This window comes from Brassica rapa, chromosome A05 (assembly GCF_000309985.2).
Source record: "Brassica rapa cultivar Chiifu-401-42 chromosome A05, CAAS_Brap_v3.01, whole genome shotgun sequence".
Classification (NCBI taxonomy): Eukaryota; Viridiplantae; Streptophyta; class Magnoliopsida; order Brassicales; family Brassicaceae; genus Brassica; species Brassica rapa.
The window spans coordinates 23,952,205-24,058,631 of NC_024799.2; the positions used below are offsets into that span (position 1 = coordinate 23,952,205).

At 37.4% G+C, this 106,427-nt stretch overlaps 18 protein-coding genes and 1 non-coding gene across 27 annotated transcripts; 8 read left to right on the forward strand and 11 right to left on the reverse strand.

Annotated features, from left to right (window-relative positions):
* Positions 1 to 9,554: 9,554 nt before the first annotated feature.
* Positions 9,555 to 9,661, forward strand: LOC117134546. The gene has a single exon (XR_004458730.1). It is a non-coding gene; the product is annotated as a small nucleolar RNA R71 (small nucleolar RNA).
* A 3,112-nt stretch (positions 9,662 to 12,773) lies between these two features.
* Positions 12,774 to 18,789, forward strand: LOC103870093 (beta-fructofuranosidase, insoluble isoenzyme CWINV1). Its single transcript, XM_009148200.3, has 7 exons — positions 12,774 to 14,742; positions 14,867 to 14,875; positions 15,107 to 15,978; positions 16,067 to 16,225; positions 16,306 to 16,553; positions 16,749 to 16,836; positions 18,375 to 18,789. Exons 1-7 carry the CDS (start codon positions 14,547 to 14,549, stop codon positions 18,552 to 18,554), a joined length of 1,752 nt encoding a protein of 583 aa, XP_009146448.1. The 5' UTR covers positions 12,774 to 14,546; the 3' UTR covers positions 18,555 to 18,789.
* A 253-nt stretch (positions 18,790 to 19,042) lies between these two features.
* Positions 19,043 to 22,271, forward strand: LOC103870095 (beta-fructofuranosidase, insoluble isoenzyme CWINV5). The gene is made up of 5 exons (XM_009148204.2): positions 19,043 to 20,252; positions 20,389 to 20,397; positions 20,492 to 21,360; positions 21,429 to 21,929; positions 22,009 to 22,271. The coding sequence occupies exons 1-5, from the start codon at positions 20,087 to 20,089 to the stop codon at positions 22,180 to 22,182; spliced, it is 1,719 nt and encodes a 572-aa protein (XP_009146452.1). The 5' UTR covers positions 19,043 to 20,086; the 3' UTR covers positions 22,183 to 22,271.
* On the reverse strand, positions 22,129 to 24,052 carry LOC103870094 (nucleosome assembly protein 1;4). The gene is made up of 9 exons (XM_033291928.1): positions 23,966 to 24,052; positions 23,541 to 23,765; positions 23,365 to 23,457; positions 23,183 to 23,284; positions 22,908 to 23,101; positions 22,635 to 22,818; positions 22,513 to 22,556; positions 22,305 to 22,422; positions 22,129 to 22,227 (listed from the first exon to the last, which is right to left on the reverse strand). The coding sequence occupies exons 2-8, from the start codon at positions 23,658 to 23,660 to the stop codon at positions 22,317 to 22,319; spliced, it is 843 nt and encodes a 280-aa protein (XP_033147819.1). The 5' UTR covers positions 23,661 to 23,765; positions 23,966 to 24,052; the 3' UTR covers positions 22,129 to 22,227; positions 22,305 to 22,316.
* Positions 24,053 to 24,295: 243 nt separating this feature from the next.
* LOC103870096 (mitotic apparatus protein p62) lies at positions 24,296 to 26,589 on the reverse strand. The gene is given in 3 exon segments (XM_009148205.3): positions 24,296 to 24,957; positions 25,323 to 25,734; positions 26,572 to 26,589. Coding segments are annotated over 3 exon segments (939 nt in total). The 3' UTR covers positions 24,296 to 24,448.
* On the forward strand, positions 26,583 to 29,747 carry LOC103870098 (transmembrane 9 superfamily member 7). The gene is made up of 7 exons (XM_009148207.3): positions 26,583 to 26,812; positions 27,345 to 27,509; positions 27,627 to 27,736; positions 27,829 to 27,937; positions 28,016 to 28,128; positions 28,201 to 28,351; positions 28,429 to 29,747. The coding sequence occupies exons 1-7, from the start codon at positions 26,693 to 26,695 to the stop codon at positions 29,584 to 29,586; spliced, it is 1,926 nt and encodes a 641-aa protein (XP_009146455.1). The 5' UTR covers positions 26,583 to 26,692; the 3' UTR covers positions 29,587 to 29,747.
* On the reverse strand, positions 29,679 to 31,986 carry LOC103870097 (putative pentatricopeptide repeat-containing protein At3g13770, mitochondrial). The gene has a single exon (XM_009148206.3). The coding sequence runs from the start codon at positions 31,620 to 31,622 to the stop codon at positions 29,742 to 29,744; it is 1,881 nt and encodes a 626-aa protein (XP_009146454.2). The 5' UTR covers positions 31,623 to 31,986; the 3' UTR covers positions 29,679 to 29,741.
* Positions 31,987 to 32,242: 256 nt separating this feature from the next.
* On the reverse strand, positions 32,243 to 37,274 carry LOC103870099 (beta-galactosidase 1). Its single transcript, XM_009148208.3, has 18 exons — positions 36,883 to 37,274; positions 36,668 to 36,763; positions 36,450 to 36,562; positions 36,269 to 36,335; positions 36,034 to 36,126; positions 35,774 to 35,917; positions 35,378 to 35,466; positions 35,186 to 35,291; positions 35,011 to 35,098; positions 34,817 to 34,935; positions 34,555 to 34,719; positions 34,281 to 34,459; positions 34,090 to 34,199; positions 33,892 to 34,001; positions 33,670 to 33,780; positions 33,477 to 33,587; positions 32,836 to 33,378; positions 32,243 to 32,755 (listed from the first exon to the last, which is right to left on the reverse strand). The coding sequence occupies exons 1-18, from the start codon at positions 37,045 to 37,047 to the stop codon at positions 32,645 to 32,647; spliced, it is 2,520 nt and encodes an 839-aa protein (XP_009146456.3). The 5' UTR covers positions 37,048 to 37,274; the 3' UTR covers positions 32,243 to 32,644.
* A 6,919-nt stretch (positions 37,275 to 44,193) lies between these two features.
* On the reverse strand, positions 44,194 to 46,095 carry LOC103870100 (mini-ribonuclease 3). Its single transcript, XM_009148209.3, has 7 exons — positions 45,839 to 46,095; positions 45,594 to 45,724; positions 45,401 to 45,490; positions 45,058 to 45,110; positions 44,850 to 44,952; positions 44,588 to 44,732; positions 44,194 to 44,479 (listed from the first exon to the last, which is right to left on the reverse strand). The coding sequence occupies exons 1-7, from the start codon at positions 46,035 to 46,037 to the stop codon at positions 44,451 to 44,453; spliced, it is 750 nt and encodes a 249-aa protein (XP_009146457.1). The 5' UTR covers positions 46,038 to 46,095; the 3' UTR covers positions 44,194 to 44,450.
* Positions 46,096 to 46,324: 229 nt separating this feature from the next.
* On the forward strand, positions 46,325 to 52,516 carry LOC103870101 (3-epi-6-deoxocathasterone 23-monooxygenase CYP90D1). Of its 2 annotated transcripts, none has more exons than XR_004458299.1 (7): positions 46,325 to 49,438; positions 49,588 to 49,912; positions 50,137 to 50,547; positions 50,905 to 50,994; positions 51,092 to 51,277; positions 51,364 to 51,614; positions 51,812 to 52,516. XR_004458299.1 is itself a non-coding variant. In XM_009148210.3 (7 exons), exons 1-7 carry the CDS (start codon positions 49,182 to 49,184, stop codon positions 52,060 to 52,062), a joined length of 1,476 nt encoding a protein of 491 aa, XP_009146458.1. In that variant the 5' UTR covers positions 46,325 to 49,181; the 3' UTR covers positions 52,063 to 52,516. The 2 variants fall into 2 exon arrangements, 1 of the variants encoding a protein (XP_009146458.1); XM_009148210.3 differs by having other exon boundaries at positions 51,364 to 51,485; positions 51,978 to 52,516.
* A 1,322-nt stretch (positions 52,517 to 53,838) lies between these two features.
* LOC103870103 (PRA1 family protein F3) lies at positions 53,839 to 54,716 on the forward strand. Its single transcript, XM_009148211.3, has one exon. It carries the CDS (start codon positions 53,998 to 54,000, stop codon positions 54,541 to 54,543), a length of 546 nt encoding a protein of 181 aa, XP_009146459.2. The 5' UTR covers positions 53,839 to 53,997; the 3' UTR covers positions 54,544 to 54,716.
* A 338-nt stretch (positions 54,717 to 55,054) lies between these two features.
* LOC103870104 (U2 small nuclear ribonucleoprotein B'') lies at positions 55,055 to 57,890 on the forward strand. 7 transcript variants are annotated; one of them, XR_004458301.1, is made up of 11 exons: positions 55,055 to 55,856; positions 55,969 to 56,031; positions 56,099 to 56,180; positions 56,280 to 56,354; positions 56,436 to 56,517; positions 56,605 to 56,647; positions 56,777 to 56,892; positions 56,995 to 57,064; positions 57,137 to 57,219; positions 57,303 to 57,482; positions 57,579 to 57,890. XR_004458301.1 is itself a non-coding variant. In XM_009148213.3 (11 exons), the coding sequence occupies exons 1-10, from the start codon at positions 55,497 to 55,499 to the stop codon at positions 57,331 to 57,333; spliced, it is 1,005 nt and encodes a 334-aa protein (XP_009146461.2). In that variant the 5' UTR covers positions 55,055 to 55,496; the 3' UTR covers positions 57,334 to 57,349; positions 57,579 to 57,890. The 7 variants fall into 7 exon arrangements, 6 of the variants coding, with proteins under 6 accessions (XP_009146461.2, XP_033147822.1, XP_009146460.2 ...); XM_009148213.3 differs by having other exon boundaries at positions 57,303 to 57,349; XM_033291931.1 differs by having other exon boundaries at positions 56,120 to 56,180; positions 56,436 to 56,508; positions 57,303 to 57,349.
* A 94-nt stretch (positions 57,891 to 57,984) lies between these two features.
* LOC103870105 (inactive protein kinase SELMODRAFT_444075) lies at positions 57,985 to 62,385 on the reverse strand. Of its 2 annotated transcripts, none has more exons than XM_009148216.3 (10): positions 61,916 to 62,385; positions 60,938 to 61,467; positions 60,681 to 60,847; positions 60,494 to 60,588; positions 59,399 to 60,411; positions 59,165 to 59,325; positions 59,008 to 59,084; positions 58,774 to 58,921; positions 58,544 to 58,693; positions 57,985 to 58,455 (listed from the first exon to the last, which is right to left on the reverse strand). In XM_009148216.3, exons 2-10 carry the CDS (start codon positions 61,122 to 61,124, stop codon positions 58,210 to 58,212), a joined length of 2,244 nt encoding a protein of 747 aa, XP_009146464.1. In that variant the 5' UTR covers positions 61,125 to 61,467; positions 61,916 to 62,385; the 3' UTR covers positions 57,985 to 58,209. The 2 variants fall into 2 exon arrangements, with proteins under 2 accessions (XP_009146464.1, XP_009146465.1); XM_009148217.3 differs by lacking the exon at positions 61,916 to 62,385 and adding an exon at positions 61,574 to 61,723.
* Positions 62,386 to 69,276: 6,891 nt separating this feature from the next.
* On the reverse strand, positions 69,277 to 73,251 carry LOC103870106 (casein kinase 1-like protein HD16). The gene is made up of 16 exons (XM_009148218.3): positions 72,661 to 73,251; positions 72,440 to 72,568; positions 72,297 to 72,370; positions 72,153 to 72,222; positions 72,013 to 72,068; positions 71,859 to 71,930; positions 71,615 to 71,709; positions 71,468 to 71,537; positions 71,245 to 71,374; positions 70,934 to 71,152; positions 70,697 to 70,839; positions 70,339 to 70,513; positions 70,159 to 70,249; positions 69,902 to 70,059; positions 69,618 to 69,806; positions 69,277 to 69,507 (listed from the first exon to the last, which is right to left on the reverse strand). The coding sequence occupies exons 1-16, from the start codon at positions 72,997 to 72,999 to the stop codon at positions 69,448 to 69,450; spliced, it is 2,070 nt and encodes a 689-aa protein (XP_009146466.2). The 5' UTR covers positions 73,000 to 73,251; the 3' UTR covers positions 69,277 to 69,447.
* Positions 73,252 to 77,420: 4,169 nt separating this feature from the next.
* Positions 77,421 to 81,349, reverse strand: LOC103870107 (dirigent protein 7). The gene has a single exon (XM_009148219.3). It carries the CDS (start codon positions 78,226 to 78,228, stop codon positions 77,662 to 77,664), a length of 567 nt encoding a protein of 188 aa, XP_009146467.2. The 5' UTR covers positions 78,229 to 81,349; the 3' UTR covers positions 77,421 to 77,661.
* Positions 81,350 to 82,420: 1,071 nt separating this feature from the next.
* LOC103870108 (probable polyamine transporter At3g13620) lies at positions 82,421 to 84,269 on the forward strand. Its single transcript, XM_009148220.3, has 2 exons — positions 82,421 to 82,854; positions 82,966 to 84,269. Exons 1-2 carry the CDS (start codon positions 82,593 to 82,595, stop codon positions 84,135 to 84,137), a joined length of 1,434 nt encoding a protein of 477 aa, XP_009146468.1. The 5' UTR covers positions 82,421 to 82,592; the 3' UTR covers positions 84,138 to 84,269.
* Positions 84,270 to 84,296: 27 nt separating this feature from the next.
* On the reverse strand, positions 84,297 to 87,430 carry LOC103870109 (feruloyl CoA ortho-hydroxylase 1). Its single transcript, XM_009148221.3, has 2 exons — positions 85,445 to 87,430; positions 84,297 to 85,008 (listed from the first exon to the last, which is right to left on the reverse strand). The coding sequence occupies exons 1-2, from the start codon at positions 85,954 to 85,956 to the stop codon at positions 84,435 to 84,437; spliced, it is 1,086 nt and encodes a 361-aa protein (XP_009146469.1). The 5' UTR covers positions 85,957 to 87,430; the 3' UTR covers positions 84,297 to 84,434.
* A 62-nt stretch (positions 87,431 to 87,492) lies between these two features.
* On the reverse strand, positions 87,493 to 94,844 carry LOC103870110 (IQ domain-containing protein IQM2). Its single transcript, XM_009148222.3, has 7 exons — positions 94,640 to 94,844; positions 94,067 to 94,495; positions 93,801 to 93,981; positions 93,622 to 93,710; positions 93,449 to 93,539; positions 93,011 to 93,355; positions 87,493 to 92,925 (listed from the first exon to the last, which is right to left on the reverse strand). The coding sequence occupies exons 2-7, from the start codon at positions 94,468 to 94,470 to the stop codon at positions 92,305 to 92,307; spliced, it is 1,731 nt and encodes a 576-aa protein (XP_009146470.1). The 5' UTR covers positions 94,471 to 94,495; positions 94,640 to 94,844; the 3' UTR covers positions 87,493 to 92,304.
* LOC103870165 (IQ domain-containing protein IQM2-like) lies at positions 89,941 to 90,507 on the reverse strand. The gene has a single exon (XM_009148272.1). It carries the CDS (start codon positions 90,505 to 90,507, stop codon positions 89,941 to 89,943), a length of 567 nt encoding a protein of 188 aa, XP_009146520.1.
* Positions 94,845 to 106,427: the final 11,583 nt, after the last annotated feature.

Consider the following 106,427-nt stretch of genomic DNA (forward strand, 5'->3'; position numbering starts at 1 on the left):
GCTCTAATATTGAACGATTATAACTGCATATTGATAACAAACGGTCACATTAGGGTAGTAGTCAATAAATATATGAAAAACGAAGTGTATATATGACAGACTGACAGTAGACATATGTTTAGTTATTAATAGGACAGTTATATTAAGGGTTATATGAACAGGCGGTTATATTAGAAATTATCAATGAAAGTATGTCAGCCACTAAACATCTAATATGTCCGATCAAACATCATATTGTAATAGGAAAAATGGTTATTAGGAGCAAACGGTTACTGTAAAAGTGATATATACATTTTGTTTTATTTTTAAATAAAGAAAATAAATAAGTGGACATAACTTGTATCAATTGGTCATGTTGCTGTTTTAATAGAATAGATTTATTGACACATTTTTTCTTCTCTTATATTTATTTCCTTATTTGGATTTGAAGGCAATTTAGCATGCAAGCAACACGTTAATTAAAAAATAATTATTGGAGCAGCTAGCCTCCTCTAAGAGAATATGATTGATGATAAGACACATGAATGACAAATAGTTATTAGACAGACTGCTAAAAGGTAATTAAAAAAATGTTGAGCAGGAGGACACAGACAGCTTCGTAGCTTGGCTCTTTGATCCGTTTGCCCCGCCAAAGCGTTTTATCATCGATTGGGGTCTTAACACAATCCTAATGTTCTCTCTCTCTGCAATCAATCATTGGACCGAAGAGACCACCACATACTGTTCTACGTACTGCTCTTTCAGCTGGTCTATCTTGGAGCCGATTAGGATTCGGTTATCAGATATGTTATCTAAATCCTTCTCGTACCTGAGAACTCCATCCGTTTCATCCGTCATCCCTGTATTGGTTGTCTGATCCGAATTGATACTCCAGTTTTAGAGACATCAGTTTTAGAAAAATAATACTTGTATCATGTATTGATGATAGGAGTTTCAAGGCTCCTAATCAAATGTTGTAGTATAAAGGATGTCAAACCAGTTCTAAGTGATTCTAAAGCAAAGGGAATGCAAGACCATGCTTAATCTAAGTGCTACCATTTTTTGAGATGTTTTTAAACTAGATTACTACCTAAAATGCAATAAAGGACAAAGCTTTCTTTCTTATAAGAAGGGAGAACTCATGGGCTATGGGAATCGATCTTGGGTGATCAAGATTCAACCTAAAGGTGTCAACTTTGAACCAATCTATATCTACCTAGACCTAGACACAATCCTAAACAAACTCTATCCCTAGATGAATGCTCATTTACCTAGATAACTCAAGCATCAAATCCCTTTGGTTGAATGTTATCTAGGTAATCATTAATCACAAGTCTACTAGCCATCTTAACACCTTTAACAACAAATCCCTTTGGTAAAGGATGTTAAAAGCTTAGGAGAGTTGGTTCAGGCATTTCATCAAACACCTTCCGGTATGAAATGCCTAGAGCTCAACTTTAGAGAGGCCAACTCTAAAGTTGCATTAAAAGCCCTCTACTAGCAAGGAATAAGATTGATCTACACCTAAACACCTTAGATCTAGCTTAATCACCCTTAATCTCCCTAACCCATGAATCCAAGATGACTACTCACTACTTTCCATGATGAGCCAAGAATCAAAGATGATTTGGTGCTAATCATGATTAGTGATCAAGATAATCAAGCAATCACAAGAGAAAAATGATCAAGATAGGATCTTTCACCTAAAAGTTCTTTTGTGATTAGATAGAAAACAAGATAAGATCCTACAATTAGGTTTAGAGAGTATTTATGTGACTTCTAAAACCTAATGGGCTTAATTAATCACTTCAAAAGCCCAAATAAAACATAAGTTTTCGACATAAGATAAAACGCGGCGCAGGTGCACTAGGTCGCTCCCATAGGTCGCTCCGAAACACATGCTTCACCTCTCCAAAACGCGCGCGGGTTGATGACGTCGCTCCAGAGGTCGCTCTGCATCCGCCGCGGGTGAGTGACGTCGCTGCCATAGGTCGCTCCGCATAATGAAAGTCGTCGACAAGAAGTTGGGCTTGGAGCGGGTGTATCACCTCGGTGCAAGACGTCGCGCCAGCCTTCGATTCTTCTGGAGCGGGTGTCGCACGTCGCTCCCGTACCCCGCTCTGGTGCTTTGCTCGCCTAAACAGCATTTTCCACTCCCTTTTTGATCCCAAATGCTTCCAAGTACCTCTAATATCTCCAATGGAAACTCCAAAACCTGATAGAGACTTATGCAGTGCAAAAAGAGACTAAAATGCATGATTCCTAATCTAGATGATCAAAACATGCAAGAAATAGAGGTTAAAACAATGTAATTATGCAAGATATCAACTCCCCCAAACTTGTATCTTATTTGTCCTCAAGTGACTTGTAAGAACTCATAGGGAGAGAGGTTTGAAAGTGGGAACTCATAGCCAAAAGTAACACTTCCTAGCACTCAACTTAACATCCTAAAGAAACATAACAAATAGCATGAGCATTCTCCTTATTATACTCTAGCTTCTCTAGGCCTATCCATACTCTTTTTTCCTCTACTCAAGTTGCAATACTCTTTACCAACAAGTCCTTTCAATCAGCTCTCACATTGATTCACACACACACACACAAGGTGAAGTCTCACAAATGGGCACATGATCTCAATCATTTGGCTAGGCATGCAATGGTCTAATATGAATGAAGAGATGGGTTCAAATGTTTTTATTTAAGGGTGGTTATCACTCAAAACAAGGAGCTTGATCATTATGCAAAATTTATCTAAGATTAGAAGCAACTCATGCATACATAGATTCCTTCTCATCATTCTACCCACCCCATTTTGTTGTAAATGATCACAAGTTCTACCCTCTTTATCATCATCTCAAAATCAATCTAAACCCCCTCACATCACTCACCCAATGTACAACTCTCTTTTCTTTTCATTTGACACACTCACTAGGGATTTTAATCCACTTTCCACAAGCTCTAACCTTTTTTCATTTCTTTCCCCCACTTTTTTTTCTTTTTTTTTTTTTTTATATTTTTTTTTTTTTTAGGGGAAGGTTCTTTGTTACATAATCAAGAGCTTCTTTTTTTTTTTTTATCCCTAGGAGCTTTATTTTCATATCTCTCATCTTTCTCACTCTCCAAACCCAAGATATTGAAATTTAAAACACACAAACCCCTCTCACATCCCCAAATGCTAACTCATTGTGCTAGCAAGAGATGAGAATAAACCTATGTCGCCTCCAATACTCTCAAGATTTTGCACATGACAAGCTATCAAAAGAGGCCTCACTCATGCAATTAAATGTTTGGTCTCAAGGAATGGTTAGGGTTTTAGGATAAGGAGTGCCATTTGGGTTAACAAAGATAGGTATGAAGGAATAAGATAACCCAAATGTGTGTGAGATCCATGATCAAGTATGCGAATGCCCATATGCAAGAGAAATTAAGTTCATTCAAGCCAAGTTTAGATTGGAGCTGATCTTAAGAACAATGCTAACATCAAGCAAGCAAACAAGTTTCAAGAAGAGTTTTCAAGGCTCGAAGCGTGCAAGGTTTTCAAGAGATGCTTAAGCTACTTGATATGTTTAACTAGGGTGTCATTTTGAGTTCTAGACAAGGGTTCTTTGCAAGGCATTTTAAATCATCGTTCCCAATGCAAGTGAATGCAACCTATATGCTCTAGACTCAATCTTAAAAGTGCAAGTGATGCAACTACATGTTTTTTTTTTTTGTTTTTTTCGATTTTTTAATTTTTTTTTATGCATATATATATGTACAATGCAATGCATGAGACTCAAATCATCAAAGAAAACATATTAAATACTTGATGCCTCCCCCAAACTTAGTTCACACAGTCTGTGTTAGGAAGTTGGAGGAGATACCGAAAACAATTGCGAAGAAAAACTGGTATATACAATGGAAAGTTAGTGGAGTACCTGTCTAAGCGTTCGGAAGAAACCCGAGTCCCCATATCCGGAGTCATCAGGGAAGGTAGTGTAGTATTCTTGGGGCTCGCTGGCAACTTCCTCGTTGTCGGATTCAGCATCGGTTAGGCAAGGGAAAGGAACTTATTCCCGGAGTTGGATTTATGAGCTTGGGGTTTCGTGCCAGGCGCAAGAGCTGTCGGGCATAAGGGGAGGTCCAAGGTCCAAGGAGGGTGACAGGTCATAGGGCTGGGTTCGGGTTTCGGGTTAAGAAGTCATACCTGGGTGACGTGGAGCGACGACGGTACCTCGCGGCCGCACCCCGCGCCCAAACGTATGTCCGTTCCTCAAAATGACGCGCGACCTCCTGACCCCGCGGTCACACCCCGCGCCAAACCATCTTCCGAAACTCAAAATGCCGCGCGACCTACTGACCCCGCTGCATCACCCCGCGCCAAACCATCATTCGAGACTCGAGTAGGGCGCGACGTCTAGACCCCGCGGCCGAACCCCGCTCCATCTCAGGCTCGAGCTATCGAGACACGAAACGACTCCTAGACCTCGCGGCAACACCCCGCGAGTCCTCTCTTTTTTTTTTTTTTTTTTTTTTTTTTTTTTTTTTTTTAGGGTCCTAGTGAAGTATGTACAAGGATAGACATGGGACTTCCTCCCAAGTGAGCTTGTTTTAAGTCTCTAGCTTGACTTTCTTTCTTTTTGGCTAGGCGGGGATGGGGTCAGAGAGGGGAACGAGGTTCTTTCCTCCTCTGGTGTGGCTCCCATGTAGAGCTTAACCCTCTGTCCATTGACTGTAAAGTCTCCACCATTCTTGTTCCATAACATGATTGCCCCATATGGCCGAACTTCCTTGATCTTGAAAGGACCGGACCACCTTGACTTGAGCTTCCCGGGGAACAACTTCAGTCTAGAGTTGTAGAGAAGCACTTGATCTCCAGCACTGAATTCTCTCTTCAAAATCTTCTTGTCATGAAAAGCTTTGGTTTTCTCCTTGTAAATCCTTGAGTTCTCAAAAGCATCAAGTCGGATCTCCTCAAGCTCATTGAGTTGGAGAAGTCTCTTCTCCTTGGCACTCTTGATATCAAAATTCAGCAACTTAACAGCCCACAATGCCTTGTACTCAAGCTCAACCGGTAGATGACAAGCCTTCCCATACACAAGGTTGAAAGGTGTGGTTCCTAAAGGAGTCTTGTAAGCAGTCCTATAGGCCCAAAGTGCGTCATCTAGCTTGATAGACCAATCTTTCCTTGTAGTCCCCACAGTCTTCTCTAGAATAGATTTGATTTCTCTGTTAGAGATCTCAACTTGACCACTTGTCTGAGGATGGTAGGGAGTTGCAACCTTATGCTTCACACCATTCTTCTTGAGAAGACTTTCAAACAGCTTGTTGATGAAGTGAGAGCCTCCATCACTGATGACAGCTCTTGGAACTCCAAACCTTGGAAATATGGTGCTTTTGAACATCTTTATCACCACTCTAGAATCATTGGTGGGACTTGCCACAGCTTCTACCCACTTGGAGACATAGTCAACAGCTACAAGGATGTATTTGTTGCCAAAAGATGATGGAAATGGTCCCATGAAGTCAATACCCCACACATCAAACACCTCCACTTCTAGAATTGGGTTTTGAGGCATCTCATTCCTTTTGGTGATGTTCCCTCTCCTTTGGCATGAATCACACCTAGAGACAAAGTCTTGAGTGTCTTTGAACATATGAGGCCACCAAAACCCAGCTTGTAACACCTTTGAGACAGTCTTGAAAGTGGCAAAGTGCCCTCCATAAGATGATCCATGACAGTGTGTGAGGATCCCTTCAACTTCTTCATCAGCTACTGCTCTTCTATAGAGTTGATCCCTACAAAGGATGTAGAGGTAAGGTTCATCCCAATAGTATCTCTTCACATCTTTGTAGAACTTCTTCTTGGCATATCCTTCAAGATCGAGTGGCTCTCTTCCACAGGCTAAGTAGTTCACCAAATCAGCATACCAAGGCCCCTTCTCTTCAGTTGCCTTCACCTCTTCAAGCTTTTTCCAGTTTCACAAACTGCTACCACTGCTCCAATTGCCATGATTTGCTCTTCTGGAAGCCCTTCATCAATAGGGATCCCACTCTCAATCTTTAGTCTAGACAAGTGATCAGCTACACCATTCTCAACTCCTGGCTTGTCTCTAATTTCAAGGTCAAACTCTTGTAGCAGCAAGATCCACCTCAACAGTCTTGGTTTAGCATCCTTCTTGGCCATGAGGTGTCTCAATGCAGCATGATCAGTGTAGACTATGACCTTTGACCCAACTAAGTAGCTTCTGAACTTCTCAAAGGCATAGACAATGGCTAGCAACTCCTTCTCAGTTGTAGCATACTTCATTTGGGCTTCATCAAGAGTTTTACTTGCATAGTAGATCACATGAGTCTTCTTGTCCTTCTTTTGACCAAGAACGGCTCCCACAGCATAATCACTAGCATCACACATGATCTCAAAGGGAGATCCCAATCTGGTGGCTGCACAATGGGGGCACTAACCAGCTTCTCCTTCAACATCTTGAAGGCTTGTAGACATTCCCAATCAAAAACGAATGCAGCCTCCTTGCATAGAAGCTTAGTCATTGGCCTTGCTATCATCGAGAAGTCTTGGATGAACCTTCTATAGAATCCGGCATGACCGAGGAAGCTTCTAATGTCTTTAACCGTTTTGGTGCAGCTAACCCAACCATGACTTCAATCTTGGCCTTGTCTACCTCAATCCCCCTCTCTGAGATCTTGTGTCCAAGCACAATCCCTTCCTTTACCATGAAGTGACACTTCTCCCAGTTCAGCACAAGGTTGGTCTCTTCACATCTCTTGAGGACCCTGCTAAGATTTGACAAACAAGCAGAAAACGAAGATCCGTAGACAGAGAAATCATCCATAAACACCTCCACAACATCCTCTATAAGATCAGAGAAAATAGACATCATGCATCTTTGGAAAGTGGCTGGAGCATTACATAGCCCAAATGGCATCCTTCGATAAGCAAAGGTACCATAGGGGCATGTGAAAGTCGTTTTCTCTTGATCATTTGGATGTATGGGGATTTGGAAGAACCCTGAATATCCATCAAGAAAACAATAATAGGGATGATTTGCAAGTCTCTCAAGCATTTGATCAATGAATGGCAATGGAAAATGATCCTTTCTAGATGCTTTGTTAAGTTTTCGATAATCTATGCACATCCTATGTCCTGTTATTGTTCTTGTTGGTATTAGTTCATCCTTATCATTTTTAACCACAGTCATTCCTCCTTTCTTTGGAACAACATGCACAGGAGACACCCATTTGCTATCCGAAATAGGATAGATGACTCCTGCATCTAAGAGTTTAGAATCTCTTTCTTTACAACATCCTTCAAGTTGGGGTTCAACCTTCTTTGATGTTCTATAGAAGTCATAGATTCATCCTCTAGATGTATCCTATGCATGCATAAAGAAGGTGATAACCCTTTAATATCATCTAGTGAGTAGCCTATTGCCTTTCTATACTTTCTAAGTTCATTCAAAAGTTTAGACAATTCATCTTCACTAAGCTCACTACTCACTATGACAGGGTAAGTTTCATTAGGGCCAAGGAAAGCATACCTTACACCATGGGGAAGAGGTTTAAGCTCCACTTTTGGTGCTTTGAGTTCACTCCAATCATCCTCTTGGAGGTTCTCTTGTTGAGTAGCTGAGAAAGCATGATGATCCTCATATGAAAGCTCCTCATTCTGTTCTTCATCACTAATCTCCGTGTGAGAGTCCAGCATCTTCACATAAGCATCACTTTCCTTGTTCTCGACCATTTGGACCTCTCTCTCAATTGTTAAGGCATGTTGTAGAGAGTCTTCAAGTGCCAACTCCTCTAGAAGTTCATCAGCTAAAACCTCCATCTCCTCAATGTAGAATGCTTGGCTTTGTGTAATAGGCTTCTTCATCACCTCCTTGATGTCAAAGTGAAGAATGTTTCCCTTTCCAAGGTGAAGATCAATCTTCCCTTCCTTAACATTCACAACTGCTCCTGCTGTAGCCAAGAAAGGTCTCCCCAATATCAAAGGATCTGTTGGTTCTTCATCCATCTCCAACACCACAAAGTCTGTAGGAATCTCACAATTTCCAACCATAACAGGGAGATCTTCTAGGATACCAATGGGAATCTTCACTGAGCGATCAGCTAGCACAAGAGAGAGTCTACATTTCTTGTATTGTGTAAAGCCAAGCCTTTTAGCAATGGAGAGAGGCATAAGGCTCACACTTGCTCCCAAATCGCATAGACACCTCTCAAAAGCAAATTGCCCAATGGCACAAGGTAAAGTGAAGCTTCCTGGATCTTCAAGCTTCTTAGGGATGGTTAGCCTTTGGATAATAGCGCTACACTCATGAGTAAGAACCACCATGCCTTCCATCTCCTTCTTCTTCTTAGTTACAGCATCTTTGAGGAACTTGCTGTATTGAGGCACTAGCATGAAGGCATCAATTATGGGCATAGTAATCTGAACTTCACTCATTTGCTTCTCAAATAAGGCTTTGTATTGCTCCAAAAGCTGTCTCTTGAATCTACCGGGAAAAGGAAGTTTTGGTTCATAGGGAGGAGGATTGAATAGAGCTCCTTTTGATGAAGTTGCAGCTTCATTCTTGTTCTCCCCCTTCTTTTCTTCTCCAATTTTACCCTTTCCTTTTGCTTCAACTATTTTCTCCAAGATCTCCTCATTGGTTTTCTCATCCATAATAACCACATCATCATCCACATTGATGACTACCTCCCCATCTTGCTTCTCATTATCCCTAATGAGAGTTCTTGGTGGTAGCTGTTTTCCACTCCTAAGGGTGATGGCTTTCATTGTTTCCTTGGGATTTTGCTCTGGCTTTCCAGGTAATGCCCCTTGTTGGCGACTTGGCTGAGAGTTCATGGAAGCAAACTGATTCTCCAAATGTCGGATCTTGTTGTTGAGCTCATTGTAGCTTCCATCGATCTTGGAGTGAATTTTCGTGAACTCATAACCCATTGTCTTCTCATTCTTGGCCTGAAAATCCAAAAGTTTCTTGAACATTGCATCCACACTTGTATCTGAAGTTGGAGCTTGTGAAGAACTTCCTTGAGCTTGAGTAGACTGATTGTTGGTATTATTGAAACCAGGAGGGGTGTTTTGCCTAGGCTGATAGTTCCCTTGGTGAGTGTTTTGCCTCTGCTGGTATCCTCCTTGCTGGTTGTTTGAGTAGGACTTTTGTTGGTAGTTGTTGTACTGAAAGTTAGGCTCCTTCCTGTACCAAGAACCATTGTTATTGATGAAGCACAGCTCTTCTTGTCCTTCCAAACAATCAACCTCATTAATCTTAGGAGGAATCTCTTGAATAGGACCACCCACAAAGTTGACCTGCTCTTGTTTAGCTTGGTTAGAAAGAAGCAAGTCCATCTTCTCCTGCAAGGACTTGATCTCTTTCTTTGTCTGGTGATCGTCATTTCTGTTGACCCTATCATGCTCCTCGCTATAGACGGAGTCGCTCTTAGCCATGTTCTCCACCAGTTCCTCTGCTTCTTCTTCAGTCCTCCCCAAGAAGAAACCATTGCTTGCAGTATCAAGCCTGTTTCTGCACTGTGGTAAAGCTCCTCTATAGAAAGTGCTTAGCAAACTCTCCTTGCTGAAACCATGATGGGGACATTGAGACCAATAGCCCTTGAACCTCTCCCATGCTTCACTGAAGCTCTCTAGACCTTTTTGTTGAAACCCGGAGATTTCGTTTCTGATCTTAGCTGTCCTTGAAGTAGAGAAGAACTTTTCTAGGAAAGCTCTCTTGCAATCTTCCCAAGTAGTGACTGTGTCACTTGGAAGAGTCTTCTCCCATTGGTGTGCTTTGTCTCCCAAAGAGAAAGGAAATAGCTTCAGCTTGAAAGCATCTTCTGAAACACCATTAGTCTTGGACAAGCCACAGTACTGATCAAACTTGTACAAGTGATCAAAAGGGTCCTCAGCAGCTAGACCATGATACTTGTTGTTCTCTATAGTGTTGAGCAGCCCTGACTTGATCTCGAAGTTGTTGTTCTCCACAGCTGGTGCTCTGATTCCCAACCTATGACCATGAATGTGAGGTTGATCATAGGCTCCAATGGCTCGAGCTTGGCGCTGTGGATGTTGTGGCTGGCGCTGTGGTCTAAAAGGATCAACTCTTGGACCATTGCCTCCTTGGACTTCACCATCTTGAGGCAGATTCTCCATATCAAGCTCCAACCTTTGCAAGTGAGCCTGTTGCTCTACTTCTCTTCTTTGTCTTGCTATCTCCCTCTCAAGTGCTCTAATGTCTTCAACTCTTGGAACTAGGTTTGTTGGACCTCTGCTCCTTGTGTTCATACACCTGAAATGCAAAGGGAGAAGGACAAAGAGAAGCAATAACACAATTAAATAAAAATTGACTTAGTCTCAAGCAAATGACTAAATCCCAATGTCACAATCAACTTAGAATTTGGCAACGGCGCCAATTTGATGATAGGAGTTTCAAGGCTCCTAATCAAATGTTGTAGTATAAAGGATGTCAAACCAGTTCTAAGTGATTCTAAAGCAAAGGGAATGCAAGACCATGCTTAATCTAAGTGCTACCAGTTTTTGAGATGTTTTTAAACTAGATTACTACCTAAAATGCAATAAAGGACAAAGCTTTCTTTCTTATAAGAAGGGAGAACTCATGGGCTATGGGAATCGATCTTGGGTGATCAAGATTCAACCTAAAGGTGTCAACTTTGAACCAATCTATATCTACCTTAGACCTAGACACAATCCTAAACAAACTCTATCCCTAGATGAATGCTCATTTACCTAGATAACTCAAGCATCAAATCCCTTTGGTTGAATGTTATCTAGGTAATCATTAATCACAAGTCTACTAGCCATCTTAACACCTTTAACAACAAATCCCTTTGGTAAAGGATGTTAAAAGCTTAGGAGAGTTGGTTCAGGCATTTCATCAAACACCTTCCGGATATGAAATGCCTAGAGCTCAACTTTAGAGAGGCCAACTCTAAAGTTGCATTAAAAGCCCTCTACTAGCAAGGAATAAGATTGATCTACACCTAAACACCTTAGATCTAGCTTAATCACCCTTAATCTCCCTAACCCATGAATCCAAAGATGACTACTCACTACTTTCCATGATGAGCCCAAGAATCAAAGATGATTTGGTGCTAATCATGATTAGTGATCAAGATAATCAAGCAATCACAAGAGAAAAATGATCAAGATAGGATCTTTCACCTAAAAGTTCTTTTGTGATTAGATAGAAAACAAGATAAGATCCTACAATTAGGTTTAGAGAGTATTTATGTGACTTCTAAAACCTAATGGGCTTAATTAATCACTTCAAAAGCCCAAATAAAACATAAGTTTTCGACATAAGATAAAACGCGGCGCGGGTGCACTAGGTTGCTCCCATAGGTCGCTCCGAAACACATGCTTCACCTCTCCAAAACGCGCGCGGGTTGATGACGTCGCTCCAGAGGTCGCTCTGCATCCGCCGCGGGTGAGTGACGTCGCTGCCATAGGTCGCTCCGCATAATGAAAGTCGTCGACAAGAAGTTGGGCTTGGAGCGGGTGTATCACCTCGGTGCAAGACGTCGCGCCAGCCTTCGATTCTTCTGGAGCGGGTGTCGCACGTCGCTCCCGTACCCCGCTCTGGTGCTTTGCTCGCCTAAACAGCATTTTCCACTCCCTTTTTGATCCCAAATGCTTCCAAGTACCTCTAATATCTCCAATGGAAACTCCAAAACCTGATAGAGACTTATGCAGTGCAAAAAGAGACTAAAATGCATGATTCCTAATCTAGATGATCAAAACATGCAAGAAATAGAGGGTTTAAACAATGTAATTATGCAAGATATCATGTATGAGACGTCATTTATTAATCAGATCATGCATGACCACGGTTTTATTTTCTATACCATGTCAAGATTAATAATCCATTATTGGATTTGAAAATGGTCGACTTAATCTTTTTATATTCACTGTATTCGATATGTATAAAGAACAAAATATTCTGAAATTAGGGAAACTTTTGAAAATGTCAAACTAAAGACAGATAAGAAACACAAAGAAACATATGAATGATGTAGGTTTACTCAAAGACGCAAGTTTTCTAAATAACGTATGCTGACTGTTGTCGCTTGAAACAGAAGTATATCACTTGTTATCATCAATTTACATATTTATAATTTTCCGCATATCTCATACGGAGATATTTTATGCTATTTAAACACCTTTACAGCTTTGCTTGTGTATGTTTTTCCTCGAAACGGAATCGATCGACATGTAGTCAACTTTGATCCCCTGAGAAATCTATAAAATGGTTGTAGGTGATTGTTAAATCAATGTGAAACAAAATTATGGGACCTTGTTAATAAAATATCATTTTATTTCTCCGAAAAATAATGTTCTTATAGTCAAAATTAGCCATCTGCCGTTTTATATATATTAATAATACTTTAAAAGGGCAAATATCTTCCTATCTTTTCTGCTAATAATGAGCTTAATTTATACGTCACATGTTTCGTATGGGGTGGAAACAGAAGCATGTAACATATAATATAGCACGTCAATTTAAAAATGATTAGATGATGCTTTGTTGTTGTTGGGATAAAATTTCTAGTAAGACGAATAAGGTACATGGTTCGGTTGACTTACCAAACGATTATCCGGCGGGCCATGATCCAACCGATTAATTCCCGGGGGCCTAATCACCGGCGCCAGCCAAACCCAGTCGCTTGCAAGTGGAGTTAGATACCATTATCACCTGGCCACAGGTAATCTGAGGACGATGGATTCGAACCCACGACCCTTAGGTATATATTGCGAGATGCCATATACCACCCAACCATTAATGCGTGTATTTTCTTTAAGTTGCAATTTGGTTGAGTTAGTTAAACAACACAGAGAAAATAAAATAGCTTTTTACATAAATTTACTTTGACTAAACAGAGTAAATTGAATATCGTTTCACCATCATAGTGTAGATTCAGTTATATACTTATATGATAGTAAAACCATTTGTCTAACGATAAATTTTGAATAAAATTGGCTATAGTAGAATCAAAAGACAATACAGCCACCTACAATATCTCTTGCATATTTAACTTGTTTAGCAAGATAAGTTATCAGTCTTATCAGCTATTTTAGGCTAATTCTATTTTTCGCATGACTTTCACCAAATAGACTTAGAGCAACACATGTTTTTGGGAGCAGCAGTTTCTATTGCATGCCGCGGCCAACAGCAAACAATAATAGTTTTGGACTTGTCACATTGGTTACTTTTGTTTTCTATATTGGTTAACCGTCAACTAATCCAAAACTTACAATAATCATTATTATTTTGAACTGGTCTTGTTCTAAACAAACTAGTTAAACTCGTTAAGATATTTGTAATCGGAATATACGCACTGAATGGAATTCCTCTTATGCGTGGTTAAAGCTGTCACCCAAAGGTATTAGTGGATTTGTTTGACAATAGATCGATGTATTAGTGGTTAAAAAGGATTCGGATTGGTGTGTTATATGGATACGTTAGGGGACATGGTACTGTCTGTTTTTGGTATGCAAAAGACTATAAAGTTGTATTGAAATGTGAAGGAGCATACTACAAAGGGACAAAGGTAGAGTCCAAAATTTGACTTTTCCACTATTTTGTATTCAAACATTTAATCACTTTTTCATATGTTCATTTTCTAATCTTTTTGCCTCGTGTATGATCGGATGGTGGGAGCGGAGACACGTTCTTATGAACTGTTTTGACTTCTAGACTTCCGTGTGAATCACCAAATTTGTTATTTGTTGGATTATTATGATTATTATCGTTTTGTACTGAATATATAGGTTTCTTAATACCAATATATTGTACCGGAATACGGTCAAATATGATATTATTCTCGAGATGTTAGACTAAGCATATTCTGATAGCCCAAAATAGTTGACTTTTTGTCAGCTATTCTCTTATCCCATTCTCTTCTCCATGCCTTGCTCGAGCATTAAACTTGTCACGTTGCGCTTGCCTTCGCAAACCAGATAATATTAGTTGACTAACGGAATGGGATAGAACAATTATTATATAAAACTTCTCTAAAACTTATAGTTTCACCAATCCAAATTTTTATGTCACCTATCCAAATTTGGTTTTACTATGTAACCCAAAACGCTGATAGCTAAGATTATATTAGATTAACAAAAATTATCTCTGACGTACAAAAAAAAATCATTTTCAAATTTTGCTAACTTTTATTTCCTCGAATTACTCTATACAAATGTTTACCATTTTTTAGTTTAATTCTACAAAACATCATCTTTCTTTTACACCATACAAATTGTATGTGTCGTTATGGTTTCTAAGAGTTTGGTACGAAGTCCTAAACCATTTAATTAAGAGTCTTTTTTAAACAATGAAAATTGTTGGAAACAACTTGTTTAGATGTCTGACTTATGGCAGTATGAACCTTCATTATTATTAACATAAAGCCAACAAACAAAGAAAACTCGATTTGCAAATATAATATTCAATTCTTAATATTGACAGGCTTGCCCTCCTCATTTGCTTATAAATTTCACATGATCTACAGTCCTTTCAAACAACAACCATAAACAAAAAAAAAAACGTAAAAACACAATGACCAAAGAAGTTAACTCCAAGATTGGAGTTTGGTTGTTATTCACCTTAATTATTAGTAACTATGTCGTCGATCTCGAAGCCTCACACCATGTCTACAAGAGACTTACCCAAAGCACTAACATCAAATCTCCTTCTGTAAACCAGCCCTACCGGACCGGCTTCCATTTTCAACCACCCAAAAACTGGATGAACGGTACGTTCAATACTACCATATCAATCTCAACCTCACTGTCATATTGTGTTCATTTCTCTAACCTTTTGTTCATTCTTTATGGTTCTTGCTTGGACAAATTGGATTGATCTTTGGCCGTGAGCAGATCCAAATGGTTAGTTTTTTTTCTCCTCTTGCTTTAGTCAACTCTTCCTATCCAATAAATAGACATATCATTTTCCCTAAAATCTAGCATTTTATTATTTTTTTAGAAACATTAAATATACCAATAAGTTAACATACCAACCGTATATTTGATTTTTCTAATGTATTGGTCGACCTTTTATTACGCTGCACCACGAGGCTTACATGTATTCATGCAATAAACATTTCAATATGTATACAGGCCCTATGATATACAAAGGAATATATCATCTTTTCTACCAATGGAACCCGAAAGGCGCCGTGTGGGGTAACATCGTGTGGGCCCATTCCACGTCAACAGATTTAATCAACTGGGACCCACATCCTGCAGCCATCTTCCCATCTGAGCCGTTCGATATCAACGGATGCTGGTCCGGTTCGGCTACAATTCTCCCCGACGGCAAACCGGTTATCCTCTATACCGGAATCGACCCCAAGAACCAACAGGTCCAAAACATAGCCGAACCTAAAAATCTCTCCGACCCATATCTCGTTGAATGGACCAAGTCGCCGTTAAATCCTCTGATGGCTCCTGACGCCGTCAACGGAATCAACGCCAGCTCGTTCCGTGACCCAACCACCGCGTGGCTTGGCCACGACAAGAAATGGAGAGTGATCATCGGAAGCAAGATCCACCGTCGTGGACTAGCGATCACTTACACGAGCAAAGACTTACTAAAATGGGAAAAATCTACCGAGCCGTTACACTACGACGACGGAAGTGGAATGTGGGAGTGTCCTGATTTTTTCCCCGTGACTAGGTTTGGCTCCAAAGGCGTTGAAACGTCGTCTTTTGGTGAACCTAATGAGGTTTTAAAACACGTGTTGAAAGTTAGCTTGGATGACACGAAACATGATTATTACACTCTCGGTACGTACGATAGGGTTGGAGATAAGTTCGTACCCGACAAGGGTTTTAAGATGGACAGTTCGGCTCCTAGATACGATTACGGAAAGTACTATGCGTCGAAAACGTTTTATGACTCAGCCAAGAACCGGAGAATATTGTGGGGTTGGACTAACGAATCATCATCGGTTGAGGATGATGTCGAGAAAGGCTGGTCCGGTATTCAGGTAACTTTTTTAGATTGAGTTTAGACTAAACTAAAGTAAAGCATAGTTTGGTAGGTATTTAATAAAATTTCGCTTTCTTTTATATTAGACGATTCCGAGGAAAATTTGGCTTGATCGGTCCGGGAAACAGTTGATTCAATGGCCGGTTAGGGAAGTAGAGAGATTACGTACGAATCAAGTCAACTTACGGAACAAAGTTCTAGATTCAAGATCTAGACTAGAAGTCTATGGTGTGACAGCTGCACAGGTGCGATGATTTTATATATTTTTAAGAAATTAATTATTATTAGAAAATTTTGGATTTTAAAAATCTTCTGATTGTTACAGGCAGATGTGGAGGTTTTGTTCAAAGTGAGAGATTTGGAGAAAGCGGATGTGATAGAACCGAGTTGGACTGATCCACAGTTGATATGTAGTCAGATGAATGTATCAGTTAAGTCCGGTTTAGGTCCATTCGGTTTAATGGTTCTCGCATCTAAGAACTTGGAAGAGTACACATCGGTTTACTTTAGAATCTTCAAAGCCCGACAGAATAGCAATAAGTACGTTGTGGTCATGTGCAGTGACCAAAGCAGGTACGTTTCCTTGATCAAGATCCCTATTATCCATTAAGTACATTAATATAGGATAATAATTTGTCACATATTTATATTTAACTTTTCAAAAGTCATATACATCGTCAAATTGAAATATCTTGAAAATATTGAAGAAATATCTAAAATTTGACTTTCTAATCATGTGGCCTTTTGGTGATGTTGAATTTGGTACAGATCTTCACTGAAGGAAGATAATGACAAAACAACCTATGGAGCTTTTGTGGATGTTAATCCTCGCCAACCACTCTCCCTCAGAGCCTTGGTAATTAAGTCTCCACTTCACACATATTTTTGTATATGTTACTATTTTTCAGGAAATGTCAAAAAACGCATGCAGGTCTAGAAAAGACGCGCCATCCCTTTTCGGAATATACTTTGAACCCCCAAGAAATCTTATATATTAAAATAGAAGTCACAACCTTGATTTATGTGTAATTTTTTTAAAAATGAACCTAATGGACCTATTCATAGAAATTCATACTATATTTTAATTCAGACTAATAATAAATATAATTTTTAAAATATTTTAATCATAGTATCTTTTGATATCTTTTCATTTTAAATATAAATATATTTATTTTAAAATTCTAACAAATCTGTTTAAAAAGATTTTTACAAGATCTTCATTTTCGAAAGTATATTTAAATATTTTCACTAATTTCGAAATTAGTTTAAATATTATTATACACATTAATATATTCAGTTATATAAAAAGAAAAATAAAAAAATTTATAATATTTTAGTTATTATATAATCATAATCAATCATATTAAATTAAAATTATTATATTGAGCTAAATATAATAAAATTATATTAAATTTATATATTTTATTTTCGTAATTATAAAATATTTATGTTCAAAAATAAAATCTAATATGTTGGTAAGATGGGTTAACATTATCAAACTATATAATACATGTATAAAAATTAACGTGTATTTCTTTAAAGTTAATAATATAAAATCTTTGTAACTACTTTAATCATAATATATTTTCATTTTAAATATAATATATATTTATATATTATATTTTAAAAATTCTAATAAATCTGTGTAATATTTAAACAGTAACTTAATGTATTTTAAGTTATCGTTTAGAAATGAAAATAAATAAATTATATCCTATTTTGTCTACTTTTATAGTCATGATCATGTTAAAATATAATTATTATACTAAAATAAATATGATAAAATTATATTCAATTGATAAATTTATAAATTTTATTTTCATAAATATAAACTATTTATTTAAAATATAATATGATGATAGAATGGCTTAATTAACAAACTATATAATACATGTCTAAAAATTAACATATCTTACACTTTTATATATACAATAATAAATTATCTAAAATGAATAAGCATAAAAATATTGGTAAAAAGAAATCCAGTTTTGAAATACGAGTCAGAATTTAGCATAATTTTTTTAATATATTTTCTCATGAATATATTAATTTGCTTAATAACTAAATGTAAATACAATAAGATAAGTATATAATAAGAAGTGGCAAATACATAAGGTTTAAACAGCTAATTAATTATAACATATAAATTATAAAATTATTGTATTTGAAATAGTTATATAAATATTTAAGTATATGATTAACATTAAAAATATATATCACTTATGTTCTAAAACAATAATTTATGTATAGAAAAGTGAAAATAAACACCCGTGCAGTTGCACGGTTCAAAATCTAGTACTTGTTAAATAGCTTAATTAGCCTCTGGTCAAGAGTATATAATCTTTTTCTTATAGATTTCTTAGAGAAGTTTTATTATTATTTTTGTTGTTGTAGATTGATAATTCAGTAGTGGAGAGTTTCGGTGGAAGGGGAAGAGCATGCATTACCTCCAGAGTGTATCCAAAACTGGCAATAGGAAAAGGTTCACATCTATATGCCTTTAATTATGGGTCTCAAAGTGTGGATGTCTTAAGCCTAAGCGCTTGGAGCATGAAGTCTGCCCAAATCAGTTGATCACATATGCGGAGATAGACACACACACACACACACACACACACATATATATATGCATATCTCCATTTGTTGAGCATATGATATGATTTTGAAGATCTTACAAGGTCCAGTTTGTTTGGTTGTCAAAATAGAGTCAAATTTGTTTGTTTGAGATAACTTTCAAGTTATATGACATTTTATTTGACTTCTCATAGAGTTGGTTTACTATTTTAAATTTAAAAGTCTATTCTCGTTAGCCTAAATCTTCCAAGTTCCAACGAATATAATAGTGGACTTTATATGAATAGACGCGGACGTATATAACTCGAATACAATAGTTGTCAATAAGTACGTATGTGTGCCTAGTTCTCAACATAATTCGATTTTCATCTCGGGAAATAACTTTTTACCAACCAAGTCATCATATATAGTATTAACTAGTAGGAGTATTAATCAGTGACCAAAATTTTCATTCCGATCCTAAGTATTGTTGTTTTAGCTACAGCAATCCTTCTTAATTACGAAATTGCCAGTCATGAGTCTGACAAGTGATAAGCTCCTAGGTTCACTATCATACCCGCGTGTACATAGACATCGACTCAATGGTTAAATTTTTAGTTGTTATAGTATATGGATAGCCCTGAACCCGTTAACGTATTAAAGTTTGATTTTACAAAGACCCACTATGGGAACGTACCTCCAAAATGATTAGGAGAAAGTGATGAGTGTTATGGGAGAGAACTTAGTGGGGAGATCGCACTTTGAGGATCTTTTGATTTTGTCTTTTTGATGGAGTTCTAAAAGATAGTTCAAGAAGAATCACATGTCACTGTACTTTGTAGGTATAATCCTATTCCATTTCAAATTGACTTCTCAATCTGTTTTCCTTTTATAGAATAGTGGGGAGCTATAAATGGTGGGGGAGGCAAAGCATGCATAAATATCAAAACTATATCTTAAGCTGGCAACAGAGGAAAGTGTACATTATCTTTGCTTCTGACGAAGTGATTCAAAAGTGTTGTTGATGTCTAAATCCTATGTGTTTGGAGCATGAAATATACCCACATCAATGATGAGACAGTGACACTCATTAAGTCATGTTGTTTGAGTGGGAAATACTTTCAGTTGCGAGACAACAAAAGACTATGAGATTTTGGAACATTCTTCACCGTTGAGCATAAGTTATTTAGCACACGTATTGTTTTAAAAAACATTTTAAATTTCAGTTATTTTTATGTCCATCAAACAAAACCGGTGAAAAGTATCATTAAAACTATATATTGTATTGAGGTTTATATTGAAAATCAGGCTACTTGAACGAGTTATTCCTACTTTGTTATAACAAAATATAATGGAGAAAATTAATATTAATTTCAACAAACATGAAAATGCCATTTGGCTCGAGATAACAGAACCTTACTGCCAAATATGGACCACCACCTCTAGCACGCCCAAAAAAAACCTTCCTCACTGCCTATAAATTGGACATTTTCACGATTTTGAAGTAAAACTACATAGAACCTCAGAGAAATACATAAAAAGAGTTCTAACTAATGGCTAATCTACTTTGGTGTAACACTGCCATTTTCTTGTTGGCCTCCTTGTTTCTTGCTGACAATGCTACTAATATTGAGGCCTTGAAACACTCCCACAGTAGAATCACGAATCAACCTTACCGGACCGGTTATCATTTCCAGCCTCCTAAAAACTGGATGAACGGTATTCTTATCTACCGAACAAATTTATTCAGTTTCATTTGGTTATCTTTATATATTTCCATTTCTCTAATAATTTGTGTACATTTTACATCTCTTCACTCATATTTTTCTTATGTTTGGGGCTTTGATGTTACAAGATCCTAACGGTTAGTTACTTTTCTCACACAATATTATTTTATGAATCAATTCGTATAGAAAAAGATTGATATCTATGTTTATGTGATTTATGTATTTGGACAGGGCCTATGATATACAACGGAGTCTACCATCTCTTCTACCAATGGTACCCAAACGGCGCCGTCATGAAAGTCAACGAGATCGTGTGGGGCCACGCAACATCAAAGGACCTCATTAACTGGACCCCACATTCCCCAGCTATCAAACCATCTCGACCGTCCGATATCAACGGCTGCTGGTCTGGTTCCGTCACGGTTCTCCCCAGTGGCAAACCCGTAATTCTCTACACCGGCAACGACGTTAACAACCACCAGGTCCAAAACCTAGCCAAACCCAAAAACCTCTCCGACCCGTATCTCCGGCACTGGACCAAATCTCCGGTGAACCCTCTCGTGACACCCAACGCCGTCAACCACGTCAACTCCACCTCGTTTCGCGACCCGACCACCGCGTGGCTCGGCCGGAACGGACGGTGGCGGATGATCACCGGAAGCCAGGAAGGTCGCCGTGGACTAGCTCTTCTCTACACGAGCCGCGACTTCATCAGCTGGAAGCAGTCGGCGAAGCCTCTTCACTACAACGACGGCTCAGGAATGTGGGAGTGTCCTGACTTTTTCCCGGTCGGGACAACCACTTCACACGGAGTAGATACATCGTCGTTTAGTGTGTCCGTGAAACACGTGCTTAAAGTGAGTTTATCAGACACAAGTCACGATTACTACACGATTGGTACGTACGACCAAGTGAAAGATCAGTATGTACCCGACGATGGTTTTGTTCAGGACGTTACGGCTCCGAGGTATGATTACGGTAAATTTTACGCGTCGAAGACTTTTTACGACTCGGTTAACCGACGGAGGATCTTGTGGGGTTGGGTCAACGAGTCGTCGCCGGAGAAGGATAACATCAAAAAGGGTTGGGCCGGTTTGCAGGTAAACCAACCTGAGATTATTATTTCACCTACGGTTTAACTTAGACATGACTAACCGGTTTTAATTAGGCAATTCCAAGGAAGATATGGCTTGACGAATCAGGAAAGAGACTGATGCAATGGCCGGTTAAGGAAATAGAGAGGTTACGTACAACGCAAGTCAAGTGGGAGAGCAAGGTTTTGAAGGGAGGAGGATCTTTAGTTAACGTGCATGGGGTCACAGCTTCACAAGCAGATGTGGAGGTTTTGTTCAAGGTGAGTGGTTTAGAGAAGGCAGATGTGATTGAACCGGGTTGGACCGATCCCCAGTTGATTTGCAGTCAGAAGAATGCATCGTCGGTTAATTCCGGTTTAGGTCCATTCGGTTTGATGGTTCTGGCCTCCAAGAACTTGGAAGAGTACACATCGGTCTATCTCAGAATTTTCAAAGCTAGTCAGAAGAGTAAGGACCATGTGGTGGTCATGTGTAGTGACCAAAGCAGATCGAGTTTGGACAAAGAGAATGATAAAACATCGTATGGTGCATTTCTTGATGTATCTCCTTACCAACCAATCTCTCTCAGGACTTTGGTGAGTCCTCTCGCAAGATTAATTTGAGCTTTTTATTTATTTATTTTACTAATGGAATTTTTGTTTTTATGTTTTGTAGATTGATAATTCAATAGTGGAGAGTTTTGGTGGGAGAGGAAAAACATGTATTACCTCAAGAGTCTACCCAAAAATAGCAATAGGAGAAAACACACATCTCTTTGTTTTTAACAATGGATCTCAGAATGTTAATGTTTTAAGCCTAAGTGCTTGGAGCATGAAGTCTTCTCTCTAAATCACTTCTTCATATTACGAGAGATTCTTGAAACTCTTGGTGTATCTGTAATAAATAAAACGATATATAAACTAGAGATTGTGACGCTCCTCTTTCAGTTTACAAAAACTATTGAAACAAACCTTCTCTTCTCGTTAGTCATCATTCTCATCATCATCATTATATTCATCTTCATCAACAAGAGCCTCTCCAGTAAACCATGAAACTGCGTGAGGGATGAGCTTGTCTCGGATTGTCACACTGTAAAACCAAAAAACACCAAAACTTAAGGATACACATACTTGAACATATGTCAATGTTGTCAGAGACTTTAAAACAGTAAAAGCTTACGCAATGTCATAGTCTTGATCGGTCAGGTTTTGGAGTTCTTCAACCTGCAAGAATATATATATTTACCTGATGAAGAAACAGTATCAAAATCAAAATAGAGAAGACATTACAAATAGGCTAACCATGGTTGTATAACATTCATCAACTTCATCAATCTCAGGGGGCTTAAAGAAGTTAAAGAAACTCTCGCAGTTTTCGGTTTTAGTCATGGGGATGTTGTTCACTTTCTTTGTTCCCTTCTTTGGCCTCTTCTTGACAACAACCTTATGAGTCAAACACTTACCTGGACACCATTTTATGTCCGTTCTACACATCCCAAAAGAACACGAGATCTAGTTTAAAGACCAGGTCCAATATATCAAACAAAGTAAAAATGAGGATGATTTAATATTTACCCAATCACTTTATCAAGAACAGGACCATCATCATCGTCATCGGTCACATGGTAAGTTTTAGACAGAACCGAGTTCTTGAAATAAGGATTAGGATCAAAGAGAAACTCCAGCTTGAAGTTTCTTGAATTGTTTTCTATTCTGCAACATCTGATGTCTTTGAGATACTTCAATGCTCCTTCATCTCTTTCGGTTATCTACACAAACCAAAACCATATTGTCTTTTTTTAAATCTCTTTTATGCTAATGTAGACACTGATTCCAAAATGATATTGAACCTCGTTTGCGAGCATTTCGTTGGTTTTCATTGCAATCAACCAGAAGTTAGGTACTCCTTTCTCTGTCTCAGCTTCAGCCACACCATTCACAATCTCATATCTCTGCAAGTTCTCAAGAAAACCTCAGGAAAACAACAATTAACACTATAATCCTAATCAACATAGCATAAATAAATCTTTACCTTGTTAAAAAGCGGCTTGTAGAGATTGTCGTATTTTGCTTCTAATGCAGCTTTTTCTTCAATAAACTTCTCCTCGAGTTCATCGTGTTTAACCTAACAAACCAAACATTGAGCCTTTCTTTAAAAAAAAAAAATCAAGATTATAGTCTGCAGAGGCAGAGATATGACATTATCACCTGAATGTCTTTGAGAAACAGAACACGTTTGCTAACTTTAGGAGAGAGTTTCTTCGTATCAAAGGTTCGCTTTATTGTTAGGTTCTGTGATTTATTAACATCAAAACAAAAAAAGATCATTAACAGATGAAACAGAAGAAGACTCTTGTGTTGTGCGATTTGATTAACGATATAATTGACTTGCCTTAAGATCCTCGGTAAGAGCAGGATCCTCTGGAACAAGATCTACAAATCACAATGGTGTTAGCATTTTAACCCTAATCTTTGTTGCTTCCAGAGCAAGAAAGTAAAAACAGGGGAAGTTACTTGAGGCAGACGTATGTAAGATAGAGCAGAGTTTAGTGGGGATGATCAAGAGAGTCAACATTTCTCGAGCATGAGTTGGATTATAGAAAACGAGAGTTTTTTTTACGTTACGAAATTACCTAAGGCATCAGATGAATCGCCTCCAGTGTTATGAACAGCTTCGATGGACATGATGTTCTCTTCGTTGCTCATGTTTCGTAAGAAAACAAGAATTTTCCAGGGAGAAAAAGCAGGAGAAAGCCAGAAAACGAGGACGAGGGAGAAAGGAAGGAGAGGAGAAGAGTTAGCAGCTTTGTGTTTTTTTTTTTTTTTTTTTTTTCCAATTTGTAATTGATTCACATGTGCGACGTGAGGAACTCACACGTATGAGGAGAAGAACGTGGATCCTTAGTGGTGTCCCATGACCTTGCGCATCAGCCCCAAAGAAACAACAATGTAAAGAATAAGTGTAACAAATTAAAACATTATATTATACGATCAAACATCTCACACGTGACACATATTCATACAAATGAACAAAAGATTGTAATTCTAGTAAAAAGAAGATTAGCTTTGGTTACATTTCATGTGTAGTCAAAAAAGTTTCAGGAGATTCCAGCTATTTAATCCTCATCTTCATCTTCATCGTCTTCTACTAATTCTTCTTCATCATCTGTATTTGGTTCGTCCTCTTCTTCAAACTCAGCTTCTTCATCACTAACAATGAAACCTCCCAATGTTTCATCATCTTCGTCTTCTTCCATATCTACTCTTCCACGCTGTTTAGCTGGAGCACGACTACTACTAATACTACTACTTGCGTTTACGTCTTTCTTAGTCTTCTTGGATCTAGTTGAGTAAATTGGACTCACAACTCTTTTCGATTTGACCATCAACTCTTTATCTTCCTCACTTTCCGCACTCCAATCATCGTCCTCCTCATTCCCTTTCTTTCCTCTTCTTCTTCTCTTTTTACTTAATCCCTTCCTTCCCTTCTTACCTCCATCATCATCCTCATCATCGCTATTTCGTTTGCTTGAATCCTCAAGAAACCATTCCCATTGCTTTACATCGCGAACTCGACTCTTTGGATACTGATCAAACTCTTTCCCAATCACAAGAAAACCAAACTCTGCAACACCACAGTACAACACTACACACTGAGACTCATTCTTATAGCAAGATGATCTAAAGAAACTACTTCCACTGTGCAGACAACATATACCAATTCACTATTCAGACAAAAAAAAAATCAAAACAGAGAACATTAGGACTCATTCTCACAGAAAAAAAAACACACTAAACACCAACAAAACTCTACTACGCATTGAAAAGATAAGCAATGCAGACAATACGATGCCGTTCTAAGGAAACTACTTCCACTGTGCTGACAAACAAACATAAACCAACTTCACTATGCAGAACAAAACAGAACAGAATCAATATAGATTCAACATTAGACGAATTGGGATGATGCTAATGTGAAAAAGTGAGTACCTTTAACAGGATCACCATCGATACAATCCAATCCGCTTTCACCATCCGAAACCCTTTCATCGCGACTCTTCAAAGTGAACCAAATCGGGAGTTGACCCGACACACAGAACCTATCGCCGGCCTTGATCTCTCCAGTCTCAGACTTACGAAAAGTTTGAATCTTTTCGCCCGGTTCGCGTTTCCGTACCCAAACCGGGTTTCTACCGAGAACCTCGAGCGAAACCCTATCGGAATCGGTCTCGCCGGCGAAGGGTTTTAGCTCGAGGGAGACGTGGCGGCGTGACACTGTTAAGTCGTCGGTGGTGAATCCGGATCCTCTTCCGAAGACAGATTTGTCTCCGGGCTTCAGGATGAGCTTCGTGCCGTCTTCGCCTTCGATTTCCATTGTCAGTTTCTCCCACTTTCAGACAGACTTTTTTTTTTATTCTTACAATTTTTCATTTGTTTTTCGTAATATGTAGCCGGTTTTTCTATTCATTTCCCGGCGGCTTTAAATTTTTAATATTTTTTCGGTGATGGAGATTTTCTTAAAAAAATTATTAGTGCTGGGTAATATATTGGGAGAATTTGTGAAATAGCAAAAAAAAAAAACTAAAATTAGATTTATAGAATGAGAGTAGAGAGAGATAGGAAGAGGATGGAAGAGAGAGAAGGGGATTTTAGTTAGTTAGCTAATTTGAGTTTTTTGTGTAGCTATAGGTGTAATTCCCTAATATTTAATGGGAGATTTTGTAAATGAAATATTTTGACATGGTTTCTCAACTTTTGTGAACAATTTTGTATAAAATTTACTAATAATAATACCTAGTTATAATGAATAATAAAGTTCTATAACGACAAAACTTACCAGAACAGTTATAAAAAATCAAATTTCATCTTAATCTCTCTTATCGTAATCATCAACTAACTTTGCTTAACAAATGATCTAATTGGCAAAAATTCTAAAGCTTAAGCTATTTCTTGAGATCAAAGTCATTTGCTTACAAAAACTTAGGTTGGCAGCCCAATCATCTCTCTTTGCTTCGACATGAAGGCAATAACATTTTTAATCACATTAAACTTTGGTACAAATTTGTTAAAAAATGTGTATATTTGATTTTTCCCCTTACATTTATGCATAAAAGATTACATTCTTAAATTCCCAAAATAATTTCTTCTGTTTCCCAACATAACTAATTGCATAAAAGTAAATGAAATAAATTAAAATCTGGAGTCTTGACAAATTTTAAAAACTTTATTAAGCAATCACAAACGCTGAAAACGACATCGTATTCGTCTGTGTCTTTATTAAATAAAAAGTCATCTTCTCTCTAATTGCTCCGGTAACTTCCATCTGCACAAGCTCTGTGGGAGATTAGAGACAGAAGAAGATGAAGAAGACGAAAGGAAGCAGCTTTCGATTCTACGCCACTCTCTTCCTCTCTTTCCTCTCTTTCTCCTTATCTCGCGCCTTCTACCTCCCCGGAGTCGCTCCTCGCGATTTCCAGAAGGTAATAACTTTTTTTCGGTTTTTTTTCTTCCGATCTCGCGTTTAACATGAGAAGATCGATCTAGGGTTTATGGGTCTGAGTTGTATTCTAATATAGCGTGTGATTTCAGCTTCATCTGCTGGAAAGTTTTTATCTTTTTTTTTGCCACCGTTTCTGAGAAAGAGTCCTTGAACGTGTTAAGTGTAAGCTTATAGATAATATGGGATGTAGAGAGAGAGAGAGAGCTCTATGTGTTTCTCATTAAAGATCCTTCATTTGTGCTACTGATGGTCTCTGTCTCTTTTTACTTCTCTTTTTTGGGAATCTATCTATGAGATCTACCAATCCTTGAACCATATAGGTTTCTGCGCTTGAGTCATAAGTTTAGTTTTTTGTTTCATCATGCTGGTGATCTGCAGTTTGAAGGAGTTTATTAACTTCATTTGATATGTGAATATGTTGATTATCTTCAGATTCCGTTTCTAAATTTATTAGCAACAACTTGGCTTGTCAGCTCTTGATTTGTCTTTTTTTTTTGGTTTGTGAACAACAGGGTGATCCTCTTTATGTGAAAGTGAACAAACTGTCTTCTACCAAGACTCAACTTCCTTATGACTACTACTACCTGAACTACTGCAAGCCTCCTAAGATCGTGAACAATGCTGAGAATCTTGGGGAGGTTCTCAGAGGCGACCGCATTGAGAACTCTGTTTATACTGTAAGTAAAATGAAAATACCCATTATTTTGGCTCTAGTTGTTGTTAGATTGCTACTTCTTGGATACATTAACCTCTTCATTATCAGATTTTGACTTTCTCCTATTGAAAATTTTCAGTTTCAAATGCTGGAGGATCAGCCTTGCAAAGTTGGTTGCCGTGCTAAACTTGACGCTGAGTCCACCAAAAATTTCAAGGAAAAGATTGATGATGAATACCGTGCTAATATGTAAGTAGTTAATATATAGCATTCTTGTTCTTTGTATATGTGTCTCCTAGATATATCTTGATTAGTCTGTAAACGTTAACCGATGTTTACAGGATTCTTGATAATCTTCCGGTAGCTGTACGTAGACAAAGGAGAGATGGAAGTCAGTCAACTACTTATGAACATGGTTTCCGAGTTGGCTTCAAAGGGAGTTATGAAGGGGTCTGTCTTTTAACTCTGTTTCTGCAGTCTTGCATTCTTTTTTAGTTTCTTTAATACCAAGTGACTTGCCTTTTGTAGAGCAAAGAGGAGAAATATTTTATCCATAATCACTTGAGCTTCCGAGTTATGTACCACAGAGATCAAGAGTCTGATTCTGCTAGAATTGTTGGGTTTGAGGTTACTCCTAACAGGTATTGCCTTCTGGTTATTACTTCCTTTACTTAGTTGCCTGATAAGCTAACTGGTCTTTGTCTTTTGGATAGTATCTTGCATGAGTACAAGGAATGGGATGAAAACAACCCTCAGCTAACAACATGCAACAAGGACACAAAGAACTTAATCCAAGGCAATACTGTCCCTCAAGAAGTTGAGCAAGGAAAAGAAATTGTGTTTACATATGATGTCTCATTTAAGGTAAACAAATTTTCTTTAAACTTCTTCTGCTTTACTGTTTGGCTTGCTAAACATTTTTTCGGAATTTGAATCTTCAGGAGAGTGAAATCAAATGGGCTTCTCGGTGGGACACATACCTTCTCATGAATGATGATCAAATCCACTGGTTCTCCATCATAAACTCACTTATGATCGTCCTATTCCTCTCTGGAATGGTAGCCATGATTATGATGAGAACCCTTTACAAGGATATCTCAAACTACAATCAGCTTGAGACCCAAGACGAGGCTCAGGAAGAGACTGGATGGAAGCTTGTCCACGGAGATGTCTTCAGGCCACCTGTGAACTCTGGGTTGTTGTGTGTTTACGTTGGCACAGGCGTTCAGATCTTTGGAATGTCGCTTGTTACAATGATGTTTGCGCTGCTGGGTTTCTTATCTCCGTCCAACAGAGGAGGGCTTATGACCGCCATGGTTCTCTTGTGGGTGTTCATGGGCATATTCGCTGGCTACTCCTCATCTCGCCTTCACAAAATGTTCAAAGGAAACAAGTGGAAGAGAATGACACTGAAGACTGCATTCATGTTTCCTGGTATCCTTTTTGCGATCTTCTTTGTTCTAAATGGCCTCATCTGGGGAGAGCAATCATCTGGAGCCATACCTTTTGGTACAATGTTTGCCCTCTTCTGCCTCTGGTTTGGCATCTCAGTCCCACTAGTCTTTGTCGGTAGCTACCTGGGTTACAAGAAGCCAGCAATCGAAGCCCCGGTCAAAACAAACAAGATCCCAAGGCAAGTACCAGAGCAGCCATGGTACATGAAACCTGTGTTCTCCATACTTATCGGAGGCATCCTCCCGTTTGGAGCAGTCTTCATTGAGCTCTTCTTCATCCTGACGTCGATATGGCTGAACCAGTTCTACTACATCTTCGGGTTCCTCTTCATAGTGTTCTTGATCTTGATCGTCACCTGCGCAGAGATCACAGTGGTGCTCTGCTACTTCCAGCTTTGCAGCGAGGACTACAACTGGTGGTGGAGAGCTTACTTAACCGCGGGTTCTTCTGCTTTCTACCTCTTCCTCTACTCGATCTTCTACTTCTTCACGAAGCTGGAGATCACAAAACTGGTCTCGGGAATGCTCTACTTCGGGTACATGATCATCATCTCTTACGCCTTCTTCGTCTTAACTGGCACAATCGGTTTCTACGCTTGCTTCTGGTTCGTGAGAAAGATCTACTCTTCAGTGAAGATCGACTAGAAACCAACTGATAAATCTTGCAAAATGATGCGAACTTTTGAGTCTTTGTATGTTTGGATGATTGTACTGTTCGTAGCTGTAACAAAGTAAAAGAATCAAATCAACTTTCTCATTCCTACAGATGTTTGTCTGAATCTAATATTACATGCCTTTTGTCACCAGTAATCTCCACAGGAACATACTCCTCCGACAATCTGATGGAACCGGTTTTTATCTCTCAGGGACACTTTTCTTTCAAAAACCTTCGAGAAGATCTTGGCAAAGTTATGACAATCAACGCATATACGCAGATTCTTGAAAACTCTAATCGAAATCCCATCGCCAGTAGCAATCAAACCAAAAGTCAGGGCTAGTTTCTCACTGTGGCCAAGTAACATCCTCTCCTTCTGCTCTTCATCCACGTCATACAACACACAGCTATGATCAGGAACGTAACCAGCTTGCTTCATTTTTATCAGTATCTCTTTCAGTTTAGCCAACACCTCTTCCCTTCTCGGATGAGTACGATCATTCGCGTGGAAGTAATGCAAGGTTTGCTCGTGTTGAATCCAGCTTCTTCCTGGCTCTTTTGTAACAGCGTTCCGCAACATCATTGCTCTTAAGTTGTTTACATCTTCCCATCTTCCTGCAGAGGCGTACAAGTTAGAGAGAATCACGTAGTTACCAGCGTTCTCTGGCTCAATCTCAATGAGCCTACGACCTACGTATTCTCCAATGTCTACGGATACATGAACCCTGCAAGCTCCTAAAAGAGATCCCAAGACACCAGCAGTTGGCTCTGACGGCATTCTTTTGACGAACTCAAACGCCTCCTTGATCCTACCAGCACGGCCAAGCATATCAACGATGCAACCATAATGCTCAGTGTCAGGCTTGACCCCGTAATCTCCCGCTATCATGCCATCAAATATACTTAAGCCTGTGTCTTCCATTCTCCCATGGCTGCATCCAGACAAGACAGCTAAGAGAGTAACCGAATCAGGCTTCACTCTCTTCTCATCCCTCATCAACCTAAACAGCTCAAGAACCTCTTTTACTAACCCGTGTTTACTATACCCCACAAGCATCGCGTTCCACGAAACAGATGTCCTCTCAGTCTCAGGCATGTTATCGAAAAGCCTCCGAGCGTAAGAGAGGTTCCCACACTTTGAGTACATATCGATTAACGAGTTCTGCAGAACAGCGTAGAAAGGAAGCTCACGTCTCAAAACATGGCAATGAACTTGCTTCCCGTGGTCTAACAAAGCAAGTCCAGATAACGCCGTTAGAACACTAGCGTAAGTCACGTAGTTCGGACTCATTCCTTGACTCAGCAGCTTCTGGAACACCTGCAAAGCCTCTTCATCAAGACCTAACTGCGCATAGGCAGTAATAATAGCTGTACATGAGACAACATCTCTCTCAGGTAAACACTCAAAAACCTCGCGAGCTTCTTCGATTCTACCAGCTTTAGCGTACATGTCAAGGAGAGAGCTTCCCACGTAAACATGAGAATCGTAACTCAACTTAATAATGAGTCCATGGACTTGCTTACCCACTGATAATCCAGAACAAGAAGTGAGAACAGAGGCGAAAGTGAAGTGATTAGGCTTCCCATCTGCTCTCATCATCTCAGCAAACACAGTGAGAGCCTCTGAAGAGTGTCCAGTTTGAGAATAACGCGAGATCATAGCGGTCCAGGAAACGACGTTCTTCTCAGGCATTTCATCGAGCACTTTGTGAGCATCTTGCAAACGATCACACTTGCCGTAGAGGATGAGCAAACGAGTTCGGAGGTAGGTAGAGGGGAAATAAAGGGTTTTGATCATGTGGGCGTGGACTCTTTGACCTTCTCTAAGAGCCCTTTTGTTCACACATGTGTTCAGCAATGCATCGTAATCGTGGAACCCCATGTTGTGTCCTAAGACGGACATCTCCAGCAAAGCTTCTTGGAGACGACCGTTGGAGCATAGTTGAGGGATTGGTAATAAGGTTTGGAGAGAAGAGTTTGGTAAGGAAGACAAGGATCGATGAAGCAGTTTCATTAAGTTGAACATTCGACAAATACGGTCGGACTGAAAACAATGAACGTATGTCTCTTCTATGTTTTTAATTTCGAAACATATATAGGTAACGCTTTTTGTTTTGTTTTTTCTAATTCTTTTAGCAAATCATTAAGTTGAAACTCAGATAAACAAACTGTCAAGTTGACAAACTCTGCTGTTGTAAAAGACATAAACTAGGTTTTGAAAATCCACAAGTAGCTTTCATAGTAATATGAAACCGGCGCAGTTGTAGTAACAACATTCATGGCAGAACAGTAGTAGAGTGGTACTACTGTTTTTTTTTCTGAGTAGCAGGAGGTTGGGGACCGAGCGAAACCAGTAATCTTTCGAGACCTGAAACCACAGTATGTAATATTAATTTCGTCTCAGCGATCATTCGAACTAGAGATCCCTGAAACAATCGAGTGGTACTACTGTTGCGTTTTAACTTTCACATTTCCACCTACAGTGATCAAATTAAGTATCCAAGGTGGACAGTGATGCAGCATTCGTAATATGAGTAGAACCATTCTCTTTGATGCTGTCATCCGCGCGTTGTCCGTAGGACCGGGTGAGTGGATGCTTGTTGAATCTGTAGTTCACATGGGATGGTGCCACAAGGCAAATTCGCATATTATATCTGACTTGAAATGATTTAAATAACGTTACATAAGTTTTAGCAATGAGATAATTGCAGAGAATGTCTCAGCTAAGTACAACAATAACAAAGACGTTCCAAGTAAAAATTCAGAGAATAGTCTAATCTCAGTTTTGCCTTCAAGTTTCTAGAAAAGAATTTACACACATGGACTAAGATTCTCCCAGTCTCAATGCGCCTCTTCTTCTTTCTTGGATTACAGTGTTACCAAACCCATCCCAAGCTTATTTACATATAAATCACAATTCTGCAAATTGTTGAACGGTGTGTGTTGTGTCCCTTTTGTACAACTTCCACCGGAATAAATAGCCACAACATACTAATAAGTATCCAACCACTTTAACAGATCTGATTGCTGCTTCCTCTGGTTTTCATTTTAAGCGCAAACCGCTTCCACGGCTAGTTTCTTCATCACATTTGGACATGGATCTCCACCAAACATCTCAGGTGCTACGGTTACAGAACACCAATTCTGCCCAACACAAAGCTGCAAGAGACAAAACAGCTTTCAGAGCACGTTCCAGAGCTCAAAACAGCAACAAATAAAGAAAGATCCATGAAACTTACTCTGTTGAAAGCATCATAAGAGTGATGAGCGTGACAGCTTCCTTGACGGTAACTACCACAAGTTCCTTCAGGTGTACCAAAGCTAGCAAACTTCACCGTGGTCATCTTCTGTCCAGGCCCACATTGCAAATGCACTTTGGGATGCAGCGGTTTGTTAACTTTTCCTGAAGAATGCAATTGGTAATTCACAAGCGTTGACTGCCATTCATAGATATCTGCACAAACACTGTCCACCTCCCTTCTCACCAACGAGATTCCGTTGGGATCTCCTCCCCATTCCTCAAAGACAACCAGTAGATTGCCAGTTGGTTTCAGCCACGACCTTGGGACATGGTACCATCTCTGAGAAGCCTCTCCGCAGTTTCTTAAGCATTTGTTCTCGTTGAATGTTCCGGTATAAGAACACTCGCCGCAAGAACCAACTGCTTTATATGCAGGCCAGTGACGTCCCACGCTCTGCCCATTAATCCATATCTGGCCTTTTCCCATGCTTCCCATGTCCACAGCCAACGGCGAGTCGCCAGCTGGTGCAGAGAACGTCGTCTGAAGCAAGCCAATGGAGACGTGTTAAAACCAGCAGAAACTAATTATAATGTCCATAACAGTTTTGTTTTATAGAAGATGAACTCGAGATGTGTTACCTTGTACCAAGTAAGCGGCTGCTTTTGTGCCACGTATGCACCTTCTGCCCACTCAACCGATGAGCTACCGCCTAGTGAATGAAGACTTAGACTCTCTCCTCTGAGACCAACCTGAAAAAAAGGTAAATCACTAGTCAGTGGAGTGACAGAAACACATACTAGCCAACAGAGGATTATATCTTTATTTCTCTACCTTGTAAGTCCATTTCTGCCAGGACAGGTCTCTCCTTCCCCCATTAAGACCATTTAGATTAACTGGACCCAGAACTCCAGCATTCCATGTCTCAAAATGTGGACCCACATTCTGCATTGCATCAGAACACAAAGATTAAGAACATCTCTTTGTCTAACTTAGTGTTTGGCCAATGGATCAATTAGGAAAAGGTTTTGGTGCTAGGGGGATCAAGGGACTAACCGGGAGACCAACAGCGATGCTTAGTATCGCAATTTTGTTGAAACCAGCTCTTAGATTCACACCTTTTCGGAATGTTAGCTTAGGAGAGTCTAAGCTACCATAAGCAGATCCTGGATAAGAGACGGTACAAAACATGTCAAAATGTGACCAGCGGATTACTCTTTGTGATGCTTAAAACTAGTACACAAAGCAATTTACCAGACAACTGGCCGTTGATGAACACATGCATAGCATGTCCAGCTGATAGAACAGTAAGAGTAGGCAAGTCCCCAGTCCTTAAGAACCCTTCGTTGGAATCAATCTTAACACTGTAAAACAAAAGAAAGAAACAATTTGTAAAGAAGTCAAAAATGCATTCAGAGGATTATGAAAGGTCAATGGATACTTACTCAGTCATGTACCACAGGTAGTCAGAAGTGTCTCGTGTGGTGTTGATCTGCTCCACTAATCCAACCATTGTGAAGGACTCATCAATGTAAGTTGATGGGTCTTCATTGTATGCTTGCCAAGATAATCCTCCATGAACAGGAACCTCAACCATCTTCATCCTTGAAGTTTGAGCACCAACCTAAAGCCAAAACCAAGAAGAAACATTTTAAGAACCATGATCTGTTACTCATATAGTTATATCTAGTAAAAGCATATAATGATTATCATTCTTACCCTGGCAGTGTTGTACACTGTGTTTTTGCAGTCAGGGAGAATACTAATAGACCATGGAGGTAGATTGTAGTGGTTGCTACCAAAAGAAACTTTGGCGTAAGATCTTGGATTGTAGTTTGCTAAGAATGCAGAACAAGCCCCAGATTTCGATTTGTACACATGAGCCTGCACATTTACAAATGTACAGAAGTTTTTAACAAGTTGATCAAAGCAAAAAAATTATTAACGAAGAAATAAATTTAAAAAGGCGTTGAGTTGGGACCTCTTGATAATTTCCAAGGGACATCCTCGTGGGCTCTCCTGATACTAATGCTGGCTCACACAGCTTGATGGCTCTATGCAAATCTTTCAAGTGCCCCCACTTAGGCTGCCTTTCAAGTCCTGTTTGTATTGTAAAGAGGACAATAATTACTATCTTTAGTCAATAGAAGAAAAAATGAGATTTAGCAAGCTTACCGTATTCGTCTAGAGGAGCGTCATAGTCATAACTGGTTGCAATAAACGGACCACCAGCAGTTCGACCAAAATTTGTTCCACCGTGATACTGAGCAAGAAACCAGTGTATGAGAATTGGAATAGCTCAAAAAAGGATATGAAGATAAATAAACAAAAGCTGCAACTTTAGCCTTACCATATAGTAATTGATGAAAGAGCCACCCTTTTGGATAAACCTTGCAACGGAAAAGGCCATATCTTCAGCTGGACGATAGGGAACTGGGCCTCCAAACTTTGTAAACCTGTAGAAACATTAGAGGAAAACAGACTGAGATCACGGTGAAGCAATAATAGAAGAAGAGATTCACTCTTGAGTTTCTGCTTTTACCATCCAGTCCAGGCTTCAGTCCACATTTTGGGTTTGTAAGCCTTGTTTGGGGAGAAGTAATCGCAATAGAAGCCATTGCAAGCATTGATCTAGGCACAGAGAGCAAACATAGATTCAGCAAGTTAACAAATACGCAAGGAGGAAAGAGACTGATCATTGTAATGATCCACATGTGTTTAAATGATTGAATATCATTATTTGAGACAAAAGAATGTAATAATAGTCAAAGAACAAAAAAGGAGCATGAAAAGAAGTAACATCAAAGCATGTGCAGCTTAAAGGAATACTAATATTTAATCCAAATGATTTTATTAGAAAGAGTGAAGAGAGACAATAGCATACATGATACAGCTAATGAAGAAAATGTCACAGAGAGAAAGACAAAAGAACTCTTACAATGGGGTCGGGAGCATCGTCTTGTTTGCACATGACCCAAGGGACACCAGTGCCTAGCCCCACAGCCATCTTAGCTGCCCAGTTGGTGTAAGACCGTCCCGGTGCACCTAGCTCATATTCCATTGGTCCATATTCATTCTCAATCTGTCACAACACATTTAATTTTGACTCAGACAAAAAGTCTACTCGGTCTAACTTTCACTCTCACTATATACCAAGATTGTTAAAACACAACAATTCACTTAAAGGTTGTTCTTTACCTGAGAGAGGATTATAGGACCGCCTTGGGATTCAAACAGCCTCTCAGCTTTCATCATGTTAACAATCTTTGTAGTAAACCTTTGCATTTGAGCCTTCAGAAAACAAAAAAGTGTCAATGTTTCTGAATGAACTGATAACCTCAGTAGTCAAACAAGAGTCAATGAACAAGTGTGAGCTTTTAATAACTTCAAAATGAAGATATATTATCTTAGAGAAAAAAAAAACATGTCTAACCTTGAAAGGACCATTATCTGTTCTGAAGCTAATCCCTGGAACATACTTAAGCCAAACAGGAAACCCACTGAGAAAATTAAACACAAACAAACAATCATATTAAAGATTATTCTGGAAAATTAATCTCCTTATTAACTTTCTATTTTAAAACAAAGAAACATTTAGCTCTATAAATAGTTACCCGAAGTTCCATTCAGCACAGACATAAGGACCAATCCTTAGATGAAGATAGAGTCCAGATTGTTGGACCAACTTGACAAACTTAACCAAATCATAGTTGCCTTCGAAATAATACTGCAGATGAAGCCAAAAAACCATAAAGTGGAATCCAATGAATCAGTACACAAGAAATAAAGATCTAATCACTGACTACACATAAAAGGTGAGATTATTAATTACTTTGCCAGGAGAAGGCTCATGCCCATTCCAGAAAACATAAGTCTGAATCACATCTAAACCTCCTTCTTTTGCTTTCCTTATTAGATCTGGCCACATCTACACACACACAAACATACATATCCACATAAGAAACAATGTGGGGTTTGAGAGACTACAAAACAACTAAAGCTCCAAACTTTGGAACAGGTCTAAGTACTAAAATCAAAGAAAGAGACCTCAGGAGTGCTTCTTGGGTAATGAATAGATCCAGAGATGAGGATTCTTCTTTCGCCATTGATGGTAATGGCTCTGCTATCGTAAGAGACAGAGGCGGAGACCGAAGAGACAAGAAACCCTAGAAGAAACAGAGCAGAAGCTGCCGCTATAGCCACATTCTTCATGGCAGAAGCAAAAAAAAAGCTAATATCTTTGGTCTTTTTATTCTTGTTTAGTTGAGGCAGAGGAGGAGATAAGAATGTTGTGGTGTGGAAGGCAAAAGCTTGAAGCTTTTCTTTAGCTTAAACTTTTGTAAGAATGGGGAAAGATAGATTCTTGGAGTGTGAAAAGATGAAAACTTGCGTTTTTTTTTCTTCTTCTTTTTTGTTTTGTTCGGATGCTCAATTAGAGTTGCGTTGCAGCTGCTTTTAAGCACTCAAGTAATGTGAGAGGGTATCTCGTGGGACCCACCTTTGAGAGACTTTTTGGGACCCACCATGTTTTGGCCTTTCTCATTTGTTGATTTAAATTAATTAAACCACCGTTACTAAGGTTTAAATAACATTACTACATTCTGATAATTCCCTGATGTTTTATTTATGTAAAAAAGGTCATTTATGGATGGAAACTTGGAATATATTAAGAGGAAAGGTTTAAACATTTGAACTTTTCGTATTAAACTTTTTCTCTGTATGTTAGTATAATTTAACTTCATAATTTTCGGCGCCATAGATAAAGTTGGCACAAAATAAAACAAGCATCAAAGTAAAGAAAAAGACCATTGTCCACTTCCCAGTTCCCACTGCTGAATACTGATAAACCTCCTTTGGCTCGTCTGTTCATGTCTCGCGATCCATGTTATTTTCTGAATTTATATAGAATTCTTTTTTTTTGCCAACTTTATGTATAATCTGAAATTAGAATTATCATTCAAATAGTAAGACATGAAAGAGGGTTCTTTAGACATCAACCCAATAATTATCTCAACCACTGGACATATGCACACTTGAAATCTTGAATTGTCTTCCGATTTCTCTACCTAAAACTATACGGATATTTATTTAAGACTAAAATGTTCTTCTTGGTTTGCTATGCAACGAATTCGTAAATTGTTTTAAGTTATTTTTAATTTAGATGGCCATTTAAATTTATTATTAAGTTGATTTTGTTTATAATTGGTGAGGCCATCGAAGAAATCGAGATTCGACGGTGCAACCTATATATGGCTGGCTGTGCCATTAATTTCGTTGATATGTCGCATTCATCGATCATCATGTAAATGGATGGGAAAGCTAGCTATAAATTAACTGGAGTATCTATTAATTTAGAACAGATACTCTAAAGTCTATAGTATTATACTCATCAAAACACGCAACACATCCCCAATAATTGTTCTAGACGAAGAGATAAGGTGTCGAACAAAGGGAGATGTCGTGTTTGTAAAGCATCACTAAAGTTAAAAACGCAATCGATTACATTGAATACAAACCATTTCTTTGTCCTCTCGTCAGATGCATAAGAACCAATTATTCGAGTTACGAAGTGGTAGTCGGGCACCAGCACGTATCATATATGGCAAAGAGCTAGCCACAGCCTGAATCACTAATTAATACTATTATGAAGAGTACTAAATATACAATCATGGATCCATATTAGTCACGATTATGTGTTATATATTTATATATTTTTGAATGACAATAAGGTTTGGGTTTTAAATTCCGTGATTTTTTTGTAGAACAAGAGCATGCCATGTTTTGACTTTTGAGAACTTAAGGCGGATCTTCAACACGTAATTGGGGTCTGTTCTTAATGGGTTCCTAATTTATAATCAACTAGGTGATAACTCGCGCCTTGCGCAGAATAAAATTATTAATTTTAATATTTATAAGTTAAGAAGATATTAGATCTGTTTAGTGTGGACATCGATTTGATTTTAGGTTGGATTTTTTTAGATTTAACTCTTTTAAAATATAACAACCATTCGGAAGCTGTATTTATTTGGGTTTGTTCGATTAAACTGATTTTCGTTTTTCTTTCTTCCGGTGATAGATTGCAGTTGGAATATATATCGATTATAGCAAACTTTATGTAAAAAACTTGATATCTTACCTGATACAATCAGTTAGATTTAATGTGATCATCTTCATTTTTTAAATAAATATATAATAAATATCTTAAGCAATCATTAATTGAAAGATACATCATTCTTCTATAAAATTCGGTGTAGATAATCCTCCATCGAAAATTCATAGACTTCAGTATATGAGTGTTTCAAACTTATTATATTATCAATGGCTAATAAATAAGGGCGACATACTATAAGTTATAAAAAATAGAAAATTCAAAGTTTTTATTAACTGATCAGAAAAATTCACCAGCATCATCGTAAATATTGTCAAAAATTTAAAATAATTTTGATTATTATTTAAGTCAACCTCGGAGTGGTATTGCCAGCTTTTGTATCTTTTAGTGTGACCATGTTGACATTAACAACCATAATAAACGTTAGCATGACCTTCTTTCTCATTATGTTAAAAAGACTTACCGGGTTGATGGGTCACTGGGTCGACCGCGGGTGAATCTTGGGTTAATAAATAAATTAATTTTATTATATAATAATATATTTGCTATAAAAATAAAAATAGAAAAACTAAAGTTTAATATTTTCTAAATATTTTTTTAAACATAAAATAATAGTTTGGATATGTATATATTTTATGTTTAAAAATATTTAGAAAATACTTAACTTTAGTTTTTCTATTTTTATTTTCATTTTACATACAAAATATCAAAAAATAGTTTAGACTATTTAAAATTTTCTGTAACAAAGTAAAAGTTATGACATCTAAAAAAATTTAAGATATAAAATTCATAAATATTTAAATTTCTTATTTGAATAATAAATTAAACTTCAAATTCAAAATAAACTCAAAGTGAGAGATCATTGTAATAAATTGTCAATAACGGAAATAAACTAACATCAAATCACATTAACTAATTTTGGTTTTCTCTACCATCGTTCACTTCATTTTCTTCAGGTGACATAATGAAATCTTCATCAAAATCTAAAAATCACAAATATAAAACTGAAAAGGAAAAACCTAACTTTTTTTTTTGTCAGCACCTAACTTTTTAATTGGAAACTTAGAATACAAACATAATCTGAAAACTTAATAAAAAGTAAAAGTTATTTATTGGTTCAACCGACGGTTCAATTGGTATCGGGTTTCGGGTTTTAGTGATTTTTTGCGGATTTTTGTGGGTTTCTTAATATTGAGTTTTTCACAAAACCCAAATCGGATTTTTTTCTGGGTCACCGGGTTTACTGGTTCAACCGCGGATCCGGATCGGGTTTCAAAACACTGGTTAAAAGTGTTATTTTAGAGTTCTTTGTTTTGTTTCAAAAAAGAATCGGTTACGTACGTTTCAAACTTTCAACGTATTATCACACTCAATTCCAATATATCGAGTTAGCTGTAACATGAATATATTTGGGAGTATGAAACAATTTATCTTCAAAATATGTAAAATATCACTCTTTCAAAACATAGCTACGGGCTAACAAACTCTCACATTTAATATGATATTTACATTTCAATCAAACTCAAGGTTTTTGAAATATCAGAAATCTTGTGTATATATGTTATTAGATTATTCCTTCGTAACTTACACATAAACACCTTAAATTATTATATATTCAAATAATTTTACAGAACTAAACCAAAATTGAAAGAAACACTTAACATAAGCAAAAAAAAGCACTAAGTCGAAAACAAATTAAACCTAAATCAAAATCCAAATTTCATCGTCATCATCACTCGCACCACAATTAAGCTTTGTCTTCACTTTCCGGTGAGCAGATGCGTAAGCACCACCACCGTACCACCACCACAACGCAACCCTTTCCGTACGCTTAAAAATACAAAACCATAGAGAGAGAGAGATTGACAGGCGAGTTCATGGGAAAGAGAGGCTGAGAAGAAATTGATGACCGTAGACGTCGTTGTCTCTGCCACGCCACTTCCGCCGAGTTTCCGCTTCACCCTCTCCGTTTCCATTGAAGTCAAAGAACGAAACATAGTCTTTATAATTAAAGTATCTTATGTGTTGCGTTTTTGTAACTTCTCTAAAAAGTTAACAGAGACGCAGTTTTTGGTATTGCATTATTTTTATCTCGTGTGTTTTAGAATTGAAGCATATAATGAAACAAATTGTGAGAAGGGCTATCTAATCGACACGTGGTAAATGTAGTGTAAACGCATTAAATGCAATGCATCCCTTTTAATATATAAGGGATTCGGATCTTAAGACGGATCTTCAAAACGTGTACTGGGTGGCTGTACTTAATGGGTACTAAATTTATAAGCAATCCCTAGTAATATTCGTAATGCTTTTACTGATCCATAAATAGAGAAGCTAACGCGAAGGCCATGTTTCTGTACTTGCAATATAGCGTAGATTTCGATCCGAGCTGTTCTAAATTACTACAGTTTATTGTTTTTTTTTTTTTGAGAACCAGCTATAGTCTATTGTCAAGAATAAAAAACGTTAGAATATCTCGTAACTTGAGACTTGAGTACATAATACTGATGAGTGATGAGATACTTATTTGACAATATTTAAGAATTGATTGCACATGCAAACTTTCATTTGCCAGTTCGTCATATTTTCAACATGTCCATGTTTGATATTTAGACTCGAGCAGACATATTAGACGCAAATGCTGCTTCATTGGAGAAAACCCTTGGACCAATATCTGATCCAACTCAAGGTACGTTAAATAATTGAACATACATATACTGATATACATTAATACATGCATTATGTAAATATCACGACTGGTGAGAGTCGTCACTACAAATCCATAACTTGGGAGTATCCCATTTATTATTAATTTTTACATTCCGTAGGTCGATGGATCACAGAAAAACAACGTGTGCTCTTTATAATTAGAAAATGAATGATATTATTTTGCCACTAAACAAGTCAATCACAAGAAATTCAAGTTTTTTTCTCTCTAAAATCCAGTTACGTATAATATACATATAGGTTATATATTAACCAATTGAATTACGCAGTGTTCTGACTTGATTATGGCTCATAGTTCACCACCACTTGCAAAGATATTTCTATTTTAGGATGATGACAAATTTAATAATTAATCATATACATTGACAAGCATGCATGCAATGTTGCAGCTTATTGATAATTATACTAAACGAGAATCTCAGTTTCCTTCTTAGAAAAAACTGAAACTTCTGTTTTCTCATCTACTATAATTCTTGCATATGAAAAAACCCAATGTTGTTATACATACAAAAAGGTAAATCATCCTTTCTGTGGCTGACTGGTTGCATACTACACTCAAGTTTTAAGTATATTGTATAATTAGATCCCTTTTGGGGTTAATTATTTCGTAGAAAGTTAAGCTTCACACTTATGGATATGTATATAGTTTTTTTTTTTTTATTTTAACGCTGATTTATTATGATTTTACAATTATGATATAGGAAAGATTACATAGACGATTCGACAACCGACAATACTACCTGCCTTATGAAGACCTACGCCTAACTGCATCACTTGAGCCGTCCTATGAAGATCCACGTCTGACCAGATTTACTTGCACCATGTTGAAGATCCCTTGCAAGCCTTTCCTCTGTAGTCTGGATATGTATATAGTTGAAATACCTTTCAGGCTTTCACAATCGTAAATAGTATCGATAGAAACGCACACATTAAGCTTATCCATATATAGCAAGGAGAGGTTCCTAAATAATTATTTTGAGAGGGTGCATTTATTTAGACGTCTTCATTATGTATATTGTTTTGATTCCTTTTCATTGATTGCATTTATCCCTATCTTATACGAAAGGTCTCCTTTCTTCTACACTTTCTCGACATATCAAAATTTAATACTATGATAAATTTCCCTAAAATATATAACCACTACATAAAAATACAAAAAATGATGATTCTTACGCTTTGCTGACACTGGACATTCCATAATTTCAGATAAATAAAATGAAACTAGAACGATCACTAAACAAAGGAACGAATAGTCATTTTCATCTTCTATATTAATGTGGGACGTGGCGGAAACAAGTCTCATTTGAATGGTATTTACTCTTCTATCAAAATAGTGGTGAACGAACGAGGGATTAGGATGACAAACAAGTGGGAGAGAACGTCGGGTCCACGATAAGCGTGACACGTCAACCTTGTCGGTGGGAGCCATGGACATCTACTGGATAATGTGCAATGTTATAGGACAATAAGGCATCGACGTTACAAAGAAAACGAGTGGCTATTTATGTGTAAAAGATAGGAGCTACAAAAATACGATGTGTTTTATCTTCTTTTTTTGTTTGTTTGTTTGTTTGTTTAATCCTTATATATGATTTATCTTATGCACACAAGAAAAAAATATGGATGAGACTGCCACATATTCAAATTTAAAACCATTCCCATCAATCTCGATCTTCTAATCTTTTTAGGGACCCCTTGTAATACAACCGATACGATTTGAACAAATATAATTCTAGCAAAACGAAAATGTACTGTTCTTGTTGGGTTCAAAGAGAGAAAAAAGGGTTAAGATATATCTTAACTAAAAACACAAATCATGATCATGTTCGTTTGCATGTAGTTGCAACATGCAATCTCGACCTATCTTTTTTTTGTTGTTGTTAAAGAACCTACAATCAAATATTATTCATTTATATGTCGTAGGATTCTACAATTGACCGTTACGACCATGCAAATAAACAACACTACAATTGATATTTGATGAAGAAAATATGAAAATTTATTTCATTCAGAAAAAATATGTATGTATTTATTATTCTGATATACTATTTTCCCTTTTATGTTATCTTTGTTCGAGTCATCTAATTTTGGTAATATTAAAGAGAGATTTATTGAGTAAAGAAAGATCAGAAATTTGTGATATTTTTATATAAGGAATCTCTCACATTGATTGATTTGGTCGGTCAATTATAATCCATTGCAATAGTAACAGGTTTTCTTAGGCCGGCTATGGGCCCTATAGTTCAACTTAGGCCTACTCAGAAAGCCAAGTCACTAATGACAACCGAATCTAGTCTACTGTCGCATTAAAATTGCTTTTTAATTTATATATACTATAGACTACTAGATACTTGTTTCGCTTTTCATCTTTGGATAAGGATGCTGATGTTGTGGATTAGATGAAATGATGAGGGTCACATTTACGATTTATTATCGTGTTTATGAATAATATCTTGGAAGTGAAAAAAGTTAATAAACGATTAGCATTGGCTCAACTTGCAGAGTATTATATAAAAATCATCTTGATTCAACTTGATATTTTATGTCATTGATTTTTGTTTATATATAATATCTTTGTTAGTAGTACAGGCATCATAGTTGGGACAGAAGAGACAAAAATGGGCATTTTGATTTGAGAACCAGCAGGAATAGAGTTACACATTTATATAATAATGATGTCTCTCCATTTAACTGAACAGTGAAATGCTAAACCGGCCTACTAAGGAAACTTTGATGATCTTTTAGCTTCTCCATGATCCCAGAGAGTAAGCAACCTTTACTATACTACTGTGGTGCTTACTTGCTCATCTACAAATTCACCCCAAAAAGGAGATGGTTATGATATGCGTCGCTTTACTGAGATTATCAACTAAATGGATTGTAAGATTCATTTTGATGAAGATAGATTTAACTCACTGAGTATAAAGGAAGGCAGGTTTGGTTCTGATGGTTTTGGCTTGGCCATTTCAATCATGATCTCAGTCGAAGAGTCGCTTGAGAATCCTAGCTTCTCCATTATTTTTTCTAATCTTTTCCCGTTAGTCAGATATAGATAACCAATCTGGAGATTGAAACAGAGGAAAGCAGGTTTAGTATCACGCAAAAACAAGAACATTTTTACTTTCAAGCAGAGTTAGAAGAACAAAGTGTAAATTTAGTTACTGGGAGGTACTCTTACCAGTGTCTCCAATGATGATGCTTTGTTATAAACCGCAACACCTGCACGCCTTCTTGTACGAGTTCTAGCCGAGCCTAGATTCTTCCCCCACCTTAGTACATCCCTGCCAGCAAATACACAATTCATCAGATAGATAAATTCCAAAGAGAAGAGACTCAATCAAATGTCCGTAGCTGGATGCTGAAATAAATGGGTTTAGTGTACTAACCTCTCTTCCTTTGTTAGGAAATCATCATCAATAAGTTTCTTCAGCAAAGCATACTGAACAAAATAATGAGACAAAGTTAGCGATTAACATACTGTAACAAAAAAATTACTCAAAAGTTTAAAGTCTAAAATTTGTATTAAGATAAAAGGAAAATAAAACTACTAATATCTTTAAGCTGTTGAATTTCACGTATTAACGGTGTAATTAGATAAAAAAAAAATATGTAAGACTACTAAGCAAAACCATGTAACAAAGCAAACACAATACCCTGCTTCTTCGATAACATAACACCATATTCAAATACTGATTTGAGAAAACAAAAGGAGGTCAAGAGATGACAAACCTGAGCTTCACAGCGCACCACAGCTCTAACACGATCGTTGTAATCTTCAATACTAAGCGGAGGGAAAAGAAAATGCCTACGAGCATATAACTGCAAAAAAAAAAAAAAAAAAACAAGAACCTATCCCGTGAGAGACTAGTACAATCTGCATTTCACATAAGACTAATCAACAAAGAGCAATGAAAAAACGAACCTCATAAATGGAATCACCTATAAAGGCTAAAGAAGCAGCGTTGAAGACTGATCTTGGCTTCTCAAGCTTCGGTGGACTTGGAGACCACGTCTCATACCCCATGTAACTATCATCAACTTCAACACTCAACTCTACACACAGAAACACAATCTTAGTAAACCATATCTCCAACAGAACCATAAAAAAATTGAAACTTTTGATCAGGGTTCGTCTTATCTACGCGATTCCATTCAGAAAGCGTCTACCTTTGCTTTCGGGTCGCTTGAGCAAATCGTCGACGGAGATGCTGATTCGCGGAGACGGCGGAGGAGGTAAAGGCGGCGGTAAGAAAGAGTTGCCGTTAGGAGTTTTCTTTACTTTACGAGGGGCGTTAGGGTTGTATGGGAGTCTAGGCTGTGTATCCAAGGCAGCTCTCACGGTCGAGCTCGCAGATAAAATCACCATTGAAGCTTTACTCTTTTCTTCTTCCTTTTTGAGTCAGTTCCAACGATAAGGAGACGACGGTCCGCTAGCACTTTTACGACGTCGTATGAGTTAATTGGGCCTTCTTTGGGCTTTTATTAATGGGTTTTACTATGTTAGGGCTTTTTCTTTACTCTGTTGGGCCTTTTTCTTTACACTTACGTGTAGAGTGTTATATTTCTCGACACCTAACCGAGGGCCCTCCAGGTTTTGCATGTTCTTTTGCATCAGGTTAAAGGTTAAAAACATTTATCTATTCTCAAACGACGATGTTTGTTTAAACCAGACTGTACGTTTTTGCTTATGTTTCTTGTCCGTATTGAGCTACAAATGCGGGTTGAGACACATGAGCTAGCATGACTATTGAAGCAATGATCGATCTATATTTTTTCCTCTAATTTTAGGGATATTTTAGATCATATACTCTTATTTCGGATATTTAAATGGACCGAAAAATAGGTTCATATATATCCATGTGGCCACAAGATGAAATGTAGTGGGTGATTTCAAACCCGGTAAGCAATCCTAAAGTCTGCTTACCACGAGACCACCACCTTGTTGTTATGAACGATGTTCAAATGCATGTTAGAGGAAAAAGGTGAACCGGTGCCTGGTGGACAAGAAATCAATATTGATTGATATAATTTATTCAGGTGCATGCGTACCGGTAGAAATAGTATATATGTATATGGTTTGAATTCAAACTTTGAATTTGAGACACAATTCTTCTTGATGTTTGGGGTTGGGTTCAGTCAGACTACGTACGGTCATGTAGGCATCAAAGACTAAGTACTTAAAAAGTTTCGATTTCTATAGTGTTTGCTCAGATTTAACATTTTCTGGTTAACAACTTAACATCATATATATATATATATATATGCGTTGTTTTGTTGAAATTAACAAGATATATACTATACTTGCATAAGATTACAAAAAGTATAGCATAAATTTCATCGAATGGTCAAAATGGTAGGTATTGGGTTTTGCATCAATGACATAAAGAGGACAAAGGATCGTGTTCTTGGCTATCCAAAACCCTAGAGATTGTGAAATCAAATGGGGCAAAAATATACTCCAGTTGTTAACTTCAACTGGTTCTTCACATGGAGATATGGTCCAAATGAAAACAACCCCACAACTCCCCAAAATTATAAATACTGCATATTATTTGGCTCTCATTAGTTTTGAATTGGCTTTTTTTTTTCTTATTCTATTCTGTCAACTCTCAATCTTTGAGACTTTTTGGGCAAGAAAATATACAGATCTATAATTTTCAGTTTTTACAAAAGAAAAAAAGAGTAAATGATAGATTAAGAACTTTCATATGCTTTATTCAAAACCCTCTCGGATTTCCAAAGGTGCACGACCTTAAATCAAAGGTACTCATGCAATAATTAGATATGATTAAAGCACTAATTTGTATAGTGTCTTTCATTTTCTCTTGATCAAAATTTATATACAATTAATGTGATGCACGATCATATAAAGATAGTTCCCGTGTTAGGTATTGCTTGATTGAAAAGCTTATAAATGGCGTTTATAGATATTATATAAGAATCATAAGTTTACCAAAGAATTAATACTATTGGGAAAACTATTATAAAGTAAATAAAAAGAGAATCGCTAATTTTATTGTTTGGCATTAGTCAAAAGGTTAGATGTTAAATTAGAACTGAAACAGTGGCTTTTAGGCTCAAAGTTAGTATAATCAAAGTAGTCAAGCGGCTAAACAATCTCACTTCTTTAGATTCTAATATATTATACCAGAGATCATACATGCACAAGCTGTATGAAAGTGAGGTGGTGTGCATGTGGTCCATTCACGAGGAGATTAAATTGTCCTTAAATAAAAGTATCATGCTTTCATTTGTAGAGCTTCGTTTGATTACGTAATGTGTTTCTTTTTTACTGAAGGCATTGATTACGTAATGTGTTCCATGGTTAACATATCTGAAGTCCAAAATTCGAGTATGGTTTTTTGGATGCTGACCAGTCTGGCATCATAATTGTATTAGACTAAACTAAGCGTTAACATATTAACCGGTTTCTGATCTCGTATGAACCAAATTACCAATTCAAAAGCAAATCACATTTTTCAAAGTCTCAAAAGGAAACGCGTTCTGATATATTATACATGCAATCGCAAAGTCGTAACCCCGTACGTATTGACATATGTGATGTACACACCCAGACCCAGATACTATAATTGTATTCTCCTGAATATCTTCGCGCATACATGATACATATGAGCATGCATGTATCCACTACGATCATGGCAACAAGATGTGTTAATATATGTGGTGAAATAAGATATGTGGCCTAGTGGAATTTCGCACGAATGCGCACCCAAAATACCCCACAAGCCAAAAGACAATTAGCACACTTTTCTTTCGATATATTCTTTATCTATTCTCTTCATTTCCTTACTTCTTCAAATATAATTTTACCAAAATAATAATAAATAAAATTTTGGAAAATAATTGATATTTGCTTGGCTCAAATTATGGATATACAAGTACCAGCTTGATAAAAACAACTTGTTTCTTTCTTTTTCTTTTCATCTCTTTTTTTGTAACACCTTTCTTTTTCTTTTCAATTTTCATGTTCTAAGTAGAAAGATATTTTTTTCAAGTCCATAATATCATGTAAAGATAGCTTGAAAACTGGATATAATCTTTAAATAATTAATTAACGGTTTTAATAAAAGAGGTATGATTTATAATATGCTTAATTTGTTTTTTTATTCTTTCGCCATTCATGCTTCATCTCTTATTCTTTTCCTACTATATTCTATTTGTGTGTTTTTGTAAGTTGCGTTGCGTTGCTTTGCACTTTGCAGGTTATAGTAACGAAATTAGGATTATTGAGTGTAATGACGACGTACTATCTTACCAAGTTACCAGTTATATACTTCAACATTATCACGTCTAAAATTAAATAAATAAATTCTGAAATAAAATAAAAGAATTATCAGCCACATGATTTGTTGCCACACCGCACCATGATTAAAGTTATATAAAGAGAGATACCAGGACAGATTCAAAGTGAAAGAAAGTCCCAAAAACAAACAACCAAAAAATTAAAACACAAACCCATTCGTGTGCGTGCGACTAAGTTTAAACATTAATGGATATTTCTTCATCACTTTTACTCTTGTCCTTCTTCCTCTTTGTCATCATTATCTTCATCTTTAACAAGATCAACGGTCTCAGAACATCCTCAGTTTCAAAGAAGAAACTTACTGATCATGTTAGTACTCACAGCTACGGACCAAGGTTTCCACAAGGAAGCTTGGGATGGCCTATCCTCGGAGAAACCATCGAGTTCGTCTCTTCTGCTTACTCTGACTATCCCGAGAGTTTCATGGACAAGCGTCAACTTATGTATGAACTCTTCTCCCTCTCTTCACCCTTTAATGTTCACAGTATATTTACAAAATTTAAACCACTGGAATGTATGACATTTTGCCATTTTAACGACGTTATTTTTCTAAAATCTATAACTATATATATTTGTTTTTCTGTATGCAAAGGTATGGTAGAGTTTTTAAGTCGCATATATTTGGAACGGCCACGATCGTGTCGACGGACGCAGAAGTTAATAAAGCAGTTTTACAGAGCGACTCCACGGCATTTGTGCCGTTCTACCCTAAAACGGTGAGGGAGCTCATGGGAAAATCATCGATACTTCTGATAAACGGGAGTTTACACAGAAGGTTCCATGGATTAGTCGGTTCGTTCTTAAAGTCACCACCTCTCAAAGCTCAAATCGTTAGAGACATGCACAAGTTTTTGTCCGAGTCCATGGATCTATGGTCCGAGGACCAACCTGTTCTCCTCCAGGATGTCTCCAAGAATGTTAGTATACTTTTCCCTTAATTATTATATTTCATGCATTAATTGAAAAAAAAAATAGGGCAATCATAATGATACCACCACGGACCATTATTTATTTTAAAGAACATGGTTACAATCATTACATTTGATATAATGATTACAAGTTTCTGCTTTTTTTGTTTATGAGAACTACCCCTTTTAATTATGTTTTGACATGTGATTAATTATTTTATTTTAATTGGTAGGTTGCATTCAAAGTACTTGCAAAGGCACTGATAAGTGTAGAGAAAGGAGAAGAATTAGAAGAGTTGAAGGAAGAATTTGAACAATTCATCAGAGGACTCATGTCACTGCCAATTAACTTGCCTGGAACCCAACTTCATAGATCTCTCCAAGCTAAGAAAAAGATGGTGAAGCAAGTTGAAAAGATCATAGGAGACAAAGTCAGGAGAGCAAAAAACAAAGAAGAAGATGGTGCGGTTGCAAAAGATGTTGTGGATGTGCTGCTTAAGGACTCAAGTGAAAAATTAACTCACAATTTGATTGCTAACAATATGATTGACATGATGATTCCTGGCCACGATTCGGTACCTGTCCTCATCACTCTGGCTGTCAAATTTCTATCCGATTCTCCTACAGCTCTTCATTTTCTAACGGTAATAAACTTAAACCATATTCAAGTGATGATAGTTTAGTTCGTAATCGCTTCTTCTAATCCAAGTTGAATCTAGATTTTTAATGTATAGGCGAATTTGTTCCAAGAATATATATATCATGTAATGGCTATAAGTTTTAAATTGTAGTATGAACTCCAGTATAAAATCTTCTAGACATGAAAAACAAAAGATAAGACTATAGTGATAAACCTTTATTTCTATCTTTCACAATAGAGAAACAAATCACTCAGTAAGGTAAAAGAAATTAATAATGGATTGGAAACTCATATTAACTCGTGGATATATGATTGCCACGAAAATTTTATAAGCTCTACTTAAATATTTATGATTTATCAGGAAGAAAACATGGAGCTGAAAAGTTTGAAGGAGATGACAGGAGAGCAACTATATTGGAATGACTATTTGTCTTTACCTTTTACACAAAAGGTATATATATTCTCCTTTTCCTTGATATAAGTTAATTATATGTGAAAAGGTTTATTGGGTCGTTTAATAAAATTTTATCACCAATCATTATCACCAGGTCATTACAGAGACACTGAGAATGGGAAATGTTATAATTGGAGTGATGCGAAAAGCGATGAAAGATGTTGAAATAAAAGGGTACGTGATACCAAAAGGATGGTGCTTCTTGGCTTATCTCAGATCAGTCCATCTTGATAAACTTCACTATGACTCCCCCTACAAATTCAATCCATGGAGATGGCAAGTAAGAATCACTCAAATACAGTTGTTACACAACCAAATATTTAAGACGAATTATATATCTAAGTAGATATACGTTTTTTTAACTAGGAAAGGGACATGAACACGAGTAGTTTCAGTCCTTTTGGAGGTGGCCAGAGGTTGTGTCCTGGTCTTGATTTGGCCCGTCTTGAAGCTTCAATTTTCCTTCACCATCTTGTCACTCGCTTCAGGTAATAAAAATAGTTACATGATATTACTACAGAACTATTCATATATATATGGTAAATACTTAAATTTGATGACAAAAAGAAGAGATAAAAGGTGTGGCAAGTGCTCAAGACTTTAGACAAACCGGTACGTTAGAGCATCTGTATTGGAAGGCCCTTAAGGCATCCCTTAGGGGAAGGGGGTGGGAACCGAGGAAGAAAGAGAAGGGAAAAGCCCTTAATTAAGGGCTGTCCCTTACTCTTCTATGACCAAAAAAAAAAAAAAAAAAAAAAAAGCAGAACAAGGGACTTTCTCTCCCTCTCTCCTCATCCCACCAATACAGATGCTCTTAGGACCATATAAGTCTCATCTCCTTTTGACAAATTGGACTCAGTTACTAAAAGACAAAAGTGGAAATGTATTTCTTGAAAAACTTGTAGCTAGTACTTAACATTCAAATCCAAATCTAAATGATCTAAGTCTAAAGATTTTATAACATTGGTTATGCTATGCAGATGGGTTGCAGAAGAAGATAAAATTATAAATTTTCCTACAGTGCATATGAAGAACAAACTACCCATTTGGATCAAAAGAAGATGATTGTCTTTCAATAAGTAGAAAATGGAGAATCAATTTTGCATTAGTTAAGTGTAAAAGGTTAAAGAAGTTACAAGTCACACGAGTGTTTGAAAGTGGGAGTGAGATGAAAGTGATAGTGAGACGGTAAAGACGACATACATGATAGAGTGTAGAGACAAAAAAGGCAATCACACGTGTGGGAGGTGACAAACCCGTGTCAACTATTTGTCGGTTTCCGTCAAAAGACATATAACGACAAAATCTCAAAACCTTTATGTTTGCTGAAAGGGCTCCACGTGGATCCCAGCTGCTTATTTATTTTGTCGACATTAGAACTTCTCGTTTTGACTTGTACAAAGGTGTATTATATTTATATCACTAGAATCATAATTAATTTTCACGACTATTCCTCTTCGTAATGTGTACTAGGACATCATTACAGAGAATATTTATAAAGAGAATTTTTAGGACATCATTTTGATATCTTCGTTTTCAGTTTATGAAATAAATTTAAGTTTGCACATGCTCTAGCAAAGATATACTTATAAATCAGTATTTTCGTTTTTTTCGTTAGTTAATAGTTCTCAGTATCAAAGTCGAACTAAACCTGTGCGATGTATATGCTTTAGATGATAATTCTAATTGTCAAATGAAACTTGTGAGGTCTGCAATATTGAAGTAAACCTGTGAGGTCTGCTTAAAAAAAGGTTAGAGCCGCTGAGCCGGCCGGAGAGAAATTGAAGATACGTTAGCGTTTGTTGATTATGTTGAAACAGACGATATCAAGCTCTGCATCGCGAACATGTGTATATATTGGAGTCTCTCTGTGTTATTGTGTACCCATCTGATTCAATCTTTTCTTTTCTAATTAACTGGATTAAAAATCATCAGTCATTACTTTGTAATTTCTAAAGTAGTTACAGAGTTATTGGTATGTTACCGATTTCTGATTTGTTTATGATTTTGAAATGATGAAAGTTAAGGGGCAACCTTTGGTCTCCAATAATTTAGATGTTATATAATAATGAGTAAGAAAGTGGTATTCTTATCTTCCAATAAGATAAGTTGATGTAAATAACATAACAACCCACTGAAGTTAAATTAAACGTAACACGATAAGAAGGTTGTTGTCACTTAACATCACTAACAGCCAATATCATCACACCATGACCAACCAATAATTTAATCTTTAGAACATTTTATCCTAAGAGATCACAATAACCTTAGCGTCTAGCGCACTGGTGACATAATAAGAACTTGGGCTCATATGTTGTCAAAAGCGAGCCTCATTTGTGATAGTCCCATTAAACTAAGGAAAGTTTAGAGCTCATAAAAAGCCCAAAATCAATGAGATTGGAAAGGCGTTAAGTAGGTGGGGAGACTCCTCATGTACTTGCCGACATAACATTTGTTAGAACAGTAACTACATGCCAGAGAGACTGAGACTCCTCTAGAATGGGACCACGTGCAACCTGTAGGACAATTCAATAATGTCATCTCCTCGGTGACTCTTGTCTGTCACCGTTACTTTATCAAAATCTTCATTAAGTTAAAATATACTCACTTTCACATGAACTAAACTGTACTTAACATGTAATTAATCTACTACTAGTATAAGTTGCTGTTTCCCAAATCTAGATACTCTAACTTTCAGACGTTTGACCAGATAGTTAATCAGATCCTCACGCTAATCTATAATAATATTTTCAAAACATGTTTTCTGTAAAAAATAATCACGATCTTATCTAATTTCTTTTTTTGGTCGAAATCTTATCTCATTTAATCTTTGTTTTATTCTTTTTTTTTTGGTCGAAAATCTTTGTTTTGTTCTATAAACATTTTTTTGCTATAAACATACATTTAGCTAATCTACAAATGCAAATGTGCATCACCTAACAGTTTATAAACTACAACAGTCTTTCATTATTTCTCCATTCCATAACTAACAATAAAATAATGACAAACTACGGCGCCATTTCGACGTCGTCTCACGGTTCCCCGGTGGTGGATCTCGACTCAGTCTCACGCGTCAAACAACAAATCAAAGACGGGCTCGCCACGCGCCGCCCATGGAGAGTGATGTTCGACTTCCACTCCGTGGGGATCCCTCGCAGCCTCTCAGACGCTTTCTCAAGAATCAAGAAGAACCTCGTCTACTTTCAGACGAACTACGCGATCGTCTTCTTGGTCGTGATCTTCCTAAGCCTCATCAAGCATCCCACGTCGCTCATCGTCTTGACCGTGTTGGTCTTTGTCTGGATCTTCCTCTACTTCCTCCGCGACGAGCCTATCAAGCTGTTTAGTTATCAGGTCGATGATAAGACGGTCTTGGTTTGTTTATCGGTGATAACTATCGTTTTGTTGTTCTTGACCAACGCGACGCTTAATATAGCTGGTGCGTTGTTGATCGGAGCTGTGTTGGTTTTGATACATGCGGTTGTTAGGAAGACGGATGATCTCTTCTTGGATGAAAAAGCGGCGATGGCTGAGACTCTTGCCTGACGTCATGGCCGTCGACATGAACCGATTGATTGATTGATCTTGAACTTTTCATGTGTCGATTTTAGTTTTGTATATTATATTATTTTTCTTGTTTTATCATTTGATATGTGATAATAACTTTTAATTTATTATATTGGTGTGAGTTTGGTTTGGGAGTTGAGACTTCTTTCTCATTTGTTTTGGGTGACGAACGTTATTACGAGTTTGAAGTCTGAACTCTGAACCATTCTAAATTGTTACAAGGTTTGTTAAATATAAAATCCAAGACTCAGGAATTGTTGAGTACTCATTTACTCTCAAGCAATGAGTTGGACTAGTCCACCGAAAATAACACAAACCAACTGATTAATGAGACTATAAATTTCTCGAGCTAGTTCAATAATGTAGGTCCTTGTTTTTTCCTCTTTGGCCTGCATAAGTACAGACTACTTAGTTTTGATGACATTTCTAAACCTGGGCTCGTGGACCAATACGGTGAAACCACGAATCCCAGTTACTGAAAAATTAACATTTCAACATCGTTAGAAACATGAGAGACCGACATGTGGTAATACGTGAATAGTCTTGACCATTTATGTGGGGTTTGGATACCCTATATAATTAAAAAAAGATGACCTTTCTAAGCTTATCTTATCTCAAATTATGAATCTATTTTCAAATGATTCTCTTTAGGAATAATAACTGTAGTAATAAGTTATCAAAAGAAGAAGTCATCAACAACACTATACAAAAACCCCACAAAAAAAAAACATAATATAGTGTTGTTTATAAACTAAAAAAAAAAAAAATTCTCATATTCCCTTTTTGCATCATGTAAAGTTTTTACATGTAATTCATCTTTTGGTTCAAAGTTAGGAAAGGGGACCGAAAGCTCACATGTGTGTACATTTTGTTAGGCCCTGTCAAAACCCCATGAAAGTTCAGAAAATTAACTTAAAATCAAAAAAGTCATTATGAAGCCCAAAACGGAGAGTAGATTTTGGATCAAGACTTTAATAAAGGCCCAACATAAGCCCATTGGACTCCAAAAGAAGGCCATTGTCTATATTTACATATCATCTCCCAACGCCGGCGATTATTACCACCGTCAACCTCGCCGCCGGCCAGAGAGAAAAATGGCGGCGTATCACCAACCGTACTACGTCTACAATCCTCATCCTCTTCCGCAACTCGCCGACGAACCTGGGGCGATCAACACACTCTTCGTCTCCGGCTTGCCTGACGACGTCAAGGCTCGTGAGATCCACAACCTCTTCCGCCGTCGTCCCGGATTCGAGTCTTCACAGCTCAAGTACACCGGACGCGGCGACCAGGTTATGTACTTCCCCCAGAACTCGTGTTAGAGGAAAGATGGATACTTTATGATTCTGTTAATGTCTTAAAGTTATTGAAAGTACTTATTTTTATTCGTTATGAGTGTTTCAGGTTGTTGCGTTTGCAACGTTCTCGAGTCATGGGTTCGCTATGGCTGCAATGAATGAGCTAAATGTGAGCTTCACTTTGATCGAACTTGTGACTTGATAGTGATATGTTATAGTGTAGTCTTTTTACACAGGGTGTGAAGTTTGATCCTCAGACAGGATCGACTCTGCATATAGAAGTAGCTAGATCAAACTCTAGAAGGAAAGAAAGGCCAGGTATGCGTATACATACATACACTTTACTCTGTGCTTGTCTTGCTATTGAGTGAGTAAGTAGTAGAAGACGATGAGTAAGTAAACCGTATATGTGAACAGGAAGTGGGCCTTATGTGGTAATTGATAACAGAAACAAGGAACCATCTAAATCTCAGGACGGCCAGAGTGGTGAAGGTTGATAATGTTGTTCTGGTTACCTTGTAAATTTTCTTAGTTGTAAGTTCGTGTTTCTGATTAATCTTTTGATACATTTAGGGGAAAGCGATCCTGATGAGGCGGAGGAACCGGGGAATAGCAATTCTCCAAAGGGAAACGATAGTACCAAAAGGTTTGAAAAGTGCATTTAGAAGCTTTGGTTTTTTAGTCTTATATATCAGAAGCAGGAGACTAATGTATATACTGATATCTTATTGCTAATTTACAGCGAAGTGGACTCTGATCAAGATAGTAAAGCACCACCTACTAGTGTAAGTACATTCCAAATCTAATCTATCAACCAGTTTCTTGCTATCTTTAGTCCGGTGAAGATTAGGAAAATCTCAAATTGTTACTTCCATATAGCCTTGTTTATGGTTCAAAAGACACATTGCTAACAGGGGCATTTGGAAAAAGCATTTGAAGGAGGTTCTGGTGCTCGACCATGTTCCACCTTGTTTATAGCCAATCTAGGGCCTAATTGTACAGAAGATGAACTCAAACAACTCCTGTCTAGGTAACATTATGCAATAACTTAAACTTAAAGCATTAGAATTTCTATATTTCTTGAAGTATTATTGGTTTTGTAAAATTAATTGATCTGTGATCTCTCTGCTAGGTATCCTGGTTTCAATATTCTGAAAATCCGAGCAAGAGGCGGAATGCCAGTTGCATTTGCTGATTTTGAGGTATCAGTTGCTACTACTTGCTTATGATTTTTTTTTTGTCTTTGCAGTCTTTATAAATCTCACTAATTACAGGAAATTGAACAAGCGACTTATGTCATGAATGATCTTCAAGGCAACCTCCTATCGTCTTCAGACCGAGGCGGCATGCATATAGAGTAGTTTTTTCTTGCATTTTCTCGATTACTTTCAAATTTCTCATTTTTCTAGATTGTCACCCTTTGGTTTTTGTTTCTTCTAGATATGCAAGATCCAAGATGAGGAAACAGTAGAAGATTCTCATAAACAGTAAGCCTAGCTTCCGAGAACATGATTGAGGGATCATAAGCAAAGGAACATGTGTTTCTTATTTTTAAAGTCACCACTAGTTTAATTGTTGTCATGAAGATGGGTCATTCTATGCTGACACTTCGAAATATGTGTATATATTTATCTAGCCAAAGATTACTCAAGACTCCAAGATTTTTACTGTTAAAGATCTTAAAATCTTGTGTTGGATATTTCTGTGCATATGCAGATGATCTTGGATAGAGTGAATCAAGTTCTTGGTCTTGTCATGGTCCCCTGAAGGTCAATTAATCACTGCCCCCACCCATGTCCTCTCCAGTTTTGGGCTTTTCTTTGTGTGTGTATATATAGCATCTTATCTTTGTTCAATTGAGAAATAAATGTTGATTGGTGATGCGGATAGGCAGAAAAGATACCCCAAGGCAAGGACCCAATGCATCACTGTATTGGCAGGCAACTCAGTTTTTCATGCATCATTATTACATTGGCAAAGACTTGCACTGTCGTGCTTGTAAGGAAAGCCTTCAGTGTTTTGTTTTCTCTTGTTCCTCTCTCTGTGTGTACACACTGCATAACAAATCTCTTGACCCTCCAAAACCAATAATTCAAATTCAAAAGAAGATTGAAGCCTCTACTTGTTTTGTCATTTTGTAATCATTTCCTTTTCCCAAAAAACAATTTCAAGTTCCTTGATAACATATATAGCAACTGTTTTTTTCTTTCATCTTACCCGCTATACAAACAAAAATAACAAAGGAGTCAGAGAAAAAAAAGCTTTCTTCCCAGCTTTGGACCACATTACTGAAAACAGGGGGCCCTATCATAAGACACTTCTATCTGATTTTACTCTCTTAATCCTTTTAGTATTGCTTGTTGTGGTTGTTTAGTTCCAACCTCTGGCCTCTTTCCTTTTCCCTTAAAGCTAGTCTTGGCGTTTCAACAGACAGCCTTTCACTGAACCTATCTGACCCATACCCATCTTTTGTTAGCTGACCGCTACTGTAATGTTCCGCCCACAACCGCCCGCTTCTGTTGCCTGCCTCTGAGCCTGGAGTTGAGCAGTAGTTCCCATCCATTATCATATCTCCTTCCAGTATACGCAACACCTTTTAGAATTGACCAGACCATTTATTAGTATCATCAGAAAGTTTTGAATCATCCTGAAAATAAAGAGTGTGACTGCAAGGGTTTTACCTGAGACATGCGTGGCCTCAAATGTGGGTCTCTACGTATGCACAAGGAAGCTGCATGAAGCATACAAATGACCTCACTTTCTACAAAACAGTCCCCAAGCTTTGGATCTATAAGTTCTTCTACAGCATATTCTTCAAGTAGTGGACGTGCCTGAGATCACAAGCAACAAGCAACAAGCATCAGTACTATTTTACTTTGCTGAATAATTAAAATGTGAATTCATTCATTACCCATTCAGTGAGGCATTGCTGGCCTTTCGGCATAGTAATGTCAATGGCTTTGCGGCCAGTGACTAGCTCAACTAAAACAACCCCGAACGAGTAGACATCCGCTTTCTCTGTGATCTGCCCGCTTTGAGCGTACTCTGGAGCTAAATAGCTGCACAACCACAACATACTTTCCTTTTAGCAACAGTTTGAAGTTTCAGGACGAATATGATAGCTTTAAGTTGTTGTCTGTCTCACCCGAAGGTTCCTATCACTCGTGTTTCTACACCTAGTTCTCCATCAGGCTGCCATCTCGCTAGACCAAAATCTCCGACCTGATAGAATTTTAAACAGCGGTCTTAGGACCAACGAGCATATGAAACAACCATGTGTTGTTATAATGAACGACCAATACCAGTGGCTCGTTATCATGAGTGATGAGGATGTTGTTAGGACGCATGTCTCTGTGGACAATACAACCAACTCTGCACTCTTCATGAAGATACCGAAGACCTCTTGCAGCTCCAACAGCAATCTTTTGCCGTGCTGGCCACTCCAGTGTCTCCCTTTGACGACCTGGATAAGAGATTGATACTTAGCAAAACATTCTCTTTACACAAGCTTAAATGGAAATGTTAGGAATCATTACCGTATAGATGGGAGTCAAGTGAGCCATTGCATATGTACTCATAAACCAAGAGCCGTCTCCTGTCTTCAATGCAGAAACCAATTAGCATAACAACGTTCCTATGCTGAGCACAGCTGAGAACTTCAACTTCGGAACAAAACTCTACATCCCCTTGAGAACTCGCCAGTTTGTGCTGCTTAACCGCAACTACCTGGCCTTCCGGTAGTACACCACGATGAACAGAACCATATCCACCTTCTGCCAAGAAGTTAGCCTGTGAGAACCCACCAGTCGCAAGCTCTAGCTCAGCGTATGAAAACAGCCTAGGTGGTTTCCCAAACACCGGCGCCTTGTGCTGGCAGATGGAACAAAGAGGAGGCGGGCCAGGAGGAGCATTCCGAGAGAGTGATATTGCATCTCTCACGTTCCCACTAAACTCCAGATCAATCCTTCTACTAGAGGACAAACCAGCTTCTACATCAAGCTTAGAGAACTTCTCAAGCAAAGCCTTTGTTGTGGATATTTGAGCCCTGTCATCGGCGTCTAGGGATGAATGGCGATGTGTGCTAACATATTCTGATATCCACGGCTGGAATCTCATACTTGTAGACGCTAGTGATTGACTTTCGCTATCTGTTTCGGAGGCGGAATCATCGTTCTCCTTGATGACCAATGCTCCATCCTTCTTCATGTACCCACTCGTTTCCAAAGTGAAGAACGGTGAAGTTCCTGGGTCAGAGCTTGACACTGATGAAGTCCCAGCTTCTGTGCTTGTGAATGGTGTCCCCAGCTCAGGGCTGCTAGTGGGAGTTACAGGTAGGTCTCTGTTAGAATCTGACGATCCTTTTGTGTTCTTTGTGTCTTTTTCAGATGCTGCTTCTTGTCCGGTTGGTAAAGAAGGAGAGCCTTTCTCAGCAACCTTCCTAGGCGATCCAACTAAATTTAAGCGCAGGACTTTTGCCTGAGAACGCTTCATCACCACGATGTTGCATTGCAATTCATCCATACACCGTTTCTCTTCCTGCTTGAGGTGTCTGTAAAAAAAAAATCACAGTGTAAGTTGGGAAAATAAATATAATTGTTCAGCCACAAAACTAAAGGAAAGTAGATTATTACTTGTCTAGCACTACCCAGTTAGCTTCTGCTTTCTTAGACTCAGCAGCAACTGCTCCATAGGGTGATCCAGAAACAATCTTAATCTTGACATTTATCTATAGTAACCATAAACAACCATAACAAATAAATATGAGAAAGATGTGATGCTTTCATGAGAGCTAAACATGTATGCTATAAGAGCAAAAACCTTATTGGGATCATAGACATCATGAAGCTGGAGAATCATTTGGGAACAAGTGTCAGTGAGATCACTTTTAATCGCTGGAAGTGCTTCAGAATGTGGTTTGCGGTGACCACTTGCACAATCTCCAGCAAACATAGGGAAACTCCTAGTGAAACCCCAGAGTTTTCTTCCTACACATTCATCAGAAAATAAAATACGAGAAGAATAAACAGAGAAAACAAAACATCCAAAGAGAGATAAGCCAAGGCAAGAAAAAGTACCGGAGTTTTGAGAAGGGACAACAACGATGAGCGTGATGCAATCCCCAGGCTGAGCAACATGAGTCAAAGCCCAAATCAAAGCTGTCTTTGGAATCTCCCTAGAGGCTTTAACAGCGACGATAACCTTCTCAGCCCCATCAGATACTAGAGGCTTTTCCTGCTTCCCTCGCTTCAGTAAACGACTCATTTAAGAATGCAAGAAAGTTTCTTGGCCCTCTTTTTGTATGTCTTTTATAACACAAAGGTAACAGGATTCTTCTAGCTTTGCATTATTTAGCAACTGCCCCCACACCAAGAAAAGACTCTCTCCCTTTGCAGATGAATACAAAAACTCACAAACTTGACAACAACACCTCTTCCTTCCACATAGAACGGATTCAACTCAGAGTCAAAAGCTTATTACAGCCTCTTGATTTTTTTTAAATCTGACAACAACAAAGGAACACAAAGAGCGAAAATCTTCTTTGAGCAGACAAGACACGAGGAGATTCCACCCTTTCAAAAAGCTGTCCACAACTTCAAAACTCCACCTGTAAAATAACACAAAATGAAGCAGAAAGATTGTGACTGAAGAATCAAAGAGAGAAGACTCTGAAGAAAGAAAGAAAAAATCAAAATGGTTAGAGAATTAAAAACCTCAAAATCCTTCATTAAAATACTTAAAACTAGAAGAGAATGGAGAATTTTAAAAACGAATTTCAAGGAGAATGATAAGGAAATTTTCCAGCGATTCAACTAATAAAACCAAAGAGAACGGACAAGAGGATTAAATACATTTTAATTTATTTGTCACAAACTGCCAGCAGAAGAAGAAGAAGAAGATTATAATAACATTTACTAGCGATAAATAAACAAAACAACCAGCTAAGCTTTCTCTCATGAATTTCACCGCCTATGAAAACGATTTCAACCAAATAAGTGAAAAAGGAGAGAGTGAGACCAGACGAGAAGAAGAAACATAGGAGAAAATGAAATTACCAGAAGAAGCATTGATTGTGTGTGTGTGTCTGTCTTCAAGCTTCGTCTCTCCTTTCACTATCAAAGCACAGAACACTACAGATGAAATCCAATTACTGGTGATAATAAGTAAACCGCCAAGGAGAAAGAAGATGTGAAATACAGCTTCTTCTTTTTTTTTTTTTTAAGGGTTTTTGGGTTTAGCCTTCTCTAGTAACAACAAAATAACTATCTTTCTAGTCCTACTAAATAATGCAGGCAGCCCCCTCTCTCTCTCTCTCTCTGTTTTATTACTGTTATTTATTGTGTCTTTTCCAATGCTGTTTTTGTTTCATTTTAATATGCAATTTAATGTTTTAACTTTAAAAAAATAATACTAATATGATTATGTTTGAAATTTTGAATGATTTCGGCTAAAAGTTATAGTTAATCCCAGAGCATTGGTTATGAACTTATGACTAATGTTTAAGAAATTGTTAAGTGGTAATTAGACAATTTATAAAGATCTAATGATTAGACAGGCGTCTACACTCATTTTTTAAACACTTATAGGCTGATTTTTTTTTTAAAAAGTATAGTTAAATTGTTTTTATTTGTCTTCGATTTACTACCAAATGGACCACTTAAACATCGTGTAAACTGATTTTGAGAAAGCTGGTTAATATACTAAAGTGGACTTGTTACTTTTAATTAAAACTGCTTCAGTTTTATCAGTTCCTCGTTGACCAAACTCCTGCAATTGAACTCTAAAAACTTTCCCTATTGTTCCAATTATATGTTGGTTTATAATTTTGGACTATATTATATCAACTGGTTAGATGATTGTTCGTCTAATTCATTCTGCTGGTTAGAGATGAATGGACCGTTGTCCTCGTTGGATTTTGGAGAGACGTTGTCCCAGTTGGTTTACCCTTGGGAAGCTTAGACTACCTTTATTGGTCCCATTTTGAATGAGCTCAATCTAAAAGTTAAAATTCAAAAAAATATTTACTAATACAAAGTAAACTATAGCTTTTGTGTGGGATTAATAAGCAGTGCTGTTAATAAAATTTATAAATTGTCTCCGAAAACCTTATTTCACTTGTAGATATTTATCAAGTATTTACTAATAACATGAGTTTGAGATTGCTTATTTTTAGTTCCAAAATTGCTTGAACTGAAAGTAACCAATTTTGTGCTCTTTATCGCTTTTCTCCTTTATTAGAAATTAGTAGTATATCGTATACATATCTATAAGTTATAACGACTCTTTAGTTTGAATTTAAATTTTTGTAGCTTTGTGACCATCTTTCAGATCTCCTAAACACCCTCTCGACGACAGACCTCGGGAAACGAATCGACGTCGTTGTATATGACAAATTTGAATCAAATGCAGTCTCCATCTCCTAAACGTGGGTTTCCAAACAAGTGCGTTGTCACAGCCGACAGGTCTGACTAAACAAATACTCGTACTATTAATTACGTTGATTTTAAGATTCAATAGTATACTATTATTTCAAACCGTTCAAATTTAAACGAGACAACACTCTGCTCTTTTTAAAAACGAACGAGACAATACTTGTTCTTTATACAAATGAAAATAAATTCCTTGAAAAGAACCGTGATTGGGTTTTTGCATGGATTAAGTTGGATCGGATTATATAGAAATTAGAAAATACGGAAGTTAATTAAAATTTATAATAATGTGTGAATAGACGAAATAAAAAGGTAATGGTCCAAAATATGTGTCAAGTATAGAACAGAGCACAATCACAGGTAGTTCAGACTCGAGTGTCACGTAGTAATCCTTCGTGGGTCCGTCCAACCCCAACCATCGCACTAATCATTACTACCTTTCTAATTTCACCAATTTTATTCTTTTCCTTATTACAAAATTTTCATAATAATATTAAAAATCTTTAGATCTTGTGGTCCTCTAACAAAATTTTCACGATGCATGATCCCACGGTATCTCTGGATACAAAAATGATAACTGTGATCTATCATTTATTTGCTCTAATGATTTGTGGGAACATGTTACATACCTTTTTGGATTTCAAATGCATTTAGAAGATAATTGAATGTTTAGCTTATTGTTTGAAACTAATTAGTGTATTGATTAACTGAAATGATTAGTTTCGGTACTGGTTTATATTTCTGTATATAGGTCATCACATCATCAACGGCGGCCAGTGCCGTCACTGCTTCAGTCAGCCTCCTCCTGTCACACTACCACCCACATATTACTACTATATTTTAATGTTTTTTTGGGTCAACAACTATATACATTATTGCATAATATATTAAACCAACTATAGACATTACTGTAGAATTCACGAATTAATAATACTTAAGAATGTGAAAGAATAATAGCTTCTACAGAAACGACATTTAGCTCGGGGTAGGTGCCGGCATGAGTATGTATGTATGATGTACGCAAAGACAATTAACTTTACTAATCTAATGTTAATAATTAGCCACCGGTTATTACTCAACTCTCATAGTAAAAACAGAAATTTTATACTTTCTAAGTAGTAAACAAACACATTTGATTATTTTTTTAATACAGAACAAAGTCTGCTTAACACACTTCGAAGCAGTACATTGTTTCCTGTTCCTCGAGTCCTCGACTTACATTATTAATAATTTAATACACGATCAAATAATAAAGTTTCATAGTTTGTGCGGTGATATTGTCCGTAATGACATATCAACTTTTTGCAAATATGGTTTAATTAAACAGAGTGCATCGTGCGGGGAATTTTTCTTTAAGAATTTACATGCATGTATTAATAAGACGTAATGCATTGTTTTGTCGCATTCCTTATTATATTGTATGTCTCCTTAATTAATTGATCACATAAGTTGTTTAGACCATCTCCAATGTATTTTGCTATTTTCAACTCTAAAATAAGGAAATTTTATAATAAAAGTGAGATATGCTCCAATATATTTCCCTAAAATAGCAATCTCTAAAATATAGAGTAAAAAATAGAGATATCTATTATAGAGGAAGAAATAGAGGTGAGTTAGAGCAATTTTACCTCTAAATGCTATTATAGAGGTGAAAATAACTATGGATTGAAGATGCTTTTAGAGACAATGACCCTAAATTTAATCGCCTAGCTCGTGACCTATGTTGCTAGCGACCCATCAGTTGCTAGGGAATTTTATTTAACAATTTACATGCACGTATTAATAACACGTAATACATTGTTTCGTCGCATTCGTTCTTATATTGTATGTCTACTTAGTTAATTAATCGTACATAATTGTTTAGAGACAATGACCCTAAATTTAATCGCCTAGCTCGTAACCTATGTTGCTAGCGACCCATCGGCTGTATTGGGACACTAATAGTTTAGTGTATTTTTGCAACCCACAGAAACTGAAACCCTCAAGCAACCAGGATTCTGTAATTGTGTGTTTTCACTTTTTCATAATGATACTGGCTCATGAATTGTCTCTTCCATCATTAAAACTGTGTGTGTTTTTGTTCTTCTTTCAAGGTTGCGTATTAATTTTACTAATGGATTTCTTCAATTCCGAGGAAAAATGCATTTAAGTTCTTCAGAACGGTAACATACATTTATTATCATTTTGAGTAAAAACCAATAAATAAATGTAAGTGTAATTAATTATTGTACCATGTACCTCTTTATTATTATTTTTTTGTGTGCACAGTCATGTACCTCCTAAATTCATTTTTGGGTCTTCGTAAACTAAAATGGCAAGAACAATTCAGTTGCACAAAAAAAAAAGAACATCGATTTAACCTCAGTTCAAAAATATATATATAACCCTTTTTTGAAACAACAAAAATGTATATAACCAATTACAAAAATAAAGATAACCTGTGTTTAGACAACATTAAAACTAAAAATTTAAATTTAAAAAACAATTATCATACTAAAAGCATTTACATACAATTTTCAAATTTAATTACTCTCTCCATTCCAAAATGTATAATGTTTTGAAGAGTTTTTGATGTTTAAAAATGTATAATATTTTTATAGTTATATTTATTTTAGCTTTATTGAAAATTGACATGACTAATGGTGTTTGTTAATTATTTAGTTATTTGGCTGAATTAGTTTTGAATTAGTTTTAGTTAATGCTGCTTTTTAGAAAAATATATTACTTCTGGATTTAAAAGATTATTGTTTCAAGATTTACTCACATATTAACAAAAAATAAATATATACTTTGACTTATTTTTTTTTTGAAAAGAGACTTATTATTTTATTCACTTCCCAAAAAAGTTTTATCAATAATATTTTATATTTACATTTTGGTTTTAAATCAAAATGCATTAATTAAAGGTAAAATATCAATTTTTGTATACAAAGAAAAGAACATCATTTTTTTTTGTATACAGTATGTATATTTCTTATTTTTTGTGATTTTACCCAAAATATCATAAAATTTGAAATAGAGAGAATATTTTGTTGTTTAATAACCTTAAAGAGTTTCTTATGGATGTGCTTTAAATGGTTCAGTAGCGTCACGATATACTTACACACACGCTAATGTGGTCTGGTGAACAGATCATGATGTAAAACTACTGCATGAACAATGAAGAATGGTGGTCCACTACATGCCATTTTCGCGCTTCTACTTTGTTCTTACCCAAGCAGGTCCAAAGTGTACAACTATTAGCATGAAAAAGGTATCCTATCCAACAGTCATTACAATTATGCTTCCAACTTCCGCACATGATAATAATTACACTTTACACAAGTATCTGCATAAACACACCTGGTCCAATCCAATCATCATATAGGGTGTATATACGTGTAGACACAAATGATTAGAAATGCTATGTTCTAATCGAAGCCGCGGAGATTTAACCGTTGTTATTTACTTTAAACTTTTTATTTATCCCAAAATATCGAAGAGATTGACCGTAGCATGGATAAGAGATATTTGTGTCTGATTTCTCCCAGAATTGGGATCACAAGATAGATGACATGTGAGTAGAGAGATATGGAAGGGCCATGTGAGATATAATAAGAATCGATCGAGATGTCATTTTTTCATTATGTGATGAAGTGAGGAGACAATGACCCTACGTTATTAAATTTGCATGCTCTCTATCTTCAACATTACACCACTTTGTGTATGATGGGCCGGTTTGGTTATGCCAATAATGACATGTAACATACCTTCCTTCATCCTTCAAATTTGTTAAACTAATTTATTATAGTAAAAACAGTTCTAGAACTAACAATTTTATTTGTCATATGTGTAATTCACGTATGATGCTCTATTTGCACCACAATAAATCATACTTAGACCACAAATCATCTTATAATAATCTACACATGACAGTTTTATATATTGAAATTTCTTGTCATATTTTCTGAATAATCTACATAATTCATTTTTTTTTGTCAACTACATAATTCATTATAAATCACATTTTTATATGACTTGAACCTTACAAAAATTTATAGTGTATAAACTCATCAACGAACATTAATCAAATTTTATATATACAGTTGTAATACTCTACATTACTATACCTTAATATATTAATCTTATATACACAATTGTAATGCTCTATACTAATATCTTCGCATGGTTTAGTATTAAGTAACAACCCGATGATACTCCGAGAATGATATTAAGTATCCATGAACCTAACGTAACTGAACGTTTGAAATGAAAGTCGTCTTCCAAAAATTTAGAAATTCACTGATATCCTATCTAAATGCTTAGAAGAATATGTAAATTTTCAAACAATATATATACTTTAGAAAACCACTTACCTGAAGAATTTATCGGGCCATCTCAGCTGTTGAAGCGGCTAGAATATAGATTCTACCCATTTGAAGGTGTAAGAGACCACCGTAGTGCCTGGCTAACTCGGCCAAACCATGATGATTCAACCGATTCGCTAGTTTCATAGTACCTATTACTGGATATCCTTTTAGACCATGCGGAAATGAATTACTTCTAGTTAACAAAATCTAACTAAATACCAAAGAATTATTAGAACTACATATAAAATTGGTGAGCAATCTTTTGCAACAATCAATATCCCAATAAGGATAACAATAAGTAGCTCGAACTTGAAATCTACCAATGGGAGAATTCAAGATTTTTACAATAAAGATCAATAGATTCTAGGCGTTCGAGAAATATACAAATGGTTACTTGAGTCTGAGTGTGTCTGTTTCATCTGTCTACACTTTATTTGATTACTGTCCTTGCATCCTTCCTGTCTATGAATTATTTTGGCTTAGTACAGTGTGTAATATTTTTTGTTTCTAGGGAACTTATGTTGAGGGGTATCAAGGAAGAAATTGTTTTGTCTCAGATTCTTTTCTACTTTCATGAGGAGTCACGCCGGGGACAGGATCCGGGAGCCGAGAACAGAGCGAAATGAATTAGACTAGCAAAAAGTTTAGCCTTTTTTTCATCGGGTTTATTCACTATTATTTGCTTAAGTGTGAAGAAATCGACCAAGCATTATACCAGCAGAGAATAACAAACAAACACTCTGAGAGATTCATGCATGTAAAACAAACAGACAAAGAAGAGAGCCTCTAGATAAAAGTGAGTAAAACCCATGAATAAAGACTCGTCTGATATTCATTTCGCTTCATTGCCGGTGCCTGATCCTTCTTGACCCCTTGGGAAGAATCTGCTTATGCTCAAGTGTGAAGATATCGACAAGTATTATGCTAGCTTGGAAAATTTTGCTAAAAGAACGAATCATGGAAGTAAAGCTGATTGGAACGGATTGTGGAGTGGAGAAAATGGAAGAACTATTAAAGGAGGGAGAAGAAGATTGGTTTGCTTGAAAAGTCAATAATGCATTCTTCCTTACACCACCACCAACAAAGGGTTTCAGTTACTTTCTTTTTGAGTATTTTGTAACTCTCTACTTATCAAGAGAGAGGTTCAGATTCTATACTAACCGGTCTCTAACCCCCATCACACAGTCTCTACTTTGCTTTTGCTCGTGTGTCATTTTTGGGGACTTTTTAAAAGGTCTTTGAAACTGCGTATTGTATACAAACAATGAAACATGGAATCAATGTTTTCTTGCAACACCAACTTGTTTTCTTTTTCCTTAAGCAGTGATCTACGCTCTGCGACACCAACTTGTTATCAAGAAAGAAAAAAACAGGCAATCAATGTTCTCCTAAGTTGATGAGTATTCCAGGTCTTCTTTTTACCCCACATTAGTTACTACTGTTATTGGAAACAATTTAGGAAAATAAAAAATGGTTTATAGATGATAAACACACACAATTTTTATTTAACTATATTTTAAACAGAGGGTTTAAACGTTTACTTAGGAGAATTATATTATTATTTTGGGTAAGTAGCTTATTAGCTTTTATCCGTATCATTTTTAGTTGAGCAGTCTCTTACTAAAAATCTTTACAATATATAGCAACAATAATATATTTTCTTGATATAAAGATTAAATAGCAATATAGAAGGAACAGTGTAGCTAATATGTAAAATACAGTACAATACCAAATCTTTCGATTCACAATTCAACTGAACAAAAACACAATAGAGAGTCGTTCAATTTCGAATACATTTTTCAGTAAATTTCAAGACACAGTTCGGCCATAACTTAAAGATGCCAGGTAGAGATTCTTTCCCCATTTTTCCTGCATTAGATAAAAACACAATACACAGCATCTCAGGTATTGTTAATGGGAAAGGATAACCAAAAACAAAACCAAAAGAGTCTTAGGAGATTTGAGAAATCTCTACTCACCTTGACATGTGTGCTAGGGAACTGAGAGGTACGCAATGTCTCTTGTGTCTCGTCAGCCAGTCTACGCCGTGGGATGCTTAGAATTAGAGCAGCTTGATCAGTCGTTGCTGCTGTTGATGTAATTCTGTATCCACCATCCCAACGCCTGTGCACGCCTTCACTCGGATACAGAAAATCCAGTTCCACAACCTGCAAAGAGAGAGATAAATTGGAGACTTTATGAACCAGAAATCAAAACGATAAATCAAAAAGTGAAGGAAGATTAAGAAGTCATCTCATCTAACCTGCTCACTGTAACCAGAATTGCGGGACATAACAACACCCCATCGACTCCCAGCTGTTGCCATAGAGGTTACATGGAAGCCTTCTCTCCACTTCTTGTTTATCCACTTGAATGGGAATGAATCGCTTACTTTGTAAGACTGCTGTGAATACTGCGTACCTTCAAAAACCCAATTTAAAACAAAACATAGAATAAGCATATCATTCATGAAGAAAGCATTTAAACTTTTTTACGAAAGCAGGAAAAGTGTTTATGTACCTTTTGACATGACAACTAAGGAGCTTCCATTGGTTGCACCAGCAATAGAACTTATGTAGTAATTCTTCTCCCACTGTTCCATTATCCATTCCTGAGACAGAACAGAGTTTACTCTCACATAATATCATCTTGAACAGAACACAGACCTAAGAATAATCAACAGAGAAACACTGGACCAACCTTATGCAAGAAGACAGGAGAAAGTTCGTAGACTTGGTTTGTGAAGCCAGTTCCAGCATCCATTATTAATGCCCATAGATTCGAACATGATGATACACAGCTTATTAACAAACCATCTGCGATACCTCTTTCGATATGCTGTGCCAGCCTTGAATCAGCTACATTATAATGGTACCTGGTTGCACAAGTAGATTATTAATCTCAAATTGTTTTTACTGCAGATACATTGAAGCTAAGAATCAAAGTCGCAAACGCAGACTCAGTTGGAAACTTTGACTTCTCACTGGAGGCAGCGGATAGATCAAGGACACTTGCAAGTTAACTGACTGTATAAATTAACCATAAACTTTTTGGTTACCTCTGCTTCATTGGTTGCCTGGCATTGTAAATCGATATCCATTGTGTTGCAGGGACTCCTAGACGGACTTTTTTCCTAGGAGCATCTTCTTCTTCTTCCCCAATGCTCAACCTACCTCGCTTCTGTCCAACTTGAAAAATGATCTAGCACAAGAAAAATACAAGACGTCAAACAACAACTCTAATATGAATAATAGGAAAAAAAAAAAAGTAAAGATGTACAGCATGGAAACGTCACCTTTTGAGCACCCTCCGTGTTAATAGGCCTAATTGCCGGGTTTTCCCCCAAGAGTTCTTGAAACAGAGATACTAACTTCCCATAGTTAGGTTCCTCGTCAAATTTCATATTTACCACGATCTCAAGAAATTGCTTGAAAGGAGCGGGACAGAAACAACAAAGCATATCTGGCGATGTTGCCATCTTCTTTTTGCAAACGAGGAATGACTTGTTATCTCCCTGAAAATTGAGTAAGATAAAGGATTAGCAGAGAAAGAAGTATGTTAAGAACATCATTTTACAAAACAAAAAGAAAAATACGTCTGTAGTACCTGATATCCTTGCCATGGCAATCTACCTCGATGAAGGAAGATCAGTGTATATGCCAATGATTCAAGATCATCCCTTCTGCTAGCAGTTCTCCCCAAGTGAGCATGTGCACTTGCGTATCTAACTGTCCCCCTACAGAAAATTAAGCAGAGATATATTCAGAAAAGAGTAAGAGTGAATATAAAAAATCAGAATTAGGTAACAGCTGGAAGATTAAATCATTACCTAAACATATCGGGACGTTGGTCATATTCAACATGTTGTCCGCTACCACCTCCTTCTCTCCACTTTGTTGCTGAAAGGTTAGATAAAAAGACGAGAAAGGTACATAAGTACAAGGAAAAAGTCACAGAGATATTGAAATCAACCAACCTAGTCCCAAATCAACAAGAAACAGCTTTTTCTCTTGAGACGTTGAAGGCTGCCCGAGTAAGAAATTTTCTGGCTTAACATCTCCATGCACATAACTGAAACCAAAGCAAATCATAACTTGTTAAGCTTGTTAGCAGAGATTAAACATACAAACTTAGAGATACCGACGCTCAAAATAGATATAAGAAGAAACCTTGGGCAACCAATATAAATAGAAAAACAAAAAAGAAGTTCAAGTACAAACCCTTTTGCATGCATCTTTTCAAGGATGGACAGTGATTCAACTGCAATGCAAGCTACCATTTCCGAGGACATTCTGCTAAGACGGGGGAAAATATTGTGAATAAATAATGAACCAAGTGATAAGAACTCTCTAAGGTTGTGTAACGAAGACTCACGCTTGCCCTGAAGTATTCCATATATCCCATAAGCTAGGCCCGAGTATGTCCATTACCTAAGGTTAAAAAAAAACATCAACAATCAATCATACTGCACGAGAAAAGCAGAAAGGAGAGAAGAGAAGAGAGGCATCCAGTACCATAATATAATAGTCTCCTTGTCTCCCTTTGAAGTGCACTCTAGGTACTCCATGGCTGCCACCCAACGTACTGATCACAATAAAATAAAAATGTTAATTACAAATAAATCTTTTATAAAAATAGTAAGAGAATCGAACACCCACTTGTAAACCTGCCACTCATGTGGAGGACCATAGTTGCAACCCTTGCTGCTTCGATGCTCAAACTTCAGAGCAACCTACAAGAGAAATTAGAGATGTGAGACGACCGCCACAGTAATAAGACAGACAGAGTTGCATTGCATTACCTCCAAGATGCTAGCTCCTGCACTACGATCATTACCACCACTAATACGACGTCCTACAAACACTTGACCAAAACCACCTTTCCCCAGCTTCCTCTCAACCTTATAAAGCGGCGATCCTCCAACTTGAACCTAAGAGACAAAAAGAATCATTAGTCATTACACCAAAGCTATGCATTAACAGATTCTCTCCAACAACAACATAATCATCGAGAAAGTCTTACCCTTTCGGGGAAAGGAGCAGTGTTTCCTTCTTCTTCCTGAGCAGCCGCCTTGTTAGAGCCACCACTATCGTTACCAATCGCCATAACTTCCTTCTCCTCTTCTTCTTCTTCTTCTTCAACCACTACCTCTTTACCCTTCTTCTTAGGATTCTCCTGAAGGGTTACCTTATCTTCCTCTTTCAATCTCCTCGCCGCCAATCTCGTCCTCGGCCTCTCTGCAACTCCGACGGCAACCGCTTTTCCGTTACTCTTCCTCTGATTCTTATTCTTAGGCTGTTGATTCGGAGCTACAGCGTCGGGGACACGGCCACGGCGGACTCCACGGCGAAGCTCAGGCATAGCTCAAACCCCATGCAATCGAGACGGGACACCGAGAGTCCGATCATTATAGTCCTCCCAAGACGAAGGTCTTGCTCATTTCGGATTTGGAAAGCGATTTGATGTATGATCGGAGATCGATTTTCCGATGAGATTTTTTTTTTTTTTTTGGGGGTGAGATTAGGGTTCGCCGGTTAAGTTTGCGATGAAGAGAAAATGTTATGGAGAGAGGCGATGTGGAAAAGGAGGTATTTATGCCACGTCAGATAAGTAAACACACAAAACAAAAGGAAAGAAATTAATTATCTTTCCTTTTTCGTCAAAATGATTATTAAATTTCCTTTTATGAGAAATAAATTAGAACAAAAATTAAATAGAAATAAAACAACTGTCCCTGAGTCCGTGACCTGCGGTTCATGCAAACAACCGCTCACGTTTTTTTGTTACGAAATAAAATGTGATTATTTTGAATAGATTCTGGGTATTTTTATTTTTTTCAAACAAAAATATATACATAGCTAAAAGTTGTATATATATAGTATCTCCATTAGGACGGGGAAAACGTCTCTCCATCCGAATTCTAGAAAGACAGCAAAAATATTTATGTTGTAAGAGCATCTCCAAAAAGAAAGTCTATTGTGAAGTTTCCAAAATTTTATATTTGAAGTTTAAAAATGTTATTTTTTAAAAACAAAACTTCAAACTCAATTTCAAAACTATTTGTATTTTATAATATGGTCTTTATATTTATCATAACTAATTTGAATTCATAAATTTTTTGGAGATGTTGATACATTGGAGATGCTCTAATGTTTTGATTACACTACAAGAAAACAGCGTAATTCTGACGGACATTCTGACGGAAAATGAGATCCTCGGAATATTCCGACGAATTTCCGAGGAAATTCCGAGGAAACCCAAAATTTGGGGTTCCTCGGAATTTCCTCGGAATATACCGATGAAATACCGAAGAAATCATATTTCCTCGGAATATACCGATGAAATACCAAGGAAATCATATTTCCTCGGAATATACCGATGAAATACCGAGGAAATCATATTTCCTCGAAATTTCTATTAATTTATATTGTTCCTCGGAATTTCCTCGGAATATTCCGAGGAAATTCCGAGGAACACATGTTTGGGGTTTCAAAACATCAAATTTTTTTGCCCTATATCATTTCTTATACAAATGCAATGCATACCATTGAGGAATCTTTGTATAGATGATCATAAACTATGAAATAACAAAATTTCAAAACAAATTGTAAGTATTACCTTTACCGTTCATTAAAGTGTATAAGTGTTTCTCTTATGTTGTGGGGATTTCGTTCATACAATCGGAAAAGTGTTATATAAGTGTTTCACTTAAACAAATTTTTGACTTCATAATCAGTCTAAGACACTTAATAAGAGTTATATAAGTGTTATTCAAACCGCAAAACGTTGTTTTCGGTTTAAAAACCCTACTTCCTCGGAAAAGCCTCGGAATATTCCGAGGAAATTCCGAGGAAAAACAAGTGTTCCTCGGAATTTCCTCGGCATAGTCCGAGACTTTTACTACGATTCAGGGCTTTGCTTTTAGGGTTTCTGTTTCTTCGGAAAAGCCTCGAAATATTCCGAGGAAATTCCGAGGAACACTTGTTTTTCCTCGGAATTTCCTCGGAATATTCCGAGGCTTTTCCGAGGAAGTAGGGTTTTTAAACCGAAAACAACGTTTTGCGGTTTGAATAACACTTATATAATCCCTATTAAGTGTCTTAGACTGATTATGAAGTCAAAAATTTGTTTAAGTGAAACACTTATATAACATTTTTCCGATTGTATGAACGAAATCCCGACAACATAAGAGAAACACTTATACACTTTAATGAACGGTAAAGGGAATACTTACAATTCGTTTTGAAATTTTGTTATTTCATGGTTTATGATCATCTATACAAAGATTCCTCAATGGTATGCATTGCATTTGTATAAGAAATGATATAGGGCAAAAAAAATTGATGTTTTGAAATCCCAAACATGTGTTCCTCGGAATTTCCTCGGAATATTCCGAGGAAATTCCGAGGAACAATATAAATTAATAGAAATACATGCACAGGATATTCTTTTTCCTCGAACTAATGAAATTATTCCGAGGAAATTCCGACGGATATTTAAGTGGCCGTCGGAATTTCCTCGGAATATTTTCATTTAACCGGGCAAACAAGCCGCCAAATGTTTCGCGAAAATTGAAATTAAAAATACTGAGGAAATTCCGACGGAAAATATCCGTCGGACCCTAGGTTTTATAAACTCGAAACGCATCTTCTTCCCCATTTCTCTCTTCTTCCTCTCCGGCGATCTCTCTCTCCTTCCGGCGTTCTCCACCTTCTCTCGCGGCGATATCTCCGGCGAATCCTCTCCATTCCCTTACAAATCATGTAAGGACCTTATCCCACTCTCTTATGTCCTATTTGTTAAGTTCTTAAGTAGATTTGATGATTTTAGAAGTTTTTTGATAGATTTTTGTTAGGGTGATTGGGTAGGATTGTGATTTGTTGTGTAATAGGTTTAGAATTGTGATTTGGTTGTGTTGAATTGATTTAGAATTTTTTTATAAATTGTTTATTATTTTTGTATTTACAAAACGTTTTTCTATATAAATTCGATTTTACAAAACGTTTTTTGTATATAAATTCGATTTTCGGATTTATAAAAGATGATTTCATATTTATAAAAATATTTATATTTATTAAAACTAATTTTGTATTTATAAAACATTTTTTGATTTATAAACACTATTTTTTTATTTTTTTATTTATAAAAACTATTTTTAAATATAAAAAACGTTTTTTGTATATAAATTCGATTTTTGGATTTATAAAAGATGATTTCATATTTTAAAACTAATTTTTATTTATAAAACATTTTTTTGATTTATAAACACTATTTAATTATTTTTTGTATTTATAAAAACTATTTTGTATTTATAAAAAGATGATTTCATATCTATAAAAATATTTATATTTATAAAACTAATTTTGTATTTATAAAACATTTTTTGATTTATAAACACTATTTTATTATTTTTTGTATTTATAAAAACTATTTTATTTTTATAAAAAGATGATTTCATATCTATAAAAATATTTATATTTATTAAAACTAATTTTGTATTTATAAAACATTTTTTTATTTATAAACACTATTTTATTTTTTTTGTATTTATAAAAACTATTTTGTATTTATAAAAAGATGATTTCATATTTATAAAAATATTTATATTTATTAAAACTAATTTTGTATTTATAAAACATTTTTTTGATTTATAAACACTATTTTATTATTTTTTGTATTTATAAAAACTATTTTGTATTTATAAAAAGATGATTTCATATTTATAAAAATATTTATATTTATTATAACTAATTTTGTATTTATAAAACATTTTTTTTATTTATAAAAACTATTTTATAATTTTTTGTATTTTAAATATGTTTTCTATTTCAATTTTAATTTTATATTTTCGAATTTCAATTTAAAAAAATAAATTTATATTTTTTTTTTTTAATTTTGGAAATATTCCGAGGAAGTGTATCCCTCGGGATATTCCGACGACATCTTCCTCGGAATATTCCGAGGACTTTCCGACGAACTTGTGGTCCTCGGAATTTCCTCGGAAATTCATTTCCTCGGAATTCCGTCGGAAATTTCCAAGGGATTTCCGAGGAAAAATGAATTTTCCGAGGAGTTATTTCCGAGGACTTTTTTCGTCGGTATGTCGTCGGAATAGCGTTATTCCGACGACATACCGACGATTTTTTCCCTCAGTATGTCGCTGTTTTCTTGTAGTGTTAGTAGAACGATTAGCCCAATCATTGGAGATGATCTAATTTTTGGAGATGTTGAATTCATAGAATGATTAGCCCAATCATTACTCAGGCCCTCTATATTTGAAGTTTCGAAGTTCTTTTTTGGAAAACAAAAAACTTCATATTTGAAGTTATAGAGTGTCTTTTGGAGATGCTCTAAGATCATCCGCAACATCAATTTTTAAGGGGGAATTCTTAGAAAAAATAATTAAATAATCAGTAAACTTCACTAAAAGCGAAGGATTCAATCCTTAAAATCTTTAAATAATACATCTTCCTTAGTGAATCCTTGCACTATTTGTGGACCCCTAAGACATGTAGCAGTCCGCGATTGGTTATTATTTTTTTTATCTGAAAAATAAAAAAAAATAATTAAAAGATCAAAAAACATTTTTTTCTAAGGACTCTCCAATGTTGATACATTGGAGATGCTCTAATGTTTTGATTAGCTAGTAGTGATTGGGCTAATCATTCTATTTGTTTAGTATAACAAACCTGAGTAATGTAATCATTAATTAATTGATGATTCTCAAATCATTTGATACCGGAATAGAGGGCCTGCATGCTACCACTTGTTTTGACCCAAAATATTGTCTGTTTCACGTAGAAACAACCACTTTTTATTTTGTAAATGAAATAAAACCATTACAATGAATATACTATAAAAACATATAATTAACTACGTTGCCCCCTCTCAATGATCAGACCACACAACGTGACATGCAACAAACGCCAAACAACAACACTCGGTAAATGCAAAATGTTACGTAAGTAACGACAGTCGCAAATTCACAATAAACAAAGATACACACACTATTATATTATGTAGCTAGTAGTGCATGACGTAACAGCTGTACTCAACAGTAGCATCTCCTGTCTTTTGATCAAACCACATGGTCCTTGCCTCGACATAACCTCTAGCGAACCGGAACAGTCCACTTCCTCCGATCACCGGCATCTCCCTAACCTTAGTCAACACCTCGTTTCTACCAAGTATCGAGATCGTGCTTCCGTTATACTTCCCTGTCTTGAACGCAAAGTTCATAACCATAAGCGCAGACGAGTCGTGCTGTCCCACAGCAGCGTATATCCCTTGGGCCTGGCCTACCAAAGTCGAGTTCACGGGGACCCCCGTGGTTAACCGGTTATCGATGACAGTGACCGCTCCGAAGAAGGAGGAGTTGGAGAGAGGAGGTCTGAGCACGACCGAGGTAGGGTTTGAGCCGCTTTGGATGTCGTGCCAGTAGACACGGAAGAAAGTGAGTTTCTCTTTACGGAGGCCTAGGAGTTTCCGGTCAATGACTTTTGCAAAGTCATCGCCTTTTCCGGCGGAGACAACGGCCGTGAGAAGGAGTAGTTGGGAGGCGATGATGAGGATGAGGATGAGCTTTGCCATATGTGTGGATTGTGGTATGAGATTTATTTCTAGTTGATATATGTTATATATATATATATATAATAGATTATAGACTCTTCAGTACAATAAGAATAAAAAGACGATGGCTGGGAATCAATATATGATTTTTATTTGCCATAATTCGTATTCGCTGGCCGGGAAAAAGAAAGAAAAGTCGGAGGCCCCCATTCAAAACAAAAAGTTTTATTTAAGTTTTATTAAAAATATATTTTTGAACAAAATTTTTATTTAAATTACTTTTTAAGAGAAAATATTTTTAGCAACTTCAAAGTTTTAAGAACATTTTAGTTATTATAATTTTTAATATAGTTATGTAAAGCTGCTTTTTGTTATTTTCTTTCTATTTTACATTTAAAGTTTTAGATAATATATAAATATTTTTTCAAATGGCCACTTTTCATTCAAATGTTTCAAGAGCGTGGGGTCAAGCCCGACTTGTATAAAGCAGCCAGTATTGTTATTTTATCTCTATCTAAAATATGATTTTAAGGATGTTAAGTTAAGAGTTAATTAATTCTAGTTTGTTCTCTTAAATTTTGAAAACAAAATAGTTCTGAACTAAATTATATAACTTTGATGAAGAAATGGAAAATTATCCATTGTTCTTTTATCTTATTCATATTAATTATGTTAACGTAAAAATTCTTCCAACGAGTGTTGACTTGTTAATTTATCCCAACATGTTATTCCCTCTGTTTTCGAAAATAATTTTTTTAGAATTTATTTTTGTTCCACAAAAATAGATTTTCTATATTTTTAAAGTACTTTTGTATACTTTTAAAAAACATCAATTGTAAATATTTGAATTGATTAAATTTTATTAGTAGATAGTTATTAGAAATTATATTGAAAAATAGATTGTAAATTAAATTGTAATTTATTATATTTTTAATGAACATGAAAATTCTATAAAATCTTATTTTCGGGAAGAGAAAGTATTATTTTGAGCAGTATGTCATATTTAATATTTTTTACCAACCAATAGCAATAAGCAACGTGGCAGTGCACTACTGGTTAGTTGTTACGAATATGTATATTTTTGTGTTAATTCGGTGTATCGGCATTTTCATTTCGTTATGGTCAACGGGTCTAGTTCATACTTACAAGTCCTTTTTTTTTAATCAACCCGTTAAATGACGATGACAGATGGTTTGGTAGTCATTATCAAAGTGTTTGGTGTAGTTTTAGTTGCTGTCACCAGTTGTGAATTTTTCTAATAAATAAAATGATTTGGTGGTCATTATAAAATGTAGCTCTCTCTAATAAATAAAAAACCCACGACCTGAAATATAATCTGAATCCAAGATAAGTACTTATCTACTGAAAGCCTAGAAGTTCAATAATGTAACCCAAAATTAGTTTGAAACAAAAAGCGAAAGAGAGATCAGAAGTGCATCATCATGATATCATCGATGACCCACTAGAGCTTTTCCAATGATGGCAATGACATTTAGCGCACCTCCCTGGCAATGGGTTCTAACGCACCTCCCACTAGAGAATTTGTGACTGATATGTTAGTTGTTGTTTCCTTTCAAGGTGTCTGATACTCCACAATGGAGCGACTTGAAAGTGAAAGTCCTATGGAAGATACAAATACCCGAATTTACATAAGTAAGAAAATAGGAGATTTCAAGATCGATGTGATGGAAGGAGTTCACAGACTCTCGGATTATTGCAATGCTGGGGGAGAACGGTACTGGGCGGAATCTTTGTTTTATCTCTCCTTTATTTTGGTTAGAATTTGAAGGAATAAAACAAGTATCCTCATGCAGGTAGATGCATTCCTACGTGACGAGGGTGTATAGAATCAGGGATGCCAGAGTTTAATGTGTCATACAAACCGCAAGTATATGATTGGAAGCGCGAGTGTACAACACTGAGACAGTTGTTACATGATAAGATACATGATGCATATACACATACTCAGTTTGTGTCGGATGCAATGAGACCGCTTCAGATTGAAGCGTTGTTGGATCAAACGGTAAATAAACTTTCAGATGGAGAGAGGCAGAGGTTTGTCATTACTTTATGCCTCGGGAAGCCAGCCAGATATCTATCTGATTGATGAGCCAAGTGCGCATCTAGACTCAAAGCAACGGATCACATCTTCAAAGGTCATAAAACGGTTTATCCTAAACACGAAGAAAAGAGATTGAACTTTGAAGTATTCAGTTCCAAAGGTTCACCCACAATTTGAAAATCATAGCCGATAGCACTTCCATTGCTCAAACTAAATGTGATTCTTTAGCTTTCTGTTTTGTTTCTTCGTTATGTATAAAGGTCTCTGCTTAATCAAACCCAAATGAAAAGCACATGTCAAGATTACGGTCTTTTATATCATAACTTGGGAAATATTTTGTATATGAAAATCTTTTTTTTGTCACTGAATATTTTATTAAAAAAACTAAAAATTAGAAATGATTCCAAAGATGGTCCAAATCATGATGTCCACTATAAAGGAAATGAGCTTGAAGAGCCTTTTTGCTGCGATTAATTAAGTTTTCCAATCTAGAAACATGAGAAAAAAATTAATGCAAAACCATTGGATGTTTTTTTTGGAAGAAGATCAGTCTGAGAGTCTGGCCTAAGCATCTTTTACAAACAAAGGTTGACTGTTTCTCTCTACTTCGAACCATCATATTTGATGACTAATATGATTTTAAGCTAATAGCCTATTTAATTACAACACAAGTGACATGAACAATTTTTAAAAGGCTATAACATGCAAAAAGCATTAGTCAAAAGAGACATGCAAAAAGCCAAAATATCTATTAGATATTAAATATAAAATATAAAAAAAAATTGTTTTAAAGTATGACGGTTATGCACACTTTAAAACATGTTTTGCGAGTTTGTGACTTCATTAATTTGGGTTGGTAGATACTGGAGACTATAATATTACTATGCACACTTGTTGATGAACATTCAATTTTTATAGTATGAATACTATAATCCAAGCCGGAGTAGGTGGAAATATGCTTGGACTAAACTACTAGTATAACTGTAGAACACATCTTTCGCCGGAAACAACTCTAACCCTTTCTCTTTAATGTAACCGACAAACGTGGAGTATTGATTGATCTATCAACCAAAAGCAAATAATAAAAACAATAATCTATATATATAAAGAAATGTTCGCCTCTCTCCCGTGAAGCCACGTCATCAATTCGTGCGTTCTGGGAGTGACACGTGTCCCATTTTATATTTAGGGCCAAAATAAATGAATGCAGTTAAGGGTAATTGAACCCAGCACCTCTAGCACTGGTAATTTCTCTTAGAACCACTAGGCTAAAGTCACTTTTTATAAATATGTGGCCGCGAAAATACTTATTATCGTGTCAGCTGGAAGCCCATGCTTCTTCTGCTTGTGGCCAGGGCCGACACTGAACTGACGTCAAGATGAAGATCGTGAAATTAAAAACTTTGCTCCAAACAGTTTTGCAATGTTTCCAACCTTTATAACTTGATGCATATAATATATATCAAAATACATTTGTTGTACACGCTTTTATTAGTTTTGCTTTTAAAAGAAGGTATTTACAGTTATAAATGTTTTGTGACAGTGAAGTAATGGTTGAAAAATCTCTATACATATGTCATTTTAAAATAACATCCAACTTCTATATATAGTCAATAAATATGTTCATGTTATATTTTAGACTAAATATTTTCTCTTTTAAAAATATAGAAAACAATTTTTTTAGTCTACAAGCAAATGTTGTAGAGCAAGTATGCATTATACAAAATAATATATATTTAAAATCCATACACAAAAACATAAAAGTTGTTATAGGCCTCTTTCTGACACATGCATACTCCACTATGAATAATAATTAAAAAAAAAACAGTATTGTCATCAAACTTTATCACAAATCCACATTTATACATCTATAATTATGAGTTGGACAATTAGTTAATTTGATACAATACCAAAACAAGAATAATCGAAAAACAACTATACCACCGCATACTAATAAGTAAGACATAACAGATAACCAAATTCTTGAATTTTAAAACAAATTTCAACTCGAGCATTTAGTGAATATCAAATTAACTAATATCCCGCCCGTAGGGCGGGCCGACCCTAGTTGATTAATAAATTAGTACGATAAATACAAACACATTGGAATTGGATGGTCCTAAATATTCTGCTAAGATTCAGTCTGATACGACCAACTGTCATCCAATCACATTACGTTTCTCATATATTATTTTGGATTCTACAGCTCATAGATGTATAAGTTTTCTTTGTAACTTATATAGATAAGTTTCATTCTTCTCTTCGAGGCTCTTCAATACACAAGATTCCATGATCTGAATCAAAAGAGAAAAAAAAAATACTAATGGCAATTACAGAAACATCAAGATCGAGCCATGAGCTCCCAGTAACAACCTTTGGTTCAACCACATCAACCGCGAAGAAGCTGACTTTGGTCCCTTTGATTTTCCTAATTTACTTCGAAGTCGCGGGTGGTCCGTTTGGAGAAGAACCAGCGGTTCAAGCGGCTGGACCGCTTCTAGCGATTCTCGGTTTCCTCATCTTCCCTTTCATATGGAGTGTTCCTGAAGCCCTAATCACCGCTGAACTCTCCACCGCGTTTCCAGGTATATCATCAAACCAAACATAATAAGACAAAAAAAGATCTAAACACTTTGTACCCTAGACAATTATATGAACAGTACTTGTGTTGTGGTCTAAACTTTACTGATCTTCAGGCAACGGAGGGTTTGTGATATGGGCCCACAGGGCTTTTGGAGCTTTCGTAGGGTCAATGATGGGCTCGTTGAAGTTTCTGAGCGGTGTGATCAACGTTGCTTCGTTTCCTGTACTCTGCGTCACTTACTTGGACAAGCTATTCCCTGTTCTTGAATCCGGATGGCCAAGAAACGTCTGCATATTCGCATCGACCGTGGTCTTATCATTCCTTAACTACACTGGCCTAGCCATTGTCGGCTACGCAGCTGTTGTTCTCGGTCTAGTGTCTTTATCACCTTTCCTCGTCATGTCTGCTATGGCAATCCCTAAGATAAAGCCTCACCGTTGGGGTAGCTTGGGAAGCAAGAAAAAAGATTGGAACCTCTACTTCAACACGCTCTTCTGGAACTTGAATTTTTGGGATAATGTCAGTACCCTTGCTGGGGAAGTTGATAACCCTCAGAAGACGTTCCCTTTGGCGCTTCTCATCGCTGTGATCTTCACTTGTGTAGCGTACCTGATCCCTCTTTTCGCAGTCACTGGTGCTGTGTCTGTAGATCAGAGCAGGTGGGAGACAGGGTTTCACGCGGAAGCGGCTGAGATGATTGCAGGGAAGTGGCTGAAGATCTGGATTGAAGTTGGCGCTGTGTTATCGAGTATAGGACTTTTCGAAGCTCAGCTAAGCAGCAGTGCTTATCAGCTTGAAGGTATGGCTGAGTTAGGGTTCTTGCCTAAGTTCTTTGGGTTGAGATCGAAGTGGTTCAACACTCCTTGGGTTGGGATTCTACTCTCGGCTCTCATGTCGCTTGGATTGTCTTACATGGACTTCACAGATATTGTAGCATCTGCTAACTTCATATACACGTTAGGGATGTTTCTAGAGTTTGCATCTTTCGTTTGGTTGAGAAAGAAACTACCTGAGCTGAAGAGACCTTACCGAGTCCCCTTGAATATCCCAGGGCTGGTGGTTATGTGCTTGGTGCCTTCAGCGTTTTTGGTATTGATCATTGTGTTTGCTACTAAGATTGTGTACCTGGTTAGCGGTTTGATGACGGTAGGAGCAGTTGGTTGGTACTTCTTGATTAATTACTTAAGGGAGAAGAAGATCTTTGAGTTCAATGAAGATGCTGATCTACTTGATAATGGTAATGGAGAACGTAAAAAGGTTGAAGATCATCATGACTCACGATAGCATCTTCTTATTAAAAAACTGAGATAGTTTTTCAATTCAATGTAAGTTATACTTCTTAAGAGAGGTCCTTATCTCAACTGAAAAGTACCAGCTTCCCAGTTCGAATGATATTAATATTATATTATGTGGTTTCGGGTCTGGTATTAAGAAAAAAGGTTATGCTTTTGTAACACTTTTTTATATAAGAGAAACTGTATACAACACAATATGGAAGAGAGTCTTCTTTATTCACTCACAAGCAAACACACAAACATGAAACAAAACAAGAAACCAAACTCCATTTAGGTCTGGTTCTGATCATATCTTGGCGAAGTCAACGGTTTTCTTTCCATCATGTGCCTTCTTGAAGAAGTACCTGACGTAATCAGAGTACACAACGTCTTTATAAATCGGTTCCTCACCATTTGCGACCACCTCAGGGAGAGGACCAATCACTGACTCTGGTTTTGGATTCACAAAGATAGGAACAGAGATTCTGTTGTTACTACCGTTAGCTAAGACACGATGCTCCACGCTCTTGTAACGACCGTTGCTCAAGATCTGCATGGCGTCTCCTATGTTGATGACAAAGGATCCAGGAACCGGTGGCACGTGAACCCAGTTCCCTGAAGATAGAGAACGCACGTGGAGGCCACCGATTTGGTCTTGTAAGAGAATGGTGAGGGAAGAGACGTCTGAGTGACGACCAACGCCAACGGTTAGGTCAGGGTTAGGACAGATGGGATAGTAGTTGAGGTTGACTCGGATTGAGCCCATGAAGAGTGATTCTTTGGTCTCGTCTAGCTCTTTCACGTTGAGATTTTTTCCTAAATACTCTAGAAGCTTCCGCACCATTGTCTTGGACTTGTTCATGTACTCTAGAGCTTCATTCCTAAAATCAAGAAAATCAAGAATTGTTTATATGAATCAATGATTTAAACAGATAAAGATATGATTCTTAAACTCCCTTGAAAACATCAGGACAAAAGTTTGATGCTCGGTTAGTTAGGTGTTCATTTTTTTAAAAAAAATTTAAACCAAGCTAACCAAAATAAGCAAACCAAACTAAACGAAATAATCAAATTTTAACTAATTATATAACCAATATTTACCAAAATTATCTGAATTCTTAAAACTTTAAACAGAAACCAAAATATTGCTTCATTTCGGTAAAATTTTCAAAAACCAAAATTAACCAAACCAAATTTCTTTGGTTCAATTTAGTGAGATTTTTACCGAACCAAACTAACCGAAAACTAAATTACCCAAATCGATTTAACGGAATAAACTGAAACCTAAACAAATAAAGATTTGATTTTTGAACTCACTTGCAAACATCAGGCCAAAACTGTTCAGCTTCGGCTTCGGACACAAAGAAGAGACTGAGATAATCTTTCCACTCGAGAGCCTTCTCAGCACGAGGACTGAAACTAGTACCGAACCTAACATTGGTCGTCAGAGAATTCTCCTTTGTGAACCTGCTCTTCTCCTCAACAGGAAGATTAAAGAACCTGTGAGTCGCAGCCTTCACGTTGTCAAGAACATCCAAAGGAACTCCATGGTTGATCACCTGAAAGAAACCCCATTTCTCAGCAGCGTCACAGATAGCTTCAGCGACTTTGTTCTCATCAGGGTCCGACATGTCGATGACTGGAATAGCTTCGTCTGTCTCGTTGACGAACTTGTTGATGAGACGCTCTTCAAATGGTTGAATGTATTGGTCCGGAAGAGCTTTGATTCCTGTTTCTGACAAACCCTTTACGCCATTGCCTTTGTTGACCACGAACTCGGTTACTTCAGCTGGGTCTGCGAAGTTAGCGGTAGAGAGAGTTGGAGCCATTTTGTGTTGAGACTTGGAATAAACGTTGGAGCGTTGGATTTGGATTGTGTTGTGGAGATAAGTTGCAGAGAGGAGAGAGTATATAAAAGAGAAGGTTTTGAAGAAGAGAATGAGCGAACAACCTAGATGGCATGCTTCGTCTACCGTTTTACTTGTTCCCGCTTACGTTCTTTTATTTAAATTTTTTTTTCGATTTGTATTTAATTAGTAATGTTTCAAATATTTAGTTCATTAAGATAAATCATATGGATATGGTCAGCTGACTCGGCTTTTGAAACTGGCATGTTTTGCTAATTATCTTCGAGTAATTGAAGTATATCACGTTAATCTTGGCAGAGAAAAAAAAGAATAACACGTTACTTTCTATATAATATATATACTACTAGTGGTATGTCCGCGCTTCGCGCGGGATGTATTATATTCGGTTAAATATAAGTTATGTTTGTATATACTTACTGGTTTATTTATTTTATAAATTTATTGTTTATTTAAAAAAAAATTCTACTATATATACTATTTATCATTAAGTATAGTTTTTTTTCTTTTTAGATATGTGCTGAATTGGTCTCAAACAGTTGAAACTATGCAAGAATGTTCAATTTTCGGTTCAGTTCCATTTTGTTTTTCTCGGTCTTTTGTTTTTTTAGGTTCAAGAAATATATGAACCATTCAATTATTTATGAAACTTTCTTTAGTTTTGGTTTGGTTATTTTGGTCTTTGGTTTAGTTCGGGTACCAATCGTAAGAACCAACTAATATCCAATAAGCTTTTATTCCAATTCAGTTCTGGTTTTGGTTAATTTTGGATAATTCAGGTAAAATCAGATCTTTTCAGTTTTGGGATTTAATATCGGATAATCCAGATAAATTTTAATATTGAAACAAAAACTATTTGGATAATTCTAATATTTCGGTAATTCAAATAATTTTAAATATTTTGGATAAATAAATATTTGGGTATTTCATATTTTAGCAATATAAGTTTTTGGTAATTTTGAAACTCAATATAATTTATATTTTAAGTACTCATCCGGTTCTTTGTTCGGTTGCAACACGGTTTTTCAGTTTCAGAAATATATGAACTGCTCGGTTATTTGGGAAATATTTCAGTTTCAGATTCATTTTTTGTCGGCTTCGATTCAGATTTTTTCTTCCTAATTAATATGTTGAGGCATAGTTGAAACCATAGTGATACGCATGTTTAGTTGAAATCATAGTGATACGCATGTTTTGTTATTTTTTGTTTGCACATTTTTTATTGTATTTATTTGTTGCACGTGTTCAGTGGTGGCACATGTTATTTTATTTTAAACTTTCGGGTATTTGGTTTATAAATAATATTTGAATTTTATGGTAATTTTATAACTAAATAGAATGCCTATTATAAGTTCTTATTTTGTTCTATGATACGATTTTCGATTTTTCAGCTTCAAAAATATATAAACCGCTCAATTGTTTGTGAATTTATGTTTAGTTTTAGACTGTCTTTTTTTATTGCCTTCAATTCGGTTTTCGGTTCTTAATTTATATGCACGCATAGTTGAAACGTAAGTGGTGTCACATGTTTTCTTATTTTTTGTTTGCACATTTTTTTATTGTAATTTTTTATTTGTTATGTAATATTGTTATGGAAATTGTGTGTTGAGATGCACGAAACTTAACCTTCATTGTAAATATTTTTTAAGCAATTTTGTGTTTGTTTTTCTTTTTGTGTTGTGTCCTCATTTTGAGATAATGTTATATTATGATATCTGGGAAGTCGTGTTATGGAAAGAATTTTATGGGGTTGATGTTTTTGCATATGATACTTCATACTTACCATGGTCCATGAACCGCGATTCACCAGAGAGCCTCGTGAAATTATCAACCATCCATCTCACCTTCTTTGTGTTTACCTTTCATCTACCAAGAGCATGTCACACCCATGAGTTCACTTTCTTTCTTTGCATTCCAACCCTCCCAACATGAGCAATCGCACCTCGATTGGTTTAGGACAACATTCGGCTTTCAATTCAGTTAGAAGTAGGTCACTGTGTCCATTAAATATAGCTGAACTGCAGAGAGAGGATGTGGATTTTTTTTTTTTGATAAGAAGAGAGAATGCGAAATGATTTGATGGGATTATTGATTTTTACTGAATCCAACTATGGTATTTATAGTTATAGGTGTAGTTTTCAGACGTTTCCATGGTGGTGTGAGTGAACTAATGAATGCGAGAGAGTGGAGGTAGTGATGAGAACGACATTAATGAGATCATTATTGTGGTTGACTGAATTCGGGGGGAGGGCGTTATGTAAACCAACAGTTTTTGTTGGCTAATTTGTTCCGACCATACTTGATCGAAGAAGAAAGACTTTTGGACCGAGATTCTGAAATAATGATAGGCCCAAACAAATAAATCAAATGGAACATGAGACTTTCGTAAGTAAACAACCCATTTTTCAGAAACAAAGAATGAAAAAATAACGCCACGTGTCACATTTTGGAATAGCCTTCGCTGAGGTGGCGCATTGTGGAGCCTTTCTAGTCAACTTTATTAGTATAGATTTGAATTGAAAAAAAGACCAAAATAGCACTAAATCAAGTTTTTGTTCCCAAACTAGCACTCAATGCCAAAAGTCACAAAAATAGCACTCAAGGGGTGGAGTTTAGGGTTTAGAATTTAGGGTTTAGGGTTTAGAGTTTAGGTTTTAGAGTTTAGAGTTGAGAAATGAGGTTTTGGAGATAAGATTTCAAATTTTGAAAAATAAAAAAATTTAAAATTTTCAAAATATAAAATGCTATTTTGGTCATTTTAGTTTTTGAGTACTATTTTTGTGATATAAACTTAGAAAGGTGTTATTTTGGAGATTTGCTCATTTGAATTTGTAGGTAATCCCAATGAAAATTATATATCTTTCATTAGTTTTGACATTTTACAAAAATGCAGGTTCTTGTGGTTGTAATATAATGCTATTCATGACTCAAAAATCAATGAAATTTCAAAGTTCATCCATTGATATGCTAGATTAGTTTTGGATTGGTTTGGTTGAAGGGTTACTAACTGTAGTGATCCAGAAGTCATACATACGCTTAATAAATCTACTTAGTACGTTGTTAATCAATATGTTCTGGCCTTCTTCTTTTTGAAGACAATGTTCTATCCATCATCGACAACACATAGTTTAGTTAAATGTAGTGTTTGACTCTTTTTTTTTCTAAATTATTACGAATTTATGTCTTTATATGTGGTCACATCTAATAATAGCAAACGTTATAGGCGTACACATTGCAGTCGTAATGTTTTCTTGTGACATAACAAAGATAAAACTTTTGATAAGTAATCTTGATTTATTCATTTGGTAGGTGGAGAGGCATGGACTATGCATGGTTCTTGTTGCGCCAAACAATCCAACATTATAACCGGGGTTGTTTTGACCAAGCCTAATGGGCCTTTCAAAAGCCCAAAATTGTTCTCACCAGGAGCTGAGGGTGGTCCATATAAGAAATAAAATCTGTCTCTTTCGAGGACAGATTTGTCTTTCCACGCTCACATCAGTAGGGTTCGTGAGTCTTGAGATGTGAACCAGCGCCTAGGGTTTTGAGTCTCCACTGAGTTTTGTCCAAAACAAAATCGAGCTGAAACTTGCAATAAAGGTTAAATAAAAGTTAATAACAATATTTTGAAAATAAAAGGAGAATATTGGATCAATTATGTTTGTTGCAGGCTTTTGCCAAAACATACAAAGCGTTTAAAAAGAATCTAACACTTTTTTAACCTATCATTTCTTGTTAAACAAGAAAGGAAATAAACAAATGAAATGCTTCTCTGTTACACTAAAGGGGAAGGAAAAAGAATACAAAAGAATTTCTAAGTCATCATCGTCACTTAATGTGTAATTAAAAAAAAAAATCATCAGTTACGAAAGTGTGATGATGATATGACTGCTGTCTGCAGGTAATGACACTCCTCGCCATAACGGTGACATCTGAGGCGTTTGCGTGCTAGACAAGGAGGAGAAACAGAGTCTCTGATGGGTAATATCTTACACAACCGATCCTTGGTCCTGCACCTGTTGTCCATTTGCAAGATATTTGTTTCCTAAGTTGGAAATATCTGCTTTCCTTCTTTGAACTGATCCTCTTTAGGATTGATTCTTCTGGAATCTTCACCACCTCACTCTCTTTGGTTTCTTCTCCTCCTCTTGGTGAGCTCAGCTCTGAAGGCATTGGTTCTTGTTCTAAGCCAAAAAACTCTTCCTCTTCCTCCTCACCGTCACCAGAATCATAGTCTTCAGATACTTTTGTATCGGACACAAAGAAGAGGCTGAGATAATCTTTCTCTGCACGAGGACTGAAACTCGTACCGAACCTAACATTGGTCGACAAAGAATTCTCCTTTGCGAGCCTGCTCATCTCCTCAAAAGGGAGGTTAAAGAACCTATGAGTCGCAGCCTTCACGTTGTCAAGAACATCCAAATCAACTCCATAGTTGATCACTTGAAAGAAGCCCCATTTCTCAGCAGCGTCACAAATAGCTTCAGCGTCTTTGTTCTGTTTGGGGTTCAACATGTTGATGACTGGAATGGCCTCATCGTTGACAAACTTGTTGATGAGACGCTCTTCAAATGGTTGAATGTATTGGTCTGGAAGAGCTTTGGGTCATGTTTCTAATAAACCCTTTACGCCATTGCCTTTGTTGACTACGAACTCGTTGCTTCAGCTGGATCTGCTAACTGTGCCGTAGAGAGTGTTGGAACCATTTTGGTCGAATAAAGATTTGAGCTTTGGCTTTCGATTGTGTTGTGAATATTAGTTGGAGAGAGAGAGGAGATAGTATAAAAACAGCTTCAACACAATCCAAAGCAAAGCTCAAATCTTTATTAAACACAAAGCTCAAAGCCAAAGCTCAAATCTCTACCGCACAATTCACAAATCAAGCTCAAGTAACCGAGTTCGTGGTCAACAAAGGCAATGGCCTAAAATGTTTATCAGAAACAAGAATAAAAGCTCTTCTAGACCAATACATTCAACCATTTGAAGATCAACATCAAGGACGAGTGTTATGAAAAAGCCAAAAAGTATTAACCTTAGGCCCCCACATAAATTACAAAATTTTGGGGTTCCAAATCTCTAAAAAGTCTTTGTGAAATAGTATACAACTAGTTAAAATACTTATGTTTATGTTTTCTACTTGAATTCAAAACCAAGCATCAAGAATAATATTGTTGATATTATATAAAATACGTTTTTTTATTTATTCAAAATCTAAAGATTTTATTTTAATTTTTTCTCAAATGTGTTTATATGAAATACGTTTGTATTTTAAAATTATTTAATTGTCATATTTAGTGGTGTGAATGTTAATTTTTAACATACTAAGTTTTATTTTAATTTTTTTAGTGGTGTCATATTTAGTTTTTTTTTCTTAAAAACTAAATAGTTATTTTTCTGATTTTTAAGAAACTTAAAAGTATCTTTAAAACATGAAAATGATTTATAAAAAACGAAAATTAAAATCTCTTAAAACATAGTCCTTGTTTTTGAATGTTATTTTTAATATCTTATATTATTTTAAATTACATTATAATTATTATTTTAAATACATATTATCTTGTTTTGCCTCAGCCCCCTCAGATGGTTGGCACGGCACTACATTATGTGTAGTCTTATCTAATAAAAAATGGCAAACGATATAGCCGTACACATTGCAGTCGTAGGAAAAAAGGGAAGAAGCCAAAAGATTTTCTTGTGACATAACAAGGCTGAAATGTTTTGACTTAATTTCTTCGGTTGGTAGGTGGAGAAGCGTGGACTAGGACTAGGGCATGGTCGTTGCGCCAAACAATCTATTAATCGATACGGGGCTTACTTGACCAAGTCTAATAACGGGCCTTTCAAAACCTTTAAACTTGTTCTCACCAGAGGTATAGAGTTCGTATAAGGCAAATAAGCTCTCTCTTCAAGGACAAAGTTGTCTTTCCACGCAAGCATCACTAGGGTTTGTGAGTCTTGAGATGTGAACCAGAGCCTAGGGTTTTGAATCTTCACTGCGTTTCCTGAAAATCGAGCAGAAATTTGCTGTAAAAAGTGTAAATAAAAGCTAATAACAGTATAAAAAAAGAGGCGAATCTTGAACCATATATTACAGGCTTTTGCCAGAAACAAAAAAGAAGCTAACATTTTTTTTATACATGTAATATCTTGTTAAACAAGAAACGAAATAAACAAATGAAATGCTTCTCTGTTACAGTAAAGGGGAAGAAAAAAAAATACAAAAGAATTTTTAAGTCATCATCGTCACTATTCACACAAAAAGAATAGATCAGATCGAAAGAACTTAATGTGTAATTAAAAAAATTTCATCAGTTATGAATGTGTGATGATATCTGCAGGTAATGACATTCCTCGCCATAACGGTGACATCTGAGGCGTTTGCGTGTGAGACAAGGAAGAGAAACAGAGTCTTGAAACAGAAGCGCTTCTCGGAGACAAGTTGACTTGTTCAAGTGCTTGAAACTGAAGCTCTGATGGGTAATCTCTTACACAACCTATCCTTGGTCCTGCACCTGTTGTCCACTTGCAAGATAGCTGTTTCCCAAGTTGGAAAGATCTACTTTCCTTCTTTGAATTGATCCTTTTTAGGATTGATTCTTCTGGAATCTTCACTACCTCACTCTCTCTGGTTTCTTCTCCTCCTCTTGGTGAGCTATGCTCTGAAGGAATTGGTTCTTGTTCTAAGTCAAAAATCTCTTCCTCCTCCTCCTCATCATCACCAGAATCATAGTCTTCAGATACTTTAATAGACTCCATCTTTTTCGGTGTTTCGGTATTAGCCATCACTGGAGTTGTTTCTTCTTGTATTGGATCAACCTTGTCTTGCAAGATAATGCTCTTCTCAGGCTCCAAATCCTCTTCCAAAGAATGGTTTCTCATGTGAGTGCTTCTTTGTTTGTAAAGAGAAAACTCATCTTCATCTGTAGGACTCATCTGAAACACACAAAACAAAACACTTATAAGAACACAACCCTCACAAACTCAAGATCTAAAAGTCATTCAAATCTCTTTCTCTTACCTTTACATCAGTGATATCAACATTGTTCTCTCTTAGGAAAGAAAGAAAGTCCAAGAAATTCTCTTCAGTAGGTTGATAATGTCCACTGTGTGGCCAAACAGCCTTAAGAACACCACTCTCAACAACTAATCTCCCTGCAGCAACAGTAGCTCCTCCAGCTAAGAAGCTTGAATGTTGAAAGGTACCCTTCTTCTTCTTCCCAACGTACAACACTTTCGACGTGCTGAGCACGAAAATCCATTTGGAATCACTTTCTTCCATTGAAGAAGTATGAAGCATCTCTCCGCTGTTCTTGTAGAAGAACTTGCCTTCTTCCACAACAACCTCATAAGCTTTCCTTTCCATCTACACAAAAGAAAAACATGAAAATAATAAGAATAAGTTTCTAATTTATCGGTAGAGTTACTTGTTGAGCAGGTAAAAGAAATAGATACTAACCGGACCAAGATACTTGATGCACTGTTGCTGAAGTTTCAAACGAGGACACTTCTCCACAAGATTTACTTCTTTTCCCTCGCCAATATCAAGCCTGAAACATTTGAATCTAAGTTTAGTTTTCTTGATCTTTTGACATAAATGAGAAAAAAAAAGAGTAGGTGACAAGTAGTTACCAGTAGAAGAAAGGTTCTCTACTCTGACAGTGGAGCCATTTGTTGTAGTAAAAGTGCAGGTTGTGTCCATACCGATGCCTCGGGTCAATCTGTTATATACCAAAATGCATTAAACCAAGATCCGATTTCAATCCAAAAAGTTGTACTAATAAAAAAAAACTAGTCTATATAAAACTTACAGCTTCAAGCCAATGTTGTAGAGCAAGCTTTTGTGCTTTTCCATTCTTGGACAAACCTTTACCAACCTTAGCTGCTCTAGTCCTAGCTCTAGACCACCTCGAAATCGCGGTTTCGTGTTTCTCAATATCAAAAAAAGATATAGAACTTCTCTTCAGCTCAGCAAAATCCAATAGCTTCCACCTGTGATTGAAACAGATTAGATCACAACAATACAACTAAAAAAAAGTAACGTTTTTGAGCTTTGTGATTAAAAAAAGAAACTAACCAGCTTTGCTCCACGAGCACTGCACAATCCGCAAGCTTTCTCCTCGTACGGAAGCTCTTGTAAACTTTCTGTAACTTAATAGCAGCTTCGTGTTTAGGGTTCTTCGGATCAAGAACTGAGAGTTCCCTAGCAATCTCTGCATTGTCTATCTCGAAGCCATTCTCCATCATTCTCTCCAGCTGCATCCCTTTGAAGCTGACAGACTTCTCGACAACCATTTTACCACCAGATCCCATAGATTTCAAGATCGTGGGCTCGAGAGTTCTGTCATTGAAGTTAACGGATCTCTTGGGAGTTTTGCACTCGTTGTCATCACCGAAGCTTATGGACTTGACAGTGACGGAGTCTAGAGAAGCCTCCACGTCTTCTTGCTTGGTGTACGGACAGGAGAATGATACCCCCATTCAACAGATCCTGATAGGTTCTGACCTGAAGTGAAACATGATGAATCTGTTAAGAATCAAAACTTTTCGGATCTGGAAAATAGAGCAAAACAGAGTAATTGAAAACAAAAGATATGTATATATATATAGAGAGAGAGAAGAATCAGTTGTGGTAAAGATGAGTAAGTACCTCGAATATACGCACTTGATCAGGTTTTGTCAGTAAAAGCTCGTTTGAGGAATCTTGAAGCTTTCTCTTAGCTCTTCTTGAATCTTCTTTAGATTCTTTTCTTGAGGATTCGAAAGATTTCTTTGTTCTTGTTTTTGTTAGCTGAAGAAGGAAATGAAGCTCACAAATCGCAAGTTACAAACTCTTCAGGAATGGAGTTTATATATATAATACCGTACTCCAGGACAGATAGAGAGAGAGAGTGTGTGTGTCTTAGAGAGAGAAAGAGAAGCGTCGATATGTCCAACCACGTGTTTGTAGCTGCAGAATATTCATTCTAAGTCAAAAGTTCAAACTCAAGATTTTACTTTACCTACAAGCAAAATTTAAATATGTTGTGGGTTTATTTATAGCTAGAAAAGGTTTTTAACTGTATCATTTTTCTGAACAAATAAAGCCATTTCTTTTTTATCATCTGAATTTGACTAGATTCATTTTTTGGTATATTAATTAGTTAGTAGAATTTTAACGTCACTATGATAAAGTGACGTAGTTGCACACGTGAATCTTTACGTGAATACTATTCGTTGTTTTAAAAATACTGTTTATTATAAAAGAAGCCCAATGTTATTTCACTATTTGTTTCAATAAAATGCGATTTGATGAAATTTCCTTCTTCCTTTCGTAGCGACCCACAGAATACTACTCTATTCAATCAAAAGTGTTTTGGTGGGTCAATAAAAACAAAAAAAATGAAAAATCATGGAATTAAATAAGCATATAATAGAGTGATATCATTTGTATTTTTTAATGTAACGAGGCAACGGAATATTAATTCAAGCTTTGCATCTAGCGACACTGCATGTATTGCATAATTTATTTATGTACTACATAATATACCTTCAAATACACCACACAATACATGCATGTGTTCTCTTGAAAATTGAGACGTTTACACTGTGAGGCACATTTTGTCTTTTGTTAACACTAGAAGACACTTTGTGGTCAGGGGACACATTACTTGGACAGGTGTATTTTTGATTGACAGAAAAGCCCTCCAACGGTTTGTTAGGGGAGAGGATGTTTCCTCTAAGGAACCAAACCAGACATTTGTTTGGTCTAATAAATGAATAAGTTAAAATAGAGAGTTTTCAATTGTAGCCGTCAGATTATTTGATTAAAAGGAGATCCAATGGCTAAGATTAAGAGGGTTGGTTGGGGTCGCCATAAATGTGTTTCCTTTAACGTACCTTGCTGTGTGTTGTCTTTGTTGTTCTACGAAGCTGAAAGATAAGGGTGGGAGAGATTTACGAGTTTGAACGGACGTAGGGAGCTCCGTGCAGAGTTCCTCCGCTGCAGAAGTGAAGGTTAGTTTGTAGACTTTATCGATTTAGCTTGTTGGTGTGTAGTTTCGAAGTTGTGGTTAGGGTTTTGTTTTTTAGTGTTTTCTAGATTTCCATGGTAAACGATGTACGATGTCAATGCAGATGGACGAGATGTGTATGGTGATGTGTGGAGCATGGCTATGTGGGTCTGACGGGAAATGGGAGTTTGTGGTGGACAAGACAAAAATGGCGAGGATGATACCTGTCCATGAAGCGCTGACCATAAAGGAGATCGAGAGTCTGGTGTTTGCTGAGTTTAAGAAGTCGGAAGCTTCTTTCAATCTAGCGCTTAGCTATTGGCCGCCGGACAGCAAGGACCTTGCAACCGGGATTAAAACTCCTCCCGTCCTGCTTACAAACGATGGTGCGCTTAGGTATTTCTTCACCCACATGAAAGTTACCGGTAGTTTGAATTTGTTCGCAACTTTCGAGAGTTTGGGGTATTGTACGGCTGCTCCTGACATGGATGTCTTTGAAACACCGAGATGCAGCGCGAAGCAGCGCCAGAGTGGTACTAAAAGAAAGGCTGTCGACCTCTCCAGCGTGGGTTCGAAAACCAACTTCATTAACCTCGATGATTTCCAGCTTATTGAGGAGGTTGAGAAATTCGAAGAGCGGTTAAGGTCAGAAAGTAACCCCACTGGTGGAGGTGATTGTAATGGCTGGAGCGAGGGTATTGACAGCGACTACAGTGGGCCAGAAGAGATTGATGAAAGGGATATTAGGCCTAGAGGATATGACGTTGAGTTTTGGGAGCCACTAATAGATGGTGATTTAGGCGGCAGCGACGCCGTGGAAGTTGTGTTTAACGACAAAGAGGCAAACGGAGTTGCGAAGTTGTCGGAGGGTAGCAGCAGTGAGCCTGTTGGGGAAAGCAGCGGCGGTAGTGGTGTGAAAGGTGAGATCCCCGTGGATGACTTTGCGTGGATGGGGCGTACAAGTATTGGTGGTCGTAATAGCCGTGTCCCAGAGAGTGGTGGTCAGGAGCCTAGTAACCGGAAGCTGGAAGATGTCGATGACGAAGAGTTTGACATTCCGCCTCTGTATGATGACACAGTGTATGAAGCCGCCGAGATCCCAGGGCTTGATGTCGAAGGGGCAGATGGGGTTGTTCATGTTGGGAAGGTGTATGGGAGTAAAGTCGATTGTCAGATTGCCTTGGCAATTTACGCTATTAAAGGGCAGTTTCAGTTCAAACAGACGAGGACAAAGGTTGACTCCTTTGTGTGCGAGTGTCCCGATGAGCGTTGTGATTGGAGAGTCACAGCTCATGAGATACGCGGTTGTGGTTACTATGAAATCAGGAAAGCTCAGCTGGATCATACTTGTCCAATCGAGAGTAGGAATGGGTATGGCAGTAGGGGAACAGCTAGGGTTATAGCAGCGGTGTACAAGGCTAAATTTAAAGATCCGTCGAAAGGGCCAAAGGTGGTTGAAATTCAAAGGCTCTTGATGGAGGATCTTAGGCTGTCGGCATCTTACATGAAGTGTTACAGAGCCAAAGAGCAAGCAATGTTTGACTTGAGGGGACCAGATGACGACTCGTATATGAAGCTGGCTGAGTATCTGTATATGCTGAAACTTGCCAATCCCGGGACGGTAGCTGATATTGAGACAGAGGTTGACGACGAGGGTGTGGAGCGGTTTCTTTACATGTTTTTGGCGTTTGGGGCATCTATTAAGGGGTTCCAGAAGCTGAGGCTTGTGTTGGTTCTAGACGGCACACATCTTAGTGGGAAGTACAAGGGGGTGTTGCTTACAGCAAGCGGACAAGATGGCAATTTCCAAGTGTTTCCTTTGGCATTTGCAATAGTAGACAGTGAGGATACTGAGGCTTGGACGTGGTTTCTGCAGAAGGTTGAGAGGATATTGGCGGATTCGAGCAACCTTGCTATAATATCGGACCGGGCCACTTCAATTGCCAACGCGGTTAGCTGTGTGTATCCACAAGCCCATCATGGGTTTTGTATCGTCCATTTGGCACGGAACGTTAATGCTAGGTTCTCTAGCAAGGGGTTAGCGAGGTTGGTGACTGCTGCTGCGACTGCGCATAGGATGAGGGATTACAAGAATTTCTGTGACAAGATCAGGGCGTCTAACAGCGAATGTGGGATTTATTTGGGGAAAATAGGGTCTGCACGTTGGTCTAGAACGTACTTTGGGGGCCAGAGGTATAATATAATGACAAGTAACATTGCTGAACAGCTAAACAACGCATTGGTAGAGGGTAGGTCGTCCCCAATAATTGAGTTGGTGATGTTCATACAAGGGATGATGACAAGGTGGTTCAGTGCAAGACGTAAGAAGGCCAATAAGCACCGGGGTCTGATGACAATAGAAGTCGATAAAGTGATGACAAAGACAATGGCGCTGGTGAAGGGCAGCAAGGTGAACTCTATTTCTAGCTGGAGCTGCCAAGTTGTTGGGAAGTTTGGTGGTTCTGAGAGTGTTCAGTTGGAGCAGAAGAAGTGTACTTGCAAGTACTTTGACAACATGAAGATACCATGTGGGCATGCCATGATTGCGGCCGACAACATAGGGCTCGCATATGAGACTATGGTTGGTCATTGGTACAAGACGGTGGCGTGGAGGGAAACCTATGCAGGTGTTATTAGGCCAATTGGCGACCCCAGGGACGAATCTATTCCAGAAGACGTGAGGGATGCAATGTTGATGCCACCATTGACTAAGAGGCCACCAGGGAGGCGTAGAACCAAACGATTCCCCTCGACAGGGGAGATGCCGGTAGATAGTTTATTTGATTTTGTTTTGGTGATTATTTATTGATTGTGACAATCTAGCGGTGTGATAAATTGTGAATCTCTTATGCAGGGTCCTAAGAAGAAGTCAGTGCCTAATAAGTGCGGGAGGTGCAGGGTAGAAGGACACAACCGCACCAATTGCACGGTTCCGATATGATTGGAGATTGAAGGTTAGGTGATGGAAGTTTTTTGTTTGAACGGCTATTGTATGGAGGTGCAGGGAGAATTTTTTTTTGAACGGAACTCGTGTAACCTGAAGGAGTAGTTGTTTTGGTATTTGTAGTAGAGATGTTAATGCCACCACTGGTGTGAGCAACACCCTTGTTGGTATGATTTTAAGAAACAAATCTATGGATGTTTATGTTCTTGTTGTTTTTTTATGTTGTGTAGGAAAAAAACTGAAACTGATCTAGAATAAAAGGTGGATTAGTGTATGAGATGGGTTGGTGGGGTTTTCAATGGGAGTGTTTTTCGTGGGTAGCTAGGGCATGGTTAGGGTAGTAATAGTGGTTTAGGGTGTGGTTGTGGTTAATGTTTTGAATAGTGAGTTGGCGTGGATGACATGTATGTGGTCGTTGGATACTTGGTCTGGGTAGAAATTGTTGTGAGTAAGTGGGGTAGTCGTCAGTGGTTAGTAAAGATTTGGTTAAATTGGTTATGATTGGGACAAACGCAACGGCAGTGTAGGGCGTGGATGAAATGTTTGTGGTCGTCGTAAACCTGTTTGGCTAGAAGTAGGCGTAAACACAGGAGGAAGTGGAGGAAGGGGGTAGTGGACACTAAGGTGGTGGTTAATTAGGTAATGGTTACGTAAAAATTAACAGAAGGTGTAGGCGTGGATGATGTGCTTGTGGTTGCGTTTAGCATGGTTTGTGAAAAAAATGTGATTAAGATAGGAGAAGTTGGTTAAGGTTACCAGGTATGTCAAGTTAGGATGGCGACGTGTTTAGGGTTAGCGTGTTGTGTTAGATCTGTGCTGGTTATGGTTATGGATGCCGTGAAATAGTAAGGTTGCGGTTAGATAGGGAGACGTGATGTTTAAGAAAAAATTAACAGAAGGTGTAGGCGTGGACGATGTGGTTGTGGTTGCGTTGGTCATGGTTTGTGAAAAAAATGTGATTAAGATAGGAGAAGTTGGTTAAGGTTACCAGGTATGTCAAGTTAGGATGGCAACGTGTTTAGGGTTAGCGTGTTGTGTTAGATTTGTGCTGGTTATGGTTATGGATGCCGTGAAATAGTAAGGTTGCGGTTAGATAGGTTATGTTTAAGAAAAAATTAACAGAAGGTGTAGGCGTGGACGATGTGGTTGTGGTTGCGTTGGTCATGGTTTGTTGAAAAATGTGATTAAGTTAGGAGTAGTTGGTTAAGGGTACAAGGTATGTCAAGTTAGGATGGTTACGTGTTTAGGGTTAGCGTGTGGTGTTAGATCTGTGTTGGTTATGGTTATGGATGACGTGAAATAGTAAGGTTGCGGCTAATTAGGTTATGGTTAAGTAAAAATTAACAGAAGGTGTATGCGTGGATGATGTGCTTGTGGTTGCGTTTATCATGGTTTGTGAAAAAATGTGATTAAGTTAGGAGAAGTTAGTTAAGAGTACAAGGTATGTCAAGTTAGGATGGCGACGTGTGGTGTTAGATCTGTGTTGGTTATGGTTATGGATGTCGTGGAAGTGTTCTGTATTTTAGTAAGAAAACATCTAGGGGGTGTGGGTGGGAGTGTGGTTAGTTTCGCAACCGTTTGTTTGTAGGAGTTGCTGGTGTTTAGGGGCTGGCTGTTGTTTAAAGTTGTTTTTTTTAGTTGTTGGTGAGCAAGGGTGTAGCGTTGTTGGAAAAGTTGTGTTCAGGGTAATATTTGAGTTGGTGTGAGTATAACAAGAGGCTTTTGTGTTAGTTGGTGTTAGTTCTGTGTTGGTTATGGTTATGGATAACGTGAAAGTGTTTCGGTTTGTGTGTTGTTTGTCATTACGAAGTTAAGAAGATAGCAGGGTTTGCAAGGGGAGTAGTTATCGTGGTTAGTTAGGGCATTGTCAGGGTGGTAATGGTGGTTTAGGGTGTGGTTGTGGTGAATGGTTTGAACTATGCGTTGGCTTGGATGACTTGATTGTGGTCGTTGGATATGTGGTCTGGGTAGGAGTTGTCGTAATTACGTGTGAAAGTGGTCGGTGGTCAGCGAAGATGTGGCTAGATTGGTTATGGTTGCGCCCCTCTCCGGCGGTGTCGGACGTGGATGATATGTTGGTGGTCGTCGCATATTTGTTCTGGCTAGAAGTGGAGGGGTGGAGGACAGTAAGTTCGTGGTCAAAGAGGTTATGGCTAAGGAAAAATTAACGGGAGGTGTGGATGATGTACTTGTGGTTGTGTTTGTCATGGTTTGGGAATAATGTGATTATTTCGTGTGGTTAGATTATGGTTTAGTGAGGGGGGAAGGTTGCTATGTGGATGACATGATTGTGGTTGTTGTTTTGGATGGTACAGAAAGCTGTTGTGGTTAAGTAGGTTATGGACAAGAAAAAATTTACGGGATGTGTAAAAAATGTGATTAAGTTAGTTAAATGAACAAGGTTGGAAGGTTCGTTTTGTTTAGGGTAGGATTGTTGGGTAGGTTAGATTATTTCGTATGGTTAAAGAATGGTTTAGTGAGGTTGGAAGGTTCCTTTGTGGATGACATGACTGTGGTTGTCGTTTGTGATGGTGAAGAAGGTTGTTGTGGTTAAAGGTGATTGTACTAAACGCTGAGTTTGAAACTTTGAGTGTTAGGTTTGTTGAGCATGTTTGTATTGTGAACACGTTTATGTGGTTACGAAAGTATATTGTGGACACGTTGATGTGGTTACGAAAGTATACTGTACAACACAACTACAATGAAGCTTACCATGAGAAGTAGATAAATTCCGATTTGATCTAAAGCAACCGGCAAGTTTAGTTTGTTGACAAAAGGTTACAGAGTAGTTTCTAGCCGGATTGAAAACAATACAAAATACATAAGTTCTCCGATAACTAGGAAGGCACATTAGTAGAAAAACATGAAAAGGTGCCTTGTTAATCCGTAGAACTATAGTTAGGGAGAGAAGACTAGTAGTAAGCTGGTAAGACAATGGTTTTATACGCTTCCATTGCGTATTGTTGGCGGAACTTGTCAACCATGCCATCTGTGAGACCGCTCATGTGTGGATACGGGTCACCGTAAAGATGTAGCTCCATAAACTTAGCGCATACAGGACCGCAGTCGCCAGACCTTGAGTTTTCATATGTGCCCGTTCTCCGCTGGCATGTAAAAGGAGATAGATCACGGGAGTTGTTCTTGGCCACGTAGCGGATGAGATAGGGGAGCATCTGGAGGATGGGCCTGAGAAATCGTTGAACACGTTCCTCGTTGTATAGAGAGGGCAGTGAATCTAGTACGTCGACATGTCCAGCCCGGAGGTCGATCGCTAACCCAACCCAGTGTCTGTCCGCCCATATCATTGGAGTGTATACCTTCACCACTTCTTTCATCCAGGTTTTACCAGGAAGGAGGATGAGTTTAGATATCCGCTGATCCCACCTGATTTTGTCTTTCTTAAGTGCGGCTTGAAATTGGCGATCTTTGGACTGCATCAATGAGGTGAGGGTGGGAGGCATAAACGTCGCATTCTCCATCTGTAGCACATCTTTGTGATGCATGTCTAGCATGTGCATTAGGACAGCCATGTGCTGGAGGAGAAAAGATAAAACAAACAGAGATTGAGTTAGTACTAGGTGATAGTGGGGGACATTGCTGTTTTAGAAAGTGTGTTTGCACGTACCAGAGAGTCTGTCCACTGGGAGGGAGTAGCGAGCTGGAGGAGAAACTGGTTGCTGAAGTCGAGTTTTTGAAGGTGTGACGTGGAAGCTGATTTACATAGATCAACAAAATATATAGTTGATTTGTGCAAATGTAGAATGTATAGTTAGAAGAAGAAGTTTAGTGATGTTGCTTACCCTTTTTTGTTGGCTGCCATGGTTTTTGCGAAAATGTCCCATAGATCCTCCGGTGGAGGAGTGACCAGAAGGTAATGGGGGAAATCCGGGCGGTTGAGGAAAGTTTGGGCTAGGACCTTTTCTGCCTCAGACGGCTGATGCTCCTTTGTTTTTCTGGTTGGCGATGAGTCACTGAGCTCGCAAACTTCTTTACAAGTCGTTTGTGCCTGCAATATAAACGGGGCAACGATTATAATGGAGACATAGATTTGTAAGGCTAAGAGATCTATTGTCATAAACAGTACATTGAGTTCGTCCACAACCCTACGTACTGTCTTGTCTGGTGATGAATCACTAGCTTCGCCCTCGCCGTGATCCCTGTTTAGATCCTACAGCAATTAAAGGAGTGAGTGAGTTAAGAAAGAATGGTGGTTATAAGCAGAGGATTCATAAAGTATCAGTGAATGAGCAAGTGTTCTTTACTTGTTCGTTCAAACGGCAGTTAGACCCTTTAAGAGTAGCAGTTGCAGCGAAAGCATTTGGGGTGGAGTAGTGTGTAGAGAAGCCAGCGGGCTTTGTTTGGAGAGCTGGTGGGTGTGGTGGTCAAAGCAGGTGGTGGGGTAAAAAGTGGATTAGGGGAGATGGTTGGTGGGGTTGTGGCAGCAGGTGTGGGGTTTAAAAAGTGGTATTGGGGAGTATAGAAAGGCTGAGGAGTCGTAGATAGGCGGAGCGGTATCAGGTTCGGGTAACGTAAGACCGTGAGAAGGCGGTGATTGGGATGCTGGTTTGTTAAGAGGGGTAGCATCAAACTGTGGCAAAGTCCCTATTGGGGCGTATTGTTGTGAAAGACTTCCTTGAGGGAAGGGAGCAGGTGGGAGAGGGGTTTTTGAGAGGTGACCGCAGTGAAAAGTGGTGATAGTTCGTTAGATGTTTGTATGGTTGGAGAATGTTGGGCGAGGGAGATAGCGGGTGGAGGAGAGTTATGGGCAGATGAGGGTGGGTCTGATGTTGGGGTGGCAGGAATGTGGTTGGGTGGTTCGTGGTCAAGGGGGTCGACGACGAGGTGGGTAGATGAATGCTCTCCGTGTTTAGGAGAGTTGTGGTTATCAGCAGGCGATGGGTGGATATAGGTTTGATGGTTAGGAGACTGTTGGTCGACAACGAGAGGGTTAAAGGCCAGAGGGTTGTGGCTGGGAGATTTGTGGCTAGCAGAACTGTGAGTTGGTGATCTGTGGTCATGTGGTTGATGGCTAGGAGATTGGTGGTCAGTAGAGTGATGGCGGTTAAGTTGGTGGTCAGGTGAGTTGTGGTCAGTAGATAGGAGTTGGTTGGATCGTTGGCTATGAGAGGGGCTGAGGGGAGAGTGTGGACGGGGAGAGTGTGGACGGGAGAGGAGGATTTGTGGTCAGGAGAGTGGTTGTCAGCTGATAGGTGATTATTGAGAACGGGGTTGTTGAAATCAATGCGTCTAGAAGCACAATGCTGGGCACGGTATTGACTCAGAATAGGTGATCCAGAACCCAAAATGCCATCAGAGACCTGTTAATCAAATGAAATGGGTTTACCTGATAGTGATTATTGAGAACGGGGGTTGTTGTAATGGTTATGTATGTTGTTATGCAAGTAAAATGGGTTACCTGGTTGGTCTTACGCCTCTTAGAGTTGGGGGGAATCATGATGATCATCACCTTGGAGATCATTAGACTGTGGTCGATGAGGTGCGCTCCTGCGACGATGCGTGACAACAAACTGTGGTAATAAAGAAGTGGCTCTGCTCCTTTTAAGTTGCCAGTGTAGCTTTTGTTTAAGACGCTCGTTGGATGCTCCCAACTTCGCAACTGTGGCTTCCAACCCGGTTATTCTGGCTACCATCAGGGTGGCATTGGCTTCCAAAGTAGAGATTCTAGCTTCTAACAACTCGGTGGAGGGGGCGGGGGTTGGAGTGGAGGATGCTTGCAAGCGGGTGCTGCGCCTATTTTCTGAAGGTACTGAAGTTTCTTTCCCCGCTTTGTGAGGTTTGATCGTGGACTCCATCCTTTTCCTCGGAACAGTGTGTTTCTTGTGGACGGGTTTTTCAGGTATTGGAGTAAACGTGAAAACAGGCTCCGAGCAATCTCCTCCGGGCCACATAGCTTTAGAAAAACAGTGGTTGTTGGCTATCAGCTGCTCCATGTATGTCACCTTATCATCTGTCTTTTCGTTTGGCCATACCCCCCATCCAGGATGCGGTCCCCTGACTAGCGGTATAAGTGGTGTCACCCGCAGCTGCATGAGACAGAACACACAAAGTTATCGTTGTCAGTCAGCAAAGAAAGGCAAACAAATGGCGCTTGAGGAGCTATAAACTTACAGAGGAGTCGCTTCTACTTCTAGAACTGCGTCTAGATCAATGGATGGATGGTTAGGTAGATTAGGCTCGGTAAGGTCCATTATTGTCTGGTCGTTAAAGGGAGCAGGGATCTTAGAGAGCAACATGGGTATGGCTCTGAAAGCGAGTAACTGCAATGCTAGAGGGAAGCCGGTGAGACGAAATGTTCTTGTTTGAGCTTCAGAACAAGCATATCAACTGGGCTGTCTACGGGGTTGCCTTTCTCGAACTTAGGCGGTTTCATGCAACGCACAGTGTGTAGGAAAGATTCGCGCCCCCAAGGGAATTCGAGGAAAGCATCTACATCATCCAGCATCTGAACGTACCTCAGCGTAGGGCGGTGAATCTGTTGGGAGGCGATCAAGACTCCATCGAGTATGATGATGAGAGCAAGCCGGATTCTCCTCCACTCATCCATTTGGTGGTCGTGCTCAAGCTCCTCAGCTAAGTCTGCAATGGTGATATTGTCGTACTTGCCTACTATCTTCTGCCACAACGGATCTTTGTGTGCGCCTTTGCTTGTTTGCATCCTTTCGGTTGTGGTCAGGTGCTTCGTACCGTCGGTAAGGAAAGGAGCACAATTAAGGCGGGTAATGGTCTCAAACTCTTCGAGGTGAATCTAAGAGGGTCTTTTACAAACACAGACCATAGCGTTGTTCTTGGTTTGCAGCGTAACTGACGAGAGAGAAGGTGTGTATGTTTAGCTTACAGGAAACTGGGCACTGACGAGTTGGGAGATCGAAAAGCTTTCCGAAGGAAGATTCCCTAATCTTTGCAAACACTTCAGAACCGCGAAGGGCGTGGCGAACGAAAGCTAGAATGTTCGGCCTCGAGTAGATATTCAGACGATGACGGGGGATATTGTCAGTGGCGAAAAGCTCTCGGGGAGACGGGAATCACACGCGTTATCTGCAATTTTAAAAAAAAAATTAAAATTTAAGGGTTTGCTGTCTCCGACGGAATCAAAAAGAAAGTGAAATAATGGATCTAACCTTTCCATTTGGAGTTGTTCGATGAAGCGGTTGCACGGCAAGTATCAAGAACTTCTGGGTCGAGAAACCTGAGGCGAGACGATGATTCTGCGAAATCGAAGCGACGAACTTCTGGATCGAGAAACCGGAGGCGGACGATGATTCTGCGAACTTATGGGTAGAGAATTCGGGGGAGATAATCAGAAAGAAAAAAAGACAAGATTAGGGTTCATCGGGTTCATCGGGTTCATCGGGAAGAAAAGGATTAGGGTTCGTCGAGAGTGAGTTGTTTTTACAAGAACCGTGAAAATGGAGAAGATAAAGTAAACGGATCGGTTTGTTTGTAAAAGTAAGGTAAGTATCGGTTTGGTCTCGTTTTGGTTA

Excerpts from the sequence above, each read along its gene's own strand:
- LOC103870165 (XM_009148272.1), bottom strand. The coding sequence starts at position 90,507 with ATGTTGAACCCCAAACAGAACAAAGACGCTGAAGCTATTTGTGACGCT.
- LOC103870104 (XM_009148213.3), top strand. The coding sequence starts at position 55,497 with ATGAAGCCCAAAACGGAGAGTAGATTTTGGATCAAGACTTTAATAAAG. Across the intron at positions 56,181-56,279 it reads TAGAAGGAAAGAAAGGCCAG|GAAGTGGGCCTTATGTGGTA; the intron begins GTATGCGTATAC and ends ATATGTGAACAG. Across the intron at positions 56,518-56,604 it reads AGTACCAAAAGGTTTGAAAA|CGAAGTGGACTCTGATCAAG; the intron begins GTGCATTTAGAA and ends GCTAATTTACAG.
- LOC103870105 (XM_009148216.3), bottom strand. The coding sequence starts at position 61,124 with ATGAGTCGTTTACTGAAGCGAGGGAAGCAGGAAAAGCCTCTAGTATCT. Across the intron at positions 60,589-60,680 it reads ATGTCTATGATCCCAATAAG|ATAAATGTCAAGATTAAGAT; the intron begins GTTTTTGCTCTT and ends TGGTTACTATAG. Across the intron at positions 59,326-59,398 it reads ACTTGACTCCCATCTATACG|GTCGTCAAAGGGAGACACTG; the intron begins GTAATGATTCCT and ends TCTCTTATCCAG.
- LOC103870097 (XM_009148206.3), bottom strand. The coding sequence starts at position 31,622 with ATGTTCAACTTAATGAAACTGCTTCATCGATCCTTGTCTTCCTTACCA.
- LOC103870106 (XM_009148218.3), bottom strand. The coding sequence starts at position 72,999 with ATGCCTGAGCTTCGCCGTGGAGTCCGCCGTGGCCGTGTCCCCGACGCT. Across the intron at positions 71,710-71,858 it reads GAAAAGATGCATGCAAAAGG|TTATGTGCATGGAGATGTTA; the intron begins GTTTGTACTTGA and ends CTTTGGTTTCAG. Across the intron at positions 69,807-69,901 it reads ATTCTGGTTACAGTGAGCAG|GTTGTGGAACTGGATTTTCT; the intron begins GTTAGATGAGAT and ends CTCTCTTTGCAG.
- LOC103870109 (XM_009148221.3), bottom strand. The coding sequence starts at position 85,956 with ATGGCTCCAACTCTCTCTACCGCTAACTTCGCAGACCCAGCTGAAGTA. Across the intron at positions 85,009-85,444 it reads TTTTGGCCTGATGTTTGCAA|GAATGAAGCTCTAGAGTACA; the intron begins GTGAGTTCAAAA and ends TCTTGATTTTAG.
- LOC103870095 (XM_009148204.2), top strand. The coding sequence starts at position 20,087 with ATGGCTAATCTACTTTGGTGTAACACTGCCATTTTCTTGTTGGCCTCC. Across the intron at positions 21,361-21,428 it reads AGGGTTGGGCCGGTTTGCAG|GCAATTCCAAGGAAGATATG; the intron begins GTAAACCAACCT and ends GGTTTTAATTAG. Across the intron at positions 21,930-22,008 it reads CAATCTCTCTCAGGACTTTG|ATTGATAATTCAATAGTGGA; the intron begins GTGAGTCCTCTC and ends TATGTTTTGTAG.
- LOC103870110 (XM_009148222.3), bottom strand. The coding sequence starts at position 94,470 with ATGGGGGTATCATTCTCCTGTCCGTACACCAAGCAAGAAGACGTGGAG. Across the intron at positions 93,982-94,066 it reads GTGCTCGTGGAGCAAAGCTG|GTGGAAGCTATTGGATTTTG; the intron begins GTTAGTTTCTTT and ends TTTCAATCACAG. Across the intron at positions 93,711-93,800 it reads TACAACATTGGCTTGAAGCT|ATTGACCCGAGGCATCGGTA; the intron begins GTAAGTTTTATA and ends GGTATATAACAG.
- LOC103870093 (XM_009148200.3), top strand. The coding sequence starts at position 14,547 with ATGACCAAAGAAGTTAACTCCAAGATTGGAGTTTGGTTGTTATTCACC. Across the intron at positions 16,226-16,305 it reads ATGGTGTGACAGCTGCACAG|GCAGATGTGGAGGTTTTGTT; the intron begins GTGCGATGATTT and ends TGATTGTTACAG. Across the intron at positions 16,837-18,374 it reads CACTCTCCCTCAGAGCCTTG|ATTGATAATTCAGTAGTGGA; the intron begins GTAATTAAGTCT and ends TTGTTGTTGTAG.
- LOC103870098 (XM_009148207.3), top strand. The coding sequence starts at position 26,693 with ATGAAGAAGACGAAAGGAAGCAGCTTTCGATTCTACGCCACTCTCTTC. Across the intron at positions 26,813-27,344 it reads CTCCTCGCGATTTCCAGAAG|GGTGATCCTCTTTATGTGAA; the intron begins GTAATAACTTTT and ends TGTGAACAACAG. Across the intron at positions 27,510-27,626 it reads TTGAGAACTCTGTTTATACT|TTTCAAATGCTGGAGGATCA; the intron begins GTAAGTAAAATG and ends GAAAATTTTCAG.
- LOC103870099 (XM_009148208.3), bottom strand. The coding sequence starts at position 37,047 with ATGAAGAATGTGGCTATAGCGGCAGCTTCTGCTCTGTTTCTTCTAGGG. Across the intron at positions 35,467-35,773 it reads ACGATGCTCCCGACCCCATT|ATCAATGCTTGCAATGGCTT; the intron begins GTAAGAGTTCTT and ends CTCTGTGCCTAG. Across the intron at positions 34,720-34,816 it reads CCCTTGGAAATTATCAAGAG|GCTCATGTGTACAAATCGAA; the intron begins GTCCCAACTCAA and ends GTAAATGTGCAG.
- LOC103870100 (XM_009148209.3), bottom strand. The coding sequence starts at position 46,037 with ATGGTGATTTTATCTGCGAGCTCGACCGTGAGAGCTGCCTTGGATACA. Across the intron at positions 45,111-45,400 it reads TGGTGCGCTGTGAAGCTCAG|TATGCTTTGCTGAAGAAACT; the intron begins GTTTGTCATCTC and ends TATTTTGTTCAG. Across the intron at positions 44,733-44,849 it reads CATCATCATTGGAGACACTG|ATTGGTTATCTATATCTGAC; the intron begins GTAAGAGTACCT and ends TTCAATCTCCAG.
- LOC103870101 (XM_009148210.3), top strand. The coding sequence starts at position 49,182 with ATGGATATTTCTTCATCACTTTTACTCTTGTCCTTCTTCCTCTTTGTC. Across the intron at positions 49,439-49,587 it reads ATGGACAAGCGTCAACTTAT|GTATGGTAGAGTTTTTAAGT; the intron begins GTATGAACTCTT and ends CTGTATGCAAAG. Across the intron at positions 50,995-51,091 it reads CTTTACCTTTTACACAAAAG|GTCATTACAGAGACACTGAG; the intron begins GTATATATATTC and ends CATTATCACCAG.
- LOC103870103 (XM_009148211.3), top strand. The coding sequence starts at position 53,998 with ATGACAAACTACGGCGCCATTTCGACGTCGTCTCACGGTTCCCCGGTG.
- LOC103870094 (XM_033291928.1), bottom strand. The coding sequence starts at position 23,660 with ATGATCTTTTTTTGTTTTGATGTTAATAAATCACAGAACCTAACAATA. Across the intron at positions 22,819-22,907 it reads GTTCTTGATAAAGTGATTGG|AACGGACATAAAATGGTGTC; the intron begins GTAAATATTAAA and ends TGGGATGTGTAG. Across the intron at positions 22,423-22,512 it reads GATCAAGACTATGACATTGC|TGTGACAATCCGAGACAAGC; the intron begins GTAAGCTTTTAC and ends TTGGTTTTACAG.
- LOC103870108 (XM_009148220.3), top strand. The coding sequence starts at position 82,593 with ATGGCAATTACAGAAACATCAAGATCGAGCCATGAGCTCCCAGTAACA. Across the intron at positions 82,855-82,965 it reads ACTCTCCACCGCGTTTCCAG|GCAACGGAGGGTTTGTGATA; the intron begins GTATATCATCAA and ends ACTGATCTTCAG.
- LOC103870107 (XM_009148219.3), bottom strand. The coding sequence starts at position 78,228 with ATGGCAAAGCTCATCCTCATCCTCATCATCGCCTCCCAACTACTCCTT.